This window comes from Platalea leucorodia, assembly GCF_965183815.1.
Source record: "Platalea leucorodia genome assembly, chromosome: 2".
Classification (NCBI taxonomy): domain Eukaryota; kingdom Metazoa; phylum Chordata; class Aves; order Pelecaniformes; family Threskiornithidae; genus Platalea; species Platalea leucorodia.
In genome coordinates this window covers 32,479,552-32,623,730 of record NC_138824.1, presented here as the reverse complement: position 1 = coordinate 32,623,730, position 144,179 = coordinate 32,479,552, and the positions used below count along the sequence as shown (strand labels likewise).

Here is a 144,179-nt window from a genome sequence, read left to right as displayed (position 1 = left end):
TAAATGAAGCGAATTGTTTAGCCATAAGGCTAAATTACCAAATAATGCAGAGAATAATACTTTTCACCATGTAGCCATATTAATTTCCATACACACCAGTGAGTTTTGAAAGCAACATGGGTCAGAGCCACTGGCAATACGTGGCTGCTGTGCTGTTCCAAATGGCCTGCCTGTGCTGAGGACAATGCAAAATATGATTTTATTAATCTTTCATTCTAATTTCATGGCACTCAGCAGTGTTTGTGACTGCACACAATGACAGGCACCCGTCCAGAGCCTGTGCTGGCACAAGCTAGGTTTGTTCCATCGACCCCAGCAGAGTCGTTCTGATTTACGCCAGCTGAAATCTGACCCATAATTTCTGCCTCGGAAGGATTAAACCTAATTACTTCTTTATGTTTGACCCACAGCGTGGGGATATCCCGGCATCACAAACCCGAGGGTACTCATCTCTCCCCTCGCCTGTAGTAAACATCCCCATTCAAGCCAATCTCAAGACAGTGCCTGGCAAAAAGCAGAAATTGTGCTGTGGCACCAGACCCATTGACCGGTTGGTTTGGCCGTGAGGGATTACACACCAGGGCTTTCGGAGACGCGTGGGGCCCCGGGGGCTCCCAATGCCCTCCCTGGCGGGGGTGGCTTTCAGGACCAGCCCCACTGGACAGCGGCCCCCAAAAACCGAGACCTCGGTTTGGCCCTTCCAAGGGGTCCCCCTCGTGCTTGGTCTGGAGATGCCCTTGGGGTGCCCTTGCTCTGGCGATGCTGGAGAAGGGTGAGTGCGGGGTCCTCGTCTGCCTTGCAACACCGCTCCATCCACGTCGCCCTCCTGCTGGCTGTCTCTGCCTCCTTGGTTTTCTACCACTAAATTACCCTTGAAAGCTAGCATGGAGCGGGCAGACTCGTGCACAACTGCAGGTTTTGCAGTATGCCCTGAAAGTTTCCAAATCTTGGGCCAACAAGGAAGCAGAGAGCACTTTCTAGGGGACGATTTAACATCCAGGTCCTGCCACCTGGACAGTTCTCCTGCTTGTGATGGCCCATGGGCAGAGACGCTTGATGCAGGGCCTCTGAGGACATCAGAAGCCAAATAATTTGGGACTTTAAAGGTTAAAACACAAGCACCTTAGATTGCCTCCCTCTGCCAGAATCAAGCAGCGGCCTGCCCAGTTTCCAGCATGATCCATTGCCCATGGGAAGCGCTGCTGAATGAGGACACATTGCCACACTGTCCTGCGCTCGCTGCAGTTTGACAAATGCTTATAAGCAGCATCTTACATAGAGCCCATTGTAATGATCATGCCTTAGGGCTGTGTCCTTTCTTTCCAAGCAGAAGAGGTTGAAAGCATGCATGGAAACTATTTCTCACTGGGCACGTTGGTGCAGAGAAATCCATCAGCCTTTTTCCCCCGTGCTTCTCAGCCTGCACACCCTCACTCACACTCCTCTCAGCCTCCTGGTTTGTGTAACTATTAGGACAATTTAGGGCACCTGCTGGTGAGAAATTTGCAATAGAGGGATTATTTTCTGGTCCTCAGTTAAACAGGTTCCCTGGTGATGGGGCTACAGAGCCGGATACGAAGAACGTGCAACACAAAACACGCTGTGTTCCCCCCTGCACAACCCAAGACAAGGCAGCATGCCTAGCTCTGATAAAGTAAATGGTCACCTGCTCCAACAGCCTTAGGATTTTGCTTCAAACTATTTTTTTTTCCTCTATGGTGCTGAGCAATCCGTTACGTGAGGAACAGTGGCTGGGTTTGTTTTGCAAAGCATAGCTGGGAATGTCATGATGCCTGCCTTCCACGTAGGCACAAACCAATGGTTTGGGTATAATCATTTAAAAATCTCCTGTTGCTAAGCTCTACCTATATGGAGTTGATTTCATTCTCTCCCTTTACTTGAAGACTTGCTGAAATGCAGCTGTTAACCCTAAGGTATATCGCCTTACATCTCTGAAGAGTATACACTGGTTCATTAATCTTGCCATTTCATCTGGGAAAGATCAAATCTGGAAACTTTTTTCTTTTTTTTTTTTTCCTGTTCTCTTTAACTTGGTAATTACACTGTCTGTGAGAAAACAGAGCAGAAAGGAAATTGCTTCTAAAGGACATGGTAATAAACGTGTCACGTATATCACTTAGCTCGGTTGTGTTTATTATTAACTCAGAATGGGAGAAGCCTCGAGCCGCAGCGCGGGAGCATGATGGACTGGTTTTCCCGGGAGTGCGGTTCCAGACTGCGTTGATTATCCCGCATTTGCACCGAGGGGACCCAGCCCGTGCAGCACACCTCATTAGCCAAGAGAGGGACCTGGGAATCCAATCGCTGCATACATTTCTCCACAGTTCATCAGCAAGGAATTCCCTAACATTTCCCTCTTTGCTAATTTCCACTAACTGAGGATCCGACTAATTTTAATTAAACCAGTATGTACCAAGAATAACTCCTCCGACTTCACATTAATGCCAGCCAACAGAGATGAAAATCTGCCTTGCAGTGCCTCCTCCTTGGTAGTTGTCAACTTGATGAACTTCAGCTGTGATTAACTGAACTCTGGCACCTGTAGAGACGAGGCTAAAGATGGTGGCTTGATGATGAATCTCAAACAGGACTCCCAGTGTAGTGGATGCGAAACCCTAGGAAAAGTGTCATAAATTTCACTGTAACCAAGATTTCACCTTTATCTCTAAAGAATGTATGTATTCAGGATAGGTTTGCTATCCTACTGCTTTAGATCACTCCTAAGCTGTAAAATAGAGTTAAATCTGTTAAACAAGTAGCTACTTAACCTGAGTTTACTGCTGCTTTGCATAAGTGAAATGGCAAAAAGTAGCTCGCATATGTAGTTGAATCTGGCCAAAGCTTGCCCACATTTTTCTGTTGGAATCATTTCCTTTATAAAAAGACCATGGATGGGCAACCAAGTAGCCATTGCAGGTTGGCTTTTGGGTAATGCTGGATCTAGAGAAATGGTTTGGGCACTCAGTTGTATTGTGGAGCTCCTTTGTTTTTAGCAAAACCTGGAGTAGCTCTGCTTGGAGGTGTGAAAGTGGGGCAGCTGCACTAGAGCCCCCAGGGCAGAGACCCCCTGCCTTTGAAAATGGGGGAAGGTAGGAACAACCTCTCCGTGGTGCATGCTGGGACCCTGGAGCCATCCCAAGACATTGAAATATCACTCAGATTTAGGGGGGACAATCAGATCATCTGGTTTTGGGTCACTTCATGGAGGTGAGTGCACAGGAGCGATGCTCGGTGAGGAAACAAATGCTGTGATGGGGGCCAGGTCATGGTGATGTCCAGATCGAACGGGGCCAGTTTAGTTCTCTGTGGCCAGTCCCAAGGTGAATACTAGACACAATCAAAAAAAAAAGCACACATATCCACAGCTCCTTTCCTGTCTCATGAAGTACATTTATCAGGGCACATATTTTGAAAGATGTACATTGGCCTCTGTTTTTTTCAGGAAATTAAAAAGATGGGATCCACCCCCAAAAACTGTTTCTGTTTAATTTAAGCTAATAAGCTCCACCAAGATGGCAATTATTCTCCTGTTTGGCTGCTGCCTCTATTCATTATGTGTGCCTGTATATTATTGTTATTTATCAGGAATCTCCTTGGAGCTATACTATGACACAAGATTATGACATTCGCCGCTCCCAGAGCTTGCTATACCAAACACAAACAAATGATCAGCAAGAACCATAACGACTGAGCTGCTGATCTGAGCCAACCTGTGATCTATGGTTGGGGATTAGAGGAATCAAAAGATGGCTTGTCAGATTGTCAGGACCTTGAGTTTTTATATGATCCATCAGAAAAATCGGGTACTTTGGCTAGGGCACATTCAATGCACATTCTTTCGAGGATGCTACGATTTTTTCCTTGGTTTGGGATTTTTTTCCCCCCACACATGGTATTGGTTTGAAAGTATTTAAGTGGTGATTACCCCTTATTTTCCTACTTTATTGGCAACAGTGAATTGTGGGGATAAACAGAATATATGCAATGGTGCAAAAAAAAATAAAAGCACATTTCTGAGTTAAGAAAATGAACTGTGGAGCAAAGACCACAGCGCGATTACACAAGCTTATTCACTGATGGAAATAAGTGCTGTGGCAGGCAATTATTTCCAGATCTTACCATGCAAGAAAGGCAAACTGTTTGCTGGAGAGCATTCATGAGGGTCAGATGATGGAAGGAAAAGGCCAGGAAGACAAGAAGGAAAGCTTTCACATCCCTTTTTCAAGCTGTCACATGAAAGAAATGCCTGCAGTAACACTCAATGAATGTGAACAGGGTGATGTTTGCAAACTGCCAAAATGTCCCTCAGTGGGGCAGAGAGACGAGGGAGAAGAAAATTATCATTAAATAAAACAATAAGAGAATTGTTGCCTTTTCATGTTATTTTTGTCGTCCAGAGCTGAGTGAAGAGAAACGAGCCATGCACATCCAGTATGTGCTACCACGATGCTACTATAGGTACTCCATAGACTTCTCAGGTGCTGCTAGTGAGGGGCAACTCAATGCAGTTGCTGGTTATACGCCTTGAGTATTTAATGGCAACCAGGAGGAACAGATCACAGTAAGAGCAGAGTCAATAAAGGTCTTGGACTTGACTCACCACCACATGAGAAAAACAGTAGTGCTAAGAGCATGTGCTCTGAGCCTCATCCCAGCTGCAAAATCACCTGGGCTTGTTCATACTGGTCCCAATGGCATATGTGCATACACTGAATACGCCACACATGCTTATAGACTTCCGCTGATTGGGGACTATTGATATTTCTGTTCAGCCCTGAATCGGCAGCTGGGTGGATGCAGGACCCCCTAGATGATGGGCATCTGCCCTAGATGATGGGTAGAGATCAGCCCTTTGGAGGGTCCAGAGTTGCCCCTCTCTCCCCTTGACCACAGAGCAGACTCAAAGCACATGTGCTTCTACCAAAGACACCTGAGTGGTGGGGTGGCTCTGGACCTGCAGGTACACGTACAGCCATCCCAAGGCTCGGGTGAGCTGGGACCAGTGCGCCTGTGCCTGCGGGCACAACAGCTCCATTAGCCCAGGGAGCTGCTCAGGATGAAGTGATGCTGCAGAGAAAGCTCCTCAGGAAACGCAGCCGTTTGGGCGTAAGAAAGCGGGTCCTGCTATCTATAGATACCGGGCTGAAAAACAGGAAACAGAGGTCAGGAGTAGGCAGCCAGTTCTCACAACGGCAGCGTGGTAGCAGTGACCTCCCCCGGGGGTCTGCGCAGCGACCTCAGCTGCTCGGCATCTTCGTAAATGGCCTGGAAAAGGGGTGAGGAGTGAGGTGAGAGGGTTTGCCACTGATGATAAGAAGTTATCAGAAGGACAAGGACACGCTGTGGGAACTGCAGATGGTGTGGGTGGTCAAAGGGCAGATGCAATTCAACACAGATAACTGCAAAATTAGGTATGTGGAGGGGGAAAAGAGAGTCCCAGATGAACATGGGCACTGCTGGTCAAGAGCTGGGTCCTGTTTAGTGTCCACCAAAGCATAAGCTCAACACTCAGCAGCAGTCAAGAGAGCAAATCAAGCACTAGGAACCTGCAGGAAGGTAACAGAGATCCCAGGCTGGCAGGGGAAGATTCACAAGCCCTGTTCTTCCTCCTCCCAAAACACCTGGCCACAGCTGGAGACAGACACTGCGCTGGATATGAAACCGGTCTAACCCAGGTGGCCAGGCCTGCTCCATCGGCCACAGTGTCACCTTGGTACGCATCCGAGCGGAAGGTCTCTGTACCACACATCGTCACGGACACAGCCTTCCTTTCTCCATGCCGAGTAAAATGAGAAGATATACAAATAATATGAAAATTAGGCCCCTATGCTTTTCTACAAAGGTAGCGGTCGCAATCGGTGACTGAAGTTCTTCCCAGCCCTTAATGATGGGGTTTGAAATGTCAATACCCAACTCAAACATCAGAATACCGACTTTGGGAAGGTCCATCACGTTGTTTGTTTGTCAGCTGAAAGTTGGCTTAAAAAGCATGTAGCAATAGGTTTATTGCTTTCGGGTTGTTAGTAACAACCTATGTTGGCTATGGCAGGAGTGACTTGGCTATGCAGCTATGCTATGGGGCACCCCCTCTCGTTTGCCACATGTTGTCATACTTTTACGATACAGGTCTTTTTGCAGGGCTACTGCAAGCAGCTGGACTGTTTGCCATGTGTTTTCCTCACTACAGCTTGAAATAATTCCTGGGGACGTGTTATATCCTGAAAGCTGAGACAGCCCTGGACTGAAGGAGCCAGAGAGCCGCTTGCGCTCTCTTTTCAAGAACCAGTCGGTCTGTCACAAGTGGGCAAGTTACACCAAAACACTCACATTTCAAGTCCCAGATTTCTCCCCTAGAGGAAAGCCTGTACTCAAAGGGCTCGAAATAAGCAGTTCTCATCAGAGGGTGATAGCATGCATCATGAGACAAAAAAGGTCTTTGCTTTCATCTCGGACAGCATCCTCACTGCTGTGGGAGCCGCTTTGCCCAAATTCACAAAGTGCCACCTCAGGGTTTGGCAGCACATTGTAGCAAGGTGTCAGCAGGCTCCACTGCCAGAGGGACAGCAAGGGATGGAGCAGGAGGGAGGGCCCACGGAGGACACACAGGGAAGATGTGGGGCACAGGTGTGGAGGCATGGTGGGACATGCACTGGGGACCATTGGAGAGGTGCAGGGGGTTTGATGGGACACATGGAGGGTGTGGGGGACACGCATGGCACACGGGGACACTCATGAAGGTGCAGAGGGACACGTGAGGACATGGTGGGACACATGGGGTGTTCTTGTGGGGGCATGGAAAACACATGAGGGTGAGGGGCGACGCTCATGGGGTTGTGGTGGGACACGGGAGTGTGGCAGGTCATGTGGAAGAGCGAAGGTGGACAGGTGTGGGAAGACAGCAGGACACATGGGGATGCAGTGAGATGTGGGAGCATGGCGGGATGCATGTGAGCACATGTAGGGGGCACGTGGTAGCATGGATGAGATGGGGGGCAGGCATGGCAGGCCATGATGTGACACAGTTGGCGGGACACATGGGGGTCACACAGTGGAGACACACTGTGGGGTTGGGGGGGCACACAGGGCTTCCCCGGGCAGGCGTGTCCACCTCACGTGGAGGCCCACGCATGTCCCAGTGCCACGGCCTACAGTGGGGCAAGGGGACTCGGGTGGGCTGTGCACACATGGGGGGCCGGAGGAGCAGGCACCAGCAGCCCCTGCTGCATCCCCTCCCCCTTAAAAAATGTATGAGTGATAGAATTACACACAATAAAACAGATATAATAAATATATGTATAATTATATGTGTATATATACTTACAGATAATTAATCTATATATGAAATGAGAAAGCAATGATGGCCAACAGTGGATCGAGATGGCAAACGAAAAAGCCCAGTGAAACCCCCACTCACCAGAGAGGAAAGGTAGCCCAGCCCTGGTAAGGCAGTGCTGGGGTGGTGTGGGGAGTGGAGGGGCTCTCAGGGACACCTCGGTTATGCTCGCCCAGGGCCTGGGGCAGGCAGGGTTTCTTTTTCCCTGGCATCCTCTTCAAAAGGGAGGAAAAAACCATGCCACTTCATTGCAGAGCATGCATCTGCCCCAGTGAAACTAGTAGAGGAAGCATCAAACCCCCACCCTGCAAAAAAACCCACGTGTGAGTGTGTACGAATGTCTCTATATACAGATGGCTCAGCGGAGCAGTGGCTTTGTGGCCGAAGGGCGCCGAAATCTCCCTTCACGGCTGTGGCGGCTGTGCCTGGGCTCCGACCCCGTCACCGCTCCACCGGCAGCGGGTCCACCCAGCCACCAGTGCCGCCCACCAGCATTTGGGCTGCTGAAGCTGACAATAGCCAAAAGCTGGCTTATGAAGGAGAGCTTTTAATGTAAGCCTAGCCTGCCTTTATTTAAAACTCATTCACAGCTCTTGCTTGGTCTAAATCCACCAAGAGAAGGAGATAGGTAGAAAGCAAAGTGCGGATGTACTCCTTTCCCTTCCCTCCATCCAAGCAGTGCAGCTTCCCCGGGAAGGAAGGGGGTGATTTCCTGGTGTCCCAAGGGAGAGGAGGGAGACCCATAGCCGGGATTTTTGGGTGGCCGGGAGCGGAGCGACCCACTCCGTCTCAGAAGTGGGACTTCTCTTCAGCTATGTTTGGCCACAATCCAGCTTTACTGTTGAATCACCCTCATGTCTCTGAAGATGAACTTTAAAAGAAAATATGTTAGAGCTTTTGATGTTTTCCTGTCCTTAGGAAAAACTGATAGATTTGTTTTTCTTAAAAAAAAAATGCAACTCAAAGTCAACTATTACAGGCTGATTTAAAACGCAGTGTTTCTACAGCCCAGTGCCTTTCTGATAACAAGAATTGAGGGTTTGGTTGGATTTTCTCTTTCATGTTTACTTTAAATGAAGTCAATAAAGTCACTCTGTTTTTCTCTTTCTCTCCCGCCACTTGTTGATGCGCGAAGCAGCGTTTGTGCTTGGAGCGCCCGTGACTAACAGCAGGAGTTACCGCTCGCGGCATAAACAGCCAGGGATTCTCAGTTGCTGCTCCGTTGCCTCTTCTGCCCGCGGCCCCACGCGGCCCCAGGTCTCACCCCTCAGCTCAAGGGGACGCTCCCGCTCGGTTGCGTTGTGCCGGTTAGCGGGATTTTGCACCTTCTGCCCTGAAATTGCATTCGAAGCTCGGTTGTAATGCTCAGCACCGAGTGGGGGCATTGCCCGGGGTGGGAGGGGGACCGATGTGGATGAGACCCCTCAGGTTGGTTGCTCTGAAACTCCCTCTCTGCTCAGCGGCTGCCTTGGGGATGGGGCGCAGCCAGGGGGGCTGCCAAAGCTCCCCCCATGCCAGCGGGACCTGCCCCAGGACCTGCCTCCCTGGGGTGGGTACCCAGAGCAGGGGGGGAGGAAGCGGGGGCTGTCAGAAGACACTAACAGTGCCAAAATTAAAAATGGAAAACTGAAAAAAAAAAAGAAAGCCGAAGTAGAAATTCAGTTACTCTTCAGAGCCGGAGGGAAGGAGTCACCCTGTTACACAGCCTTTACTCTGCCGCTGCTAAACTCTACCCATTGAGCAAGCCTAATGAGTAATTATCAGTATATGTCAGCTGTTATTTCAGTCCTGGCAACATCTGCATTTAGAGAACATCTGTTTTTCCTGTGAAGCTATAAGTAAGTGCTATATACCGCTATTAACATACCAGTATTTAATTCTTCTTTTTTTTTTTTAAATCTTCAACCTGTTCCGTGAGTACTGTGCCAGCGGTACGCATGAAAACGAAACTCAGCTGTCCAAAATGACCATAAATTAATGAACTTCTCCTTTCCATGTTCCTCCCCAGCCCCAGAGCCCTGCCTCGCGCTGCTTCCTTGTATTGACTCGAAATAAACTGAAGAGAAGTTGCAACATCTTAGCACGTTTCACATAAGGATATTCCTGGCACAGGCTGAAAAGTGTCTGTTTTAATGGGATTGGGGTGGGGGGTAAAAATTTAGCTGTATCAATAGCAACTGAGGCATCTCAACAAGAGAAAAAGAAAAGGAAGTAAACCTCCTGGGAGAGAGATGCTACTGGGCTGTTGAAGCTTTCAGATCTCGGAACATCCTCTATTTTATTTACGGCTCCTCTGTGACTAAATACTATTTTCCAATTACTATAGTATGTGTTTTTTCAGTTGGGCTCTTTATCCTTTCTTCGAAGCAATGTGACCACATAGTAAACTGTTTTTGAGGAGCGTTTGCTGTTTGAGGTTAGAAGCTGAAACCACAGAGTTCTTTATCTTGTCTTTCTGGGACTGTTTTTACATGAGCTAGCAGGGCAAAAGAGCAAAGCGCTAACAACCGAAATATTCTTCTTCCCCTCTCCCCACCCATATTTTCAGGCCACAAGAGGAGAACTCCCCTGTAGGACCCAGCTGCTGGCTCTCTTTGCTTTTGTTGTCTGCGGACCAGGTATGAACGTGCTTCCAAAGGGTGAGCAGGGAGGGGAGGCAGGGGGCTGAGCTGGAAGGTGGAAAGCAGTCACCAGCCTGGCGTGGTTCCCCCAAAACCTGTCTTTGTGGCTTAGGAAAAAGCTCTGGAAAACGCAAAAAAGTTCATTTTGCTACCTTTCCTCCCCAAACTTTCAGCATTCATTATTTAACTGCTGCTAAGTCTTGCTAACAAATGTGCCTGGACGTGAAAGCTGCTGGGAGTCTTGCTCGGTGCCTGGTGCACCGGGCAGTGTGGAGGTGCTGGCTGGGCTCTGTTCTCATGGCCTGCAGGTTGGCATCTGGTGTGGGAGGGTAGCGACTGCCACTGCCGCCATCTGAAATAGCTTTAGTAACCCCCAAGAGAAGACCTTTGGATAAGCCCAGGTGACAAAATCTGCTCTCGTGGTTTGATTTTAGGTTACAAGCTTATTAGAGACTTCTAACTGGGATGAACTGGGCCACCTTCCCAGGCAGGGATGGGGGTCCCAGGGGGCTGCAAGGTCCGATACCTGCACTGCATCATGTTCTGTTGGTACCTAGAGGCCTTTCAAACCCGCTCCAGCTTTCACAAGCCTTGAAATGCATTTTGAAGGCATTTGTTTTTCACACTCCCCAGCGGTCATGCTGGATACATCCCAACATGGTGGTTTTATACCAGGACAAGCATGCTGGTACAAATCATTTTGCAAGGCTGTCTCCTTGCAGCCTCCCCAAATTGCACGGGTTCAACAAAGTCTGGCCAAATTGTGTTTGGTACTTAGTCCTGATCTTTAACAACAGCCATGCTAGGGCTTCTGTGGCTTTTTGACTCTGCGATCCTTAACTAAGAGGGAAAAGAGTAGGGGAAAAACAAAAAAAAAAAAGATAAACAGCTTCTTAGACATATCTGATATGTTATCGTTATCTCCAAAGAGTTGTTCCTTGCCATGACAAGGTTACGCAGCTGTTTCAAGCATCCTTGGGCAGACAGCAGAAACGCTGCCTCCTGTGCTCCCTCCCTGGGTGTTCATCACATTGAACCAGCCCTGCAGGAACAAATGGCACAAAATCTGCCCCAGAGTGCCTGGAGCACCGGGAGGCTGAGCAGGAGGAGGAGGAGGCAGTGAGTGTGGGAGCTGAAGCGTGTTGTGACCGAGAGCAAGTCAACAGTGCGCAGCCGACCAGGTAGCCTCATCTGCTGAAGCTCACGGCTGGCTTCAGGAGACGACACAATTTTTCTAGCAGTAAATGATTGCCACGATCGATGGATTGATTTCTGAGCAAAAACATTTGCAGTATTGAACCCCGAGCAGCATTCATTATTTGCGCTCAGCCGTCAGCGACTTACATGGAAATTTTGCCTGAGAAACAGAACTAGTTTCATTATCTGGAGACCCATCTTGAAAACACAGCGCTGATAATGACCTGGGTTTAGTGCTGGCTCTCAGAGATTTCGACTTTGTTCTTGAATAAGATGGCTGGAGGGCTGTGTTTAAGCAAACGCTTCCTGCTGGCAGAAGCTGTTTCACGGCTTCACCTCGGCGGGTGACTTCTCCCCACGGCTCAGCCCTTTTCTCAAAGTCTAACCTGAACCCTGCTCCTCTTTCGGCTTCAGGCCATTGCTCCTTGAAGTAACTCCCTGCTTTCGCTTCTGTTGGTACCTGTCACTAAATCTGTTCCCGTCCTCTCCCCACTCACTTCTTCCCAGGGAGGACCCCTAGCAACCCCAGGAGCTGCTGCACAGGTCCATGTCTGTCTTCTACATATTTGAGCTAGTTTTTTACACCTTTCCTAAACACTAAAGGTCAAAACCACAACCTGCATCTCAGGCTGGCCTCTACAGCTTCAGTAACCTCATAGCTTTTACCCGTAAACCCTCTTTCTTATGGGACCAACTATCATTTCACTTCCCAATGTTTTTCTCCACAACACCATGGCATTTAATCTAACATTTGCCTTGTTGGTAACTGCTCCCCACCCCATCCCCCGGGGCTTGGCAAGGGTTTGGGTTCACAGCTCCAGGGTCCCAGCCGGGGCAGGTGACCGCAGGATGTGACGGCATTGCCTTCCCACCACGCATGACTGGTAACCTTCCCAAATGGAGACTCCTGACATGCTATGTCACACTGGAAAGCACATCTTCTCGATAACTACTTCATCTCCTAGACAGAGCAAGGCCTGATATCTCTTGGACATGAGGATGCAGTGTCATTCTTCCCCTTCTTCTTCATTAATTTGCTTCTACAGGCAGTAGAAGCCACCGGCACCCAGGGCAGGCACTGCTTGGCTGGGGCTACCTGGTGGCTGGAGCTCCAGAGAGGAAGGGAGACCGAAGGGCACCTCACGGTGATGGTGTGAGTGGACCGGAGGCGTTCCTCCTCCGAGGCATCCTGACGTGCAGCATCCCTGCCTGAGCGCCAGCCCAGGTGCTGCTGTGGGTCAGCGTGAGGGCAACGTGTCCCCTCCAGAGGCCACATAATCCAGGTCTGGAGGGACGTGTCTCCTCCTTCCCCCTGGCTATCAAGGAAGTGGCGTGACCTGTTCAGCTCTAACTAGTTATTAAATATCTACAACTCAGGGTTAAATTAAGGTTTGCAAAGTGCCTGGGAGTGAAAGGCATCCTGTGGATGCGCAGTGTCACTGCTGCGGAAGGTGTCCTCATCTGCCTGCACAGTGGCGGGAGACTGAAGCGCATTTCCATGAACTGGAGCTGGTTGAGGAACCCAGCGACTTCTCTCTTTCTGTATTTTTTTTTTTTTGCTAATTCATCTGTTGCATGAAGGGAGGGATTGACAGCTCTTGCAGCATGTTCCGAATCATGGGTTGAGAGCATCCTTCCCCCAGGTGCTTGCAGAAGGTACAGCACATTTGGGTGCTGCAGGAGGCAGACCAAGCAGCCAGTGCCCACTCTTCTCGCAGCTTCTCCCTTCTTCACCCTTAGCGGGTCTGGGGCAGAGCTGATGCAATTGCTTTTGCTGGTCCTCAGGGGACATTTCCCCATCCAACCCCATCCACGTCCCCACCGTGTGTCTCTGAGGGCACCCAAAACCCAGCACTAGCCACAGGCCCACGTGTAGAGGTGAGGTCAGCCCTCCAGCCTTGCTGGAGGCTGAAAGCATCCCTCCGTGCGCCCTCCTTGCCTTGGCCCGGCTCACTCCCTTTCTCCGCTTTGTTTCCTGTGACAAATTTGCCATGCCGGGTCTGTGGAAAGCAGCTGGAAGGGTTTCATGCCTGCAGTGTTTTTCTCCTTCTTTATCCCCCTCAGCAGGCTTGGATCTATTCAAATCTCTTTCTTTTACTTTTTTTCTTCTTTTCAGTGCAACTTCCTACAATTTCAGCTTTTTGGCTGACTTGGGGCTTGAAATCTGTCTTTCCTCTTCCCTGGTGCTTCCTCTTGCAGTAACCCTTCGTGCACCACGGGCTTGCTTTCTGCAAGCACATGGAGGTGTGTTATGAAGAGCACAGTGGAAAGCTGCTGCCTTTTCAGTAGGAGGGCTCCCACTACTCCCAAATTACCCCCTTAACCTCCCAAAGGCGGTGGGGGCATCAGCTGCTTTGCCCCGCAGATGCAGACACACAAGGGAAGAACACCGGGGTGCCGTGCCTACAGCATCTATGCAGCTCCTCACCCTCCCATGGGCTTTTCCAGGAAAAAGTGGTTGCGATTCCTGTGTCAGAGCCACCGGGACATGGGGTCTGCCTCCCTCCCCACCGTCCTTGTGTTTTTAGGATTTGTCATGAAGTTACCAGCACCTGCTCTGAGTGACGGTAAATCTCTGAAGCCACTGGTGAAGAAAAAAGCCTGATGCCCCAGCTGAACATCGTTCCCTTTCAATGCCCTGCTCTCCCCCTCCTTTCTCTCTTTGGCTTTTTCCTAATATTACAGGCAACACCCAACAAAGCCACATAAAAGGAATGCCATGGTGAAAAGTTTTCAGGGCACACTGCAAGCTGTGCTGGCTCCATCCTGCAGACGGGTACGGCGGGTAGACGCCCAGCATCCTGGCACGCAGGAGGACTGCAGGGTCAGGCCCGTCGGGACAGTCGGGGAGCGCAGCCACTCCGTGTCGCAGCTGCCTCTCCTGATAGAGCAGCTGTGCCTCAGGCTTGGACACCCTCAATTTTGATGGCATAAATGCAAACACATTTCTGGCCATCTCGTGTTGTTTGGGGACTCACCACAGTCTGATCCTGGAAGGCCAGCAGTCAGCTGCTCTTCCATTTGGCAGATGCCTGTGCAGCTGGGAGCCCGTACTGGGACACCAGTATGATGCCCCACCACCAGCCAGCCACGCCGCCGGCAGCTGCCCGTGCACGTCCAGCGCTTGCGGGCCACAGGTACACATCTCAGCTGTTGCTGTATCAGCAGTGATGGTTTCACATTATTAGACAACAGTTAAAATAGGGCAGGATGAGTTATCGAAGGGGAATGGGAACCCTCGCTCGGCTTTTACCAACCTACCTAATGGCAAGGAGCTGCAATAGAAAAGGACATTTTTGCTTTTATACTGATTCTAACCATATTGGTAAGCTGGCCCAGAGCTGGTCTGCTGCTTTCCCTCCTCTCTCGCCAGGATGTATTTGTGTGATGACTATGTGTGTGTTTGTTTCTGGACACCATAGGCTGTGTGTATACTATCATACAATTCTGTTTGACTTTTAAAAATATTATTATTATTACAAACGAATGCTTACACACTATGGTGTGATGTTGGCACCCACTTCTCAAATATCTGGTGCCTGATGGTTTGAGTCAGACGCAGCGCTCAGCACGCTGATTCCTGGAAGAGATCCCCAGGTACCACAGCTAACCATCTCAAGTTTATGCTCCAGACCCGGCAGCTCTTTCGGGTTTCGTTTTTGTTTAAAAGAAATATATTCACCAAAAATATGCTCTTGCTCATCTGGGATTTTGTTTTGGATGTTAAATGAGCCAACAGCAACAATGCAAGAGTCACCCTTGTTGGAGAGGTCGTCCTCATCTCTCTTTTTAAACAAGCCAGGCGTTCCCAGCTCACAGCCCTGCCGACTCCGCACCTCCATCCCGGTGGCACCGGGCGGGAGAGGCTCAGCGCCTGGCAAACCCAGCCTGGCCAAAAGCAAACAGCAAAGGAAAGACACACACGGAAAAAAAGTCTTTCTCTAGGACTGCTCATTCCTACTTTCACTTTTTCTCCGTGTTGTGTTTTTTTTTTCATATCATTTCATGGCATTTCATTAGTGCTGCATATTATATAAGAATATCTTACTATTTTTTTATTCTGTTTCATTTTAAAACTATTAAAACCATCTGCCACTTAGTAAACACTAACATATTTTCTTTTCTAGATCAAAGTGTCTCCTGTCTGTGTTGTAATGGAAGTTTGACATTATTTTCTTTACAAGACAGGCAGGAGACACTTTGATCAGGTGCCAAACTGTTTCACTACAACAAACAGGCAACACTCTGAGCTAGAAATGATAAGATGTTATTATGTGCCGCGATGATTTCACGACATGTCAGCCATAATGTTAAAAAACCCACCCTACATAACATATAACATTCAAAATATCAGTGTGAAATTCCAGATTTTTTAAAAAATGAACAATTTATGAATTGAAAGCATTCATTTTGTATTTTTCTCTACAAAACAGTGACCTTTTTGTACCCTTTTTTGAATATTTTTTGTAATGCTTTTCATTTCAACAAATAGGTATCTTCTGTCACAAACGCTCCATTGAAAAAATTCTGATGGAGTCAACTTAAAAAGCTTTTCTTGAAAGCCTTTTCTACATACAAAAGATTATTGTCCCTGTCAGAGAATAAAAGAATCACCTGCTGGCTTTTTTGTCATTCCTAAATAAATTAATTGCTTGAGGATTATTTCATCCATGTTTCTCAAACACGCCGCTCCCCACCGCTCCCACCAGCCCCCTGTACACATTTGCCTTTTATCCCGGGATGCGGGATGCCTCCATGGAGAGCCCCCGGCTTTCCAAAAACACAAATACTGCAGCTACACGCTGGGGAAAAAAAAACATGCATGTTGTCATTTTTGTCTTAATTTGCATGCTGAAGAGGAGAAGGGCTCGTCCATAGTCATCTCTGCCAAGCGCCCAGGCACTGAAGAGGGCCTGGGCATGAGTGTGCAGCCCCTGAACACGGGAGCTGCAGGTGGAGCAGGCGAAGGCAATCAGCCCCTCTTCCTCCCCCTAAAAGCAGGTCTATCCCTGCTTTGTCGAGAAAAGCTATTCTAGCTTTCCAGGTGGACGACCACAGCCAAGAAAAGGTTAATTGTCTCCAATGGGCATGGCAGCTGGAGGGGACGTCCGCAGCCCAGAATAACTAGTAACAGAAGGGCAGCAGCATGCATGAGGGGAGCCTGTCTCACCAGCAGGGAACGCACTCCTCATTCAAAACTTGCAATTCATCTCACCCTAAAAGAGGTGAGAAACTTCAGGGGCCCAAAATTTGGTTCTCTACAATGACTATAGAGGAATCAAAGATGTCTCTGTTGTAGAAAACAGACAAAAGTTGCACCAAAGAAAAGTCTGACTGGGTATTAGGGAAAAAAATATCGCAAAAAATGGAAGAGCTTGACCAGAGGGTCGGTGGGATATTTGTCCTTGAAGGTTTCCAAAACTCAGCTGGACAAGGCCCTGAGTGACCTGCTCTAATGCCAAAGTTAGCCCTGCTTTGAGTGGCCAGTTGGATCAGATGACTTCCACAGGTCCCTGAAAGGTTCAGCCATTCTACATCCATGTTATGACATCCCTGCAATTATATGGGATGAATCCCAGCTTAGGAGATAACAAGTCTCAAGTCTGCCTGAACCTGGTCTTGCATCCTTACCCGCTGCCTGCTGCAGCAATGATATTTGCTGCATCGGCGGTGGTGCACATCACCACCTCCCGTGCCTGGGATGTGCCGTTGGAGGCACAGCACTCAACCCTTCCAAGAGAAAGTCCTTGGCTTCCCAGATAACTTCGTTTCAAAATATGTGTTTGAACCAGTCCGGGGTTGAAGGACTTGTATCACATGGTCCAAGGTCAGGAGGAGACCTCAGGCAGCGCCGGTCTGCAGGCATTTCGGCACGGGGAGTTGTTTGTAGCAATAGAGCCACATGCTGGTGCAGCGTCAACACACGGAGCATGTCCGAGCGTGGCCAGGCCACCGCACACCAGGGTTTTGTGTCAGTATGCACAGTAAAAAGAGACGCCAAGAGTGGGTCACTTCACGTTTAGGTCTGCTTTCCTCCCCTGGTGCTTTGGGTCAGTGGGTGTCACTGTCCCAAGAATGACTTTCCAGCATCGGCAGAGCAAAGGCTGCTCAAGAAATGACTGAGCCTTAGCTCATCTGCTCCCTTGTTAAATGCAGGCTGTTTAGAAACAAAAGCCGTAGGATTGTGTACATTTGTCGTTTCAAGCCAGCGGTAAGTATTTTAACATGCAATAAATCATTATTGAGAGAAAAGGTCAGAAATCCAGAGCCTGGGAGGCTAGAGGTGCGTGTTGGGCATTGCAAACCAACAGACAGGAATAAAAGTCAGGTGTTTCATTCCCTAGGGTTCCCCCAAAATTCACAGCTTTCATGATTTTCTCCCTGAAAGACTGCATTCAGGGCACATCAGCACAAGGCAAAGTCAGTTTATCCTAGAAAGCTGAAAATTTGGTATTTTCTCCTTTATGAGAAGAGGACCTGCTTTCCACAGGTTATTTATTGTTTATTATTACTGGTTGTCTGTTAGCACCTCCTCCCCTTTCTCACCCTCTCCAGGCAAAAATCAAAGCCTTTCGTACCTCCTGTGATGCTTTATTACCCCACGGGGTTAGCAGTTAGCCTGTGCCATTCTTCCCCGCTGGAGGACCCAGCTGACCACAGGGCCCAGCGTGCCCAAGGGCTTCCCTCCTCACCAAGAGAGGGAAGCCACCAAGAAGTGACAACCACAACTCCCAAAGAGCCCATCTCTTCCCAAATGAAAATATTATGGATCCGGGGCCTAAATACAACTGTTGTTTGCCAACAAGTCAGAAATGTCTACAAAAATCTCCCCTCTGGTCCAACGTGAGGACAACCCGGTGCCCAGGAGCAGGTGAACGCCACGCGGCACCGTGAGCCTGTCCTGCCACAGGAGGCTCCGTCAGCCATGCCTGTTCATCTCAGTGAAGAAGGACTTTGATTTGGGGTAGCAAAGGGAGTAGGGGTGATGCACACCAGGATAAATACAGTTCACGGGCCACAGCAGAGACCCATGGAGAAGTGGAGCACAGCCTTCAATCGCAGCGTTTGACAGCTCACTTGGCTGTGCTTGGCAGCTACTGCCGTGTCAGTACTGCCTGTGGCGCAGGCCGTAAATTCTCACCCTTCACTGGCAGGAAGAATTTGAAGATCACTGAGGTACCATGCTGAGATGCACTACACACTACTAGTCCAGGTCTCAAACGTGTCATTTGCCCCATCAGTTCCTTAAATACGTTTTCGTAAGATGTTCGTGCCTCTCCCGGCACCTAAGACACCTCCAGAAGGACTGATCTATTATCCTGCTGCCGCTCTTTGAAGTGCCTTGCCCCATTAAGTCAACAGTGCAGGAAACCCTTCGTATTTACCCGCTCCAGAGAAGCCCTTTGGTTTAACCTTGTCAGGATGCATCTGGCGGAGCGGCAACGTACTGTATGTTCTGTCTCTTTATTTGCATGGGTTGAGGAACCAGGCTGCCTACACAACCATCTTCCAGATGGAGCGGTCCCATACGCATCCAGACCCTTGTTAGCAGTTGCCAGACTTACGCGGTACGTGAGAAACGCCTTACGTGTAATTATAGGGTTGCAGTGTTTTGCTTAATCGTTTGGCTGACAGCAGAATACAGCTGTCGAAGGAATTGTCCCCTTGGAAACCTCCCTGTCCACACATTTTAGGACAGGTGAGATAAACTAAATCTAGCAGGCTCATGATAGACAGGTACAGTTTCATGGAGGCTGGGGGAGAAAAGGGTCGAACTTCTAATTTTTCAGAACAGCTCTCTTCTTGTTTGCTACGCTCCTGATGTAGTTCTGCAAAGATGACAGCACACATAGGGGACTGGAGATAGGGTCATTACCACATGTGCTGGTTTTGGCTGGGATAGAGTTAATTTTCTTCATAGTAGCTAGTATGGGGCTATGTTTTGGATTTGTGCTGTAAACAGTGTTGATAATACAGGGAAGTTTTCATTACTGCTGAGCAGTGCTTGCACAGCATCAAGGCCTCTTCTGTGTCTCACACCACCCCACCAGCGAGGAGGCTGGGGGTGCACAGGAAGCTGGGAGGGGACACAGCTGGGACACATGACCCCAGCTGACCAAAGGGATAGCCCACACCATATGGGGTCATGCTCAGCAGATAAAGCTGGGGGAAGAAGAAGGAAGGGGCAGACGTTCAGAGCGATGGCGTTTGTCTTCCCAAGTAACCATTACGTGTGATGGAGCCCTGCTTTCCTGGGGATGGCTGAACACCTGCCTGCCAATGGGAAGCAGTGAATTAATTCCTTGTCTTGCTTTGCTTGCGTGCACGGCTTTTGCTTTACTTATTAAACTGTCTTTATCTCAACCCACGAGGTTTCTCACTTTGACTCTTCCAATTCTTTCCCCCATCCCACCAGGAGGGAGTGAGTGAGCGGCTGTGCGGTGCTTTGCTGCCGGCTGGGGTTAAACCACGACACCGCCGCTGGTTATTTTTGTTGGAAATGGCCCTTGCTGTTTTTCAGTCTAGTTGATTCAGCCAGTGGTTTCCAGAGAACAAAAACAGTCAGTGCTTTCTCTTGACCCTTCATTGCAACATGCAACCTGAGCTTTTGGAAACTTTTTGTTGGCGGGTTCCCATTCCTCGACCTGCCCTTGCCGTTGGGACCACCGTGAGAAAGCGCCGAGGGCTGTAGGGTGGCCGTCCCACCAGGCACAGAAGGGCACTAGCCCTGGCTGCCTGGGCACGGTCTGCGAGAGCCTCTTCTCCACGGAAGCTATCTACCACAGAGCAGTTGGTGCTGTACAGTGCCCAGGTCGCAGATGCTATAATAAAAGCACACCAGAGAGTTTTTATGGGGTGAATGAATGAATGCCATTGCTTCTGAAGCAAAAGCAGAGTCTAATTTTGAGAGGCTCAGTACAGCTGCAGCATTGGTGTGACCCCAGTTTGAACACTGCTTCTCCTCACCTGTTTGCACAGCTAAAAGCAAGCAGCCATTTGCCTTTTCCACCTTTGTAAAAAAGGTTTCAACAAACCTTAAGGAACAGATTGAATTGCTTTTGATGATCCAGAACAATGTCATCATTTATTCCCTCTCCAAAAGCAATTAGTATTTCGTCTTGATCATTTGCATATAATATGAGTCACCAGAAAAAATACTGTGGGTACAAAAATGCCCCCTAATAAAGATATCGATAAAAGGCATTTAAAATTAAAGATCCAACATATGCTTAAATATTATAAAACTGGCACACATCAAGAAAAAAATTTCAGCCCCCACTTTGTGAATCGGGAAGATTGATCCTGTGTTTCTGTTTAACCCCAAACCCTTAATTAATTTCTTGCAGGGTCAGGGCATCGTAACACCAACGGCAGCTGGCGCTACTGTCAGAGCACACAAACAAGGCACAGCAGCTTTGCTCCAACACAATTGCAGAGCTGTCAAAGCATCCAAAAACCTCCTAAGTCAGGCCTGAATGTGTCATTTAATCTTAAGAAATAATTTTGGATTTTTTTTTCTCGTATTTCTTTTCTGATTTCTGGCTCGATTTATTGCAGCTCATTGATATTTTCAGCTCTTTTCCTCAGAAACTGAAGGCTAGAAGCTGACTCATTCTTAATAGAAGGCACAAGTCTCATAGGAGCAGCACCATTTCAGGAGCTCAGACTTTAATGGGAACATCAAATCTATCTGGCATTATGATAAGGTCATCAGAAATTAGCAATATTGAAGGTATATCCTGGGTGTGCTTCTAACATAGATCATAGCTTACATATATATATATTTCTATACTGACTTTGCCAAGTAGCCTCATTGGCAAACTCTGGAGTTGTTAAATACAGCTATAAATGGAGTTTTGTGAAAATTTAGACCAAAAGTGAAGGTTGTTTTTCTTTTCCCTCCTTTTAAAAAGAAAAAGGAAATTGATGTCTGTGAGTTTTCATATGCAACACCTCAAAAGGGTGGAAGCGCTTTCATTTAAAACTTCCCCTAGCTAGGTTCGCCTCAGCCCTGCCAGGATGACATCCTCGTCAGAGAAAGGGAAAGTAAAACTTTGCACAGGAATGAAAGTGAACCATTTAACGATGTCTTGCCTAATGATTCACCCACAAAAGCAAATAAAATCAATGCTAATAAGGGATGCCAATACCCAAAGTTCTCTCCTTTTCCAAAAGCAGAGGATTACTTCTTTTAAGTAATTGAGCAAACAGGTGAGGGTGGTGAAGGTGAGGAGACGGGGTCTGCGGAGAACACCACGTTAGCCATGCGAGCCTACCTGAAACGTCAAGGGAGAGGACTTACAAAGGAGCTCACAACACCGCGTGCCAGGTAACACACGCAGAGCAGAAAACTCCATGTCTGAAGTGATGCCCGTGGGCTAACAGCATGGATCAGGGCCAGCGCCGGGCTCCGGGGGTGCTGCTATGCTGGGGAGCAAGCGTGAGCACTGGGGAGCCTGGGGAGACAGACTGGAAAGGGACAACTGGGGAACAACTGCTCTTGCAGAGCAAATGCAAGAATAGAAATTAATTTAAGCACGTGCCTGGAGGACACGTCCAATGGCAACTCTAAAATGTGGGTGTCCAGCTGCAGCCTCCAGTTTGGGAAGTCCCTAAATTGTTGGCTGCTAGAAGGTGAGATGATGCTCAGGGAGAAGGACGGCTCCAGGCCTCCCCTCGTGTATCTGCTGCCGGCCATGGCCAGTCAGAGGTGTGGGGCTAGCTGGGCTGGGTCAGTCCTCACTGACAGCCCAGGCAAGGACGTTATGGATGGATAACACTGCAAGTTGCTCAATTTATACTGAGCAGAAAGCATCAGTATCGCAGTACTTACCCCACCTGGAGAACTGCATCCAGCTCTGGGGTCCTCAGTACAAGAAAGACATGGACCTGTTGGAGCAGGTCCAGGAGGGCCACAAAAATGGTCAGAGGGCTGGGACACCTCTCCTATGAGAAAAGGCTGAGAGAGTTGGGCTTGTTCAGCCTGAAGAAGAGAAGGCTCCAAGGAGACCTTATTGTGGCTTTTCAATACTGAAAGGGGGCTTATAAGAAAGATGGGGACAAACTTTTAGTAGGGCCAATAGCAATAGGACAAGGGGTAATGGTTTTAAACTAAAAGAGGGTAGATTCAGACTAGATATAAGGAAGAAATTTTTTACAAGGAGGGTGGTGAAACACTGGCACAGGTTGCCCAGAGAGGTGCTGGATGCCCCATCCCTGGAAACATTCAAGGTCGGGTTGGATGGGGCTCTGAGCCCCTGCTCACTGCAGGGGGTGGGACTAGATGACCTTCAAAGGTCCTTTCCAAACCCAAACGATTCTATAATTCTACTTACACTGGATTGATTAATAGTAATAGCCACTGCTAAAATACAACCACGTTCACACCAGGAGGTCCTGTGATGCCAGCAAGGGGCTTGCTCTCTAACAGAAACCCCCACCTTTAAGAACATAACCGTATTTTTTTGGGCAGTACTTTGGCAATAGCTTTTAAGGGACGAATCGATGGGCAGTGTTCCAGTATCGGGGTGCAGTATTTTTATGCCAGGCACTTCATTAAGCGGTGTGTTTTCTGCTTGTGCCCTGGGTGCTGTAGCATGTACTTGGTCGGGTGGGAGCTGGAACGGTGATGGCTGCCAGGCTGTGCTGGAAAGACTCTTCTTCCCCCTGGGATGAACTGGGGTAAGATTTTTATGACCAAAACCAGCAAAACTCACTATGTGCAGAATTGTCCTCGCCTTCTGCAGGGTGTTTTTTGTTTATTTTTATTTGGGTTTGGGTTTTTTTGCATTGTTCATTCTTCTTGATTTATTCAAATGCCTACCTTAAATTTATCTTGAGAGAGGCAAAGGATCTAACCCTCCTGCAAACAACAGACTGTAGACACGAGAGCTTTCTCCTTTCTAAATTACTAATAACTGATACCTGTATTTTCACATCCCCAAAAGGAAACTTTTTTAAAGAAAGAGGTGTTCGCCACTGAAGGAACTAACTCATGGTGAAATGCAAACAGAGTTGTGGTGCAGGTTGATTTTACCTCCAGGCTGACTGCGAGCAGCCACGCTGAGATGAAATAAGAGTGCCATGGGAAACCAGATCTGGTGTTTTCCCCTGGGCTACAGGGTGCAGAGGGGCAGTCCCCTCCTCACCCCAGCACTCGCTGGGGGCATTAACCCTCATGAGGAGCAGCGCTGAAGCACGCAGGGGTTGGGGTGGCCAAGCCAGGCACTGGCGGCTCCTCGAGGGAACGGTGGGTGGGCAATGGCTGGCTGAACACCCCCATCCAGCATCACCTAGTCTTAACGGGCCCTTCACCTCCTGAACCAACAGGCTTAGCATAGATGGCCTGAGAGGTCCAGGCACGTGTATCTGCTCTGTCAAAAGCCAGAGGGTCCAGGAGCAAGTTTAAGCACTACAGGTGTTGAGGATGCTTCAGTAGAAAAATATCCCCAAACCGCCTCTGCTGGCAAGCCTTTAAAACAGGTAGGGGCCCATGCTAGACTTCCCTTCCCCTGTAAGATTTCACTTCATTTTTCAAAAATGCATTAAGAAAATCAGTATTGTGAGAGGGGAAATAAAAAGGACGCTCTCTCCAAGTCTTTTCAAATTTCCCCTGCTCTGCATGGGGGTCATCACGGCAGCTTGGCCCTGGTATCTCCTCCCAGACCTCACTGACTACCAAGGCCACCAAAGCAGTCCAGGGCTGGAGTAAAATCACTGCCCAGCTCTGACATTTCCAATACTGATATTGGCATCCAGCAAGTCACATGAGAATACGGCCTCTCCTATCATCTCCCGCTATCCTAGATCTACCTGAGCACCCCCAGCCCTCACTTATTTATGTCCTATTGTTGGTTGGAGCTGCTTCAGTTTTCTCCACATGCCCTGGCAATACAGCTACTGCTGCTCCTTAGAAAGCCCAATTGCATTTATGGCACTTAAGTGGTAAATAGGAGTAATTGCTTTCTGAGCAAACAGGCTGTCCTGGCTCAGATCCTCTACACGAACCCATTAAATGGGGAGCTGCTGTTCATTAAGAGCATGACTGAACTTGATCCACCACCATTGCTCACTGGATTTAAAGTTAAAGCTGATGGAGATGGTGAGCAGTGCTAGGGGATTTTCTTCCTGCACCACCTATGAGTACTTACACTTCCACCCTATTCTCCCCTCACCCTGACAGACACGAAGTGCTTTTATTGTCACCGTTGGGGTGGACCGCTTGTGAATGACAGATGGAGAAAGCCCCCGGCTGCAGGGTGCTTACCAAGGCTTTGCTAAATCCTACACTCAGGGGGTAGGGACAAGTACGGCACCCCAACCCGCTAGGGCTATACTCCGCTGCATTGTCCTGATCCCCGTTTGCTTCTCTCCCATCCCAGGTAAGCATTAAACCTGCTTCTCTATCAACCGGAGGCGGCTGGTCCTTGAAGGCAGGAAAGCTTGCAGTGAGCTGCAAGCCACATCCACTCCCCACGCTCACCTTCGCTTCTCTTCAGGTCTGGGGTTTTTGTCAACTGCATCTTTTCTGCAAAGAAGCCCACACAAACCTCCCTTCTGACTGCTTTCACTTGTGATTTCGTGAGCCTTCCTAATCAGTTCTTAGGAATGCTTTAAGCAAGACCACTCAAGCACTTCATAACATCCTTCTGGAGCATTTTTAAAGAAGGCTGTGGTACATGTCAGGGACCAGCCTGACATCACTTGGAGGTCACCTTTACCTCTAGGGTCATGGAAACATTTCTGAAGAGCTGTTCCTCACAGAGGCTTGGTGGCCTGGCCTGCCCAGGAAGTGTTTGGACCTCACCTCAGTCACTTCATAGGGTCACTGCAAGCAAGAGTGGTGGCCCTGGACCAGCTGGCACCAGGGGATATGCACTTACAGCACTGGACACTGAAGTAAGTCAGTGAAAATAACAAAGTCCAGCTTCTTTTGGTATGGACGTTCCTATCAATTCATCATGCTTTCATGCTCGTGCAAAAGGTGCAATAATTTACCCCTGGAGCTTCTTCATCCCACCTCCCGAACCAGAAAGACGCTACTCTGCAGCAACCACTTCCAATATGTTATAAAGCAGATTTTGTGGCTCCTGAGTGGTGCCAAGTTTCTAGCTTCTCTCCTGCCTTGCAAGGAAGAAGAATAAACTCCTACCAGCCTCCTATGAGGAACGGGTCCTCATTTCAAGTAGCTGTAAGCAGGGCCAGTGGGGCAGGAGGGAGGATGAGCCGGTGGCAGGAGGCAGAAGCGCTGCAGCAGAGCCCTGCAGGCTGCAGCCCCCGTGAGCCCACGGCGTGGAGGGCACTCTGTTCTGGCAGCGGCCGGTTTCACAGAGATCGTGAGTTTAAGCACATATCTAATTGAATTGCAGATGTCTTTTCTGATGGCTATCTGGTAGCAAAGCTTTGATTAAAGCAGCAGTGGAGAGGCAGAACAGGCTGGTTCTCAGTAATAAAACTAATGGAAGGAGGAATGACCATTTACTGCAGCCTCCACCGGGAGCATAATGCAGGCAGATACTTTAAATAAGATTTTTGGGGGAGCTGAGAGCTCAGCACAGATACTCAGCTTCCAACTCCTAGAGATCCTGAATGTATGTTGGACTGGAAAGCAGCTGACAGTAATTTAAATAATCCACAAATAAGCTCATGTCCCTCCCTTCCCATGCTCCCTGATGAACAACAGATCTGCTTTCCTTTCTGAAGGCCACTGAGGTTTGCTCTTCTTGACTTTGTTTTTTAAAGGCTGACAAATTTTATTCGCTGCCCTTTTGTTACTTCCAAGATCCAGGTGAATTTGCCCTGAGCTTGTACTTGCCGGATCTCAACCTCCCACCATTTTACAGCGCCTTTAGAGCTCCAAATAGGGAGAACTTTAACAGAGCTCTCAGTCCACCCAAACTAGAAGACTAACTCGGAGTGTTATGACCTTTTCTTCTTTTTTTTTTTTTTTTTTTTTTGCCTGTAGCCACTTTCTCATGACAACTTGAACCACATCCAACATGTATTACCACATACACATCACTGAAAAACCACCCCCACCCAACGCAGCTGAAGAATCAAAGTTAAGCTTCAAGATGACCTAAGAACCTGGCTTAGCTCAGGAATGAGGTTTTTGAGAACCGTTTTCCCTTTCCTCAGCTGGCCATTACGCTGTACCCAAATTCCCGTCGTGCTACACTTCAGGGGCCTCCTGGCCATGTCCGACCCAAACTCTCTTGCCTCTTGGCCCAGTACAACTCTCCTGGGGGCATCCACCAGAACAACCACCACCTGGGACTTAGTTTCAAGGAAAGTCATCGCAGTTTTGCTCATTTTCCCTTTTGAACTGCTGCCCTTTTCCGATATATTTACAATGTAAGGAAGTTAGTTTGTTCATGGTTTGGCTTTTAACTTCATTGTTGAGCTTGGCTTTGCTCCTGTTGGAAACTGGACCCCGATTCGGGAGGGCAGTTGCCAGTGTCTGCTGGGAACTCCTTGCCACGGGATTTTCAAGCACGCCGTTTGTTGGCCTAGCTCAGCACATACTAACTGCCATCGGAAGAGTCTGCTTACTCATCGCAGGAAAAGGATCGGGCCAGTGGCAGGTGTTTTTCAGAGTATCCTCAAACAAGCATTTCAGACACCAAAGCTCGTTCCAGACTTCCCAGGAGCTCCCTCCAGCAACCATTCTCCGTTTAGTTTCATACATCTGAAGTTACGCTGACCAGCAACGGTTGGAATTGGGCTAATTTCCAGCTTAGGCAAAGCCTTGGATTTACAACTTGTTTCAGGCTCAGCCCAGCAGAAAACTCTCCAGAAAGTTAAAATGCATAATCCCAAAGAGAGAGGAGAAAAGCAAGAAATAATGCAATGTCTGTAAGATGTGAACTGCTACTAAAGTACTCAAGACGCTTAACGAGAGGTGTTGCAAATGGCATATATTAAGCTAAACAAGAATGCCTTCCGTCAGCAAGCTCGAGTACTGCTATTTCACCCTACAAGGAATAAATAATAATTAAAATTCTTTGTATTGAGATTAATACATTCACTGGAGCTACAGAAATCAAGGGCGGTAATTCCCAAATAGCCTCGCTGGGTTCTTTCTCCAGTTGAAAGACGGGAAGCTGCCTCCGAGGCATTGATTTATTCCATAAGAATTAGGGAGAGGCATCTCTAAGGCACTGCATTTACTCCACTGCTGCTGGGAGGTTTTGTCTGGGTGCTCTCCGGACAGTTTTCAGGCATGTCATTGAAGCATATTTCTCTTCCCCAAGTATTTACACAGCCCTCAGAATTTGGACAATCTGGACTTGCTTTAGAATTATTTGCCAAAAATTATTGGTTAAAAAAAAAAAAAGCCACAAAAGAAAAAAAATAGCAACTCTGTCTCCATGATAATTTGCTTAGATCAGTTTATCATATTGCTGTTAAAAATAAAGCAAGTGTGCAGCTAAATGTCAACAAGAAGTTACATGACAAACAGCTTGAATACAGCCTGAAGAATTACTGAATTGGAGATATGCAGAAAATAAAAAGCCTGACATATAAAAGAGAGATTACATGTAATTTGATTCTCACTGTGGATAAAAACCTGAGCATCTCAGAGTTTACAGAAAGAAAAATTCTGGTGGAAAAAGATGATACTCTTCACTATTGACAACATTTGATTTAAAGTGCTCTGAAAAATGATTTGTTCTAGAACAAAAGCAAAAATCAAAACAATTCATTCCAGAAGTATTACAACACAACCGACTGAAACGTCTACTCTTTGTTTGGGTCTCAAGTGCAATTTTAGTCAATTTGAATCCGTTTCATGGAGAGAGGCTGCAGTTTTGACAGAGCTATTGCTAAAATCATCTCAGCAACAAAACGTTGCTCTGCCTAACTTTACAAATTGATAAACAGCTCCAAAAACTGGCTCCATAGTTTTAAAACTATTCGGTACCTAAGACTAAGTGATCAGATTTGCCAACATTGAATCGTGGTGTACTAAAATTACCAATGTATTACTTAACTGAAAACCTTCAGACTTCCACATACTGTATTAAAGAAGAGTTTTAAAAAAAAAAATCTTGGATTTAGAATACCCTCAGGCTGTTCTTCAAACAAAGTAAAAGAAAAACTCAGAGGTCAATTTCTTTTTTAAACAAAAAATAATTCTTTGCAAATTTTGGCCAGTGAAGCGGGTGAAAAAGCCTATCTGCATCTTAAGATTGACTTTTTTATATACTCCGTGTTATGGCCTGGAAGTGCTAAAGAGACATTCAGAATATAAAGGCAACTGGAGACAATTAAGCCATTTAAAAAGCACCAAAATTAGCATTCCTTTTGTCAGATCCAGATAACTCAAGTGCTGTTCTGCCACAAAGGCTATCATCAATTTCTAATTTTAGCTTAATCCATCAAAAAAAGCATCTTGCGTTTCTCTCTAGCGTTTCCTCATTAAGAACACTCTTAAATTATATACTGAAATCTCAAGAACACAAACTACACATTAAAGTTCACACTCCCACGGAGACACACTCATGCACGCACTTTGATGTACGAATCCCAATAAAGGTAATGCAACTGCTTGCGCTGTGCTACAGCTAAGCGGTGCCTGAACTGCTGCATGATGAGCACCCAAAAGCAAGAATTTAGCTATAAATCACACAAGAAGGTGATCTGTCCCACCTTTGAACCCTCAGCCTTCTCCTTGCCTCTGCTACAGCTGAATCTTCTCAATAACATGAAGTTCCACAAGAACGGTACCTCCTGATTTTCATTATATGGGGTAAGCAGTCATATAAGACCATATAAAAAACTTCGTCATTAACTCTTACATTTTAAGTCAGATTAATTCCTTGTATTCAAATTTTAGGACACTGCTTTCACAGTCAAAATACTGTCCTACTACTCCTCAAAAGGACTGACCATTTTATCCCTTTAATTGTGAATACTGTAAGTATCCAAGATTCACATCCTTAACACCAGTAAACCAAATCCACTGTAAAACTGCAAATTCCTTCGCTCCCCCAGTTGCAGACTATCACACCATAGCTATAGTCTTTCATGTAGAAATTTGTAGGTTTAGATTCCATTATATTTTAATTATCATGACTAAAGAGAAAAGAAGTATTTTTTCAAACTGAAGGGAAACAAGTTTTATCTTCAGAGGACTGGAAATTCTCCTCAACACTTTCACAAGGCACAATTAATACAAGTTTGCAGGATATCAACTCACAAAAAAAAATATGAACAATCAAGGTAAAAGCTGTGGAGGGAAAAGCGAGAAATTCTTGGGTATTGAGATTTCAGCCTGCTCCCGTCACTGGAAGTTTTCGAGGGAAGGCGGCGCTACGGCTGACGTGCTGGGGAAGCTGTAGCGCCCGCCGCCTTTGCCACCCCAAATTAAGAGCATTGGAGCTGCTGCCAGCATGGGATGACCCATTCCCAGGCAAGGGCACAGTCTGCCGCTAGGGAACAACTGTTGCACGAGATTTATACGTTTAAGGCTGATCATGCAGCACAAGTCTGTGCTCCTGCTTACCTACTGTGCGGTGTATAGAAGGCACCCAACCGTCCTGACTGTATAGGGTTGGACCAAAACAAGGAGCTTTGCTCTTAATCAGGCCCCCTACTCCTCCCTCCTTCATTTGACTTCATACCCGCTGTGTTTTTAAGAAACTGCAGAAAGCAGGAGCTGCATTTTCAGCTGAAACTTTGAGAAAGCTCTGAAGCCGCCAGGATCTCGCACCCAGACCTGTGCTTCCTGACCTCACTGCTCCCGTAAAACTGCATTGCAACATGGTGAAAGTGACTGCAGTTAACATGAGTACAATATACAAACAGTGATTTATCAACATTGTATGCTTTATTGAAAGTTGACAAGTGCAACAGTTAAATACATTGACGTGTTACAACTGTTTAGAGAACATGCACAAAAACATATGCATACTACTATACAGATCATATGCAAAAAATCCATACTGGGAAATCCAATTTTTTTTTTTTTTTTAAATTCTTTGCTAGCAGGGTTTGATAATTTTTGGAGTGTTTTTTCCTGTCTTGAACCAAACTACAATGAACAAAGATTTACTTCAAGATAATCAGCAGCCAGGGAACTTCAGAAGTTACACAAACAGCATAAATCTGCCAAATTCTGAACAGTTGCGTAGGTGCATTCTTATTTATGTAGCATTAAAAAAAAAAAAAAAATACTTTCCAAACTTCAGATCAGCCAATGAAACAACTAAACTTCAATCTGTACAACCTAAATAGTTACAGTTTTCTATTTTACAAAGTAATTACACTAAATACACAAATATACAGTAGGCAAATAACCTTCATTGTAATTATCCTATGACCCAACTGTACGTCACCTACCTGCTTTCTATATATAATACAGCTTTATGCACCTGTCCACTGCTTCAGAAAACGGTGCAAATATTTGCACTTAAGGTTTCAGGTGACAATTAAGTGTTAAACACTGAATTTACCTTTCTCCCTCTTCCTCTTAAGATCCTATGCACCAGTCCTCACTTTGGAACCCCAGTGCACTATGGGGGATTGAGCCATCACTTTTTACTCCAGTCTATTTCTTCATATTTCCAAGCTCGAAAAGCACTTGTCTCAGTTGTATCACTGGATGAGTGGAAGATTTAAAAACAAACAAAAAAAATGCAGGCATGCAGCTTCGTTTCTCAGCCGTTTGCAGAAGCTGCTCAAGTCCCCAGTGTACTTGTGCTAATTCTCTGGAAGAAGTTTATTTTATTCAACCTAAGAACAAAGACTCCTTCAAGCCAAAGGGGGAAGGGAGGGAAGAGAGAGACAGATGAGTGCGAAATGCGGGGCGGGGGAGAAGCCTCTCCTGATGTGTGCAGGGCATGGAGTCCTCAGTCTGGGTTGCAGTATGCACTGAAATGGATGAAGGGTGGCTGTGGCGGATTCCCACCAGTCCTTCTTGCTCTGGGCAGTCCAGAGGCCAGCGATCACGATGGCAATGACATTCTGAACTACGCTGAAGGCCCTGACCCCTGTGATGCCGGCTGAGCAGGCTGCTGTGTCGTCCCTTGTGACTGGGAAGAGGAAGGCGGGGAACCAGTCTGCAGCTGTGCTTGGAACTGGGCAAGCTGCTCCGGGCTGGCGAGTGTTTTTAGCAGAGTGTTTTCTTGCTCCAGCTGGGAGTTCTTCTCTATCAGCTCTTTGATTTGCTCTTTGAGGACCTCCACTTCCTCCCTTACCGCGTACATCAAGTGACTCTTTACCAGATCCTGAAACGCAGAAGAGAGGACGTGCGTTAGGAAAGCAGCCCAGCGCCAGGCCCGGGCTGCCACCCGGCTCAGCCAGGGATGCAGCTACGCCGAGAGCCGGTGCGAGCCCAGCTCTGCTCGGGCGCCGCGGAGCCGTCCCGGCGTGGGCCGCCAGCCCCCTGCTCGCGCCCGCGGGGCCGGGCGGCGGCAGGGCCCGGACAGCCCGGGGCCGGGGCCCGCACACACGTGCGGCCGCGGGGCGGGCAGCGGGCCCCGCCCCGCCAGCGCCAGGCCCCGCCCCCCGCGCACCGGCTGCAGCCAGTTCTCAGCGCAGGTTGCCGCATTTCCCTCCCTCCCGCCGGCCCTGCGCGGCCACCGATGACGTCAGAGCGCGCCCCGGCCAATGAGCGGCCGAGTTATTTATAGCCGGGAGTTAAAGGCCGGGAGTTTGCCTAGCAACAGCCGGCAGAGCCTCCCGTGAGAGCGGCTCCCGGCACCGCTCCAGTAACAAAGGGCGGCCGGGCCCCAGGCGCAGCGCGGCGGGACCGCGCCGGGGGCAGGGCGGGGGCCGGCACGGCGGACCCCCCCCCCCCCCCGCCCCGGGGGGAGCCGGAGGCCCCGGGCACCGCGGCGCCCGGGCCGGCCGCCGGGAGAAGGGCACGGCGGCGGAGGATGCGCCCCTCCGCAGGGGTGGCCCGCAGCGGGATGCGCTAGGAGGAGTTAAAAAAAATAAATGGAAAGCGCCCCGAAACACCCCCCCTCGTGGGGGGGGGTTAAACCCCGAAACGGCCGCCGCTTTCTGCCCCGGCAGCGCCCCTCCCCCGCCGCATGGAGCCGGGATCGATCGCTCGGGGCGGCAGGAGCCGAAAGCGATGCCGTCATTCCCTCCCCGGCATCGATGAGAAACGTGCGCATTCCTCCCCGCAGGAAGCCTTTGATCAATAAAACAACCACCACCGCCAAAAAAAAAAAAAAAAAGCCCCCAAGCCCAGAGCCGTGCCTCTCCCTCCCTCCCCGGCCCCGCTGTGGAAATGCGTCCGCGCAGGGGTTAACCATCGCCCGCCGCATCCCGATATTGTTTACCGCTTTAAACGCGAACAAGGTTTTATGCCCCAATCGGTACCTACCATCGCTTGCTCGATTTTGTTGTCGATAGCTACCACGCTTGCACCAGAGGAGCTGCAAGAGAGAAAGAAAGAGAGAAAAAAAAAATATATACAACATTAGCAGCGGCTGAATTATTTAAGAGACAAGAGACGCGGGCGCTGGTAGCCAGTTGGCTGAGAAAGTCATCCTCACGCTGCCCTGCCGCCGCCGCCTCACCGGGATGCTCCAATGCAGCAAAGCAACCTGTGAAGCCGCCCCGAGCCCCCCGCCCGCAGCCGGATCAGATATCCCGACATTTCCCACACCCCCCCAGCAGACCACAAAGATGGAGCTTAATCGCAGGCTGCGGCAGCGGCGCTCGGCGCCGGGGCCGGCATCCCCCCCCGGGGCGGAGAGAGGCGAGGGGAGGCGGGCGCCCGGTGCCGCCGCCGCGGCTCCCCCGGACAAAGGAGCCAGCCCGGCGTTCACCTGCCCCGCCACCGCCGCAGCCCCTGGGACACAACACTTATTTACCTACTGTCGAGCCTCAGGGATGAGTTGTCGGTGCCCAGCAAGGACGATAAGAAAGAAATTGAGAAGTGTCTTAGTTGATAAACTCCTAGATCCATTGCCACTGGTCTACAACATTGGGCATTCATGCGATCGCGGCCAAAAACGCTCCCCGCAGAAACCGGCTCTCCCTCTCTCCGGACCCGTGCGTCCGTGTGTGCGAGCGCCGGGCGGCGGGGCAGCTCCGCCGGGCGGCGGGGCGGCGGCAGCGGCGGCGGGGCCGGGCGGCGGGACCCTGCGGGGCGCGGGGCTGCGCTCGGCCAGCTCCGAGGTCAGCGCTCCGCCGCGCCGCACAAAACCTGGCCATCCCGGCCCCCCCCATAATTTATGCGCCGCCGCCGCCGCCCATTGGCTGCGCCGCCGCCCGGGCCACGCCCCCCGCCGCTCCGTCGCATCTCATTAAGAGCGCTCCCCCCGCCACCTCCCCCCCCGCGCCGCGCGGCCCCCGGGCCCGCAGCGCCCGGGCGGGACGGCCCCGCGCCGGGGGGGCGGGGGACACGGGCTCTGCCCCCCTCGGCCCCGACGCGCGGGGTGCCGCAGCGCGGCGCGCCCTGCCCGTTTCCACCCGCAAGAATGGAGGGGGAAATAAAAAAAAAAAAGCACACCACACAAAAATAACAAACAACAATTAAAGGCGCTCGGGAGCGGCGGGGAAGCCCCGCGCGGCCCGGCGGGATGCCCGCCCCGCCGCCGCGGGGCCGCCCGTTGCCGCGCCGACACCGCCACCTATTGGCAGGCGGCGGGGCCGGGCCCCGCCGCTCCCGGCGGCGGTCCCGGGGGGCGGCCCGTTACGAGCCCCGGCTCCCGCCGCCGCCCGCGGCGAGATCCTGCCGCCGCCGCCCTCCCCTACCGGAGAGCCCCGCGCTGCCCCCGGCGCGGCGAATTTTAGCCCAGGAGAACGAAAGCGGCAGCCGCCGGCTCTGCCCGCTCCGCCTGCGGAAGGCGCAGAGGCGAGCGGCACGCACGCACCCGCTGCGGGCAACGCCGCTTGAGGCTGCTGCGGGTCTCCTGAACCTGCAACGGCGCCTCTTCACCCCTCGCACAGGCCTCGTTACCCCGTAAAATCACTTGTGAAAAGAGCATCCAGCCATCAGACCATCCACGAAAAGTGCACACAGCGCACACCTCCAGGTTTCTAGCAAGCCAGCTGATACCCTTCTACAGCAACAGGGAAAATGCTGAGTTACTCATTTTTAGATCGCACCATACAGCGCTTACGATCTTAAAAGCTGCAGCACATGCCTTAATAAGTTAGGAAAAAACCACCGTCCCGCTTAAGTGCGGTGTATTTATCAACAAACGTTACGCTCTCGTGTGTCACGGAACACAGCCCCTGGACTCACGGCCAGTGCGAGTGGCCCTCTCTAACAGGGAGACCCACGGCTGAATTAGACTACCGCAAAATACGGCCACGAGAAACAGCTGACCTCTAAAAACACTGCTTTTAGACCTGCGCTTTCATCAGGCATTACATGACTTAAAGGCACAAAAATAAAGTCAAAAACCTCTTCAATTCTCTATAGCAAACTTCTGCAAGAACTAGAAGTCACGTATATGTCACAGGTGTTGCTCCCAGAGAAGCAGGAAAGCCAGGAGGCACGGAATAATCATCTTAAAGCTAAATTTAGCATTTGCGTACCTGCATCATCCTTCTTAGTTTATTTATGTTGTCCTAGTCTACTATTCTTTCATTCAATAATGCCAGCAGAGTAGTACAAACTAATCCTATTCACAAGAGAGGTCACATTTAAGAGTAAGTTCCTCATAGCCGCTTTCCCGGCACCACGTACGACGCACATCCAGCAAGGGCATAGCTCTCATCTCGCCCTTCGGGTATCTGGGGAAGTTGCACAGGATAGCACCTAACAGGCTGAAAATTAAAGGAAGTTTTTAGGAAGGAAAAAAAAAAAACCACAAATCCACAAAGCAATCCCAAAAACAACCCTTGCCCGTATTGACTTGCAAATTTAACAGCAAGTAAATTAGAAGCAACACATTAAAACATGTGCGTCAGGCTCCAGGTTCCCACCTCCTGACGGACAAACACCAGTGACCGTACATTGTACATACACTTCAACTAACCACTTTCTTTGCAGAGGTTACTCACTACACATGATGGTACTCATCGTATTCAGTGACCAAGTGTGCCATTTAATAAACAGCTCCAGAAGCACATTATCTGTACCAGAATCTGTATCAACTTCTGTCCTAGACTTGATCTAAATTAATGTTCTATGAAGGGCTGGGCTTGAAAATCAGTAATGTCTCAAATGACTCCTCCTGACGGCAGTTACTCAGGACATTTAGAATTAACGAAATTGCAGCTGGACACCAGCTCCGGGGCAATCTCAGTCCCCTGAAGCTCTTAATCAGAAAAGGGCAGATTAGGTGTAAAAAGCGGGAAGTCCTCTCTCTGCTAATTAGGTCCTTATAAAATAACTCCTTAAGATAGCAAACTCGCATGCCTGAACAGGCATACTCTTAAAACGCCTGCTTTGCTGTTGCAGGACAGACAGCAAACATTTGTATGTGTTTTCATTTGTACATGTAAAAATAAAGCCATGGATGCATTCCAGCATGATTGTTGGTGCTGCCATAGTGATAATTATTAAATGCCATCATTCCACTCATGACAGAGAAATGATACGATTCTTAGACTAAATTAACAATAAATAACATTGCCCTCTTCTAATCTGTATTAATACATCTTCATGAAGAAGAAATAAAGATATGATCCTAAATCCAATTCCCGCTGAACTCATTAACCATCTTCCATTAACTTTAGTGGGCTTTTGGCAAATTCCTTCATTTATTTTTAGATGCCTCCAAGCAGAGTTGTGATTCAACAGAAAGCTGTCAGCTGCGTAAGTAGGACTGCATATTAATATGCATGTTCTGCTTTGCCCACCCGATAAAAAAGCAAGCCATAAGTCTCCATTTATGGCTGAGAAAGCTCTGAGCTCCCAGTTCGTCTAGGAAATAAAAAACGTGGTATGTACTACTTTCATCCCCAAAATTGGGGAAGGGGGGAGCACCACTAATCTCCGAGGTTCTTGCCTCAACACCCCGTTGTCTGCCTGACACGTACAGAAACCAAACACCATATTGAACGGTTGAGGTTTTGCTGTTGCTTTTTTCCCCAATATATATTATTTATGAAATAAAACAATCTAGAGAAGATCTAAGGCAAATAACCCTCCAAACTCCCTTTCCCCTTGCTGGCTCATCGATTTGTCTCCCTTCCTGCCTCCTCCACCATGATATTCAACATGCACTTCCCTCAGATTATGTTTTGACTCACTCACCTTCCCTTACAGCGCTAGATGGGAGTCAAGATGACTAACATGTTACTCAAAACCTTCTAACCACCTCTTTAACACCTCATTAACAGGTATTACACGATATTCGACGTGAACTCCTCCTGGAAAAGCTTACATTCCTGGGAGCGGAGGTGAGAAAGGCTGCAGCATTTCTCATCTGTTCAAAGCCACCCTGGGTCTGCACCGGGCTGGACCGATGCAAGCCCCTGCTAGAAAGGCGACAAGGGACATTTGCTGAGGGCCCCCTCACAGGAGGATCACACGCCTTGGAAGCCTGCATGCCTATGGAGCACCCCAGGTGTTCACAAACCGCATAAAGTAACAGAAAAAGACTCGGAGAAGGGTTACTGAGAAACGAGCAGGGCAGAATACAATATAATGCTAAACAACTAGCTCACCAGCATCTTTGACCCTCAAATAAATTAACTGCTGAAGTTGAAACATATATAGTAGTCAAAGACTTTTTAGCATGCTTCACCTTTTGTAGCGTTTCAGTTCTTAAACACTGTTTCTCCCACTAAATAATTCCCTCTTGTCTCAATTTAATCATGCTAAGCACTTGAAAAAAAGTGCTTTTCATCTTAAGCACATAATGAGGTAAGCTGTAGCACAGAATCATTTTGTCTCTGTGCAAGTCTGGTTTGGCATATTTCTGTGTGCATGTTAAAAAATTCTTTTGCTTAAAAAAAATTTATCCTTCAAGTACCTTGTCAATGTATGCTACCTTCAGAAGCCAACATTAAAAGCCCTAGACAAGCATCTCCTGAACATAAAATAAATTTTGTCTTTTGACTATGTCGCGAAGAGACCACACCAGAAACTGTATTAGAAAACAGCAATTTCTGTCACAGCACACTTTCATCTTACACTACAGACAGGCTCCGATCCCGTGGACTTGAACTACAGTTTTTAACTACAAAATAAAAGTACTTGACGAGGTTAAAAAAAAAAACTGTTAATGACTCAAGAAGAGACTAAAGTAATTAGATTCTACATGATTTCTGACTTTACATCTAAAAATGGTCAATAAATGGCAAAGTACTATTCTGCCCTAGAATTCATAAATTCAAAACTAATTGTATATTGACAGAAACCGCCCCAGTATCAAACTTACACAAAATTGCTTCAAGCTAATAACCTAAAGAGGAAATTATGGCTGCAGCTGACATCAAGGACTAAAGGATTATTTATTTCAATAGGCCATGTTTTTTTTCTTCATCTCAGTAAAGGTACAAGATAGGCTGGAGAAGCTGCCCAATGATTTTTTCTTCCCCCCACAGTAAGTCATATTTAATTTTTAACAAACTAAGGACAAAAAAAATTGCATTCAGATTGTCTAAATAAAGATCACAGAATCTCAGTCAACTTCCTTTTCCAGCCCCAAACTTGTAGCTAGGATCTTGATTTAAAGAAACCAAGCCATTGAGAACTTACTGCTTAGCTCCAAAGGCTAACATGTATTTTATTCCTAGTTTGAATTCTGCAGATTTCAATTTACATACCTCTGCCAAATTGAACAACCTCTTGCTACCAGATATTACTCTGTTTTCCTAAATGTGTGCTTTTCCTCCCCCATAGTGAAGTTACTTGCATCTATAATTTGGTTTGCTAGGAATTGTGTTTTATTTCCATGAAAAACAGATAAAAGGGAAAGCTATGCAAAATGCTAGTGAAATGAAGTACTATATTTGTAATTTTTTTTTTTTTGCCAGATATGCAAGCATAACTAAATAAATATTTAGCAGAAAATACATACACCTTACCAAGGTTCTGGAAATAACCTGACAGTATCTCTAATCACAATGCATACACAGAAGCATCACGCTGTGCGCTCTGCACAGGAGACAGAAGGCTGCATTTAAGAGGAAGAAGATAACTGTGTAAGATCAAAAGACAAACAAGGAGCAGTTCTCACTGGCACCTTTGAGGATATCCTCTTTCTTTTACAGGCAACTAATTGTTGTTTTTAATGAGAATTATAATGATTCTACAAATTTTAATGCTGACAAAATAAAACATAAGGCCTGTATCAAGTACCTGGATATAGACAAACACAGAGATAATCCACTCCTCACTGGTCAGAGAGAACTCTTCAAGGAAATATGAGCCATCTTACAGCAATTTTGATGCTTGGAGAAGGACATGTGGCATCCCCTTTCCTGACATCGTCCATAGATGACCATCTAGCAATGCGGTTGGGATGAAGGACCCTGTTCTGTGCACATCCATTGAGTTTCAAAGTCTCCCTACAGAGTCAAGCGAGGTCTGTCATAACTCAAAACCTGAAATTGCATCTAAATGATACACCACCTACATTTAAGGAGTTATACATTTGCAGTAATGTCTAGTTTGGGAATCACAGGCTTCCCTGATTTCAAATCCAAGCTTAAAATGAGTACGTGTAAAATATTTAACTTCACTAAAAGTGAAAGCCCTCCTCAGTATCCCATGAACTGCCCTTGACCAAGGACTGCAAGTGGGAAAAGATCCACCAACCGTGTTAGCATCTTGAAAGTTTTAAGTGAGACATCTGAGCCAGAAATTGATTTTCTTTCCTCCAGAAAGATGCACACAACGCCACTCTGCATGCTATCACTGTCCCCAGGATGGAAGGGGAGAAAAACCCTTTAGTGCCATAAAGCAGCCTATGTAGAAAAGTGATAAAATGTTACAACCTTTAAATTTCACTACCTGAAGCATGGAGCTGAAACTCATTTTTCCTTTCTGTGAAATTTGGTTTAAATAATTTTAGATTTAACTCACAAAAAGAGCCTTCATTTCGCTGGTCTTATGCATAGCTTTCATGTGCAATGCTTTTCTCAAAGCCAAGGAGAACACCTCAGAGTAAAAAACACTTACACTATCACTTAATCCCACTTGTTCTAACTGTACAGCAATGTATTTTTCAACCATGTACTCCAAAATTAAATGAAGAGCGGAGGAAAGAGAGTCACTGGAGCATTTCAAGTTACACCTAACATAACAAAAGAAACACAGCAAGTCTAGGAAGTGGTTTGGCACAGTGACACAACGAGCATTTGGAAAGCTGACGTTCTCTATGTTAAACACCATCCCTGACCCAGGGAGCCGACAGCCCAGGAGGGACTCCGGGACAGTGGCTGACATTCACCCACCCCACCCTACCTTGATAGCACACAGTGGGATTTAGTCATCAAATTAAAAACCAGCCAATGTAACCTGTAACTGAGAAGGATCATCTTTTATTATTTTTTAAACTCTTAATATCTTCTCTTTCCTTAAGGCTGTAGAAAAGTCACACCAAGTCACATGAAGTGGGAGTGCTAAGTCTTACTGACTGGTGCTAATTGTGGAAGGGGGGATGGAGGATCTTAAGTCCCTCCATTTCCCCTGTCAAGCCTACGCCCATTATGCCTTTTTTTTTTTTTAAACCACTTAATCCCTTCCTTCCTCTTTTCCCACTACCTCCCCTTTTTCTAATTGTTCCCCTTGAAACTATATTGAAAATCATGGATCAGCTAATAATTTAGTCACACTTTTTAAGAAATCATTTATACGGTATAACAGCTGGCCTACACTTCTCACTGAATATCATTTTCCCTTTGATGGCCACTTTTCGATTCAACACTTGATAAGAAAGCCTCTATTTGCTACAGAAGTATATCACACTAGAAGCCAACTCAAAGTTGCCAGGAACAAAGCCAAAACCCCTACAATTAACCAGCGTTGTCCTACGGTCTTCAGGAACTTTGGAATGAAGTTCTCTACTTCAGGTTCTACAGAAGTTATTAAAAACAGTCAATGATGATCAAAGGAGAAGAGTATGGAAACAAAGTGTAAGGTAAGACTGCAGTGCGGGAATGGAGCACCGGGGACATGGACTCCCAATCTGCCGTGAACAAGGAGGAAAGCCCACCAGTGCTCAGAGCTTTTGACGTGGCAGATCGCTCATTATCACCCTGTTGCGCAGAACCATTTTTAAGGCTGTTCTGTTAAACAATAATAAACCCCAACACTGCAACTCAGTTACACGTGTGGCAGAATAAAAACAATAAGGTGAGTCCAACGCTGCTTTTCTTCCTCAGCAAATACAGACCTCTATCCAGTTGTCCATTTACACTCCTACAATTTCAGTCTCTTTGCAATCACTGGCAAATGGCTTCAAAGGTATTAGCAATATCGATGAACAAGTAGGTGAATGGCTTTCAGATTAACTCCCCCAGCTGTAATGCATATATATTACACAAATTTGTAATAGTGTATTTCTTAATTTCTGAGTGGTCAAAACACTCCAGTTGTGCCTGAACCCACAGTTTATCATCTTTTGGTGACTTCCTAAAAAAATTAGAGAAAATTCAAGACCTGCTATTCCATCCAAGTAGAAGTGCACTTTAACAGGCTGAAATCACTCTCATGTATTTAAAGGTACTTTTATACCTGAATGGAAACTTTCCTTTATAGAAATCGAACCCCATGTACCTCCACCCATTCAGGGAGTGTGTGTGGGAATTTCCAGAAACATGCAAGAATGTGACCTGATTTATTGCACAAAACTCTCACTTCCCTTTATCAGCCTTCACATTGGGCATTTGCTGGATGATTTCCTGCCCATCCTGTGCTTTCCCACCCCCCCTCCTGTGGAAATGAGGATATGAGAGAAATCTGCTGTATGCCCATACTTCTAACTCAGTATGGCATTGAGAAACAGGTACAGCTAGACGCTGGAGTGGGAAAATACTCTCAGGCTTCTTAATCCAGGCCTAGCTTCAGTGACTTAAGAGACACAAATCCTGCTGACTCACGACTGGAGAAATCCCAACAGAGTATGTCCACATAAAAAACATTTAAGCTTTCCTCACTGAAGAGATTGTAGAGCAATACTGGTTGGAAATAGAATGCAAGATACCTGGGAAAGTACCTAAAACTATGAAGTGAGGTGTGCTTAAAAATTACTTTAAAAGTTACCTGAAGACAGATGAATAGGTATTTTAATCTGACCTGACTGTGCCTTATAGCTTTAGAGACATGTTTCCCACTTTAGCACAACACTTCTTTCCTGTAATCCTGCCATGCTGCAAACCAAAGAGAACAGTCAGAACAGATGTGCCGGCTCAGCATTATTCTGAACACGTCCCTGGAGCACCTTCTAGGCCAGAGACTGCAAACAGCTGGCATAGGTCCACGTCATCTACAGAAGGCCTGTATATCCTGAAGTCCTGGTTCTCCTTCAGGTGGGATTCAGCCTTCCTCAGTACCCTGCTGCTCCTCTAGAGAAGACTCGGGCAGTAGAAAGCCCTCCTTTTCCAGAGGGCTACATCTTCTAGCTTGTAAATAGCAAGTACCTCAAGACCGTCTGGTCTGTGGTGGCCACACTGGGCAGCCAACACTGACATTTAGCCACCCTTGAGCCAGACATTCTGCAAACAGAAGATATACTCAATCTTTTAATACACAACTTGCGCAGGAAAGATTACAGCATATTATTTCATACCTATTCAATAACCAGGTAATCATCTTTATGCAGAGTTGGCTAAATTTATGAGTGGCATCCTGTTTATGAAGCAGCCCAGTCCATTCCCTCATACTGCTGATGCCTGTTTTCTGGTGGATATCCACCTAAAATATGTTTCATTAGCTGTTCCAAGAGTCTTTCATACAAAACAAGGTCTGAGCTCATGTATATACTGTGTCAGGCACCCAACACTTCTTGAAAACAATTACCTCATCCTCCCAGAAACCACTGTTGTTAAGATGACACCTTGAACCTTTGCAGCTTAAGAAAACCTCAAAACAAAACAAAACCCCCCACAAAAACAAAACCCAACCAACTCCAGTATCAGAAGCCTGAGGTGAGTAACCCACTTACTAACGCATGGGAATCCAAAACAGCTCCCAGGTTCATTTCCTCATTCTCATGCAGGGTGTTAGCCCAGATGCCCAGTGGCTACCGTGCTACAGCATCAACGTGGTGGGCTGCCACACTGCTGTCAAGTTACAGGAAGGAGAGAAAACCCCTGCTGTGAGACAGGATTTAAAGCCCCTCTTCCAGCTTCACGGGTGGAGCCAGGAAACGACTGCTGCAGTGTCCCACCAAGCACAGAGGACAAGTCACCTCTTCCAAAAGCCACCCTAGGCAGCCTCCCATCCAGGGAGGCATTGCCTGCTCCCACACAAGGTACTGAACAGGGGAATTCCTCTCTGACTCGTCCTGGTGACTACTAGTTGCTAGAGGCCCTGGGCAGGTAGACGGTAACATCAATCAGCAGTTTAAATACAAGCAATCATGACAACTATAAACAAAAACATTTGTAAGTGAATCTTTGAGTCACAGGGTAGCACCGGTGCAACTGAGATAGGCTCCTGCCTTGAATCAGTTTGCCCAAACCTGTTTTTCAGCCCCATTTCTGAAGAACTCAGCATTTTAAAACAAGCTGTTGATAAACTGAAATGGGTAGAAAAGAACCACTGAACTGATTCAGAGATTGGGGTTGGGGGAATTTACTTACACTGATAGACTGAAAGGATCCTTGAAATCCTCAGAAAGACCTGATTTAACTAGAGCAAACAATTACCTTTAAATAGAGGAAATACTAGGTTTCAGGGACTGTGAGATTATTGTTTTAATTTTGCATATTAGAGTGCATCTATTTTATATTTGCCTAATGATTAATTAAAGCCTGCCTTTTAAAAACACTAAGAAGGACTAGCTCATAAATATAGTGGGTTTTCTATCCCTTGATATCATCAGATAGAGACTGGATGCCCTTCACTAAAGTACGCTTTAAACAACCTGAAGTTACTTAAGTGCAGATAAGGATAATCTAAACATGTGCAAGACATACAGAAGTTTTTTGTCCTTGCCTTCAGTACTACTCTTGTGTTTTGACCAACTACAGCCCACCTTAATTATGCCATGGGTTGGCAGGCGCACCTAGCACCCCCTTCTTCCAGCTGAGGCCATAACCAGAAGCTGAAGCACTTTCTGACTTGTTTCCCCCCGCCCCAGGCCCACAGCATCTGTGTTTCCAACCAAGTTTCAAAAAGAAATACAGAAGATACCACAACACGTTTTTTTCAGTATGAACATGGAGAGGTGTTGACATGCACCGATCTCAAGCGGACACAGCCACCTGTCTGCAGTCTGCACCACAAGAGAAGGAGGAGCTCCTGCACGCCCATATCATCACCATTTCCAGCTGCCTAGTGCTAGACAGTAGCACACAGACATTAGGGATCACTTTTCCAAAGCACTTTGGCAGAGCTCCAGTGCCTAAACTCTAGATCTTGGACTTAATTCTGGCAGCCAAACTGAAAAATGAAAAAGTATAAAGTATTTAATTTTATTAAGAGTAAAAGCCCTTCTCAGCACACTGTAAACTGCCCTTGACAAAGGACTGCAAGTGGGAAAAGATCCACCAACTGTGCCAGTACCCTGAAAGTTTTAAATGAGATGCCTGACCTGGAAATTGCTCCTATTTCCTCCAGAAAGCCACACAAAACTGCACTCTCTCTCAAAAGAGATTCTGTGTCCAACCCGGAGAAAGCCAAATGCTTCTTTGGATTTGGCCCACGCATTCAGTTTTGGAAAGAAAATATAACCATATGCAACATTAGCCAAGGACAGCTGCAAGAGAGGCTAAAGTTTCTCCTTCATTTGCAATCTATGGTTACGTGACAGTCTCAGCCAGCCTTAATTCACAGAAAAACAACTACAGCACAACCAGCGCCTCTGCAAGAGAAACTCAGGAAACAGAAGCCCATGAGCAGTAAGCAGGAAGTAGCCTGCTGAACAACAATACAGGAGAAATCATCCACGCTTTCTGTATAGTGTTAACAGATGCAGGATTTGGTTTATGACAAGAGGTGCTGTATCATGCTGCTATGTGCATCAGTAAGAATTGGCTATAGCAAAAACTCTTCGTAATGCAGAAAGGTTAAAGAAAAATCAAGTCTACTCCCTCACTTTTCTCATTATACATTTTGTGGAATAGATTGTTTCCTACCACGAATCAATCTTCTCAATACTACCTTTCTTGTTCAGTAATACATAATGACACAGCTCATTGCTGTATACAGACACTGCTCGAGCATAACATACCTGTTGTCATTATATTTAAATTGCTATTATAAAAGATTTCCATTACACTGGTTCCTTAGGCATTCAGATGAATTAATTGAGTATAATTTTTAACATGCATTTGAAAGTTGAAGCCTGTTTTCAGAAACTGTTGATTGCTGAAGAAATTAAAAATTTTTAATTTTTAAAAAAGTTTTTTTAAAAGTTTTCTAGTGTATAAATTTATATTCTTTAAAGAGGCACCATTCATAGAGGAAAGCTATTCTCCACAGGCAATACCAGAAATATAACATGACAAAAATACCAAGTGAAATGTATTAATTGGTATTTGTCAAAGTTTATATTATAAGAGCAAGGTTTTTGGGTTTTAAGGGTGTGGCGTAACAAAAGCACCAGCTCAGAGATCAGCAGTTATGAAGAACACATTCTGTGCTCCCTCCCACAGCAGGGTATTTGCCTTCAGTACACAGAACAACTCTGCAACATGAAGAGTCAGGGCATTTCCCCCCCCCCGTCATATATTTTTAACTCAGTAGAATAATTCTTCCCATTCACTGAGTTACTTGGTAGTTCTTTAAACACTAGAAAGGAACCAGATCAAAAACATGGATTTCATATTTCACTGTTTATATGGAAAAGGAGGTTAATAAATGTAACTTGCAGAAGACTAAGCTGCATTTCAATGCCTCTCCAAACATTTAACAAGACTGATTAATTGAACTTTTCTTTAAACATGTGACAAGACAGAGGATAATATATACTATGTATGAAAAATATTTGAATGAATGCAAACTTGTTTGATACTAAGTTTCAAATCATGTTAAAATTCTCATTTTTGGTTTAGCATTATGTCACTTAAGATTTGGAACAAGTGGAATCATTTTTTTTGAAAAGAGGAAAGAAAAGTACTGTAATGGCAAACATTTTATAATATGGATTCTTTTAAATATTGCAGGAAAGATTTTTCAAGACACATAGGTTTTCAGTGAATAAGTAAACCACGCTGCGTGACACAGTACTCTCAACCAGTATGATACTCCTAGCCTGAAACAGTTTGAAATAGTTTTAACAAGTGCCAAGCACCTTGGTTTAGGAGAAGCATGTTTAAGTACTTGCTCAAACAAAATAGCTTAAGAAACCATTAAAAAAAAAAAAAAGAGGAAGACTAGTAAATCAAACATCTAAAAAATTAAAAACTTGTATCAATACCTCTTTAGATGCTCTTCCAGTTCCAAGAATAACACTTTCATGGTTATTTGATCTGAGCCTTGTTTCTGGAGAAGTGCCACTTTCATTGATGTATCTATTTAGTACCTGCTGATTAGTTTCCCCCAGACAGAGGGTCAGAAGAAATACCTCTCGGTCCTTGGCAGCTGTAAGATTAGCATTAGCATTCCACTATTAACCACGGGTCCTGAACTCTGCAGCACTTTCAAGAATCACAAAGCCTCGCCCGTTAAAGATTATCCACTTGCTTCTATTCAAAGTTTGCAGAGTTTAATAGTGGTTGGTCATGATCAACAAAAACAAGAAGGGCGAACGGCAATGACGCTACAGATCCTGAGATCACATGGTGTTCTGTTACATAAAGCATCAAGTGAGATTAAAATCTTCACGATTAGGTTTTCAAATCTCAAACAAATGCATCTTCTTTCAACAGTGCCAAATTCGCCAACTCTCAAGCTGATTCAGCCTGCTCCCATTTTTTGTAAAGCACATGTTAATTGCTACAGGTAGCTAATTCTGCTTAGAGAAAGGCAGCTGAGTTGTACTGTCTCTCAAATCAAAGTTCTAGTCCTTAATGGCAACTGTAATTAGACACAGAACCGACAGCACCCAGTTTGCCAAAAAATATTTTAGACTGGCAAATCCTATCCCTGACTGCTATTGTAACAAGAGATGGTGACAAGAGTTACAGACATGCATCTGGTTAGTCTTCTGCAGACCAGATATAGATAATAACTTATCATGTATCAAGCCAAAAATTCAATCAAATATTAAATATTCTTCCTCATAGAAACACAGATCACCATTCTTGGTGCACTGTAGCACATCTATACCATGTAACTACCAGCCTCCTTGCGTAGGTACCATTATCTAACATTGCTTCGATGTAAACATGTTCCTTCCCCTATCACAGAGAACGCTTTTCGGTGCGAATAAAAGTTGACTGCCCACAGTACACTGTAGAGAAGTGAAGAATCACTTTCCTAGTCTACAGGCAAGCTGGAGAACCGGAGATAACCCCTCACCATGGGAACAGCCAGCTATTTGCAGCATGTGTGCAGGAACCCCCACCACACAAGAGAGCATGGGCATTGATGTTACACTCTTCCATCAGACTGAGACCACAGAAATGCAGGGACAAAACCAGAAATCAAACCTAGCAAATGTTACTTGGGTTTACTGCTGACTGCTAAAGCGATATCAGATGTATTTCCTCAAGTAGATTTGCCTTGTACGACTATATAGGAAAGAAACCAAATGGAAGGGCCAAACAAGTTGGCTCAGAGCATGGCCATCGACTATTTAGCTGCATTTCTGTTGTCCCTTGCCAAGGCACTGAAGAAATGATTGATGACAAGAGAAGCAGGTATTACATGATAAAAAGAAAATAGTCTGGCTTGGGGGAGGGGTGAAACCAACCCTACTTATTAGAACCAACAAGTCTAACATCACACAAAGGGAGTATTTTGTTAGGAGGTAGAAAGGAAACAAACAAAAAATGCAATATTTTTTTTTTTTTCCCTGGGGGTGAGGTGGGATTAGTTCCTCATTCCCAGAGCCAAGATGGAATTCAAATAATTTAAACTGGGCATCAGAGCTACTAACTGTGAAGCAGTGCAGAATATTTCTAAATGGTCTTTCCAGAGCCTGGCACGCCTGGCTTGTAGGGACAGAGCATCTTGTTCCTTCTCACCAGGGAGACTGAAGCAGACAAGTTACACTTTACAATGAATGTTTCACTCATTACATCAAATTCATCTCCCTCAGCACAGCACGGATACAGGTCACAGTCATGGCTCATTTGAGCGTTCTCCTCTAACTCCCACCAAAAAGCAATGGAGGTGGGACTACTCAGATGGCAGAGCAGTTGTACTCGAGGGCCGCGGTCCTTGGAGAAGAGGCAGACAGGTATAACAGCCCTATGAGAGGGATGCTTGCTCTGAAAGGAGGGCTACTCTTGAAAGCTTCAAGTGGAGACTAACATGGTACAACTGCATATAAAAGGAGGGAGGGGATGATTTGTAGAAGGAAGTGGACTTCCAACAGGCTTTCAAGGAACAACAAGCTTGGAACAAAGGAATCAACAATTACAGCAATCAACAACTATTAAGATGAGAAAGTTTGACCCATATTATTGAGTAACTTCAATATTCAAGATGAAATATTACTTATAGCAAGGAATCTTCCTTATTTTAAAGAGCTGAAGCATCAAGCTGACTAGAGAAATGCTCAAAAACAGTTTCAGAAAGCTGAACCAAGACAGAAATTATAATTTGAGTGGCATCCTTACATATCCTTTCATAGTCGGAGACTTAGTACAATAATAATCCCTAATGAATCCTACTGCTAACATTATCTTATATACCACATACCCTACAACCTCCCTTGGCCGTTCTATAAACGACACGGCCGACCCGTGGCCCGTCAGGCTCGGCTGAGTCCGTATCCCACAGAACTGCACCAACAGACCTGATGGCTTCGGATTTTAAGCTGCCCTCCTCCTAACCCTCTTCAACATCCTTCTTGCCATCTCTGTTGCCTGTACTCCCCTCTGTAAAGCTGCCCGGTTGAAATCAGCTAGGAAGACCATCTTTCTCCATATCTGTTGTGCATACAGTACATCCACTGGTCACAGGTGTTTTCCAGGATGCCTAAAACAATGAATACACATTGAAGTATGTTGGGGTGGGAAAGGGACGAAAGCAGTGACGTTACCCTTCCCTGTGTGTTACTTTCTCCTTTCCTATTCCAAGAGACCCTCTGAACAGGAGCTCCATCGTGCTAGGGGCTGTGTCAAGACAGTTAAAAACAAGGTCCAGTAAGTTGTGCACATCTGACCAGTACATTGCTCAGCTCCAGCACTGCTCTGACTCAAATCGGGGTTTCCTTTATAGCCAAAAGAATCATTAAATGTTAGATTACATGGAAAAAACCCACAATTTATTGAGATACAAATCCAAGCACTGAATATAATTTAGTAAAGATAAATAACTGTACTATCAACTCATGCCCACACACAAAGATACTGTAAAAAAACAGTTATCTTTCCAGCATCCTTCTCATGAGCTTACACTAAAATCCTTGTAATTTGCTCTGCTTATTAAAAGAAGTTGTGTCAGAGTCAGTTTGAAAATGAAAGGCAAATATTTATATATATATGCATGTCTGTGTGTATGATGCAGGACTACTGAATATATTCAGCTGCTTCATTCTGCAGAGAAGCACCTACACTGCTGGGCCCACAAAGAGAAGCCATAGGTAGCTCCATCTCTGGTAACACTAATCACCTTTCCTCATGCTTCAGTCCCAATTCTGGTGATGACTTTACAGTAAGGCAACACTCGCAGGCTTCATTTGATGCTAATTCTCCAGTTATGCCAAGTAAAATGGCTTTTATACCGCTGATCTAAAAGCACCTAATTCCAACTCAACACCTTTTTATTTGGAGTCTTTGTGCCCCAGAGGAGTCTTATCAGTTGCATTTATCACCTTTATGAAAAACAGCAAAGGATTTGCTTTGTCAGTTACCAGACTGAAATGAAATTAAATGTTAAAACATAACTGCTTCAGAGGCAAGTATTCCAATAACTACATGATTTTTCTCGTAAGCATTCTCATAAATTTGAGAATTCTGGCTACAGTGCATTCAAGTAATTAAAAGTATTACTCAGTTATGTGTAGGTCAACAACTTAGAGGTAATAGAAACCATAAAGAAATTGTAAGTCAACTGGATTAACTAAGCGATGGAACATTTTTACCGCTTTGAAAAATAGCCTCTAGCTGCAACCGAAAAATGCCTGAAGCACAAGGATCTTCTTTCTTCTCTTGTCACATTCAAGAATTCAGCACCAAGCTATGCTTCCCTTCCTTTGTCCTGAACCGTTCTGGCTGTTATATAAAGTGACAGATTGTGCACAGATGAATTATCGCTGTGGGTACACTACGATGTCAGATACGGGTAAGTTCTAGCATTTAATGAAACAAAAAACAACAAGATTTCATGCATGATAGCATCAGGGTACCTAGGTTGCCCCTCCCACCTATAGCTCTTATGCCCAAAGGGGAGGCGGGAGCATATTTCAAGATACTTAACTTGCGGTACTCCTTGACAGTTTTGCTTTAAAAAAAAAAAATCAGCCCAAGTTTAGATTTAACCTGGTAAGTGAATGAATCTGGCATTCAGCCAACGGAATTTACTGTTCATGTCAGTCTGAATGAAGTGCAGGACTTGAGCACAAATTCCTGAGTGTGTCACACATCGCTGAGTTAGCTGCCATACCTTCACGGGGTAAACATTTAGCAGGTTCATTTTGCATGTACTATAGAGGACTTCAGAGACAGCTTGAATAATCCAGACTTTACCATAGCAAAAAGCAGAAAATATAGCACAAGCCAGCCTTTAGACTGCAGACATAGAAAGCCCTATGGTAACAATGTCAATTTTGATGTGATGCAACAAACTAAGAATAAATTTAAAATTCTGATGTGTATACGAGTGCTTGACAAAGCAGAAAATATACCAGACATTCAAGCTCCTCTGGAAGCTTTGAAGTCACAAACATACAATCCTTAAGATATTTTTAAGATATTTAAGGGTTAAAAAATTACTAAAATAGTGATCCGAGATTGATATAAGCCACCAGTACTCAGGATTCTGAAGTCTGTTTTGTGATTACAGCACAGTCTCCAATACTACTACTTTAGGGGTTCAAAAAGAACAAACATTTGTATCAAGTTGCAGCGCTTATTGTTATGGGAGATGCCCCAGATACCATTTGCATCATAACTTATGGGGTTTTTAATGGTTTGTTCCCCCCCACCCTCCCATCTTAAATCAATCTTTACAGAGTACTTTGGCACACGGTGTTTTGCAAGGCTGTTAGTCAGCAACAGCAGCACACAAAAACCAAACCTGACTTCAGAAAATATTTATTAGAACTCATCAGTGAAGCAAGGCATGCTGGATTATCAAAGGAAATAAAGCCGATGACAAGAAAAGGCAAAAAGCACAAAACACTGTACAAAGACATCTGCACCGTAATGAAAACCAAAGCACTGAAGTGAAAGACAAGTGCGTGGATGCCAAGTTGGGAAGTATCTCATTCCCAAATGCTAGCAGCAGAAACCACTGCTGTACCTTTGCTATCCTCATATTTCAAGCAGATGTAATGAAGTGGAGCTAGAGAAGATAGCTTTATTTCAGTCCATCATTAAGCAACTCAAAAAGAAATGTTTTTAGCTATTAACATTCTAATTGAGCACCTGAGGAATATTCTTATACATCCTTCATAGTCATCACCAAGCGATAGGAAGGTAAGGCCTTCGGTTACACAAAGATAAGCATTACAATTGCACAGAATTAGCCTGTTTTACACTTAACTTTTATTTTCATCTTGGTACTACTACATATACTGCCAAAAAGCAAATCCTCCCTGTGTGAAAGATCAAGAAACACATACAAGACAGACCTTACTGGGTCTGAAACACATCTAGCCCAGGAGCCACCTCTAGGCATGGCCAGAGGCAGAGGCCTTGGGGAGAACACAAAAAAGGCAGGCAGATAAACACAACTTTCCTACAGCAGCCTCCTACCTGTCAGCAACCAGCAGCTTGAGGAGTTCTTGCACAAGAAGGGATAACTTAGTGTTTAGTAACTGAGGGGAATTTTCTTCCAAGAACTGGTGCAGTTTTCTTTTAAAGAAATTACTCCCATCACATAGCTCTGAGTCTTCATAAAACACCGGTTGGTTAATTCTGAGTTAATTACCCAGGGAAGAGACAGTTTTCAAACTACCAAATAGGAAGCATCAACCACCCTGACTGCTAAAGAGATATGAATTTGAATCTCTAGAGCAGAGCTGATTTAAGAACACACATCAGATACACCTGGAAGCCACCACAAGCATGAAGGATCAGCTACAGGGAGTTACGTCTTCTCCAAGAATCACAGTGAGCCACCTGCCAAGTGAATGCTTTACATTCCACTAACTGGAAGTCACTGAACTTCTAGCATTTAATCGTACAGAAGAATAAATGTCCTCAACGCATATTCAAGCTGTGGAATTATGTTAGTATTGGGACAAAGAAACATGTTAAAAAAATTGAGTAAAATATCTTGGGGGGGAAGCAGTAATTAAGATCATTGGTACTGAATATGTATTGCCAATTAGAACATTTACTGGTTACTGCTTTTTGTATTGTGGAGTTCAGTCAAATCAGATTAAGCCTACAGGAGACAAGCCTATCTCTTCTACAGGTAAGGCATCTCTTTACCCTGGTTGTATGTTATGCTAGTCTAAAGCAAGTGCTCCTTTCCTTTGCTGTAGCACCTGTGAAATCCAAACCAGCAGAATCTCTGATTAACGACCAGCCTGATTAACATGGACTGACACAGCACAGTAACAGCAGCTCAGCAGTCTTTGCTGCAAGGGACTGTCAATTTATTTTGCATGTTACATCAGCTGAATACAAAATTAGTAATGAAGGATTTATGGACATTCAGCTAGATTGGAGGGAAAGAAACCCTCCCACACACACGTGTGTGTGTGGTTGTGTTGGGGTTTTTTTTAATCTATGCATGCAAGAGAAATTGAGAGTACTATGAAATCGTCAGTCATATAATCCATGAAATGGAGCCTCACAGTTAAGGGCAAATTAATTTCAACAGACAAATGAAGCACAAAGTGGGACTCACAAGCCTTCCTATGGAGAAAGGCCATCCAAAACCTTCACAGAACAATTCCAAAACAAATCTGCATCCTGCTCAAACCTCCAAACTGAGACTAGGTGTGGGCTAACAGGCGCCAGTTACAGCTATTCCGGGATACCAGAAACTCCTCAGTAATACAGGAGCTTTGTAAGACTAAATTACAGCTGACATTCCTTGGGCATTTCGTGACATCCATCTTAAGTAAGTTAAAGATTTGCAACAACTTAGTTCTAACTGCTATCAAGACAGAAGAATTTTTAACTCTACAGCTCTCTTACCCCAAATTTTTCCTTTCTTTCAGGTTCCAGAGAGCAACCTGCACTCAAGCAGCAGTTCAGGCCCAAAAGACTTTAGGCTCTGTGAGGCTCACATATTATTTTTAGGAAGTCAACCTGTCTTGAGAAGGAGACAAGCAGCAGAACGATGCAGCATCACCTCCGAGACACTACACAAGCACAAACTCATACCCTTTTAGTATCGCAAGCACAGCAATTGTAGCATGACTTTCGATGCTCTAAAGCAAGCTGCAGAGACCAGAGAGACCGCGTTTCTCTTCCATGGAGGGAGCAACACTTTGCCATCCTGATTCTCTTCTTCATTTAGGCCAGATACTCTGTAAGGAGAGATCTAGCTGAAAAATTATTCTCTGATCTTTAAACCTGAATAAAGCCCTCCACAAACCCATTGCTACCAATGGCAAGGCCACTCCAGCAGGCCTGAGGATTCGGCTCCAGGACCGCCAGGACAGGAGGTACTGCAGCAGGAGCTCTCACCAGCAGCGCGACGCAGGCACTGCGCATGCAGAAAGAAGAAGGGTGTAACTTGCTGCTGAAACTGAAACTTCAGGATCTGACAACTATTCTGTGCATAATCTGTTCTCATGCAAATAACTTTCAAGGTGCTGTGAAACCTACTCAAATATGCTGATTTCTGTGAACATATGCAAGTGCTTAAAGAGGTCTGACAGGAAAACAGCAGCAAGAAAATAACACTGCAGGTAGCAAACTAAATACCTTGCCATTTTGAACCACTGATACCACAAGTTTTTTTCCCTGTAATGAATCCCATCAGTGGCCCACCATGAATGATTAAGCCACATTAGTTCAAGTGTCAACAATACCTTAACATTAAGAATTAGTTCCTTTAGCAGGCATTGGAAGACAGCACTAATCCTATACTTGATTATTTTTACTGGGAACATTTAACTCTTGCACAGCTCTTGCCCAGTATCTATTTTGGTATTCTTCTAAACTGAATGTGTTCGGCAACGTTTACTTCAGAAAAGACTGAAAAGTCACAACCTTCAATTTTCTCATCTGGCTGTGTAACAACAGCAAGCAATTCTGAGATGAGCTGCTTCTGACAAAGCATCTTCTTCAGAGACCTTCTGACTATATTTTCCTTTCTTCCCTTATCAGTAAGGAGCACAGAATGTGACAACATTGCAGACGTGCTGAAATGCCCCTCTTCTAAACCAGAAATTGGGACTTCAGCTCCATAACCAGTAATTATCAGTCGTTCTCTTGGAATTAATTGCTTTAATCAGGTAAGTAAAAGCTATGGAGGTTATGTGGGAGACCAAAATAGAGGTTTGGAAGAGTATTACTGCATCTCACAGAGGAAGAGAGATTATTTTTATATACGCTATTATTAATGAGACTGAGAAATGTATTTATCATGAAATTAAATATTAAATAACAGAATCATAGGAAAACCGTCTAACTACAGATTCGGAAACTAGAAAAGACATCAGTGAACTACAGAAAGACATAACAATGAGAAGAATAGAAATAAAAAGGCAAGTGGAAGCAGGGAAGGAACAGGGAGAAAAAGTAGTCAGATAAAATAGCAAGGAGAGCAAGGCATTAAAGACAGAAGGGTCAGGAACTGCATGAGGGAGTGAAGAGGATAAAGGAATTACAGGCTAAAAATACTCAAAAGAAAGGTAACAGCAGATGGGTTTTTTTGGTACATTTAATACAACATCTGAAAAACAGAGCATTTCTGGAAATGCCAGATTTTTCTGGAAAAAGAGAAATATAGGAAGGGAAAGATAAAGAAACTAAATCTACAGCAAGCTGCTGCCAAAGCCCTGCAGTTTCCCTTGGTAGACCAGCACTTCGATTCATAACTCAATGCCATGGCATCACTGTCTTATAACGACAGCTTTTGGAAAAGAGGAAAAAAAGGGGAAAAAAAAATCAGAAGTTTCAGACTCTCAACCTCTCTTCTCCACGTACATGAGCAAAAACATCCAGCCTATCACAACTCTCTCCTTAGTTCATGCTCCAAATACAATGTGCTAGAGAAATACTGTAACCTAAGGTACCAGAAGTAAACCAGTTATGTTAGCCAAGATCTTTACATGGCTCAGCTTACCCCACTGGAAAGGGCTAAGGTGGCAATGCTAGGGTAGCTCATTCCAAAATGACTCATGTAGCCCTGAACGGTGCTGTCCTATATTTTGTAGCCATGCACAAAAGCCCCTCCACCATGCAAAGTCTCCTGCCAGGTGAACTGCAGTTCAGTATTGCACCAGCAGCCCTTGGTTTAACCACTACAGAAGCTGCCTTCTGGTAGACATGGGTTAAACAGTGCGGCAATTAAAAGCAAAAAGCCAGCCTACACCTGTCTTTCCAAAATCACAACTGATTCCGTCACCACAAGCATGAGGATTTTTTAGGAGAGTGGCATTCTGTGTGAGCTCCAAACAATACAGCGCTATTTTCACTCCTCTTCAGAGCACAGGAAGGAAGAGAGAGTGAGCAGGCATTTGAGCAGGGAGGACGGACGGACACAAAACTAGTTTATTGACCTATCTGCATTTCAGCTGTCATTAATAACGGCTAACACTTCATATTGTTGACTGAAAAATGCACCAGAAGCAGTAAGGATGATGGGTTCTAAGTGCATTCCAAAAAGTCTCTGTACTTCTGGCTTCTGAATATCAATTTGTCAAGGTATAAGAACTGCGAGTTCTTGTTTCCAAGGTGCCTGAAAAAAAATTGAAAGTTTACTGCTTTCTCCTTCAGTGAACAGTTCAATATCCCATTAAACATTTGCGGTGATTCCTATTGGTACATACATACTGATCTAAGTCCAAAGATGTAAGTAATCTGCTCAGGCATTCATGGCAACAGGCTTTCCATTGACAAAGGCTGAACTTTCCATGTTTTAATAAAAGGCACGAACGTAGCTAATGAGACAAGTTAAATAGCATTCTTTTCCTCTCACTCCATTACACATATTCCACTATTGTATTTCACAATGGGCTCCAACTAATTGCCATGAAAGGTTCTCCTACTTCATCCTGCCCACATGTTCTTGCCTCCTCCTTTGCATTGGATCTGATGGAAAACCAAAGATTATTAACTGCTACGCCATGTGAACAATATAAAAGCGAAGGCAGAAATGAGTGACCAGCAGAGGGGGAAGAGTGAGAACATATAAATATTTTTCATTCTAGGCTGCTTTCCCCTTCCTTACACACATGCACACATGCCAAATCCACTATCAGCCTAAGGTCTTCCAGGAAACACCAGACAGTATGTGCTACCACCAAAAAGCAAACATGAAATTTTATTATTGTTATTGCCTATCCAAATGTTTTCTTGTTGTTAAAGAGGGGGAAGGAATACGAAAAGTAGATAAGGAAGAAAATATTCAGGCCATTTTCCTGGCTAATCATCTTTTCTAATGATACCCATCATGGCAGCAGGATTTCCCTTTCCCACTCTACAGCTCAGTGTGTGGCATGTCTGATTCAAGATTCATTGCAAACTGCCAAGCACAGGGCGTGTTCAGTAAATACAAACAGAATGATGTTTACCTGTGTCAGAAGTTTATCAGAACAGTTGAAGAACCATATTCCAAAGAAGATAAGTAGGCAGGCAGAAAGGACAGCAGAAAAGAGAAAAAAACCCTAAATTATAATCAAAGTTATCATATTAAGAGATACACAACAGCAAGTACAATTAACATTAAACCTGTTACTTCAAGGCTACTTGACAAGCGACTGAATCATTTGTGTCTAGGAGCAGAGGTATTGACACAGATATAGCATTATCCAACTATTTTATTAAAAAAATATGGTTAAGTCATGGATTTGTCACCTGTTACACTGTCTGGTCCAGTCAAAGGAACACTTCAAGACAAGAATATGGTTAAAGAGAAAAAAGTCTGCTTGCAATCTTACTGAAAGTAATTCACATATTGGCTATCAAGAGGTGTCTCCCAAAGCTCACTTTAGCGTAGGCAGGGTTAGATGTCTAGAGGGTAGTACCCAGCCTAAGGCCCACTCTCCCTGCCTTTCTCTCCACTAATCACAGAAGCAGCCCAACACAATGAATCTCCTACGCTAAGGTTAGCCTTTATAAATATCCTCCCCTCTTATAAAGTAGTTCTTCCAGTGGCCAGCATAAGCCAAACTCTAAAAGGGAAGCTCATAAAACAAACAAACAAACCAACCACACACACACACAAAAAATCAATTCAGTGGACTAAGAGAATTCTGGTAGCTAAAAGCCATTAGGCACAGCACCTAATGACATTCTGACTTCACCAGGTTACTCAAGCTGAGGCCCTTGCAGTGAAGGAGTTAGTGGCACCTTTTCTGTTCCTGTGCTTCATTCTCCTGGCTTCTGAGCCCATCCACTTCTTCCCCACCTCCCCCATATTCTTTTCTCTGTCCTTTCTGGTACTTTTCCCTTCAGTTTAGTAGACTGGCACATAGAGTAAACCTTCCAGCTGTTTCCCCACAGCTGGCAATCAACTTCCAAGCATGAGGGCAGTATAAGGAGATGGGTAAAAGGTGAGGGCAATGGATATCAAGCATGCGTAATTCATCTGAGCTGCAGCCATCTCTGTAGAGAATGGAGAAAAATTGTTTCTTCTAGCATACCACACTGTAGGGAAAGCTGAGATCCACAGCGCACGCACACACACAAAAAATCAGTCTGGCACCTTTAACAAAGCCAAAGGTAACAGGGGGGAAAAAAAAAAAACCAAACAAGAAAAACAACATCATATATTATCCTAAACTGCACAGACTAACCCTAAAACCATTTTAGGTTCAGATGTTTTTACATTCAGCTCAACTCCAAAAAAGTACTCAAAATCTAGCAGCTCCCATTACTCTCAAGAAGAGTAACTGGGTTATGATTTTTAAAGACCTGAACCTTTGTTCAATTGCACAGCAAAAGGTATCTGAAGAAACTGGAACATTATAGTCTTAATTCTGTTGTATCATTTGTCTCAGTTATTTTCTTGCCAACCTGAATTAAGAGAAAATTAGATCGTTTTCAGTCTCAAATTGGTGATTATACTCATGCATAAAAGAAAGTTTTTACTAGAATTAAAAGGTATTCCACTTAGCACACTTTGGCTTTTAAAGCAAGTGGTTACTCATGCTGACTTCAGACTCCCTTCATTCACCAGCTAGGTGGCTGCTTTTTTCTTCTTCAAGGCCTTTATTTGTATTATAGCTCAGCTGCCTATAAAACACTCATACATTTCCATACAACAACCATGAAAGACAAATTATCCATTTTTTTTGCTACAAACACTCATTTAAATGAACAAAACCAACTTTTTCTGGTCGTCTTATTCTTTACTTCTGCACCAACTTAATTTTATGGCAAAATGACACTGCCACTGATATCAGCACTAAAAATAGACACCTAAAATAGAAATGCAGCCTTTTTTTTTTAAAAAAAAAAAAGGACAAAACTATCCTTTGACCATGTACATAACGTTTCAGGAAAACCAAAGAGGTCAAGCGTATTTTTAAACTTCCCATACAGCACACTGCACACAAAAATAGGAATCAGAAGTGCACAATGCTTGTGTAACCAGAAAGTCCCGCATCTCACTGCAGGAAGGCTCAACATTATCCACACCAACCCTGCCCCCGTAGGGCTCTTTATATGTGGAATTAACTTTTACAGTCACGCTAAGACAGAAAAGCCTCCCTGTTTACAACTGGGAACTTGAACAAGAAAGATATCAAGTGTAAATACAGGTATAGACCACTCATTTTTCTCCCAAGCATCATGGGATTCTATGATTAATGATTCTATGATCATCTAATTTGGGAGTTATTCAACCACAACAATAATTAAGGATGCCTTAAGAGTACCCTACTTGAGCAAACTCTGTTCCAATACACTGCATCACTGACACCGCAGCCTCAGCTGAACATAACCCAGCCCTGGCAGTTTTGAAGCTTTTTTGCCTTTCCTTCCCTTGATGGTTCCCTCCTGTTGGGGCTGTGGGCTTGGAGAAGCAGCCACTCCTCTACTCACGGACACACAGCTGCCTTGCAGAGGTCAGGCAAGCCGCTAATGAGAACTTCTCCCCAGAAGCCTAGCTCTAAACATCTCGTAAGTTAAAAGCTGAATAAAAATGAAATTTAAATAAGCAACCCCAAAGCAGAACTCTGCAGAATCAACCTATAAAAAGGTGAAACAATCACCATCATATATAAATGCAAAATAGCCCGATATGGTGTCGGAAAAAGCAACTGTAATGCTATTAGCTACTTCCATCAAGCCCCCCATGCAGAAGGTCAGTGGAAAGCTCTGCCTAACTTACTGAGCACCATTTCACAACTGTCATATGCCAGCAGAGTCTGCATCCGTGTAGATCACAGCTGAGTGTCACCGTTCCTTCCCCCGACCCACTGCCCACTAACCCCACACTGCTGCCAGTCTGGTCAGATGCAGGTACAGCTGTGTTTCCAACTACCAGTACATGCCGACACGAGTTATTCTGCACCAAAGCTGTTCTGGTTTTTACCGGCTATCAAACGGTGTTCAGGCTGAATCCTGCTTCTCATAAAACAAGCTAGTTAAGAGTAAAACCCAAATCAATAGTTTAGAATGTTAACATCTCATGGGAAAATGAAAACCTCACATCATGCAAATTCCTCATATTCTGCCCATTTTGTTCACTCTGCACTGTCAACACCGAACTCCATCGCCTTTTTTCAAGGAAACGAGGACTTCACCTTCCTCCCCTCTGCAAGGCCTTTTCTCTGATACTGCATTCGGTGTAGCTCCGCTCCCGACATTAAGCTTCTGCTAAGAAAAACCTCAAGTTATGGACAGTTTCTCACGATTCCTGAGGACGCTAGTTCCACGCAAGCACCGCTTCTGTTAAACAAGGTTATTTAGCCTGCTGACGTTAACGGGACAAAATTTAGAGAAGCAAAGTCTAAGGCCAGAACGTGCGTTCACTGCTAAAACCGTTTATTGAAGCACACCAACGGCTAACGGCGTGCGAGCGAGGCGGGAGGCAGCGGTAACTCGACGCCGCCATCTTGTGGCCGCTGCCAGAGGGAAGCCGCGCTCCCCGCCGCCGGCCGCGGACCCCGCAGCGGGAGGGCACCGCCACCCGCACCTCCCCTCCCGTCCGCACCGTGCGGGGGTGGTCGCCCCCCACCCACCGTGCACAGCTACGGATTTGGGGCGGGGGGAACAACCCTCCGGGAGGCGGTGGGCTGCCGGGAGCGCCCGCCCAGCCGCGGGGAAGGCGGCCCCGCCGCCGGCCCGCCCGGGGCCCCGCCGCGGCCGCCAGGGAGCGCTGTGGGCCCGGCCGCCGCGCAAGGCCCCGCCGCCTCCGCCCCGGAGCCGACCTCTGGGCTCGGCACCGCGCTGACCGCCGCTGAAAACTCGCTATGTAAAATAAAATAATGGTGAGATACCCAAATAAAGTGGGATGCAGCAGCTCCAGCTCTCCTTCGTTCCTCCAGAAAACTTTTATCCCCCTGAAAAGTCTGAAAACTCGGACGCAACAGGCCAATTTCGCCTGCGTTTACATAGATAATGGCTAAAAGGGAAGGGCACACAAGTATGCCATTTTTACGCAGAGGCCGGGCGTATAAATAAGAGCATCCGACCCCAGCAACAGTACTGCAGACAAAATCCACCTTACAGCGAAAAGCGGGTTCTGGGATCACGGTGGGGCAGGACCCCGAAACGGGAAACCGGGACCTGCACCTGTCCCCAGCCGCCGCGCACCCCCCTGGGCCTGGGCCACGCACCGCCTACCTGGGTTTATATCCTCCCCGGTAATCTTCTTTTACTGCGGAGTCAGTGCACGAAGAACGCGCCGAGGGGAAGCTCGCAGGGACAAGAGTCCTAGTGAAAACCTGAGCAAGTACATCTTTGCCCTGGGCCAGTGTCCCACCAGCGCCTCCTCTCGCTGACTGCCCGGAGCACGGGGGTGCCAACCCCGCCAGCCGGCCCCTTCCCCAGGGCATCCATCAAGAGTCACTCGCTACGCTCTCAGGTCTAAAAAGAGCTCAGGGCCAAAACCTGTGTTGGTTTTCCCTCTGAGTAAATATTTAAGGCCATGTGTAGGCAGGAGAAGCCCAGATAAATCTCCTCCATGCTCCACATAGAGGAAGCCAGCGCAGCTTTGATGGCTGGAGCCTGCTTGTGAAAGGGGGCAGAAAGAGGCGGTGATCTGAACCAGACTCGGAGCACACCATGTTTTTCTTGGGAGAGTTAACCTCCAAAGTGCCACGGCAGATGGGCTGGAGTACACCACGCTTGCCAAGTCAAGTCAAGCTAAAACAACATCGCCCCTTCCCTCAGCCCTCTGATCAGTAATAAAGCCACAAGACAAGGGTTGAAAGTTACTGGTGTCACACCAGAACATCCACAACTCAAAAAATAAAAAGGCATTTCATATTATGCCTCCATAAATTGAGACATCTATTTGTTTCTTCCTTCAAAACACCGAAGTTACAATATATTTAAAAATCCTTCTCCTTTCCTGACTGCAAAGGCAATATCACTTCTCAGATTAACGTAATTCTTATATTAATTGGATTACTAGATTCCTGCCAGTATCTTCCTGAAAACTCCCCTAAATTTAATACTTTCCATTGCTAGGAGGTCATTAGCTTACCCACAACAAACACATGCCCACGGAATTGCAGCATTATTGAGAAATGACCCTTATCCTTTGTGCCAGCCTTGCAGCCTATGACAGGAAAAAGAAAAATCCAAAGAGTTGTGTTAACCGAAGATGCCAAAGGGTCATTGCACTCTCCCGCCCCGCAACGCAATCTGACTTTGCTCGCTGGCAGTTACCTTTCAGCAAATACTAAAGTAGCAAGGCATTGTGCCCTCCAATTCTGCTGCTATTCTCAGGGAAACTATGAGGGGAAAAAACAAGTCCTCGCTGAACCTCGCTTAAGAAAATACACACAAGTACATGTGTGTGACATGGGCACACAAGTGAGGTTGGTATGTCAGAACACAGTTTTTAGACAGTCTTAATTTCCAAGACTGTTTACTGCTAGAATATACTTTTAAAAATGAGATTTTACATTTTTTTTTAAATGTTTCTTTAAAAAAATGGGAAGCTTAAAAAAATAGACTATTCCACCATGCAATCATTTTCAGTGCTGGTGAATATGTAGTTCAGTGTTTTTCCTTATTATGAACACCCAAACACTTGAAGGTATTGTTTTTTGTTTTTTCCTTCCTTGTTTTTTCTGTTTGTTTGTTTTAACAGAGCATCAGCCAACATGGCAAAGACTTGTTCTTCAACTGCCAAAAGCATCACTAGTATAAAAGTGATGTCAGCACTGTTTTGTTAGTAAAGTTGGCCTTCCCTCTGAAGAGGCAGAACATGCACATTGCCAGGTCAAGCATTAATGGAAACTATTGTTAGTTTACTTAGCCCAGCAGCATGAAAGCTCGTAAGACAAGACATCATCATCAAAAAAGATGTGGGATCACCTCAAACCTAATCACTCCAACACACTTCTGAAGATCCACAGGCTCAGAAATCCGAACAACTGAAGACATGGCAGAGGTAATCACAAAAAAGGGATTAAGCCTTGACTTTTCTGCACTCTCCCACCTCACCTTCCTCCCCGCTGACTTACCTACACATGCACTGGAACACGGTAAATTGCAGAAAAAGATGTGCCTGCAAGATTACAAGCTCAGTGGAAAACAGGCATTTTATGCAGTCTACCCTTCCAAATTTAGTAATGAATCAACTGTCATAACAGGATTTGACACAAGAGTCTGAATCTTTTGTTACTGTGCCAAGCTAGAGTTTTGCCTACTACTGTAGTTTCAATACTGCACGTAGACTCCACGAGTTGTCTGATCAAAGCCATATTTATACTTTTAATTATCAAAGCCATATTATACTCAATTATTTTAGTGAATTGGCTTAGATTTCCTTGTTACTTTCTCAAGTAGCTGAGGTCTTTCTACTGTCTACTTCATATGAAATTACGAGAAAACTCTCTGACAATAGACCTTGACCAGGATACAGAGAAAGAGGAATACTGAAGGGCAAGCAGTCGTAACTGACCAAATTCCTTTTGCTATAGGTGCTACAAGTTAGAGAATTGAAGTTTATACCTTCAAGGTATGGGAGCAAGTAATGACACAGCAGGTCCAATAAAAAGAAAAAAAGCGATCAAGAACAGTAGCTAAAACAGAAGCCTTGGAAACCACTTAGTGGGTGCTACCAACCACTGCATAATAGAAAAATTTAGATTGGCAGGGTTCTTTGGAGTTCACCTAGACCAACCCTCCCTGCTCACATGAGGGCTAACTTCAAAATTACATCAGGTTGCCTTCTGAAGCAATTCAAGAAGAACAGACAGAGCTCAAAGTTCATGAGCACTACTACTCTGACAGACCACCACAAGTTGGAAGGCAGCACCTGAAAGGAATGCTGAAGAAAAGTAAACAAAAATGGTGTAGACTTCATACAGGCCTCACGATTCAGATGGGCAAAGGCCATGTGTTTGTGATCCCCCACCCCCAACTAAAACAGCACAAATTATTTTCTGAAACAACAGAAAGGGAAAAAACAGAGTATCAGGAGAACTAGCAATTGGTTCCCAAAATATTACAGCTCTAGGATATGAGAACCAGGAGAAACTGTATGGCTCATCAAAAGCACAGTTACAAGAGTACAGCAGGCAACTCCTCAGAACATGCCTTATATTAAGCTATATTTTAAAAATTACTTCAGCTATTTGGCTTCTGCACTCCTGGTTGGAATCTCAGCTCTCCAATAACAGTAGCCTTACGTCTTACACATTTTCTTGCAACAGTTTAAGCTAAGAGATCGTACTAGCCTGAAAAATAAAAAGTATAACTAACTCTTCTCCCTCCTGGATGTTTTTAAGGAGGAAAGTCGCATTCCCTCAGTCTTCCACTGACAAGGGTAAACAAGGCAGCAGCTGAAGAGAACAAGAAACTCAGTACATGAAACCTTGTCAGAAGTGCCCAAATTAGATTGGAACTACAGGGCAGAGGGGTGGGGGGAATATCAAAGACAAAAGTAACAGTGAAAAGAGGACCAAATCCATCAGTCACACAGCAGGCAACTGGTTCTGTAGTACTGTCCCAGACGAAACCCTGCTCGAGTGCCTTGCAAATGTCAATACAACTAGGTTCTAGCTCCGAACCACCCAGAAACCTCAAGAACTCAAGACAGTGTAACTGTACCACCAGATCATGCTAATAAGGTCCAATTACATATTTAAAAACAATGGCTCACAAACAGTTATGTTGTAATTGGGTATGATGTCATGATCCAGGGTGCAGACAGCATTGAAAGATGGATGTATCCAAACTGGCAAGAGAGATCCTGTCTAAAAAACAACCCCAGGAGACTGATACAAAACATTAATGCTCTGAAGACTACAGACTTAAGACTAAGTGGAATCCATTTTAAAAATGCCAAGTCTGTTTAATAGGCAGCTATAAGTAATATTAAAAAAAAGTGGTCAAAGCCTAGAATATTTTGGTCTTAACTTTATGTTAAAAACCTGCCTATGAATCTGCATGAGTTTTAAATGCTTTGGTGCTGTTCTGTAACACTCAAATGACCACTTCAATGAAGTCCAACACCTGCATATCTTGGGACTACTTCCTCTGTAACATATCACTCGATGAACCACTGTTTGAGTCCAAATGCGTAGATGAAGGCTGCCTGAATTAAACCCCCAGTAACAGTTTGTTACAGTGCACAGATATCTATTTAGCGATTAACTCGGTGGGTACTGGTCTCTGTAGTCACTTCTGGAACTAAAAAGCAAAATAAAGCAGAAAAGGAGAACAGAAACATTGAAATTAAGAGATGTAGAAATGAATTTAAGAGATGTATAAATGAGTGTTGCCGATGTGTATAGTACAGAGTAAAAACACAGAAGCAAGCAGAGTATGTGAAGTGTTAAGACTATATAAATGAACTGGAGACATATCTTAACCTTGTATCATTTAACATTATTCTCAAAATGTCTGTGTCGCACAACTACAATTTTAAGTATTTTTGAAGTCTATTAAGAGCCAGTTACTTTTTGAATCCCAAGCACTCTTGCCTGCACTGACTGCCAATAGTAACCACACGCTTAACTAAATGTCCTCCTTATAGCTTTTACGAGTTAAAGATTGATATTCCTACTGTTTCCATAAGTCGATGGTCACAAAGTTATGATAAATTTTCCTTTTTTTATTCTAGAAGTTGTACTCCAGACTGAGCTCTAACAGCAAGGTTAGAGACATGCTAGAAATGTTTGCAATACATGTTCGCTGAGGTTAAGAATAGCCCAAAGATAAGCAGTTGCCTAAACTTGGCAGTTACGAACTGGGACTCTACACAGGCACAAAACATTCTTCTGATGCTCAGACTCATTTGTTCTCAAACACTGACTGTCCCAGCTCCAAAGCCACACAAAAGTTTAATGAGGTGACAATCCCCCATTGCCACAAAGTTTTGAGAGATTCAGGTCACAGCAAGAAACAAAACAAAACAAAAAACCACCAAACAACCCATGGGTAATTTGACACAACAGGAACTCACTGAAGAGAATTAGATAATAGGTGCCGGGAGTTGGGTTTTTCCCATCATCAAGATAAAAATCCTATTTTGTTCCCAACATTAAAAGAGAAGGCTCACGCTTGCTATCAGAAAATGTGTGTATATTTGATCCTTGAACTTTGGGAAGGATTTAAACAAAGCCTCTGATAAGCCCATTCTTTTCAGGGGAGTCACCATTCACAATCATTTTTTTCCCAAAGCTCTCAGAAGGTTGAAACATCTTAAGACAGTCTTAACTTTTGTGACAGATGCACTCCTCCTGTTCGAACTGACTGAACTTTGGTCCAGGCAGATGCTCAGCAAGTAGGCCTAATCAAAGTTAATCCTACTGTGTCAGGCTACTACTGAGAACTTAGCACCAAGCCCCCCCAAAAAAAACCAGTTTGGCTGGCAACTGGGCTGATAAGTGGTCAAAGCTGCATTAACACAGCAGAAAATCTGACTACAAATCAACCACTTCACACTATGAACATCTGTAGCCATCAGGGCTTGTTGAGCTCTCCCTCCAGAGCAGCTGGCTGTGTGGCAGTGATCTCCCCTTGAGTAGGGACACCTCTCAAGGTTACCCCTCAAGGCTGAGAGATCCCTTACCTGACACCAGACATCAGTGGGTTGGTAAGTGACATTTTTTTGCATGCATGTAACATTTAAGATACATATAGTAAGTTTACACAATGATCTTTGTATCCCATACTAACTTTAAGTGTAGTAGAGTACTGACCACCAATCCATCTGTACTTATTATTTTACATACCGAAATTTACTGATTAGAATTCAATAAACTAACTACTAGCTCAGATCTGAGTGATCTCTGACTCTTCTCCTGCGACACCTTTATATGCATCCATATTAAGACTAAACTTGGAGGGATAGGTTGGCAGGGAAAGGAGTGCTGTAGCAACACATAAGTCATCCATGGCAATTGGGTAAGCCTGCCTTTCATCAGCAAGAGTGGCATATTGAATCTATCTTCATTAGCAGCACAGAATCTCCCACAGCATTTGTGGGAAACATCAATTTTGAAAATTTAGCATTAGTTGATCTCACATGCCATCTATACCATTTCTCCTGAAGCCACTAAAATCCTATAGTTACTGGAAAAATAACAAAGTCATGGCAGCAATAAAAGAATTCCCTCAGCCTATAAACCACATCCATTTTGTTTACAGTGGAACACTTTATTTTACATTCCACTTTCCAAAATAAAGTATACTTAAGGCCTTGTTTGTACCCGTAGAGCCCATTAGACTCATTATTTCTATTTAAAACTCGATGTAAGAACGTTCATAAACACCCTGAATACAGACACACTAGCAGTAACTTAAGCAAGAGTAATTGTACCTGCATGCTATGCATTGATTTTATTTATCACCAGTTAGCATAACATATAAGGGTCCATTAAGTTCAAATGCTTCCATATTAGAAAGCTGTACTGACTCATTTTTCAACTGATTGTAATTAAACAGGACTTTTCCCTAGAATTGGTGATCAGTTTCTGAAAGCAGATCATGCACAACAGGACAGATTCTTCACCTAAATTAGTCAAGACATTAAAATTCTTTCATTTTCCCTTTTTGCATAGATTCTTACTAGGAAGTACCCAGGCTTCCATTAATTTTAAAAGCAAAACCAGAAACAATGGCATTTTGGTCTCTGAAAATACAAGAGGGTTCTATTTTCAGTAAATTAGCACTGCTTCACATCAGTATGCAAGACTATTAAATTACATTTCACAATCATTAAGAAAATGGAACTTCCAGATTAACAAAGGGCAGACACAACAATCTGGATATTTCCTCATTACCTGTAATGGACAAAAATTAAATTCTCACAATTTTAGACTCAATCTTTACCTCGATAACTGTCTCCCTGTCTGCATACAGAAGAAATTGAAGACTTTTCATTCTTCTCTAAAACAGCTGCATCTCAGGATTAGCTTCCAATGCGAAGTTACTCTACAGCCAGCGAGGGATACTACCGCTATAAATACTTACTGGAAATAAAGTGTTGAATAAATTATTAAGCTAAATGGGAGACTTGTTTTCTTCTTCAGATTGACTCTCAAACACACTAGCTATAATCAACAATATGATCCTCAAGTATTAGCTAATAAAAATGCCAACAGAAAACATGAGAATCAAGGAAAAAAAAGTTAGCAGAGTCAAAGGCAGAGCTATAAACATTCAAAATATACCAAAACACAGGAAAGCATCATCAACACAAAAATAGTCAAAATTATATATACAGCATAAAGAACCTCCAAGATTTTTATTCCTTTCTTACCCTAAAGAGAACAGAAAAGAGTGAAAATCTCATTCAGCTTCTTCCCCCCCATATCATGGGATACAAGTTCCCTGTTTTTGTCTAGATAATTACTACTTTTGTCTTTTGTGAATTAGTGTTACCCATTTCCAACTGAAACCAATGCATTTATTAACTTAAGCGAGAAGGATTTGGGCTTCAAGTCATTAAGTATTTCAGAAATATAGGTTAGCCTATATATAATTAGCATACCTGATGATTTAAACATGGTTTGATGATTACTAAATTCATCATCTTTAAATAAACACTTCTGACTCAGCATCAGCAGAATAGTGACATTTTCATCAACTAATTTAGCTCATGACTTTTTGGCAAGCAAGAATAGGAAAGAACCGATAGCTTTTATAAGATCAGTGAAGGCAGGAATAGGCATGCAAGCATGTTAACAAGTTGAAGGGAAAATATTATCATGAAACTGAATCCAGAATCATTGCAGACAATTGTTCCCATACTCTGATGTGTTGCGTTTTAAAGTGAGTAATCAGTAAGCAGACACTACACAGACAAAAAAAGTCCTTATCTAAATATCCAGGTAGGGGACCTACCCTTTTTTTATTATGATTAAATACTAATATGCTTTAGTAGTCAAGTTGTATCTTGTAGAAGCTAACAGAATATAAAGTGGAAAACATTTATTTCAGTACTTAGTGGTCAAAGAGGATGAAGCTAATGACTTCTGAATCAAAGATTTGATCCTATAATGGAGCCACAATGTTCAATTGCCAGTGATGAGCAAGGCTCATCTCAGCAAGTCACCTGCTAAGCAAGCCAGGAAACAATACAAAAATAAAAAGCGCCATGTATCCATAGTGGAAGAATGTACAAAGACTGAAAGCACACATGCTCACTAAGATCCTCAGCAAACAAACAAAAACCAAAATCAGGTACCAGAATTATTTCATCAGTTCGTTATTGTCCAGAATTGAGACCTTCCCACAGCTGTCAAAGATCCGATCCATATTCAAAGGCCAGATCCAGAAATTTACAGGTCATCTGAACTATAAAAATCTTGTTTCCAGTTCATTGGTGTCACACAAGGCTGACTGTCAATCTTTCTAAACACTTATAAAATGATTTTTTCAAAGATTCATGTAACCCTTTACACTAGTTCATTGATAATACATACACACCCCAATAACTGCACATTTCGCATATCAAGCCTTAAAGTCTGTTTTGTCTACAGACTCCTTGGAAACTTGGTTTGCATAACACATTCTTTCCAAAAGACTCCTCTGCTGAAACTAATATATGTTTGTTTTTTTTTTTTTTTTATTAAAGATGAGGCAGTTCTAGTTTCAGAAACTCAATCTCATTTTTTTTTTTAATCTTAAATTCAGCAGAGGACCCTTCCTTCCATCTTCATGAGGCAGGCAAACACACCTTTCCACCCTACGGATTTTAACTGCAACCAATTCTTTCCAGATTCAGTAACCCACTCAGCTTTTATATATTGCATTGACTTATTTATGCCACATTGCACATTAAGATCAGAGACCTTTAACTCTCTTTTCTACTGTGTTACATCAGTCTTCAGCTACTAGGCTGCATACTGTTCCTCAAATAGCACACGCCATTCAGGTTTTTTAGCAGTACACGCACGTGAAACAAACCATTCCCCCATTTTTCGTCTACATCAGTTGCTTTAAAATAGATGAGAGCTTAGAATGATGCTGAGTGTCTAACATGAGCTTCTCCAGAGGTCTGACCATATTTTAAAAATTAAAAAAAAAAAAAAAAAAAGGTGACAAGTGTATCTGTACCAGGTACAAGAATATGGCTGAATACAATAGCAACCTATTGACATGGTGCCTGTGACATTTTGAAACAGCCTTGCAGCAAAATATCTGAGGCTCCATAGAGCACAACAGCATCAAACATCTATTCACATGCTTACTGCAAGTAGCTTTCTGCTTTTCCTGTTTTTTTTTTTTTTGTCTGGTGGTTATTTCCTCCAGCCAAATAGGTGGCTGAGAGAATTCACCAAAGCAAAATATTTTTTTAAAAGCTGTCAACTTACGTAAGATTAGACAATATTACTAAAGAACAGTTTAAGTATCTAGAAGGTTTTATGAATGGTGGCTTTTGTTCAGATTAAGTCTTTTACATCATTATGGAGAAACTTATTACAGGTTTAATATGATTTGCAACCTCCACTAAATCAAAATAGAGGACTATATTGGGAACTGGAGACACTTAATTGCACACTGGTTGTCTGGATTTTTCTTTAGGGAACGCATGCGGGGAGAAGGCTTCAAGGTCAGATCTAGGACCCTGAATTTTGCCTCAGTAGTCTAAAAATTAAGTGTAACAATAATAAATAAATGACAACATGCTACCAAAAAGACTTCATTAGCATTCTGAAAATCCATTTAGTAGAGGTCTAGCAGAGGAACGATGCTGTCTAACACACTATGCCCACTTAAAGTTGTATTTTAAACCAAATTTTATCTTCCAAATGATATATGTTCTAAGTTAGTTATAAATGATGTAATCTTGGACTTCTGACTGTCTGTAAGCCACAGCATCTGTAAATCTTTACATTAAAATAATTTTCCATTATTCCATTATACTAAGTATCTTATGCTTTTCATCAGCACAGTACATTTGAAAACCAGAGTCAATATCTCCTGAAGTAAATGATCTCAGATGTTCAGTCTGAGCTTTAGTAAGGAGAGATTTTTCAAAGAGCCTCAGCATCTCCTGTCAGACCCACATCCCTTTATTAGTAGCTGCCGAATCCAGCAGCCCAACAGAGGCGATGCAGCCCCAGCTCCCTGCCCCAAGGACCAGCCCAGTGGGGAGGCTGAGCACACGTTCCCCATAGGCACACCCACAAAAACACGTGCACAGCACATACATACACGGCTGGCCACAGAGGTCAATGCAAACTCAGCACTGAGGTAAACACAAGCAGCACCAATGGCCTCCTCCTCCTCCTCCTCTCTGATCAGGGTGAAAGTCCATTAGGAGAACACGTACCTATGTGCACACACACACAGAGCAGACGGACACCCCTATAACTGGCCTTGGGCTTGCTCAGTCTCGCTAGCAGCCGTCCCCAGACCCTTGGTCTCCCCAGCTGCCAGCACGTGCCCCGCTCCAGTTGCTGGTACTCAGACCCCCTCGGCAAACACACAGACACGCTCACTACAGATGCCTCCGGGATCCAGCCTTGGACTCTCGGTCTAGCCAGCAGCTGGCCCCCAGGGCCTCTTGCCTCTGGTTACTTCATGCACAGATGTGCACATAAACAGGGGTCTTGCCAGACCCCCCAGCCTCCCCAGCAGTTGGGCTGGACCCCCAGTTCCTCCAGCAGCCAGCTCCTCCAGCTGTCTCATGCAGATGCACACATATTTTGCCTGGACTTTACAGCCATCCTCAAGTCTCTTCTACTCCCTGGCTAGTCCTGCTTCATAGACCCTAGCGATCACACACCAACGCATGCACCCTCACTCCACCCAACCACGCAGGCCCATCACCCATGCTCTGACTCTGGCTGCTGGCACTGAGACCCCCACAGGCACACACGGGAGGTAGTTAGAAACAGATTTTAATGAGAAGACAGGCCAGACTGCGCTGATCAGGGCAGGGCATGGCCAAACATACTGTCCAGCCACCTGCTTACACACAACCAGTCCACTTTATCCCTTTGCCCCTCTATTTTTCCCACGGCTGTTCCTTCCCCCAAAATCACCGTGATCCCTCCTTTCCCCAACCTTGGTCCCTCCCCTAAGCATCCCATGCTGAGTTGTGTACAGTCCCAAAAATGCTCTTCCCTGCGTCCCCTAGTAAGTCCCAGGGTGACCCTGCCCTCCTCCCTAAACCGCAAGCTGACCCCGCAGAGCCTCTCCGTTCACTCATCAAGCGGCTGTCGCCCAGGTCCCCGGGGCTGATGATCTCCAGCAACAGCCCTGGCAAGAGCCCGGTCAGGGGGCTCGTTTCTCCGAGAGGTTACTGGGGTCCCCCCCGCCTGCCGCTGCGCCTCAGGGCTTCGCTGTGAGCACGAAGACAAGCCTTTTAATCACATAACCTATCACCCTTAATATTTCCAGACTGAACATCCAAAGCCTTTCCAGGAGTATTTATCAAAGCCATGAAAATAACATTTCAAAGTTCAAAGCTAATGTGTTTGGAAAATCATCATGTTCACCACTTGTTTTAAGTTGTGGGGTTTTAGATTAAAAAACACAAGCACATCATTTATCAGATTTACTTACTCAAGTTGTTGCTCTTAAGTGTCAGGTGCTTGCTCATGTGTAATCCTAATAAACGTTTTCCAACAGTTATCAGGACACTTAAGTAATACAAAAAGCACCACATACCTTGTTGACCATATCATATTATATTTGCTTTATAAACACTCATGACTGTTAATGTTATTGCTAAGCAACTGGACTATCTAGCACACAGTATTTGCATAGCACTGTCTATCAGCAAACAAATGATTTTGAACTCCGAGTTCACAATTCACAGAATTACACACGTAACTAACACTGAACAGATTTTTTTTAAACTTTTGATAAATTATCCAAATCATCTGATGACAAAAAAAACCTCATTCACCACTAGTATTTAAAAGATTGGAACTGTAAAGAGATTCAAAAGCAGGGGAGGTTTGGTTTGTACAGGAGATGACAGGAAAGCTGAAGTTTTAATTATACAGCAGCTCTGCAAGGAAGAGGAAGCAAAACTAAAGACATTATCTGGAATTTATGAAGTACCACTTTATGCCTAGAAGGTAAGGGAACTTGGCTCTCCTTACTAGCTGTTACAGCAGCTGCAAAGATGCAAATCCACCCATGCACAAGAGAAAAAAAAAAAATCAGTCAGAAAATGGAAGAGGAGCAGACAAAGAGGAACCAGAGCTGTGCATCTTGTGTCACAACTGAAAAGCTGCCCTCTTCCATCGTGTCCCACATATTACATTCTCCAGTAATCCTAATTCTGTCCTCCTCTACCAATACGTGGTGTGATAGCTCTTTCAGATCCCTCTTCATTTCCATCTTCTCTGAAAAGCAGAGGTTTATTTTTATTTGAATTAAAACCTCGGCGTTTCCAAATTATTTGATCCCAATGACGTAATTTACAATCTGGCAAAACAGCTACTATTACTGAATTAGACTCTAACACCCCCTCCACGAAGTTTCACCGATGTCAAATGGTGCATTCCCTTGTGCAAGAAATCATACAACAATTCATACTCCAAGACAGCAATGAGCTTGGCCAGACAAGCTAGTGAGGGTGCTCAGCTGGGCAACCCCACTAAGAGCAAGCAAACCAGGCTCTTGCAAGGCTTATACAGGGAGCAACATTTTAACAGCTGAATTTCAGTGAGAGGCTCTGAACATCTGACCTAACAAACAAGTCATGCTCTCATCACTGCAATGATGAACTGAAACCCTGTCGGTCACAGCTATGGAAAGGTCAAATATACAGTAAGAGTCAGCGTAGTGTTTTAAATGCCCCGTTCTTCCATGCAGAAGCATCATCTCAGTTGAATGGTGTAAGCAGCCATACGCGAGCTGAACAGCAGCAGGAGCTCACATATTCCTGTTACTGTCAGGTCAAAACAGTAGGTAATTTTAGAACTACTCCACAAGAGACACATTTAAAATAGACAGATGAATGATATGAATTTGGAGTGGTGGGTGAGGCTACAAAAATTCTGATTACCAAATGTCTGGAATTGAATGCTCTACTAGCTAGAGATTAACCCAAATATTAGTTAGGCAGGTTTTCTAAGCATGGAGCTTCAGAAAGGCTATGGCCACCCACACAACCATATGCTTAGCTTATACCAGACATTCCCAACATAAATCGCCTTCTTTTTTGGTTTGATACTTCCCTCGTCATTATTGATTTCTCACCTGTACTATCATCAGGGAAGCTGTGGCATCGCTCTTAGCAGCCTACAGCTCAACATGGACAGAAGTGCAAAGAATCACACACAGGAGGACATACAACAAAGATCACGCAAGAGAATATACAACGGATTTAAGTTGCTTTTGCACAAACGCTGACTTGTTAGCACTGTTTGTGAAGTTTCTAGGACAGAGAGTATCTTTTCTGTATTGAACATGAGAGGGGAAGCTTCAGTTTGCTTGTGAAGTCCACGTTACAACAGCTGGGGTAGAGGGAGGAAGAAGTGGCAAGAAGGATGTCATACCCACCAAGTGGAAGTGGGTAGCCAAAACAGAAGAATATTGCTACCCTTTTAAAAAGGAAAAAAAAAAAAAAACCCAAACTTCCAAGGCACCACTTAAAATGTTAAAGCATATGGCTAACAGCAAGAATTAGAAGTAGACAGAGTAAGGCTGAGGAGAAAGAACACAACTCCCTACCTCTCCAGCCCTACAATGTCTACTTAACATGCACTCCATTAGTAAAAACATGTTCCCAGTAGAAGAGTTTAAATTTAAATAATCACTTCCTCAGGTTAAATAGTTTCATGAAACAATACACATTTAATATTTATACAATGACAGTATCTGGTATCATACAGGCCTGAAGCCACTGTGGATAATGGACTACACATCAACTCTGCCTTCATGTTAAAATGTAATTTATCCTGGAGACTACATCTCCGAATATTTCCAGGGAGAGTCAGAGAATACAGAAGGAAGTGGTACAAGACAGACAGATCCTTTTAAGTACATTACATATGCTTACTCATATCAATAGCCATAGGTTTTTAAATCATATCATAAAACCGAATTATTTTTCAATATAACAATAAAAGACACAGAAGAGAAACAAAGCACGCACCATCAGCGTCAATGAAGAACTACTCACGTACTGATATTCGGGGATAATTTTAGTATTAGAATGCAACAGTGTCAAATCTGTGCCGGTTTAATTCCATTAGCAAAATAACAAGTGGGACCAAATTTAACGCTTTGTCCTGGCACATCCGATTAGGCTAGAACTTGGATATCACAGTGATAACAACAGGAAGGCATAAAAAGAGGCCTTTCAAGAAGGTATCTTTAGATACACATAACAGTTACACATGGCCTAGAATTCTCAGAAGGAAATATTACAGAAAGAGCTAAGAGAATTTCATCAATTTCAATGTTGCTGATCACAGAAACACGAATTTAAAAATCCCTAGTCAAACTGCTGTGGTTTCACCACTCAGGTTACAGAGGAAGTGACTAACTTAGCATCACCAAGTATCTGTTATACTTACATCAACATTATTTTAAGTATACTTTGTGCAGATTCTCCTTCCTTGTAAAATCCCGAGTGCAGTACTTAGTTCAAAGTACATGTATGACGGAAGGAAAACAAAGTCTTTATGGCTCAGCGAAGACCATTTCCTATTCTCACTTATACTTTCAGTCCTATTTTAAAAGGCAGTCAACAAGACTTCAGTAAATTGTGGTTCCTTTATTGTAACAACTAATCTGCTAAACACAACTTTCATTTGGTCTATGTAACATCAAAATTAGCTCTAGAAAAAGGATTGGTACGAAACAAGAACTGCCGCCTCAGATTTGTGTTAGCACAATTAATAAGTTACGACCAAGCTGTGTAAGATGTTCTTTAAGTCATGTATCTGTACAAGCAGAAAGCACATATTTCTGCATGTGAAGCACCATCTGCAAGCAATAAACGTCTCTATCTTATTCTGGCCTCCGGGAACATGAATAATGGCCTTTCACACAAAAGATACACAGCTGGAGGGGGTGCCAAGACAAACCTGGAGGACTTGTGTTTACTGTACCAAGTCCTACACAATCATTTAGAGATCCCAGGAACAGCCTCTCCTGGAAGCCTGCATCTTGCTTCTCCCTACACATGCCACAACCTACACCACCTATTCTGACATGCTGTAACAAGTAAGTTTAGTATAACCCAAAACCTGCTAATATGCCCTAAGAAGAGAGGAGAGCCCCCAGATCTCCAGTTGAGATGAACAGACCCTCTTAACAGCAATAGCAGGACTGCTTAACATGGCATTTGGGGAAAAAGTGCTGCCCCATGCACTGTCATCCTTCCAAGCAACAGCGATGTCAAATAAGCATGTATTTGGAGTCAGAACATACCCCATAATTTGCAAGACAAATACGACAGGCAACTATGTCTACCAGAAATACCGACATGCCCTTCAAGGGCACATCAGCTCACAGGGCATAAATCGAGACAAACATTCCTACAAGGTAAGATACCACGACTTGTTAACAGTGCCAGGCAGTACCTGTCTATCTGTAAGGACCACAACATCTGCATGAAAATTCAGTAGCCACCTCTCAGAGAGGCTGCACTGCAGTAACAGGTCCTCTGTTAATGCCATACAGAGTTCTTATGCCCTCCCCACAAATGGGAAATTAAAGTGGTATTAATGAATCCTCTTGAGTTCTTAGATGAACTTAGATGAAGATTTTATGAAAAATCTTTTTATAGATGGCCTCAGGACTCAAAAGCATCTCCTCAAAATAGAAATCTTGAGTTGATGCTCTTGTAAATACAACACAAAAGGAGGAGAGCCACTTCAGCATTTGAATCCATTTCCAAAATAAAAGGATTTAAATAACTTTTTTCCCTTCAGTGGGAGCTCTGGTCTTGGTCTTATATACTTACCATGGTTGTGACAGAGATGTTCAAATCCACCATATCTGAAGTTTAGAAAGTACTGAAAAACTAAGTTGCAGGTCATGTTATTTCATTACCATTTCCAGAGGTCATGATTCCACCTTCCTCAAGCCCTAGCCCACTTTATTCCAAGTTTCATTGGGCGAGCTCGCTCAGGTACTAAGTCATAGGAGTGGCAAAGCCACGTCTTGATAAGTAAATCTAGTGTTGCTTTGTAACACAAGGAAATCCCCTCTAAAAAAACCAAAACAAACACATTTACAAATACTTGTTCTGAACCAGGCTTGCACACTCTTCATATTCATTTACAACCTTCATCTTTAAACAAGTTACTAATATATCTGTTCTTCATCACTGCAATAGCTACCATGAGCAAGCAGACTCAGCAACTTATTTCTTTAAACTTCACAATTTAAGATCGAGAACTAAAAACACCCAATAACACAAATGGTTTAAAAATTCACACTGCTTACATAAGCCATCTCTTTTACTTAAAATGTAAATCAGTGACCACCAAAAACATGTTAATACTTTATTTTAAAATGAAAGAATTAACTGACTTAATGCCTTGTTAATCAATCTGTGCTCAGCATTTAAACAGCGTTCAGGTCAAGTCAAAAAAGCAGCACACAGGAATAACAGATGGGGAAAAAAAAAAGCTTCCTACAGCCCTATCTAGTGACAGAGAAGCACCACCGCTGCAGCGACTGATCACCGCTCTTTGCGGGGACAAAACCACTCAATTACACATTACTGCAGAATCATCAAGGACTAGATAAATGTAGTATAACAATATTGTTCTGAAAGGCTGGGGAAAAGTTATTTTAAAGGCCTTACCTATTTAATGATTAGATTCTGGGTTTGATGGACTTTAAAATCAAAAGAAAGAAATTAAAGTTCTGAGTCCCCATACAAAGCTGTTTCCAAAAGTGATATTTGCACCAACACGCTATATCTATCCATAGAAATATATAGACATATCTATATTTATATAGACATATAATCTCACTTGCAAAGAAAAAATATACTTGATACTCCAACATGCTTTTAGAGGCTGTAGGAGTTTGGAGTTGATATAAATTCATGCTTTTAACTTACTAAGCACTTAAAAAGATGTGAAGAGTAATGGTTTTGAAGCTGTAGAAAACAACATCCTCTCTCACTGAATGTCCTGACTTTAAAAATAGTCATCTGCATCCTTAACCCAACCTCCTTATAACCAGAGGAATAGCTGCCCCTGGAATCCTCACAGAACTCGTTATCTTAGTCTGCTTTCTGCCGGCAATCATGTTAGTTGCTTTAGTCTGAGCTTATTTTGGTTTTAACTTTGATTTCAAAGGTCAGTATGAGTGTCTAGTGCTATGAAGCAGCTCTTTAAGTAAGTTTAAGACATCAGAATTTAATTTACCACTTCTCTTTCACCCTTCAATATAAACGTCACACAATATACAGTACCTTCTCCAAAACTCTTCCTCAGCGTAAAAAAAAAAATACACAATATAGTGTTATTCAACTACAGATCCCTTTGTAACCTGATAGATACGTATTTGTGTACATACATGCACACCCCCACACAGATAATACTCATGGGTTGGCAAGATACTATTTTGATTTCTTCTATATATAAGAGCATAAAATTTTATATAAAACACTAAAAATATATATTTAGTTCCCTTACCTGTAAGAATGCCTTAATTTAGCAAAAGACTAACACAAACTCACAGCTGAAGCTGTCACTAACAGCAGAGAAAACAAACATCTAAAGTTCTAAACTAAAAAAAAAAAAAAAACCCAAAAAAAAAACACCAAACAAAAATACCAAAAAACCCCCCAAACTTTCTATCACCTTTACAGGAGGAATACACTACTACAAACCCAGTCAAAAAAATAAGGTCAGTGGGCTAAAGAAGACAGGAACTAGGCAACAAGGGCAGAGGGCTTATTAAAAGTAGGTGGTCCCCACTAGCAAAACCTCACACCACTCACAAGTACGAATTATTCCTTTTTAAAAAAACCTCAAGCTGCGGGGGGAAAAAAGCACTAGGGTAGAATCCCCAGTCTTTGAAGATAATAATTTTTGTGTCATGTTAAAAAGCAAAAGAAACATTTTATCATATGTTACATTGTAGTTCATACTATAGGTCTCAAAACCATCTTAGTGGGATTTTTGTCTTAACAAAATCCTTGTGTGACAGCCTATGCTGAAGCTGGAATTTTGAGGGAACAATTTTCAACTTTGGGTGCAAATTAGGAAATTCGAGTTCATTCAGGGTGTAGAAAAAACCCTTGCCTTATAAACCAAATTAATGTTTGTATTGAAATACCATCCATGGGTCTCATTTAATAAGCGAAGTCTCCTTCTTGGCATCGAGAGAAAAATGGGAAAAAATGACATCCTGAATTATTTTATACAGACTAAGCTGAAGTTTAGATGTGAGGGGGGAGGTGGAAACAGCATTCATAGAACATTACAGTCACTAGAATTCTAGGGTAAAAGGTAAATTCCTGTTCTGATACAGATTAATATGTTTCATAAATTAGGTTATGGATCATATTGAAAGCACTGAATTTTCCAGGTTTATCTAACCTGCAAGGATTCTCCAGCGGGTGGGGGGAGTTTGCCAAGTAAATAAAATCTCTTATTGTGCCAGAAATTAAAGAAGAAACACGGGAGTGAAGAAGGGGGAAAGAAGTATGGGACTCCGGCAGTTTTACTGTATTTGCTTTCAGCTAGAGGAGAAAAAAGTTCCTTCAGGCAACAAGACCACCTGCCTTGCAGAAAGCCAGTCACGACATGATTTACTCCAGCACAGTCCACATAAAAAATGTTCCAAGAAGGAGTGTCCTGAGAATAACTGAATATCACGTGCCAATCAAACTGGTGAGGCTACTCACGGAACCAAGGCCTTACACAATGTGGTTCTCAAATATCTCCAATCTGTAATTCTGCACTCTGTGCAAAGAAACAAATACGAACAGCTAGTCAAGTCATGACATCTTGCATATATTTCAGTATTTATGTAAAGGCAGAAAGGAGAGTTTCTTTATAAAGGACGCAATCACAGAACAAGCCAGATTTTGAAACAGTAGGCGCGCCAAGAGGGACATGAAACAGATGGTAGTTCAGGGTGACAAAATGTGGCAGTATAAGCCATTCACTGCTTCAGTGTGAAGGCAAGTAAAGATCCTAAATTTATCTCATCCATTCATACATGGTGTTAAAAGCCCTTCGAAAAATGTTTAACTTGCAAAGTCATAAGGACTAGGAAAGGAGCATAGCCCTTTGTATCATTATTATACTGCCACCAAGATTACAATTTTTAAAAGTCTCTGAAGGAGGCATAAAATTAGCCTGAAACAATAACTTAAGTTCAACTACAAGCAGGAATTTGGGTGTTAAAGATTACCTGGAGACACAAGCAAAACACCCTGAAGCTGAAGTACTGCCGCACTGTAAGCACTGGTTTGACTGCTAGCCGTGGAGATATATTCGAGTCTTCCAAGTAATATGTATTTTTGGAGAACAATGTGAGGACTGATACAGGGACACAAGTTACCTTGATTTTTCTTAAGCATTTATGAACATAGTATTACTGTTCATCTTTCTCATCTGCAAAACTCCTTTACTAAAAAAAAAGTTCTGAGCTAGTTAAAAAGGAAGTATTACAAAGACCTGACTAATGTACTCTTTCAACAGGGATAGATGGGAGAAGTCTCCAAAGCAGATGCAAGTATAGGGAAGAATAGCTAAAAAAATTCAATAAAATTTAGCATTAATACAAGGGAACATACTTAAACAATATCACCCGTACAAGTATAAAGGGAACAAAAATGTCAATACAGAAATCACTTCTTGGAACACTCTTCAGCATAACACATAAGAGAAGAAGTCATTGTTGTTCCCTAAAATACTCAAAGAAAATAATTTCATCGGGTGCTTTGTAAGTACTGTTTAAAGAAGTTCAGCGTCAACTAAGCAATATATGAAAAATATTAGTTGCCTTCTAGGATACTATAGAGGTAAAACTGAGAAGAGATTAACACATGAAAAGCTAAAGAGTTTGTTATAGCACATTCTCATTTTTACAACAACTCTTAATTTATTAGGAAAGGAACTAATACAAGTTCTTCCTGTGAATGTTCCTATTCTCATATTCCTATCAAATTTTTAACCTATTTCTAATTTCAACTAGATCCAACAGAGGGTTACAGCTTCCAAAGACATGCAAGCTCTTAAAAAGTTACATAAAAATAAATGGACAAATCCAGGAGCCCTTCTAACTTGTCCCCGCTTTCCCCTTAAAAAAAGCTGCAGCATTAACTCAACTGTTTTAGACACCATTAGGTGATAAACATAACCAGTGCCCAAGGCATAATAAAGCTTCAAATCAGCGCTTATACTTTATTAGACACCAGAGAACCTAACCACACAAGCTACAAATCTATAGTCCAGACTTTACTAGCGTCATTGCTTATAGAGAGGAGAAAAAAAAAGCTTAGCTGCTGCAAGTGATTTTCTGTCAAGCCTACTGCCTGTTAAGGGAGAGTTTCTACATTAGCTGGCTGCTTGTTATTCCAATTCCTGTGCTGTTCCAGTATCCGACTCAGCCTCAATTTCTCCGTAGTCCTGAAGTCACCCAGGAACATCCCATCTGTACGCAGCAACTGTGCTGAAGTCAGCTGTTCTTCATTTACTCTTACATGCTTCTGTCTGATTTCATCTCTACATCGTTTATACACGTACTCGGAGACTCTGCAAATTAATTTTTCATGCTTTCTCATCTAATGCAAAGTACTACCAGAGATCAGGAAGACATTTTAAAAAGTACTTCCAATTTTACTATTCTGAAAAGTTCTAAACACATGCCAGCAGCAGGTGTGTGAGAAGTCCCCGAAACGCTTGAACGGATAAGGATGCTTTCCCAAGTCACGGCTTACGTATGTTCAAGGTAATTTCCACCGTTTCTCAGAGATTCATGTTTCACATTCACATGCTACTTCACTTATACTCCCCATTAAACAGTGTTTGCTAGCATTCCATAATACTCTCCCTCACCAGTAAATGCCAGGATATACAACGGTGGGACAACATAACAAATGAGAACAGAATTAAACTTCTACCTTAAGGAGCTGAGACTTCCTGATTTTATGCCTTAAGTCTTCCCCTAGCCATAGGGAACCATGCTTTGGAAAAACAGGTAATAATCTGTTATCTGTCAGTAATTTCTGCAAAATTACATGTCCTCACAGTCTTCCCATTCTTCCTGTAGCCCCAACAGAAAGAGTACACAACAGTGTATTTTACCTTCTGTTTTTAACAAAGGTTTCCTATCAACAAGCAGCAAAAAGTTTGCAAGCTTACGCTGCCTAGGCAGTTAAACCAATTTTAGTCAAGGCAACACACAGAAAAAAGGGCGTAAGCTGCAGGAAATGCCATCGTATTTTTACTAGTATTAAAACTACAAAGATATGCTGATCTACTATTTAACCTACAGCTTCTCTACAGTGTTGACAAGTCTTTGCGTTTTTCACTAAAAAACTAAAGCCAAAGACAGAGACAGTTCGTTTCCCTATATGCCATGCCTATAGTTCTGAAGATTACTTAAAGTGATATTAATTTCTAAAGAGTCCTTTTCCTGAATAGCAGTTTACATTTGCTGGCAATCTTTCTGCATTATCATCATCATCACGATCTTAATGTGGGCTCTAAACGAGGTAATTCCATCCAATGAATAAACCCCAGCACAAAGCTAAATTTTGGGGAAATGTATCTAAATCGCATTTCAATCTTCAAAAGTCAATTATGATCACATTAAATATAATCATAAAAGCTTTATTATTTGTTCAAATGCTATTTACTTCAGAATTACAGAGGATATCTTTACCTGACTTTGACAAGAGGGGATCAGATACTGGTAAGGTTGAAACTGTTGAAGTAGTTACTGCGAAAAAAAACACCCCAAGCCATATCCCTCTCTAACTATGCAATCTCTTACAACTGTCCATCAGGATAAAAAAAAAAAAATATTTTGCCCTCATAAAAGTGATACCCATTTGTGCAAGACTGGTTTCTTCACTTACTGTTCTGTAACAGAAGCCTAAAATCCACACATTTTCCTGACTTCCACTTGATTGGTACACAGAAAAAGCAAGAAACATCAGTTTCTACCAGGGAGAGAGAAAAGGAAAGCCACCCACGTGTGAGAGTGGATCAAGGAAATGAAACAATATAGGACAGTTTATTAGAATAGTAATTTTATATTCTTCAAAAAAAATTAGCAAGTGATCAGGGAAGTGTCACTGTCATCAGTAAAAGAAACACAAACTTAATATGGTCTTCAAAACCATTTTTTAAGTCGTTAATTCATCATACCTTCCATGCCATTCAGACAACCCAGCCTAAGTAGCAAAATGCAACAATTCCTGAAACAACCCACCAACTCACCTCATGTTGCTGATATCAACTTACGGACCTGGCTTACGAGCTGTGCAGCCGCCAGTTCTTCATAAAGTCCATGCAAGAAACAAAACTGGAAGGAGTCAACCATTTGTTACCATTGCTTTCAGAGAATGCCTTTTTCCAGTTTTCAATTAAAAACACTTTTCTAAACTAACCCCTAAATCACATTCATTTTTCAGGGATCAGTAACAGAGGTCTGGCAAACCATGGTATCAATATGCTTTCCTCAATTAAAAAAAAAAAAAAGATATTAAAAAGGACTTTTGTCACTGCTACCTGCTCAAATCCCAGTGCCCTGCAAACAGAACTGGAGAAATGAAATCCAAGTTACAGCACTCCACTGCTGATGGAACCAGTCTGTCTTTCAGAAGTTCACAGAAAACTGCTGATGTTTTGTCACCCATCTCCCTCACTGTAAAGCAAGGGAATATAAACACCCCAGAACCTATGCTCTTTATTCTCATTTTCTCATTTATAAAAATCAACATAATTTTCTGGTTTACAAAAGGAACACATTTTTTGATATATCTCCCTTCCTTAAACTACTCTAAACTGACAAAGCATCTCTCACACAAATGACCGGTTTAGTTCTGGTTGAAGTAGCAACATTAGCAAGATTTTCCCCCAAACTTCCTGATCTTTACAGAGTACTTCCCCACTTTCAAAGCATCCCGTAACAGAGAAAGAGTTGCAACATAAGCCACAGAGGGTGGACAGAAGGTGGAAAGAAGAAAGCAAATCTTTCAGGTTAAACAAGATAGCTCTTCTGGGACAGGAAAAAAGGAGCTGTCAACAGCCAGAATTTTATTGACTGGCCATGAAACAATTAGGAGGAGCTGGCATCTGGTCAAGAAGATGTAAAGGATTATGTGAAGTGAGTTAGGTAGCTCAAATGCTCAAGGAATCTTAAAGGGAATAGAAAGAGGAAAAATAGGAACACCAAGTCTATTTTGTGAAATTCTGTTAGTACTGGGGATTAAAAACCTCTAAAATTGTCTAAAACTGTTTTTCCATGTTTCCTGGCATTCTGGAGTCAGTCAGAAGAGTCACTCGATACTCATACAATTATGTTAAGTACAATATAAACAAGAAGAAAATGGTTTTAGACATCTTTATTATTTAATAACACAAAGGCAGGAGTTATTGCTCTAAAGATGTATCAAGAACGCAGGATTCAAGCTGCAAAACTCAGATCATGATAGTAATATGCTAACACAATGATGATAGACAAAAAGTATGAAAATACTGACTGTAGACTAGCAACAGGGTTTTTTGTTTGTTTGGGATTTTTTTTTGTTTGTTTCTTTTTCCCCCACCCCCAAAATTTGACTATGAGGGGGGGTGTAAACTCATTTTAGCAACTGAGACAATAACATTAGAAACAGTTCTCAGTCCCCCTGTTATTTTACTATAAGTATTTAGTGTTCATAAGTATTTGATGGTCTTAAATTTACCTTAGACTACAGAACAAAATGACCAAAAACTGTGGCTGAGGCAAGTATACCTATTAAGGAAGGCACAAAAGATATGAAACCTTAAATGGACTAGAAGTTAGAAAAACAGGTATTTTCAACTAAAAGCACTGCTGGCACAGATCTCTAGCCACAGATGTTAGTATTTATTTCTAAGACTCACAGATCTTCAGCTTATAACTTCTAGATTACTCCTGTTCAGCACACAATTCATGTCTGTACCTGTAACAATTACTCAATTTTAAGGTTATCACATACGTATTTCCCCATATTAAAAAAAAGTATTGAATTTGATACATTAAACTAATTTCTCTTTAAACTTCAAAGTTCACAAGTGTTACTGTGGTTGCATAGTTTAACACATGCATCTGACTATCAGTTTTCTAAAAATACCAGGCTATAAATTTAGCATTTTACTCGATAACCACAGAAGCAGCAAGACAAAGGCGTTTGATATTCACAGCAAAAAAAGGATATTAAAAAGCCACCCAACAGAGAGCCAAATTTCAGAAAGTCCAGTGAAAATGGCTCACTACATAAGTATGTACTTAAACAGCACCATCTGAACAATTATTTTTAGAACGTACTAAGACTGCAATGCATTCCAGCATAGCAAGAAGTCACAACTGCCATGAAGCAGTAGCCTCAGGGCTACATTAAAACTTCAACAATTTAAATACGCTGGTGAATTTGATGAAAGATCTAGGCATTAGTTAAAAAACAATGTTTTGTGGTAACTGATTCGAGAAATTAATTGGATTTAAGCACAAGCATCTGACTAGTTTACTCCAACTGCCAGAAGCAGAAGAACAGGAAAATGAAAAGTGCTCTTTACCTACTGCCAGAGGGTCTGGTTCACCCTCCTGCCACCTCTTCTCACACACAGCTTCAGAACAAAGCTTTCCCCTTTCCTAATCTGAACGTTAGAAGTAAGTCCTATTTTTCAAAACTAATTTTCTATAGCAAAAAGAACAAAAGTACATGGGCACGCGTGTGTGTTGTTCACTACTGCCAAACATAAGGTTTTTATTTGAGATCTCGCAAAACATTTAATTAAGTTTGACTATAGAATCCCTTAGGGGGAAAACAATTAAAAGCTTTCTGCTTTCTAACAAATAACTTTCCAGTCTCAAAGAAAAAAAAAAAACACACCCTTAACTTTTTCCACTTTCATAGCTCTCAACACTTCCAACATACCTTTTCTCGACACAAAACCACGGGAAACCTCAAAAGATGCAGTACTTCCCATATTGCCATTGTGACATTTTTGGCTCAGATGTATTTTTAAGTCAATTTGGAGAGGTAGAAGCCTAATTAAATACCATTTTCACAAGAAGCTTTATTAATATTATTTCTAATCATTTAAATAGACTGTAAGTAGAAAAGGCTTTACAAATATAACAGTCTGAACCACAGCAGAACCCTGTTTCACAGATTCACGTGGCATCTCCTATGCAGAGGACAGCAAGATCCAATCACATTATTAGACCTGTAAACTCTTAAACTTGGATTTATTGACTTGATCTTCAGATAGGAAGATACCAGGTTTAGGTTTTATAAAAGACATCTGTATGACATTGTAACAAAAGGACCGTGGGAGGCCAAACGAATTTCCTAAGGAATGATGCATTAGAAGTGATTTTCTGCCTAGGCCTCCATTTCTAGGGTGGCTCTCTGTGATGGAAAAAGGAGTCATTTCTTTCCCAATCCCATTTTTGTCAGGAGATCCTGCTTAAGGAAGGCCAAGATCCAAACCCAGTCATCTTCCAGCAACATAAATGGCTCTCAAGATCTTCTGCTGAAGGCTTGTGATGCAGTATAAAGGTTAGAAGGTGTCCTGAAGCAATTTGGAGGGAATGAAGAGGGAGAGAAGAGTCACAAGATGCACCAAAGTAATAATGCACGTAACATAGTTCCAAATGACTTCAACTCAGCATGAAAGAGGAACTAGTAAAATCTCCTTAGAATTTCATTGCCAGTTTTTGAAGTGATTCCTTTTGCTAAAAATCAAAAGGAAATTTAGAATAAACTTCCTGTGCCAGCAATGACATAGCCGGAGAAAGAAAGGTCTGACTGTGGGCTACCGATGTTTGCAAGGAAGAGGCTGCTGCTCTGCACAGCGTGAAGTGAGAAAGGCAGAATTTACCTGAGCCGATTCTACTCATTCCCCTGCTCTGGGCCTGAGGGATTGCCGATCGTGTGGGTTGGTAGCATATCCCCGTAATCAGGGCGTTCCAGTCTCTTTCTTTCACATGGACAAAAAAACAGGACTTAACAAACCCAGCAGCCACAGGCTCCTCTGAAGGAAGAACGTATTTACACGTTTAGAACTGGGGAACTTTTTCAGTGCTGGGAATCAAGTCGGATTTCAAACCCATTTGGCGGCCTCCATCTTATTGCGCATTCAAAACTAGCACTGGTGTAAAGAGACAGGGAGGAGATGAAAATTGTGTGGCTATGGGCCATATACAATCACTAGCCTTATTACCTTGGCCCCAGCCACCAGTTTCTGCTCTTGACTTAGTTTCCTGTCTAGAAAAGGGTCAGACGAAGAATGTCATTAGTGCTTCAAAGAACTGAAGTACAAATACGACCCATGGACAGGAAAGCTTACACAGGGCATAAAGACATTCTTTCCAAGTGCCCAGGATATTTTTTTCTCCTCTCTCTCTCCCCCACATTTTTTTTTCTTTAAACTGCTCACACTCTTTCCCTCTCTCAACCTAGAGAAGTGGAAGACAACATCAACAAAAAAAAGCACAGAGAAACAGCATAAAGTCCATCCTTCACACCTGAGCGGATGGCAGTTCAAAGGGGCCCTACCTACCTGCAACCCTGTTGTTTGCTTCAAGAACTCTGTTTGCCCAAGGAAAAAAGAGACGAGCAAATCCTGGAAGCAGATCCTTCCCCAAAGGAAGTTTCTTTCTGAGTCTGCAACCTGGAGCTTTTGCTTGAGACTCAGTCCTCTGAGCGGATTCTTTCTTCAAACTCTCACACTGGTTCTTTACTTTTGTGGGCAGCTGGAAAAAGAATGAAGCCGTAGGCTGAGGCAGGGACTCCATACTTCCAGGATAGGGAGGCAGAAAGACTAGAGGGGAAGGAAAAGTGCTAGTTGGTAACTTCTTGAATAATGATCTACATTCCCTCATTTTCTGCCACACAGAGACATACACATAGTCACTGCAATAGGGGAGGATGACAAGAGATGAGTACTAGACATGCAGTTTTTTCATGCTCTGATGCCAAAAAAAAAAAAACCCCCGAAGTGTTGAGCTGTGAACTTTCAAGACTTTTAAGACATCTATCAATAGATGAGATCAATCATAAGACGTTTTGTCCAGAAAGTTCTCTCAGTTTGTTACAAGTAGATGGGGGGGAGGGGGGATTAAGTGCATTTCTTGGAAAAAATTTCCTCTGTTCACTCTGAAGTGAATTAAAAATGGCATCTATTGCAATGCAGTGAACGTCTCCCCATCATCTCTTTAAGAAGAAACAATAATACTTACCTGAATGTTTCTCTCACCAATTACTTCCTAACCCCACCAACTCATCTGTAAAGGCCTTACTCCAATCTCAAGTCTTCTACTCTATTTGCCAAATCAGATCGATCAAACACTGACAGCAGTTTAATGCTCTTGTGACAGCCTCTGACTTAACCTAGGCACATTATGATTGCTGAGGAAACTAAGAACCTACCCAAGTTCCTGGATCAAGTTTCTGGATTTCTAGAATATTCCTCTTTTTCCTGAAAACCTAGATGTCCTAGGAGTTAACTGTCATTACTTGAACAACAAAAATATAATGCATGAGAGCTGAAATGTTCTTCTTCACAAATCCTGAAAGCTGATAGACTTCTGTGAAATTTTATCAGTAGCATGGAGCCAACATGCAACAAAACAGAACTAGAAGTCACTGGACTTAAGACACAATTTTATGCATAGCTGCTCATGTATGCATTTACTGGTTGTTATCCATTGCAATACCTTTTGCACAACAGCAACAGTATCTGGTATTTGCATTTAGGGTAGCCATTGAGCTGTGTGCCTCAGATGAGGCACTATCGTTTTACCCGCAGTGCTTTTCATTGCTCTCAAGACACCAGGTAGAGTATGATCCAATAGTTAATCAAGCAGGTATGCTACTCATTATGTCTGATGCAATTTCACTTAGTTCATTTTGGAGCAATTTTGGTGGTGTTTCTTCATCCTCTCCTTTAGAGCACACACCTAAACAAAACAGCTTTATATGGCTAGGTATCTCATGTGTCCTTCAATTATAAGTTTCCCCCTCCTCAAAGAAACTTTCCTTCATTGTGCTCCAAATAATACAAGGAGAAGTTGGAAAAAAAAAGCTAGGTTTTGTCATTAAAATGACAGCAATAATGTATTTTTAAAAAGGCAGCTTTAATTTTTGCAGTTAGAGTAGCAGACAGGAAAATTTCCTTCTTTTTTTTTTAAACAGGTGACAGATAAAGCCATGAAGTACATAACCTGATATCCTACAGTAATTAAAACAGAGAAATCAGCAAGTTTCTTCCAGAGAAACCGCATGGGCATGCAGAAAGATACTCTGCTTCTTGGTTCCTCTGAGGACACTGAATACGGTGATGGTATCTCAATCTAAGGTAAGAGGTTTTGCTCTAAATAGCAACACTACTTCATAGAAATAATAGGTTTAATTTCTCTTAATGGAATTTCATGACTTTTCAACAACACAAGACCACGATGTGTTTCCATACCTTTCAATTTGACAAAACAATGCCTTTTTGATTATTTCAGATCAACTTTCACAGGTTAGAGAGTCAGGTTCAGTCTTTTCATCCCACATGCATGTTTCTGTGAAAGGTCTTTCTGTTTGGAAAGAATAACTGCCCAACACACACATAAATGTACTTGGCCAACAGATGTCTCCAGGATGATGTTTATACACTCCTCTTCTAGTAAGATAGAGGATACAAGATAAAAATAACAAACAGAACATGTTCAATGCAGATTTCTACTGCTCTGTACTTGCTGGCTAAGAAGCTATCATAAAAAGACAATATAGTTAAAAGCACATTTCTTCTTACGACTCCCTCATGAATAGAAGGTTCCTTTCTACCAGGTAACTTGCAATACCTTGAATCTCAGGAACTTTTCAAGTTGCTAATACTTGCTACTTACAATTCATAGCTACAATGGCACATACAGCATTACAAGCTTCATTTCAGGTGATGGGTTGAAGTCTACAAACACTACAACACTTACGAAGTCAGTATTCTTTTCCAGCTCAAAGCAATAGAAGGTATCAGAGCAAATCAACCCAGATGAAGCAGCGTGACCCAGCTTATTGCAGGTTCCTTTCAAACAGGAATCTGGCTAGGGCCTCTGTAATATCAAGATAAGGCTACCTTTGAGAAATCTTCTTTGACCAGGGAAAGATCCTACTCACTGGAAAAAGACTCCAGATCACCTTCAATATACTGCACAGTATGAAATCACCTATTGAAGTTTCAGGGGTGTAGAAGAGAGGATTACTCGGTCTTATTCTATTCATGTAGCAGTTCAGTAGAAGAGACAAAGATCCAAAGTAAAATTTAAGAAAAAAAAAAAGCATTTATGAGGACTTTGTCCATTGGTGTTTTCCTCATGGAAATAGCTGAACAACAAAACAGTTTCTGGAAGATCAATCTGAAACATGCTGTTAGGAATAACTTGTTTTTAAATTCCTTTCCTTACATCAAGGTCATTCTCCCAGAAAGGGAGAATCCTTTACTTCTAATTTTTATCCTTTCTTACATCTTTCTTCCCTTGAAGAGACCTGTCTTAAACTCTAAAAGAATAAATAGGACAGTAATTTTTGTGTTCTAGCTATGAAAAATACCAGCCTGATTGATTCATGTATACAGATATGTATTTCAGGCTGAAGAAACTACATCTTTCTGCATTTTGAGATGAGAAATGCTAATAAATACTCCTTTGCTCTTCTAAAGATTTAAAAGAACAGAAAGGAGGTCTAGAATAAACCATCCAAAGTACCTGAATCCCTCTTATGGGAGTTCTGGGAGAGATTTTTTTGTTGCCTCACATCAATCATCAGAAGTGATTCACACTACAGAGAGATCGGATGTTAAGTCAGCTTAAGGAGCTGAATATACAACAGCTCTTCTCAGTCACTGTACCGTAGAGTTTGCTGATTTACCTCAAGTGCAGGTTGTGATGGGATCCTTCTGGTTGGAGCAGGAAGAAGTTATGGCTGTGATGACACAAGAACAACGTATGTTGATTTTTAGATATAGATGAAGTCAGGAAAGACACTGGTAGTTCTGTTTGTGAGCATACAGAAGACGGTAAGGAATCCTATAATCAATGTTCTCATCTCCTTTAGGCAAAGAAAGGAATCTCTGCAATGTCTTTCCACAGTGACCTGACTGTTGATACATATTCTGGGAGGAAAACTCCCTTCAGTGCTTTCTTCCACCTTCCTTCTCTACATGGCAGGATTCACTGCCAGTCACTAACTCAAGAGCCAGTGAAGAGTGATCCCCATTTTTCTGCATCAGTGAGCAGAAGCTCAATAGCCAGCAAAGAAAAGTTTAAACAATTGTGAGTAAATTCTACAGAATACCATCTGCAAAATAAGCAAAAAACCTTAATCTATGTATTTGGTAAGTGGTATAGAATATAAGCAACACTGGTTTTTTCATTTCTAATACTGCAGCTCCAACAACTGCAGGATCCAAGTGAAAGAACATGGAAACAAAACACAAACTGCCATACCTGATTCAAGCTACCTGCAGCTAGATCAACTATTTCTCAACCCTCAAACTGACATTTTAAAGCACCATGCAATTATTTTGGATTTAAAGTGCAACTAGCCATATGGAGTATTTGCAGTTCCTAAAATGAAACTTGTTCTAGGTTAAATAGTTGTTGCCCTGCTGCCATTAGTCATACCTCTAGAAATACGTGCAGGCTGCAAACCCACTGCAGGATCTATGCACCAGCATCCAGCTGAACTGTTATTCAAAATAAACGTTACAAGAACAACAAATTTTAGTAAAGCATCTTTCTCCTGGAAACTAGCATCAACATGATATGCATATTAAAGTATCCACAGGAGTGATGTTAGGGTGACTGTTTAAATTCCAAGCTACGGACACTATGAAAAAAATACTAGTTTCCCAAAACTTCCTGGTTTTGGTTTTTTGGGGGGCGAAGGGGAGGAGGGGACTTGACAGGAGAGAAGGGAAGAAGTCATTGAGCATTACCACAGCTATACCAGAGAATGTTATCAAGTCCCAAGATGGAGAAAAGGCAGCAAAACAATTGATCAAAGTGTTGATTCTAAAAGATTAAGTGTCATGCAACCCATCATTAAAAGCTAAACTTGCAGACAAATAGAATGGTAGGAAATCTCCACTTTCTGAATTTCAGAATTTTGTTTAAAGCATTTGGCCTCTCTCCAGAAATGTTTTGTGCTCAACTTCTTTAAAGGCCTACTAAAAACCAGAGAGGGCCACAGCATTGTCTAGATTATCAGACAAGGCGTCAGGCAATGCCTACTCAAGACTGGCGTAGGAACCAATCCCTGAAAGACCCTTCCTATCACTAGTTTAGGAGTGGTAAAAAGCTATGGCTTTTCTGAACTCAGCATGACAGAGAATTCTAAAATTGTATACAGCTGTGACAGCAACACACATTTGAGAAACACAGCCAGTATTTCTTGGCACATATATAACAGCAGGAAAACACTAGGGGTATAAAATTGAATGATTGGTTGATTATAGAAAACACTACCTTGTAAAAATAATTTCCATTAATAGATGCATCAATTTTATAAAATTAAAGAAACATGTATTTGTTAAACAATGTTGTAATTATTTTTTTCAGTTTTAAGACTGCTTACATTGCAAGAATATTTTTAAATGTCTTTATTAACATGCTTTTTGTTTCTTGTCAACTTTGTATGCCAAGTACAGCTGAGAGCAAACCTTTTTTTGGCCTAACTAAACCACATTTTAAATCAGATTAACAGACTTTACTGGCACTAATATACACTTCTGTCATAAAGACAGGCCTTCATTCAGCCTTCATGAAATTCTATGCTTCTGGGCAAAGTGCATGAAGTGATATTTTAAAAAAAAAAAAAAAAATCAGCGTTTTTAAGACATCATATGATGTCATGTTGTTCGCTTTTTCCCTCCTTAAGAAATTCAACTATAGCAACAAAGGTTACAGTATTTTTGTATACCTTGAACTTATTTGAAGAAATCACATAATATCTGTAGTTTCTTAATATTAACAGTGTCTTTGTACTTTCCTTTTTAGCTCTTAATACATGGCTTGCTTGATTTAATTCAATTCCATTTACATGCAATTAGCTTACATAGATTTCTTACACTTTTTTTTTTTTTAAAGCATCATTTTGCTTACTGAGGTCTCAATCTTCACATAATTCCTACACTTCTCTGGTCAGGGTCTTTCAGCCAGTCTATCTGCAGAACCTGGAAGCTGGAATACTACAGATAAGCAATATTAAGAGGAGTGATTCCAATACTGTTCAACAGCTACACTGGACTGGATGCCTGTGATTTTGGGTTTATTTTGGGCGGTAGGGTGAGGTCCAAACTGAATTTTCAGGTGAGAATAGCTCAAGGTTTTTCTCTGTAGGTTTTGACCCTTGATCATCTCCTTCATGACTTTCCTCTAGTGTCTGAGATCTCTGGAGAACTCAAATACAACAAAAATGCCCCTTTCATGCAATATTTACTCATATATATATATATATTTAATAGAGTAATGTTAGTAAAGGGCAACATGGATGCACTGGAAAATAAAAGCTAAACAAATGAGTTGCTTTTTTAAACTCACCAGTTTTAAGAAGTTCTACTTTGGAAAGTACTCAAAACATGCATTTCAGAATTGAGCACTTTTACTATGTTGCTTTCCATATCAAATACTGATTTCTACACCTTTTATGTTAAAAGAACTCTAGAGCTTACAAATTTGGCATGCAATCTGACCAACAGGCTTCATCCTTTCCTCATTTTCAGTACTAATAAGAATTCCGCAGCCAAAACTGGACTGAGTTTTCTAGTAACTTACTGCTGAGACACAAACTGATGTCAAATGCTGTTGCAAGCTGTGTGAGTTCTCCAGCACTAAGTGTGTCATGTAACTAAGGCTTATTTTTGTCTAACACAAGCACGTGACAGTGGAGACAGAAACCAATTTAGAGTCATGACTTGCAAATGATGTACAAGCACACCATGATACCTCTGCAATATATAGTCTGACTCTGAAGTTCAAGATTCAAGTTTAAAGAGTCTCATGTGCAGTCAGTTGTGTTTTAGATTAAAATTACATTTTTTATTTTTACCTAGTAGGTGTTAACAGTACATGAAAAATGCATTCCCGATTATCTTGTACTGCTACCACCACACAAAACATGCTGTCTTTAATTAGGCTAATTAAATGTTTTCTAAAGATCTGCTGACTTCATGTTCCTTATTAGACCAGTGCCTCAAATTCACCCATATTTTAGTATCAAATTAGAATTGTGTCATTCTCTCAAATACAACTTGGAATAAGAGCACCATAAATTTTATAATAAAAATGTTCATAAGTCAGCTGAGGTAAAGGCCATTTGAAATATATCATTTGCCTCTGCTTAAGTAAAACTGTTTGCATTGAGTCATCCCTGTATCTTCTTTCCATGCAAGCACCTTCACACCTACCTGCTTTGATCAGCCAGAACTCCCAGCTTTTGCACTAGACACAATTAACTTTGGCAGTGCCTCTTCACAGGCATACCAGTGTGCAGTGTTTGACTGTCATTCTGTATCTGTTGAAATATTAGCACTTGGTTTAGGTTGCGTGCAAGAAGAAAACAAACAGTATCAAGTCATACATAAAAAAATACATATGAAAACACATAAAGATCTATTTCTAGCCTAGGCTTACCGCTTTCACAAAATTATTCAGAACAGGGAAAAAGACAGACATCAAACATCCGTGCCGAAATAGAAACTTACCCCACTGACTGATCTGGGTTGGAGAGTGTTTAACCATACACTGAATCTCACAGGACCCTCTTCCCTTCATTTGAGTCAAGACTTCATTGACAAAAATAAACACAATCCAGGGCAGATAAAGAGCTTCCCACGCACTCAAGCAAACACGCAAGACACTATGAACCCTCTTGAAAAAAACCACCATTTGAATAGTTACTGAACATTTCTGTATATGATTAATATCTACAACATGCATAGTTTATTTTGAAGCAAGTTTGACAACAACGTACACCAGAGATATTCTTGACATGACTCTCTTTTAGCACGAAAGTAGTTGCCTGATCTCCGATTTCTGTGCCAAAATGTAAAGACCAGTGTTTCCTCAAAACAGTCGTTGTATTTAATGAAATGCTTCTGCCTGTAAGTTGTAAGATCAGCTCTCCTATGAAAGACCAGCAAGGCTCCTTTCCTTCCATCACATTTTCTTTTTAAGGCAAGATTCTAAAATTAGTTTGCAGCAGGACCAAGAGGGATCTGCATTAAAGTTCTCAGGTTTTAGCTGTATATTATATGCAAACTATTGTATTTTCTACTTAATGGCTTTCTAGCTACCAAAAAAAAAAAAGTAAAAAAAAAATCTCACAAGTGTTCCATGCTGCCATTACTTCTACATCCAAAAAAGCTGGTATTAGAAAACTGTCTTACACACACTTAAATTAAGTCAAACTCAATTTTCTAGTTTACTGAAACGTACAAAAAGGAAAGCACAGTGCATGTGACAAAGCTTGACATAGCTAACAAAGAAAACTGCAACACAGATGCCTAATAAAAGTAAGAGTCCTCCATTGTGGGCACGTGTTCAAAATCCATTCTCTAGAGGCTGTAGAGTTAAGCATTACATTATACAGAATTCAACTGAGAATGAGTCCGTATTTTTTAATTGTAGTTACTCTTCCAAATAGCTATTTCCAAGTTTTAAATTATTTTTAATTCATAGTTTAATATCTGCATAACTGAAATCCCCATAAGCATTTTGCAAACTAGACCAGAGTTTAATATTGCATAACTGCTTTTTTTCCTCCTTTTTTTGCTGGACAAGCGTTACATTGAGTATTACTTCATGTATATAATTTTACATGTGAACATCAAGTAATTTTCTGTTCTTTTATTTCTTAACTACTTTTATTGTAGACTTCAATCCAACAGAAAAATTCTTCAAACAGAACTGCCAACTTCATACTTCAAGATGAAACTTACTGCAATATTCTCCTATTCCTAGCCCAGGCAGTCTTTTAATGTCCTTTTTTCAAGTCATCAGGAAATTGCCATTTACCAGTCAAGGTCCTTCATTCTAGTTTGTAAAATAAAGCATGCATATATATTTAAGCAGCCTGCATGACAGAAGAATCATATATGGTACCCAATAAAATGCATTCTAATAGTACTTGCATAAGCAACTGCACGACTTTGTTGGAGAGAAGCTGTAGAAAGTGTTTGGGTGAGCACTAAATAGCACACTGCAATACAGCGTGATTTTTTTTTTTCCCCCACATGAATACAGATTTCAGAAATGTGGTATATTCAAGCCTACGCTAATCAAAAGTTTGCTTTTCCAGCAATGTATCTTGATATTATCACTCAATATTTTCTCTCTTGTACATTTAAAATACATAGACAGAAAAAAGGGGCACAGCAGAAAAACCAAAAGCACCAACAAAATATAGATAGTCTGTCATTACCACAATCAAGTAATAATTGATTTCCATACTTACTGCAGTTCATTACAGAAGTGTGCAATGAAACATATATTCTGCATTCAACATAATTAAATGGAAGATGCTTCCCACCTCCAGAGTGGGGGCAGAGAGCACTGGGGAAGGGTATACCCACAACTCCAGTGGAATCACTTGAACACCTGTTAGCAGCATGTACATTGGCAAACCATTCCCAAAGAGCCAATAATTTAACCACGATAACCTTGGCCTTTGAGGAAATGAATCATTAACCGGACCGTACAGATTTCTGAGCTCCACAGTATCTAGAGCTCTTTAACTGTAGCAAAATAATACTGAGTATAGACTAAAAAAAGTATGCAAACATATGATGAATCTTTAACTGCAACTTAATAAACAGTGGTAAAAGACATTATTGAGAAAGTGTAAGTATTTTAAAAGCAAAGTGAAGAGACAAAATGTAAATCTTAGCATTCTTCGCACTAGACAACCACTTCTTGTCTTCTTTCCCCACCCATTCCCCAGCATGCATTAACAAAACATGTATTCCTTCCCTCTTCTTTATCACTTAAACCAGAGCAAATGTTTATTCTGAGCAGCGTCCTAAATATTAATGTAAAAAAAAATTGTGTCTATTTAGCAGCTAGCAATCAGTCAGTATCATCTGACTACCCTGTTTTCCACCTATCATAAGGCAATTTTAAACTACTTCTATATGTTCATTTGGAGCATGAATATATAGCGTAAACAAAGTTAATTTGAGGTAAAAACATGACACTATAGAGAAGGACATCAGTAATCCATGTCCACATGGCCTAGTAACAAAGTACACAATTCAATGGCAGGAAACAGAGTTACTATGAGGAAGCCAAACTCACACAAGCTTAACAATCCATTTCAGAATTGCAGCTAACATTAAATGCAAAAAACTACAAGTTATAGGAAAAGAGAACTCATAGCTATCATAACAATAAACTCAGCTCCATATTTTGTTAGAATTATTCGTTTTGTTTAGTAAATGACAGAAAGTTACTAGAAATTTACTTAGTTCACATACACAGTTTAAAACTCAATAAACTTGCAAATTTCTAGTTATTACACTTAAGTGGTTCGCAGTGATAAACCACTCGGACCCCACAAGATTAGTGCCCACTACACATAGTTCAATCTCAATTTTGATTGGGTCTTCAAAACAAAAAAAACCAAAGTAACGTGACAAACCAAGTACTTCTGCTGCGTGTTCCCTACAAAGCAACTTTTTAAGCCACTGTTCAATTTAAATCCAGTTTGACAGCTCAAAGAACAGTAGAGTGTCATGAAAGCAATGGAGTGGATGAGCACGGCCCTCTGTCTGCCTCCACAGGCACAAGGCAAGGGATGGCAAGAGGCACCCCAACATGACTCGTTCTGGTGGACAACGAGCAGCTATCCAGGTAGCACAACCCAAGCTGAGAGCAGCAGCCCAGCCTGCTTTTTTCAGGCAGCCAGCAAGCCAAAAGGCAAAAAGCAAAAGGGGAACTACAGTGGGGAAGGCAGAGGAAAGAGATACGAGAAGAACTTAAATTATTGGGGGCAAAGGGAAGAGCAGCATGGCAATAGGAAAAGGACAACTGCAGTGCCACAGTCAAGGAGACTTCTGATAGAAATCCCTAGAAGCCCTACACAGAGGCCCTCTTTTTTTTTTTTAAACTCTGTACTCATTGAACTTTTTGTTTGTTTCTCAAATAATAAATAATAAATATAAATAATAAAAAATACCTGGGGCTGGGGGTGGGAGGGGAACAGACTTGAAAGTCAAATCTTTTAAGGTTGATTCCTACATCCTGCTCCACTGACCGGAATGCTCCTGCAGCATTAAATTTCTTCATTTATGAAGCCATTGGCAGGACTGGAGCCAATGTTACGGATATAATACTTCGGCTTCAACATTAGCCTGACCATTGCATCAGCCATGCTATTTTTAAGTACAATTCAGCTTTTCTTTCACAATCTGATGCAAGCCTATATGCTTTTTGTTTTGTTTTTAGATGCAGTTTGTTCAATATTCCCTTATTTGCCAAATATTTAAAAGCCATTCTAATACCATACAACAATGTCTACCAGCGAAAGCATTTATTAAAAGCAATGATGGTTATGCTTGACAAGAGAGCTGCTAATATTAAATTTATCCTTCTAAATAATATGCAAAGTTGGCGAAACATTTTTTGTTATTACTCCCATTTTACTACTTTAGACTGCATGGAAGACAGTATCAAAATGTTTGGCATCACTGTGCAAAAAAGTTAAAAGGCATCACAGGCACTAAACCCCAAAACTCAAGCTTTTCTAACAGAGGGGCACACACTAAACAAGCAAACAAAAGCATGACAATCTACAATGGAAACTTTCATTGTTTAAACCTTGATAATCTGATTTTTCAAAGGAGGGCTATTCTCAAAGACAAGTTCTAGTCTTCAAGACTTATAACCCATACACATTCTTATTTGTGCTGTATTTCAAAGAGCTTAATCAGTTGAATTTACAACTCGAAATTTTAATGTGATTTTAACTTGAAATTTGTGTACGCATATTTTTTTTTTAAATGATCACTGCACGCAATAGCACTTACCAGAGCTGGCAGTCAAGCATTTAGAAGAAATTAGGCCCTGTCAAGAATATTTTGCAATAGAGATAATTGTTGTTCCCCACACTTCTTTTAATTGCCTGTACTGGGGAAGAAGAACATTAAGTTCCCAGTTTCTAAGTACACAACATTTTAGGAATCCCTTCCCCTTTAAACAACCAAAGCACGGACGAATGTTTTGAAAGCGTTCTCCAACTGCAAATGGTTTTGACTGCCCAGTTTGAAGTATCCTTGGCACAGTTTCATGAGCATTCTTCCTTTGAGACCACCAATACAAGTGCGTTTTAGAAAAATATGAAGTGAGACTAGTCTGTGCTAGAATAAATACCATCCAAGAGACAGCATGAAATGAAGAATCAACTAAAACCAAAGAGGTTTTATTAGAACATGAAGCTGCAATAAAATGGAATGCAACAGATGAGAAAAGTACAAAAGAACTACACTGGGGAAAAAAAAAAAAAATGTTTCTTCCCAAACCTTTGGCATTGGGGAGGAACAAGTGCCCTTCACGATATATTACCTTATTTTTATGTACCTAACACAAACCAAAGTTCAAAATATTCCCATAGAAGCAAAACCACATTTATGAAAGGTAGTGCATACTCTCTTAGAAAGAACAGGACATAAACAAAAGCTTAGCTAAAAGCCTAGTTGAAAAGAAGAATTTGGGAGTTCTCGACCTAAGACTGCATCAGAAATGCAAAGGAATTCTTTACACAGTTTTGCTGAGATTTCACCAGTTCCTACACTGTGTATCTAAAAAAGCGCCTTACTACAGTTTTCAGATACTTTACAACCTCAGGGGGGGGAAAAAAAAAAATGCAGAGTCCGATTTGTTGGGTAACTCAATTAAGAGGCTACAATCGCTGTTTTGTTTCTCATGCTGACTTTATCCTTAGACTTGCTTTCATTTTCATCAAGGTACATTCAGGATGACATTTGAAATATTGGCAATTTCTCAGCCATAATACTAATACATCTTAAAAACACATCATGGGAAACCAGGCTTATCATCTGTGAAACTCCTATTGTCGTGGTGATATAATCAGACCCCAAAATACAGGGCCTGGCAAGGGGAAGACAGACTTACCAATACCTGCTCTCTCCTGATTCTTTTAAGACTTAACATCCTAGCTTTTTCAAAAAGTTTCACAGAAATTCATGGAAAGGTAGCCATCAGGCTCAAGACAGGGTGTTTGAAGAGGGACATGCAGTTGCCAATTCCTCCACCTTTGTTTTGCCTCCAGTTATCTACCAAAGCCATTTAGCAATTCAACAAACAGGAAAAGAAATAGTGTGAATAAATCTGAACAAGGATTCAAAAGCATATTCCATTTTCTTGGCCCCAGTACACCCACTCTGGTCTGCTCACTGGCCAAAGTAAAACCACAAAAAAACCTAACACTTTCTGAATTACTAGTATAACAAAAGTCTGAGCATGTTATTTTCACTCCATCATGCAGTTATGTCACAGTCTCTACTAGTTCAGAAGACACAAAATGAGGAAAGGAAAAATGATGAACAGAAACTTTCCAATGCCAGAATATCTGGAAACAATAGGTCTAAAGTACCTAGTCAAGGCCTAGTGATCCCTTCAGGCTTCGCGAGATGCATACAGCAAGTCCAAGGGATGTGCCTCTCCGCTCGCGTGACCGATGTACACCCACCTAGCTGCTGCTTCCTCTGGATGGAGTTTCAGAGCCTGCACAGGTCAACACCCGTCCAGGAGCTTGCAGGTTGCCGCCCAAAGCAACGGGGTAACAGCATACCACGAAAAGTGGAAGAGTTGGCAAACAGACAACAGCAGGTCACCAGGTTCTCCTGCAATACTCTGTCAAACCCTATAGTTCTTTACTGCAAGCTTCTGTTCTCCTCTACAAGCACCAGTGAAAAGGAATTCAGAACACAAGAACAAAACCAAGACTTTCTTTCCTCAGAGGTCTCCCAAAAAATATGCGTAACAAAACTAAAAATCCCTCAATCCCAAAGGGTTGAAGTCAAGGCCGCTTTGCTGATTGCATTGCGGATTCCAAGACTGAAGGAGCCAGGAGAGGGGACAGGATATGGCTATAAGGCAACAAAGGACGAAAAGGGCAGGCAGTAGTTACAGATCGCAGAAGGAAAAATAAGTTTCCTTATGGTCTTTCTAGAAATGTTACTTTACAGAAAGCTACATGTTCTCTCTCTCAAACTACAGTGTACTAGATGTTCTCTCTCTCAAACTACAGTGTAGTACATTAATTAAAAATATTCATCATACTAACACTTAAGATACAAAACTGTACACAAATTCTATAGCTTGGTAAAATGTGCTACTTTTAAGTCAAACTGACAATCATATAATGTATCAGAATAAACTAAATATGGACAATAACCAATGTCAGAACTGTGGGCTTAAAGATAAAATACTATGGTGAATTCACCACGCTTCCTTTCCTCCCCCTTCCCAAAACACCACATCTGAAGACTTCAAATAAAGCAAACTAACAGGTCAGGGAGGAAGGCAAAGATACAGACAGCAAACAGAGAAAGGGAAAGGGACCTTAAGAAGGAAGCACGCTGTTTGAAACAAGCCAGCTGTTGGAATTTACAGCAGTATCTACATGAAGTTACTTGAAAAATGTTTCTAAGGGGGGGGAAAAAAATCTAAATAAAATGCAGGTGTGTGTCAGGAATAAGTTAAAGGTGTTCTAGAGAAACAAGAATTAACTGCAAGCTTAAGAGGACTAATACAAGTCAGGCGTGCAGTCTACACATCAACCTAAGATATTTAAGGTTTTCAGTTTCAGTTCTGTGATGGAGGAAGAACATTATCTCTGTTTTAGTGAAGCACCGCCTTTAGTTCCTGTTTTACCATCATAGGCCCCAATTTTTATGTTCATTTCTTTAAAAAAAAAAAACCAAACAGAATCACCAAACAAGTAATCATGCTTCCTTGCTGCATAAATAATAAATTTTCTCTTTTTTAATAATTTTTTTAAAATTTATAAAAGTGTATTGAATTTCTCACAGGATCACCAATTAGTTGAGGTTGGAAGGGATCTCTGGAGACCAGGTAGTCCAACCCCGCTGCTCAAACAATGCTCAGCTAGCAGAAAGGAATAACAAGCTACAAAAGGAATAGTAAGCTGCAAGATGTTCCAGTGTACCAACTTTTGAGACTCAGAAGCAAGCAGGTCTAGCAACTCACAGACCACCTTCCCCTCTTCCTGCCCATTTTTTAAAAGGTGGGTACCAATAGTACTTGTACTTGATTATGGGAAATTGAAGCTGCATTAAGAGACCTGTGAACTAATTTTTGGAGAAACAGGCTTTTTCTTTACAGGAACTATCATGCATTCAGTGAAGCATAATGTGCCACAAGGCCATTAAGTAACTGTATTTAACATATGATTCTGACACCTCATTATCAAATCAGTAAACTTTCTTGTTTACACATGTCACAATTTGATATTTCCCAATTTAGGGGAAGCCTTTCTTTGTATTTGTTGAGAACCTCTTCCAGGCAATATACCATACCTTCACTGACGGGAACAGTCTATTATTGATTCGTAACTAAAAATCTATACACTGCAAAACTAGGGGAGCACATAAAAAGCCTGCATCTTAAAGTTTTAGTTTCAAGAGTGCAGAACGTTTAGTGAAGATGATAAATTCTTCTCCAACTGATACAGTCCTGAATCTGTGCAATAACTGTTTTTTTTAATTTATAACTACTTGTTTTGAAACTGAAGAGCCAAAAGACAGCTACAGAAAATGTGTGAATTTTCTTTTATCTATCTGTATGATCTAATCCAGGAAACACTGAAAGACATGAAAAAAGAAAGTGTGAACAGAAACAGAAGCTTCAAAGAGCCAGTTCCAAAAAGAGCAGAGATAGCAAGTAATTTTAGGGACACTACTTTTTACTGACTTCAAGGGATTTTCATCAGGATGCTTTGGGACATGTTGTGTTTGAAGAGAGTACATGCCAGGACTACTAAATAAACCAAAAGAGCAGGAAAGCAAATAACGTAACCCCTCCTGAAGCATGAATATTAGCATGACTTTTTTTTTTTTCTTCTTTAAGTGTTGAGTTGTATTAACTCAAATCCATAAGCAGAATTAAGGAGACTAAATTGCTCCTCCCTAGTTGTCAAGCAAACACAGTCACTTGGGACCCTTTAAAGACAATGATTTATTTAATCCGGGCAGGAGACTGAAATTAGCATGGGCATTTCATATTCCATTTTTATATTATATACCATAAAATAAGGTCTTAAACATCAAAGATCTGGAGATTTTTAAAGCTATGACATCGTTCTAGTTTTTATAAACTAAAAGCCACATTAATGACAAAGAAAACACTATACTGCAAACAGTAGAAGAGACATAACATGAGGCAGGAATAATCCCACTGGCTTCAATAAAAACTCTTAAGTACATATATGTTTTCAGCTAAAGCTATCTTATTAAAAACCTTAAGGATACAAAAAGTTCCAGAAACTATTCAAACAAAAGTCAAAGTTGTGAAAAATCAAAACTCTCAAGGGGACAGGTATTCAAATTCCTACTTTTGGGGTTCATTAGCGCAAGAGATAGATAGTTCAAAGAACTGATATCATCAGCTCTGTCAAACCATGGCAATTCACATTTCCTCACACCTCCTGCTCATGTTCCCTTAGAGAGCCATTCAGACAAAGAAAACAAACCATAAATATGCAGTTGCAGTACAAAATCTCAATGAATTTTTAGATAGCTATGAGTAAATTCCAAAAGAAAATTCCTCCCTGGCTACATCACTCTTCTTTTTCCTCCAGGAAAAAATGGATTCCAAATATGCAGAAATAATAAGCATTTGTCAAAGGCTTTAAAATTAATCCTGCCTAGATACAGCACAGAAATAACTACCATATCAGAAATGCTAAATATCTTAACAGTCCTTTTCCTAGATCTCTGCAGGATTGCAAGAATGATCAAGTATCAATTAAAAAGTTAAGGAAAAGATTTGTTTGTCCATCTTCCTTCCCAGCTGGAAAGTCCATGCATTAAACCTCAGGTGTGGGGATTTTTTATTTATTAAGTACACTTTCTATTACACAGCCAATTATTTGAACCGATTACATTAACCTTTAGAGGACAAAAGGTGTTAGTACAAACAAAAGAACTTAACAGCTTGCTTTAATGCTGGAATGCAATGCGTTCTTTTGTGCAGCAACTGAAAAGCTTAAATAACATGGAAGATCAGATCATCCAAACCAAAACAGAAAAACAGCATTACACAAGTATCTGAATCAGGTTCCACAGTCCTCAGAACAGTTCGTATTGTCTGTGTGAATTTCAAACTACACAAAAATATTTGCATTTCCATCTCTTTCCAATGAATAATATATTTATTAGTAAATACAATCACTGAAATTCTACTTCTTTTCCTTTTGGATTTTACCAGTTTATATTTTAAAATAAGTCACATACTAACAAGAGTAACAAGTTTTTCAGTACACATCTACGTAACATGCAAGTGTTTCTATTCCCTTTTGCATTTTTTAAGGGCACTGACATCAGGAGTCACCCATTTCAAAGCAATTTACACAGTACGAATTATGCACTGAGCTGTTCTGGCTTCTTTATTTTTTCCTTTGAGCTTTGTCTTCATCCTCACTCTACTTACATGGTTTTGTTTTGGTTTTTGTTTTGTTTTGTTCGTTTTTTGGTGTTTTGTTGCTGTTTATTTTTTTTAAAAAAAGAACTTTGGTACCATTTTGGTATAGAGTTTTTAAAAAGTATTTAAGCCACATCAATTAACCAAAGTATCTAAATATTCAGCAATCCCTTTCATCACTTTCTTCCATTAGTCTCAAACCCCTAATTACAAAAGCACAATCGTTTCCCAAACGCAAACAGCAGTGACAATTCTTTTCAAAGGCAAAACAGAGTCAACACTTACACTACTTGGTTCTAAGTAATTAAAAAGAAGAGTATCAGGAGCACCTTACCATAAGTCCTCAGCCAGCAGAAATACGCTCCAACCATCCCTACAGCATATTAACCAATATTGCATACTTTAAGCACTTCTGCTGAAATCATAACTATGACACCTATTAAAGTTACTGGCACTAAATTATTAGACTAATCAGATTTACAAACTTATCCAACCCAGAAGCCAGTGTCCTACAGAATTACTTGGCTAGTTCAGAGCAGTTTAGCCTCTTACACTGTTGAACTCTTCATTACAGGCATATCCTTTTGTATACGGGAAGCAGCACATACACATGCAATTCTTATATGCACATCTTAAAAAATGTTTCCACAGTACCATAACTATGGAAGATAAAAAGACAAGATTAACACTTGTAAGATCAGCAAAAAACCTCTAGTCAATGACAGTGTGGAAAATGCTTCTGAAAAAGGAGCTAGCCAAGTCTAATTAGATATACCTAAACATACTGAGGAAGTATGGCAGCTTGAAATAAAGGGTTAAAACAACACATACTATTACAGAGTAATATCTGGAGGAAGAGGATATATCAGTGGACTTGGCTTTATCTTCCTACCTGCTCCTCTGCACCCAGCGGTGTTTATAAACATTACCCACCAGAAGATTTCTTTCGTAAGAACATACTTCTTTTAGTCTTGATTATCAGCACCCCTTCTTTGTCCTGTATTTTGGCTACTTTAACCACCTTCATGAGCATAGTTTTCCCCTGCAGTCAACCTTCTACTCCTGATCTTCAAAGGCTCTGCTCTCTTGCATCGCTCAGTGACATAAAGATAACACTGCTATCTTTTTCATGATACAGATCAAGTCCAAAAAACACAGATCAATAAAGTCACCAACTTCTTCAGATCTTTCTCCTAGGATGCTTTACAGAAATATCAGCAAAGTTACATTACAGAGGGTCGGGTACATTTTCTTAAGAGTAAAGCTACACAAGTTTACACATGTGGCTGCATCCCCCTCCCCAGTCTTTAGCAAGATGTGGCACATGGTAAGAACTAAAATAATAAGAATTATGGTTGTTATTTCTTTATGGATATTTTATTCCCCTTCCAACATCTCTGTACCCATTTCCTGAGAAGTTTAAGATATTCAAAGCTAACTGAACAGTTAATTCATCACCTTAGCCTTCCCATAAACACAACTTTTTATAATATCACCTAGACAATAATATGATGCAAATTTCAAACAGACTATCCACCATGAGGAAGAAATAAATAAATTTCCTGAACAGTAGTCAAGGAATAAATAGAACACTCGGATAATCCTATTTTAGTGTTATACAGCACTTTCTAATCTCATAATCAAGATGCTTCATTAAGTCAATGGATAGTCTAGAATGACTAGATAGTCTAGAAGAACTTATTACATAAAACAGGTTATAGACAAAAAATGGATTAAGTACAGAAATTCATGCCAAGACAGTAAACTAATGTGCAAAACCACATTTGCTAACTGGTCTTATACATCAGTTTTGTGACACGCAATGACTTGGAGTATATTACTTTGTTTTTTGAATTTTGTATTTCAAGCCAAACATAGTAACTCCCTCCAATACTACCTGATGTTACAGCCAACAGGGAACATGTGAGATAGTTTGTATTTGATATCTAGAAAATGTTAAGGTGATTTATTTGCTTTAGTAACTGCGATTAATTAAGAGGGGGGGGGGGAAGTAAGTTTTGCCAAACTTTTTATGTTTAAAACAAGTTCAACAGGCTTCCTACATTTCTAAATTTATTACTCCTTTTACTGCTAACTTGCAGCATAATTGCATTATTTGTGTATGATCCACATCACACTCCGCTTTAAAGTCTAATCAAACACACTCTCCAAACACCAAGTAAAACACCTGAAAAGTCTGCAGCCTCCTCCAGCTTCTGAAGTAGGATTCCTGGAACAGGTGCTGTAGATCAAATACAATACCAATATTTAGCTGATAGCCACATGATAAGGAGGAAAAACAGGCAGATATGGTACCTGGGGCTTGTCTAACCCAGTTTTTTATTTAAGTCCTTCCCACAACGGTACTCTTTTAGGCATCATATTCAGGTCTTGTCCAAGCACGAACTCATTAAGCAAAACATTCATTTCCACAGACTGGACAAGATATACACATCCTACTCTGGCTAAGTATTCTGCTGTTGGATGGATTAAAACAAAATACAACATAATGAAAATAAAGCTATTTTCAATATATTACAAATGAGAATTTCTAAATAAAGTCAGAAAAACCCCTAAGTAGATTACTTGTCTCCTTTAGGGTTTAGTGACCTCTGACATGCTTGCTTTCTGCAGAGCATCTAATACACCAGCAAATCTAGAAATCTGGAAGTCCTGAAAAACATGCTCCAGAATTTATTAGTAGCGCAAAGTCAAATTCCTCCTCAATGTTACTTACTTAAAGCATTTGAAAAAGCGGCACTGTGAAGAGGGAGTGTTTTGAAAAAGTTACACCAGATCTGAAAGTCCTGGTAACAGCCTTTAAAATGACTATTAGTGCCCTGGTTGCAAATGCGACCACACAGGCACGGATCAAGCTGAACTGTCCTGTTCTCTTTTTTTACTGAGAAAACAGTTCAGAGCAACTTTGGTAACAGCATGCACCTGACAGAAATGGAAGGGGAAGTGCAGGAAGCAGCAGTAAAATTGAGAACCTGGTAATTTTAAATACTTGCTACTTGCCTGTTTATTCATTAGCAACAGCTAATGGAGTTATCCACAGCCACTCTAAGAGGGGTTATCACAACAGAATGCATCTTTCCTCCCCTGAGGCAGGATGTGACTACCAAGCATGACTCAGGGAGGAGCTGAGGAGGCGGCTGCTAAAGGCCATCCCTCCTCCTCGTACCTGTGGCATCCTGCAAAAGGACAAACAACATACTTCAGTCCCATCGCATAACCACTAAACAGATTTGTATGCTTATAAAGAACTAGCCTAGAAAGGCCTACAGTGTACCGTGACGTATAACCAAGCATTTGAAAAACACGCCAGCAAGGAGAACAGAAAAATGCAACTGCTGAAGTTTCTTTCTTTTTACCTCACTGGTGCAGCTACCACTTTACTCTGTACAACTTCAGTAATTCTTCGCAGCTAGCTACCCTACATGCACTCCTATAATAGAGTTAATTATTTTGTGTTGCCAATAAGAACTGTTTCTATCAAGTGACTTATTACAGGATTCTAAGCTTGCTGTCAAATATTTTGTTAAATAGACATACAATTTTAAAATTTTAGAAAATTTAAACATCAGAAGCAGCCTTTTGAAGCTTTAACATTTAAAGCATTTTTCTTCTTTTAGAGGCCTCTTGGATGTTTGCCAGTGGGGCTCTAGTGCCAGTGCTATAGCATCCAAAATGCTATTTTAAGCCATTCCTGTGCTGACCATTACATTTTTCAAGCACGAGAACAGCTTCCTGAAAAATAACGATTATGAATAACTGGTTTTGTTGTTAATGAAACCATAACTATCTTGCTTCTGCTTACATGACATCTTAATTTCTGACCTATGCTTTGAAAGAGTATGGCAGTTGTTACACCTTTCCCAACTTTAAAGGCGCAAAAACCTCTAAACTTTAGCAAAAGTCAGTGACACATCGCTGCACCCCAGCTAGCTTTCAGCAGCCATGGGATCAACTCCAATCATTCACATTTCTATAAACAGTCAAGGGTAGTATGTATCGCCTTCTTCTGTACCTCTGTTTTTCCATTTGACTCAATTAGTTTCCTCTCCTGCCCTCACAGTTCAATACTATTTTCAATAAAGTTTAAATAAAAATAAGTCTTATTTTATTTCTAGTTTAGAATAAGAAGGTATGGAGCAGCATCCTGTCTTCAATAGCTGCCCGCACCAAGTACCTTTTTCAGTGACTTCTGGAGTGAAAGTAGCGGGTACAGCAGATCTCTCTCAAAGATGTACTTGCTTCCCCTCAATTAGCTAGAAGTAGTCCCAGAAGCTGAAGCCAAGAGCCATTTAATTTTCTGTGTACTATTACAATTTTGTATCATTTCCTATGTAAACATACATACACGTATACACATATTTTTTCGTTTAACTGCTGCTAATTTCTAGGCCTCCACAGGATCTTGTGGCAATGAGCTCCACAGACAAAACCTTTCTTAAAATTAACCAAGGCAATTTTACCCATGTCCCCTTGTTCCCAAATTATTTGAGGGCACATAAGGTCCAGATCTTGTTCTAAACTAGTTCTCATTTATAATTTAAAGTACCAAAGAGTGGATATGTTATCATAGCTTTAGGCTCCTTATGAGTCATTGTCTCAATCAGAAGCCTGAGGTAGGTTTACCATTGAGCTTTACAGATTTGTTTCTTGGTTTAAGTATTACTTTGTTGTTTCATTTTGAATTCCTTCTAATCCCTGTAGATCATCTTTAGTCATTTAAAAAAAAAAAAAAAAAAAACCAAAACCACCGCAATTGAATTCTGAGATGCTGTAGGACAGGCTCCAGCAACACGGCAGGCCTTAACTCATTAGCTTTTTGTTTTCAAAGGCTCAAGTTAAAAGTACTCGCTTCATTTACAAAATGGACATTCTGGGCTTTGTATCTGTCCACACCAAAACCAAATGACCATTCTGGCCCATTTGGCAACAGATCTGGAATTCTTAGACATATTAATTCACCACAGTAATAGTGGGCAAGAGTGGAAAATCCTTAGGAAGGCAAAAGTGACCAGATAAGACACTTGATTGTACTTGGAGAAGGTATGCGTGAAGTAAGAGAAAAGGAAAGCCACTGGCCCTAACACCAGCTCTGCATGTTAGGAGCAAGCAAACCTAGCCTACAAGGACAATACAAAGGGCTTCTGGTTAAGTAAGAGTGACTCTCCAGGAAAACAAAGAAGGGAAAATAATACAAACGGAGGTCTTCCCACAGTCTGACAAGAGGAATTAGCAGTACGCAAACTTATCATTTAGATAATAGCTCGTACCATCCTTTTTCTTACCCCCTTTCATTGCTTCTGCTGTACAGACTCACCAACAGACAGCCTCAGGTTCCTAAACCAAAGTATTTGCCATTCATCAAGAGTTCTCAAGGAAAGAACAGCAGATGCTGAACTAAACTGGACAAATGAAAAAAGCACAGGACAGAGTGCTGAAGCAAAAGAACTGTAAGACACCATTCCAGGCTTCGAAACAGGATGCAGAGCTAGGTTACGCTGCTTGAACTAAAGCAAGTGATGCATTTTGCCAACATTATCAGGGAAGGAGCAGAACAAAGTTTTGAAGCCTATACTTGGGTATGTAAGCAGAGCAATGCAGTGAAGCAACAATACAAACAGTTCACATGAAGAAAAGCAAATACACCAGGGAATCTTAAAATGCAACTTGCATGCACATAAAATATGCTAATGTAGTAAATCTACAATTAACACCAACCAATTGCTTCTATTACTTATAATTCTGGAAGGTGCTGGCCTCAACAGTTAAGCATCAATTAAAACAGCCACTTCCAAGGATATACAGCATCCCCACAACACTGGGTCATACTAGCTGGACTCTACAAAACCCACTAGCTGGCCAAAAGCTTCTCCACTAGTCACTTCTTCTTACAGCAGTGGGCCTCTGGCTATAAGCCATCAAGAGTGAGTACAGAGAAACTCTTCCATCCCTTCCCAAGAAATTATATCAAAGGTAAGAGAAGCACGTACATGGATACCTTTCTTGTAAAAGGCTAAAGGTTCAGAATCTCCATTGCAAACTGCTCCAAAATGTAAACTTCAATTCAGGATTTTCAAACTCTCCACAGGGCTGTATTCAGCTTCCTTCTTCAGCATCTCTTTCTTCTATTATTGTTATCAATTACTTGATTAGATGAATTAACAAGTATGTCCTTCAATAAGATCAACCTGCCAAGTCAACAGCACCCATCCTGGCATTTTAGGTCTTCATTGCGTGTTTCAAACACTACTTCTATTTAGATTTTCAGAAAGGCCAGAACTGAAGAGATAGTCTTAATTGTTATGTTTCATGTCTGCACAATCATAATTCAACCCACTAACATCAATATACTTAGAAAAAACTGCTTGCTTCACCAGAAAAAAATTACAAATCTCTCTTCAGATACTGCATTTCAAACCATTTCTTACCAGTCTGAGATTGCAAACAACCTTTGTTTACCACTTAAGGACAATCTCACAGAAACTAGTCACATTCACTGACAGCCACTATAATTAAATAGTATTCAGACATGGCTGGATCTTCTTTCATAAAGAAAAAAGCCTACTTTTCCCAGCAATTATGTTTGGTACATTTCTTCTGTGGTCACTTTAGGCAGATTAGACTACCAATGGTAGTTACTTCTTTTAACTCTTATTTCTGAAGTAAAATGTAGATCTTCCCAGCAACCTCATGATTTCTAAAAGGGCTTTGTTTCTAAATCTTGCCTCTTCATTAAAAGCAGACAACATGAATCAGTGGCTGAAAATATGCAACTGATGAGCAAGAATTAAAACATCCATTGCTACCCATCATGCTCGAAATATTTTGCACAGGGACAAATCATTTTAATAACTTCATTATAAATTTATAGCTTGGGAGAGAGTATGTATTACATATATAAAATGCTACAGAAGTTAATCATTCCATATTATATGATTCTTTTGTATTATAGTTACATTTTTAAGAATGGTGTCCAAGACAGTTGAAGTTTTTAGTAGAAAAGGCATTGTTTAAGAAATTCTACCATATAATTTACAGCTCTACATATACATATTACAATTTACTACAGAAAACTGAAACTTACACTTGAACATTTCTGAACACAGACTTCACAGTGCCAAGTTGCCTACGCCAAATTGTGCAAAGCTACATGGCAATATTATTCAATGAATGCAATCTGTGTGACTGTTCTAGTGATCACTGTAACAAAAGCATGGGAAGATTTGTCTGCATACACAAAGGCTATAGACTTAACCCAGAAGACAGCCACTTCCCTCAAGTCACAGACAGCAGGTCTAGTGCCTATCATAACGTACTTCTGTTCCAGAGCATCTGACAGCAACTTTGAGAAAGTAATTGTGAAGAGTACCTATAAACTCACTGAATTATAGGATTTTTAAAAGCCAAAGCAGAAGACAGAAAAAGGTATTTGGGATTTTGGATAGCTTCATGGATCTTACATTGATCTGACGTGATCTTCCATCTAATATAATATGCAAACTCCATCATTTAACAAAAAGATATCCCAATGGTTTGGGTTTGGGGTTTTTTTTGTTGTTGTTCTTGCAACATAAAAATTAATAAAACATTTTAGATATTTATAAAATGTACATGTTCCTGAAACATTAAGAATGGTTTAGTCTATCATGTTCAGAGGTTGGAGTAGGAAGGAACTCTTTTTAAAAATAAAACATTAAAAAAAGCAAGCTTCCTTAAACATCTCTCCAATTAAAAAGTATTAAGGGGGAAGGTTGCATGGCTTTCTTAAACACTTTTTAGGTCAGTAAATATCAAGACAATCCTCCATTTGAAAATACCTATGAACACTTCATACAATTTCAATATCCTCTACAGAATTCTTTGGAGGAGTCTATGTGATACTTTCAGAGAAAATACTTTTATCCAATAACTTCACAGGCACTAAAAAAGCATGTTCTAAGTATTTCAAGTATTTGGACAGTAAAGATACATGTTAAAGATTCCCAGAGATTGGATTCTGATGGTCAGGCAAATGCAAAAAAATGAAGATAACTACTGCTAGCCACAATTATCTACTATAACACGTTAATATTTATTTTTCCCCTTCCACAGATCACAGTACTCTCTAGAAGCTAAAAATATCTTTATGCAAATAATCATCTTCCATTTACATGTTAATTTCCAATGAAATAAAAAGACTGCTCAATTATTTCTCCATGCTCCAGCATAAGCGAGCGGCACTAAGAATCTACACATCCAAAGAGCAGAGCCAGTGAAACCTTACAAAAGAGGCTAACCCATGCTTTCATGACAAAATGGTGACTCCATTTTCAATGCAGTAGTATTCCAGAGATGGTGTACTTCATTATTAAGAGGGTACATCTCTACAAGAATATACAGATTACTATCCTGCTTTGCTGACCTGTTTTTTCATAAACCACTAAAAACATTTAAGATTTTGCCTGCTTTAAAGCATCATAGCCTTAAAATCAATTCAGAAATTATACAGGCATCAGACAGCAAGTGCTTCAGGATCATCTTTTCTGCTCTTTGTTATAAAGCAGCCAGCAAAGCAGAGCCCCAATTCACAACTAGGCCTTTTAGCTACTATCCCATAAATAAGAAGAGGCTGTGTTGCCAGCAACTGCATATACTTGGCTCTAACACATGCATGCCTGATACCATTTCAAAAATAAAAATCCCTTTCCCCACCAGAAAAAGAAGGAAGAAAACCAAAACCACCATCATAAACATTCCACACCTCCTTTCCTCCCCCCCTCTCTCCAATCAAATATGTGCTCGGGAACTCCTCTTTCACAAGCAATTACAGAATTGGAAAGAGTCTCACAAACTTGGAAAGAAAGAAAAACATGGAGGCACATGCACAGCCTGCACCATTCCCTGAACATTTATGAGTAACTTGCCATTTCACCCAATTTAGGATATTAGGCCTACTAAAGAAACACTGGGCAGTGCAATATGCTGATCCATTCTTAACATAATAACCTCATTCAGTAGATTAAAGAGGTACATTTATAACTTGAATTCATTTGAGTGCTACAGTAAATTATTTAACAAGTACTTAAAAGATGTAGTCATTAACTCATAGTTCCTTTTATTTTATTTTCACTTGGTCTTATTTTGTAAGAATGCAAGAAATGAAACCGCTAAGAACAGCAATTGCTCCTGCTCTCACCAGCAGGTTTGATTTGGTTTTGTTGTTTTTGGTTTTTTTTTTTGTTTTTTAAAAAAGAATTAAGCTTTCTATGTTCTCATATACATGTATACAGATACACAGCATTCAGAATTCTAGACCAAAGAATTTAAATAAAAATAAATAATCAAAATGTTTAGTAGACATTTCAAGTGAAGGCCAGATCAAGATTTTCACTAAACAGCTTGTAACATAAATAAACAAACCACAATGCTGAATACAAACTAATTATTACTATAAAATCCTTCCTTGCCAGATTTCAGAGATGCTAAGAATTTGAGATCCTGTACTGCAAGTGACATCAAGGGACAATGACAATTAATACCTTACACAAGTTTCCACACGCACGACAATCATGAAATATCCTGAGTCGTTCTGCCTCCCCTTACATGCTTTTCTATAGGGCAGGCATTGCTGCATGAACCCTCACAAAATCCTAGAGGAAACGAAAGCATTCCACTTCTGTCAGGGTCAACCTGGAAGTAAGAATTAAGATGCTGTTTACAGTCCACAGATAGACTTCCTCAGAGAAATACGGTATCTTTTCACATGCTACAAAAACACATGATGATACTTTGACACATATACATACATACAGTAAAATTACCAAGCTGAAAATAATCTTCCAGGAAATCTACAGAAGTTATTTTTTTGACTACGCTTATCCCAACTCAGTGGCAATGTATGCCAAACAAGTCACTCACAATTCAGATTCCGCGTGAGAAGTTTTTGCTTGCTCTTCTTTAAAGAAGAGAAATATTTCAGAATTGCAGTCACAATAAAAGTCAAAGCAATCATACATGAGTTACTGGATTTATTTTTAATCACAATCTTTCTTACTAGCTGTAACAGCACTAAATATATAGAAACACAAATTTAGTATGGTTACATTTTGAATTCTTTGATTTCTACAGTTTCTTATATGTAAGTTATGACTGCCAGCCATCATCTCTCTCTTTCATCTATACACAACTGTGACAGAGTTGGGTGAAGTGAAGGTCAGAGGAAGCTTAAAAGGCATTTGAGTTTTCTCTCATCTTGACAGGGATTTCATCCCTCTTCATTACACAGGGAATTCAAAGTTATTGGAAAAACATTAAAAGGTATTCCTATACCATACATTTGTTTACGATGATTTAAAGGAAAATACCATTTCTAAACCAAGCACAAGCAACTTGTAACGGATACTAAGTTCAGAAATTTTATGCAGCTAAAAAGACTTCTGACGAGATATGTAAGCACTGAAGAAGATTAACACCCGGTTACCAGTAACTAGGACTGTTGCTGACCCATGAGACAATGGATTACAAATAAAAGATCAACCATGTCTGAAAAAAAAAAAAAAAAAAAAAGGTGTAACTCACATTTGATTTGCAAACCTTCTGATCTTACAGGAATGAACCAAGTGTTATGCTGAGGATACAGAAATAAGCATACACCAATAGCACTGCATGCTGAAATTACCTTATCTGCGTAACTCATCTTCAAGAACTACAGTGCAGTACAGTAGTAAAAAAAGCTATTATTAAATGCATTAAGACACTAAGACTATTGCTGAATGTGTATCCACATTTTCAGCAGCCTTCAGTACTGTGTCTAATGCTGAGCACAGTACTTCGATACCGTTGCTTAAGCGACTGCTGGAGAAGTTCAAATCTTTGATTACACATGAAGAAATCAGCCCTGAAAAGTTCCTGCTGGATATCTATGCTAATTAAAACAATCAAAAAAAAAAAAAGCCATTCAAACAGAAGGTTGGAAAAGTACTTAAGTCACACAAAAGCTCAAACAATTTGCCTGGCGAAGTGGTTTAACACACATAATGCTGCTGCAGGTTAGGAAACACTCTACAGCCCACTTCCAGTTGCTATCAAATCTATACCTTACTAGAAATACTGTCTACATTTTTTTAAAAGACTGTAGGCCCATCCATATCTTTCTGTTAAGTTTAAACTTATGAAGTTCTTCTACCGCCTGTTTTAGCAATTTATAAAACTGTACTCCTTCACTATACTCAGAAGAATGGGTTATTCAAAAGCAGATAAACAGATGATCAAGCTACCCCTCAAGTTTTATCGAAATAAATACAAAGCAGAGTTTTCTGAAAGTTTCCTTGAGAAAAAAAAGAAAAAAAAACACAAAAAACCCAAAACACAAAACTCAGTGCCTTAGTGGTACCTGCATTTGTTCTTCTACAAGGATTACAGTCAGCTTCAAAAAAGTGTTAAACTTCTAATCCTTGATGATAAAAAACCCTCAAACTGCTTTACTTCCTATTGTATTATTCTAACAGACTTTCAAAAACCTGCACCCATTTCAGCTTGTACACTACCTACAACCCCCAGCAAGAAAGGCTAATAATAAAATGTAGTTTGTTTAGGTAGCAGTTCCTTGCTGAACAAAGAAGAGTTACACTGACTCTCCTAGACCATCGCTAGCCCCGCGCTGCCAGAAGAAATATAAACTGGGACAACAGCTTCAAGCTTGAATGCCCATGGTACTTAAATATACGTCCTGATTGTCAAAGGTACTCAATACATGAAGCTTCACCAACACCACACACCTCATGAAAGCAGTATAACACACACTTAAACACAAAGAAAACACATTTAAAAACACATGACAACAAACATTGGCCTAAGTGCCCAAATATAGAAATACCTAAATGTGAATTTTTCTCGCTTAGCACAGTGGTAAAAGCTTGACTTCATATACACATATGGAGCAACACTTAGACTTAAACATATTCTTATGTTTATACAGCCCAGTTTAAATGTGTTTTTAATAATTCTTATAGCATTATTTTAAACTTACAGTAGTAATATTTAGGCTCAATGTACACTTTCTCTAATTTTAAATATTGTGACAAAAAGACTAGTGAAATTCTGGAAAATTACTAAGTTAATTTAAAAAAAGGTTAAAGTAACAACAGCATTAAAACAACTTAGATGAAGTCAAGACCAGTAAGCGTACATTAAGACTGTGAAGTAGAAAAAAAAGTCATTTCTGAAGTACAAAAAATAATGCCAAAATAATTTAAAAATAAAGTGTAATAAAAAATTGCTTGTTCAAAGACAAACAGTGAACAAGTTTACTGTGACTTTTCTACTCTACCAAAACAAATGTTCAATATTTTACTTTGCAAGTATAAAAAATTTCATAAAATTGAATAAGTTCAGTAATTAAAGCATAACGTTGTATTTGAACAGTGATGAGTATTATTCTTAATCTCTGCACAGCACCGAAGTCAGAAGCCCTCATTTAGTAGGTACTAGCAAGCCATTTAGTCCATAAGGTAACCAACAATGATAAAATACCTAAACTATCACAGGCAATACTCTCTAGCATTTGCATGTATGGGATCATTAGAATCCCTGCCTGCCAAACACTCATCACCTCTAAATCTCTCTCTCAGGAAAGCCTACCCAGCTTCAGTGGAAGATGGAGACCTTTGCATATGACTGCAACCACAAACCAAATCCTGCTTCAAACACTGATAATGCATAATAGGGGTTCAGAGGCTTGCACAAAATGAGCTGATAAGGGTTTCTACACCACAACTGACTGTAGCACAATTACTATCTTTGTTAGCAAATTCCAAAGACAGACCAAGAGTTAAAGTGTTGCAAGACGTTAAAGCCAGGATGATCAGGTGCTCCAGTTTGATACCATAATTACACTGCACTTCCATCATGCAATTCTAAGTCTGTAAATGCTTTAGAATAGGCTAAAATAAACAAAGTGCTATCTCCAGTCACTCAAGAGCTCTTTCCATCTTAGCTTTAGGCTACGGTTTCTTCTACAATCACACTGAGAATAAACTAGTTCCTTATTTACAGTGATCGTTACCATGAAATAATTTACTGAATAATCTTACCCTTAGTCCCTGCTTAGTATTCTGTTAAAGCATGCTTTTGCTTAATAGCATTGCCTTTGTTGGCCTAAGTGCAATAAATGAAAGGTACAGGCCCACTTTTAAAAAAGTTCAGTCATTTGTTAAAGTATAATACACATTACACACAGCACATTTTAGTCTCATAAATTAATCAAGAATAGAAAAGAACCAGTGCATTAAATCAACGAGAACAAAGACACACTACTCTATTCTTGTTTATGTTTCACCTACACCAAACTGCAAACCCAGATCACAAATTATTCCCAAAAAGGTCATACCAAGAATGCACTTGCTGTTATTACACTGATATTCAGGTGTGCACAGTCTCTTCTTCTAAAAGACGATACTAGCAATACTACTGTTTACAACTTGATCTACTTGCTAAGCTGTTAAGAGACAGGTCTGAAAACGCTTACTTACTTTATTACCCTCTGTAAAGGGAACATCATTATTATAGGGATTTTTTTTGTAGCACAGGTGTGCTATCCATATGTCTTTTCACTCACACTTAAGCAAGGTACATTAATGGGTGGGGAAGGGGGTGGATGGGTTGGGTTTTTTCCCCCCTCCCGTCCTCGTAACTTTGCTAGCTTACCACTGACTGTTACAGTTATTACTCTACTGTGGGATTATCTAGATCACAGGAACTTGTAAAGGCTGAAACACTTCACTACCAATACACAGACTGACAAACGGATAATTCTAATTTCCAGATTAGCCTGTAACATAAAGAATGTAAATCCTGACACAGTAGCAAAGATTGCTTTTCAACATTAAATATTTTAAAGTCTTTTGTTTGTTTGTTTTGACATACACATAACATAGATGATTTAGTCTGCTTATACACTGACAATTTCCAAAGAGCAGCCAAAACCGTAGTGCTAAGGAACATTTTCTGGAAATTGCGTTATCAGTTGGAGAGGTACATTTCTCAGCATCTCCAACAATCTGCCTGAAGTGCTAAATTACTGCTTTTACAACCCTCTGAAATCTGTTGGTTCTTCCCGTCTTTAAAGACAACGCAATACCAAGCACTGCAGCAATCCGTAGTTCAAAGCGCATCATGGCATGCAGAAAACGCATCTATAAGAGACACCAGAAAAAGGTCCATCCAAACAGGTATTGCCACCTACAGCTGGCCAGCAGACACACAAGGTGCAGACCCTGAATTTGTCATTGTTCTTTCCGTAGAGCAGAGAGCTAACAAAGTCAATTCTGCCAACGGTAGGTATTTTATTTCATCAGATGAAATGAGAAGCTGGACTTGTCAGCATGACACAACAGCAACCACACTTTCTTCACCAAAGCGCTCTCTTCTTACTCAGGTGACTTGCATTACTGAGGGTAACTATTTTTTCAAGTTCCATAAATAGCCAAATTGAAGATACAAAGAGACTTTTTTTTAAAAAAGTCAATCTCCTAGAATTCAAGTTATGCAATTTTCAAATTGGTGGCAAGACTCTGAAGCAAGTTTAAAATCTGAAAAATGGAAAACAACACTACTGCCCCTGGGATGCAACTAAAAAAAACCCACCATAAATCCATGTTAAGCCACCATAAATCCTTTGTTGTGAAGTGTCTTCTCCCTTTTTCATCAAATACACAGAAGCAAAACTTATAGCAAATAAAAAAGCCCGTATAAACTCTAAAACAGCTTCCAAAGTAAGTACACAAAATAGTTACCGCATCAAGAACAATGTTTAACTGAAACTTCCAGTTCTACTTTAATATGTTCATTCACTAGTGCTTACTAACATCTTCAACAAGTATTAAATTACATCTGTAAAAATCTCATTTGTACCTTCCTACTACACACTTGCATATGTGATGAAAATTCATCCAATTTCCTGACTGTACTCTTGCTTTACAAGCTAATACTAGTTACTACTACTAGAGATTCTCAAAGGCTGTTCACAAGTCTTTCAATTCTCACATTCAGCTTTAATCTTCCAGACTCTCCACAGATTTAATAACCAGTCAAAACACACATCCTATACGGAAAACATTTCCTCCACTTTTTTTTCTGTCCAGCTGTAAAGGGATCTCTTAATAAAAATTTTTCCTCAAAAAGAAAATTATGAGAGATTGTCAGATAAAGAATACTTCAAATCTCTATGTCAGTTTTATGTGTTTATCATCACCTTCTCCACCTTCCTCTTTTGCTTCACTGCTGGATGAAATGCACAGACAGGTGAAAACAACTTGCATCAGACTAAAGAATGAAAGCAACCCTACAGGAAATGCTGTCAAGGACAGGGAGACAGTTATTAGTTCTCTTATCCTTCATTCACAAAATCTGCTTTTGAGTAATGGTAAACAACGTTTCAGATTAAGTTATTTTTAAATTCACTTACAGCAGCCTGCATAACTGCTGTAAAATATATTGAGTTTTTTTAACTTTTCACTTTACAGGTAATTTGAGAATTATATAAGTGTGTACAAAATCTTACTGCAAGCATCTATAGCATAATAAAGCATTGTCTAGGAAGATGTAAAACTGATTTTGCAACACTAAGTATAAATACATGAAAGAATTCACTGCAATATAAATATATATTTTTCCATACTTAAGTTTCAAAAGCATAAAAATAGAAGAAATCCTCTTCTACAGTTCTAGAGATGAAAGACTAAGCTCAAAAGACTATACCTAAAATTGACAGGATTTAATAACTGAAATGAATAAATCGAGGTAACTGCTGCAAATCCAAGAAACTATGAGAATCACGCACTAAAACAAGTCCACACCATGATTCAAGCTAAGAAAAAAAAAAAAGATACTTAACATCCAAAAAACTGGCCTGCATTTTTGTAGATTGAAATATTAAAAGAGATGATAAATCTACCAACATACAAACATCTGTGGCATACCCAAGAGGCTGAAGAAAGACTAGTCAGAAGAACCAGGGGTGTTCTGGTTTTTTAAATACAGAAATTGTAACAGTATTATTTGTAGCCTCTCTTTAAGAAATAAAGTTCACAAATTAATTTTCCATACGGCATTCTGCCAAACAGTTCATTTTTAATATTTCTTATTTCAAGTCATAGTGAAGATTGAAAAAAAAAAAATCATTCATACTGGGGAAATAAAGGTTACAGCTTTCAAAGCAGATACACTCCATGCTGTCTATATTTAAAAGGCCATGCCCTGATAACAGGCATAGAAAGAGCCGCAAATGGTGTTCTAAAAACTGAACAGGGCTGAAGACTTAAAGATACTGGCACGTCTTTAAATGCAATTATATACAGGTTTAACGAAAGCTGGGAGTTAATCTAAACAAGGTATTACATCGGTCAGATGTTTTTTCAAAGGCATACCAAATGGAATTTTACAGCTTCTTCACTGGCCCAATTATGTCATCACTCACTTCTTTCTCCTACCTTTTCCCTTGCCAGATTTAGAATCACTTGGGATGTATTGATATAAAACTTCAGTGATATGTGTGTGTGTGTGTGTGTGCGTGTGCGCACATGAGACAGAGAGGGAGAAATAGGGATTTTATACACACGTATTTACAGCATACATGCTTCTTAAATGTTTATGTACTTTTACAATACACTACCCCTTACCTCCTGTAAAAGAGGCAACAATCTAGCAAACAGCCAAAAAACTCTCAAGAAAACTCTAGTTAGAGACATCCAATGACCAGAGAAGTGAGGAGCCAAGCAGAATAACAGCATATCTTGCACTACCTTTAGTGAGTGATGAGGTCTAAGCTCCAGACCAAAAAAAATTCCAGTCAAAATGACAATACAAATCACATCTCGCCCTGAGATCCCCTGGAAGCGGAAACAGACATAATCTCACTAAGTTTTTAATGTTACAGGCAGATATACAGGGAGAAGTGCTGCTGCAAATTATCTAAATTGTACACAAAAGTGACCACTGCTGCCATGCAAAAACACACAATTATTTTTGGTCTCCATTTAATAGAGTCATATCCTGCTCTGTGTAAAGCATCTAAATGCTTTTCCAACTGCAGCTAAACAAAAGTATAGTCTACCTGGAGATGATAGATTGAACAAAGACGCAACGTGCATGGGAGAAGAAAGGATATGATCTTTGGCTAGCCAAATAGCAGAGGAAGAAGGTATTTCTGGCTATTGTTACCCTGAGGGATTTAAACATTCTGGGAAAAACTACCAATCATGACAAACAGTAACATATGCTCTTAAAATCACGGTACAGTCACGTGCTAGATGTCATTTTCCAAAACACTGAGTATCAATGAGCTTATGATTCTCTTACTCAGCTATCCCCTGAAAGCTTAGGGGGCTTTTTTGGTTGATTGGTTGGGTAAAAAAAAAAAAAAACAACACACACAACACAAAACAGAAAAAAAAAAAACACACCACAGGCCACCAAACACACACAGGACCCATGAAGAGAGGGCTTAGTGTTCTGGTTTAGAAAGATCGAAGGAAGGAAAACCAAAAAAACATTTATGAGAAAATTGACTGCTAGTAGCATAATGGTGACACTGTGGGCTTTAACAACTCAATCTGTCTTCTACCACCTTCACATACTTATTGACTAAAAAACATAATCAGAATGAAACAGTGTTGGAACTTGTCTTCTAGCACTCCTGGAAGACAAGCTGCTACTCATTACAGCTCTCTGGCATCTTAGAAAGACATGATGAAAGCCACTAAGGCAGTCAACACCTCATGATCAACATAATCAGAGACTGCTGATAGAGTTAGTATTTTCAATATTAAGAAAAGAATCCAGCCTCTCCCAGCAACCCGTTTTACTAATTTTTTTTTTTTTTTAATAAAGTTTGGCCACTGATATTACTCCTGATTTAAGTTATGGCACCAAAAAGATATTTAAGAAGTACTTCACCTCCCATCGCTGTGGCATTTTTCCCACCTTGTAAGTGTTTAGTGCTTTGTCTCCTCACCCGAGTGTTTTTCTTTTCCAGTGTTCTTTTCCGTCCTCTCCCACATTCTCAAGTCAGGTTATTTATCTTAAAGTTACTTCTCCCATTAATGTAGCTTCTTCTTAGACAAGAAGTTCTTTGGGAGAACCACCATAGTCTTCCTGTCCATTTGTAAATACATATCACAAGAGGTCCTCAAAACAGTGAGGAATTTCTACGCGTAATTAACACCACACAATTGCACTTTAAAACTGCTATGCAGATCGCTTCAGTCTGCACACGCAAGGGCCTTCCACAACTGACACAGCTTCTCTGCACACACTGTCAAAGAAATTAGAATATTCACATGCACATACTATTAAGACCAGCCAGTGGTCATTTCTTTGAAAAGGTGAAGGTGGGAAAGAACTTGTGCAGTTTCTTACTCTGACTGCACAGAATCAGTGCACCAGACTGAAAGGCTTACCACCCCTCCACAGGCCTGAGCGGCTCTCACAATGGATTAATGCTTTGAAGCAAAACCACCAAGACCAACAGTGCCCCAAGTTCAATTTAAAGAGCCACAATGGTGTTGCTGAACCTCCCTTTTCCCACCATACTCATTTGCCTAAAGCGTCTCTTGGCTGTCAGAGAGAAGGCTTCTGCATACACCACAGACTCGCAACTGGTTCAACCTGAGTAAAGTCAATACTTGAAAAAGAGAAGCTGAGGCAGGATGAAGTCTAGGCTTGTGAAGAAAAAAAAAATCTACCTAAGAATAAATATTATTTCAGTATAATAAATAATCTAAACTACAATCACCACTAGCATACCCACATTCCACAGTATTCTTTTGTCTTCCTCTGTACAATGGGAATATACACACTGTCACAGATTGTTAAACACAATTTACCCACACAGTAGTTTCGGAGTATAATCAATACAACCCACCCCCTCAAGAGAAAAACAAGTATTTTAATATAATACCTACATGCGCTGGGACCTGAGAAACAACATTTCTAATTAAACAAAAACATCACACCGCTTCATTTCACAGAATGGCTGTAACGAGACCTGCAAGTTAGTGCAAATCAAACTATCAGACAGCGTATCTTTTAATAAAGTTACAGGCAGTCTTACCTCTCATCCTCACCATCTACGAGGGGCGTTGTCAATGGCAGCACCTTCAGCGGGAAGAGGGAAGCAGAGGATGGCACATTGCTGCTACCGCCATCCGAAACGGCTGATGCTCCAACACCACTCTCGCCACTGGCGGCTTGAGGTAAACCCACTAAGGAAGGTTCTGTAGGGCGTCTGCCATCTTCAATTTGGCTTACAATTGACTGAGCTAGTGATTGTGCGGGGAACTGGGTAGAGCTTAGCGGTATCTGCTGTGGCACACTCTGTGCCACTGGCATACCTATACTTGTTGATATCAAGGGAGGCTGACTAACATTTTGAGCCAAATTCCCATTCTGCACAGCCGAAGCTTGTGCTATATTCTGTGGCTGTCCCAAACCTATAGAAGCAGAAGGTATGCCAGGAGGCACAGCTGAACCAGCTTGACTTGGTGCAGGAACAGTACTAGCAGAAGGTATAGGGCTAACCGCAGGCAGCTGCTGGCCAGTCATCCCTTGGACTACAGATTCCACTCCTTGTGCCTGCGGCTGTACAGGTAACAAGGTGTTTTGCTGAGCAATGACCATTTGCTGAGGAAGGCCTGAAGCGCTAGGCTGTAATCCCTGCTGCATTATTCCTGTCTGCACAGGCTGCACTACTTGCGAAGATGGAGGAGCAGCCGTCGACGGCATGACTGGAGGTGGAATTTGGTTTGCAGCAGATGGTGGTTGCACCACAGCGGCTACGCTTCCTTGCTGCCCAACATTCAGCATCTGACCACTGGTACCTACACCTGATATCGCTGCTGGAGCGTGTGCAACAGGCTGAGCCGGGGCAGCAGCTGGATGTGCTTGTACTGAAGGCTGCATGCCCTGTGCCTGGGCAACGGGAACCGGTTGCCCTGCTCCTACTCCTGCAGAACTGGGCTGCATGGCAGGGGCTGGAGTCTGAAGGATCTGCTGATGTTGAATGTAGTCTGGCATAGCCCCCGTAACAGAGTTTTGGTTCACCGGCTTAACGTGACCTGCGGCCATCTGCGTAGGAACTGTCGTCTGCTGCTGCTGCTGTTGCCCGTACTGCAACTGCTGCTGCTGTACAACAGGCAAAGTCTGCACAGGCTGCGCCGGCTGAGAATACGGTAGCTGCTGTTGAGCCATACTTTGAATGGCAGGCTGCTGGTGGCCCAGAGATGGGGATACACCTAGCATATTAACTGGAGCTGGCTGAACCCCAGTAACAGTGGTTAGACTGGCCTGTGCAGGAGGTTGGACCCCTGGCTTCTGCTGTGGATAGTTTACTTCTTGAGAATGCAGCTGGACTTGTGCAAGCTGTGATTGAGAAACACTCTGCGGTATACTAGATGCTGGAATTGCCGGAGGAGCAGCGCTGCTAAAATCCATCTGCTGCGGACCCACACCTTGAAACGCTTGCTGCTGTACCACAGTAGGTGCTCCTATTTCTCCACTTCCCACACTTTCTGTATAGTGACTCAGTGTGCTTACATTGCTGCTAACAGAACTCCCACTGGTGCTCTCCCTTTCAGAAGTCACTTCAAGCGGGTTTTGTTTTATCGTCTCTACTGCTTTGTTTACTGCTACTCCTTCGGAAACTGCAACAGTGTTTTCTTTATCATAGAATTCAGTGCATGTCCATCTACCTTTCTTGAAAGGTTCGGAACTAGAATCTAATTTTACAACCCTAAACCTTGACGTGCCAGATGCAGGCTGCTGCTGGCTTGATCCCGCTGCCATTCCTGCAGTTGCATTAGTAACATTGTTCATGACACTAGAGGAAGCACTCGTACCATTGCCAACACCACTCAAGATATTCACATTAACATTGCTGCTAGTTCCAGACAAAGCATTTACATTACCAGTACTCGTGATGTTGCTTAAATTTATAGTACCAAGCATGCCGCTTGCCACACTAGAACTACCACCACCCATATTATTTAAGGTACTAGTTCCAGTCGCAGGACTTACACCTAAATTGCCGGGAGTACTTGTAGTGCGGATATTAGACACGACAGATGCCGGGGAACCAGTGGATGATGCAGCAGAAACCGGTGCAGTTGATATAACATTGTCAGAGCTTCCAGTTGTTGATAGTTTTCTAAATGACGGACTGGGCGGTGGTCCTCCAGAAATTGGGGCACTGCCCACCCCAGGATGCGATGGATGATGGTGTCCATGATGGTGGTGGTGAAGATGGTGGTGGTGATGAACATGATGGGGGTGAACACTTCCATTGATCACGACACTCTGCTGTGGGTGATGAGGCAGAGGAGCGTGCTGCTGAGGAAGATGAGGCTGGTTTGGAGAAACAGCCCCAGGAGTCTCTGCCTCCTGGAAGTTATTTAAAGTCTCTTCAGAGGAGCTCCTCTCAGGTTCTCCCAAGTCAGTGGCCCTGGATAGAGAAACATCCAAGATTTCTGAAGACGACAGGTCTTCAGTGTGGGACTCATCCAGGTCATCGTAGCTTTCCGTATCCTCAGCTATGCTGTTATTAGAGCTCATACTAGCTGATATTTGAGCAGGGGTCACACTGGTGATTTGGAAGCCACTTTTCTTTTTCATTTGAGCTCCAGTCTGTGCAAGAGGCTGTGGCTGGAGCTGAGACTGTGAGAGGAGGTTCAGGCTTTGTGGAGGAGGGGGTGTCGGCTGTGGACCCGCTGACGAAGACGTTGCAGGAGACGAAGGCGGCGGCTGGACCAGCAAAGGAGGCTGATAATCCTCGGCGGAGAGGGCAGCACTCCCAACGCCGGTACCTGGTGCAGTGGGAGCAGTAACGCAGCTGCTGCCGCTGCTACTGCTGCTGCCCCTTCTAGGAAACATTGCCGGGTGCGCCATCTTCCTAGCACTAATGTCTGCGGCTGAGTCAGGCTGGTGCATTGTATCGGGTGTATTTTAAGAGTGCGATCCCCCGGTACGGAGAGAGACAGACATACACACACAGTTAGCGTTGCGCTCACGGCAGGGCAGAGAGACACCGCCACGCACAACCCCCCCGGCTCCCGCAGAGCACGGGCTGAGGCGCCTCGGCACCGCCGCTCGCCAGCCAGCCCGCCCGCCAGCCCCCTCCCCTCCTCCTCCCCTCCGAGACAGGGAGGGGGCGAGGACCGGTCCTCCGCCGCCCCTAGATCAGCGCCTCTGAATGTCACACTTTCAATCCTCCGCCATTCACTTTCTTTCGCCCTCTCCCCCCCCCCCCCGCCGTGGATTTCCACCCCCCCCCACCCCCCACCCCCCCGCCTGCGCCTCTCCCCGGGGGCGGTGGGTGGGCAGCGGGCGGAGGAAATGCCCGCGGCAGCCGGCCGGCCCCGGGGGCGAGCCCCTTCCTCCCCGCGGCTCACCCGGGCGCCGCGGCTCGCCGGCAGCCGGCAGAACCGCCCTCCCCGCCGCCGCCGCCGGGCCGCCGCCTCCTCGGCGGGGCGAGGGCAGCCGGCGGGCCCTCAGGGCAGCCCGGCGAGGCGGCCGGCGCCCCTCGCCATCCCCGCTGTAGTAGTAGTAGTAGGAGAGCGCAGATACGTACAGGACTGGCGCACAGCAGGGCGGCAGCGGCAGGCTGAGCCGGGCAGGGACATCCCCGTCAGTGGCAGCCATGGAGCTGAATCATTTTGGGTATTAAAGAGACGGAATAAGGAGGGAAGAAAAGCAGCAGCAGCCCGACAAGAGAGTCCATGAAAAGGAGGGAGGGAGGAAGGGGGAGCCAGCCAGGCAGCCTCTCTCTCCTCCCTCTGTGTCTGGCTGTCTCTGGAGGAGGCTCCGCTCCGCACGCTCTTCCTTCCCCCTCCGCCTCCTCCCCCTTTATAACAGGCGGCACCCGCTCTTCCTCCGCAGAACCGCGCCTGGGACCAGTCCTCCTCCTCCTCCTCCTCCTCCCGCTTGCGCCGCTGCCCCGTCCGTCCTTTCTTCCCTCCCGGCCTCCCCCGGCTCCCCCGCCGCCGCGGGTCTCTCCCCGCCCGGCCCCGTCTCCTCACGGAGCGCTGGAGGAGGGCGCTGCGCCGGGCTGCAGGGGGGAGGGGAAAGCTCGCCAAAGGGGAGGGCAGGCGAGAGACAACGTAAGATGGCGGCCGCCGCGCATGCGCGCCCCGCCGGCAGACATAAAGCCCGTCTGGCCCTGGCCGGCGGAAATCGGCTCGGCTCGCCTGGCGGAAATTGCCGAGCGGCGCCGAGCGCCGGGAGAGGGGGAGGGAAGGGCGGGGGGTGTCCCTGCGTGGCGGCCGCCCGGGGCGGCGGCAACGGCGCGGGCGGGCAGCTCCCCTCGCCCCCCAGGTGCCCCGCTCTGCCTCCTCCCCGGGCCCGCAGCATGACTGTGCCTCACATGACCCGCCGCCGCCTCCCTCCCCCTCTCCTCGGCTCCGTTGCAGATTTATTCAAGTTATTCATCACCTTCTCCTTCCTCCCCTCCCTCGGTCCAGAATATTCCTGCCCGTTCCTTCCCTCCGCCCACGGGGAAAGCGGAGGCGCCTCGCTCGGGGGCCGCCTTCCCCTTTGTGCCCCGGGCGGGGGTCGCCGCGGGGGACTCCCCTCATGCCCCGAAATGGCCGCCGCACCCCCACCCCTTCCCCCGTCGCTCTCCCCGCTGAGCGGGCCGGGCGGGAGGGCCCCGGGGCGGGAGGAGGGTGTCACGGGCGGTGAGGGGAGGCCCCGGGGGCCGCCACCGCGGCGCCCGCCGTTGGCGGGGCGGGAGGTGCGAGCCTGCAGCCGGGGCGCGCACTGAGGCGGCGGCGAGGGGATGCGGGGCCGAGGGGGAGCGGAGGCCGGAGGCGGCCGGGCCAGGTGGAATTGCTCATCTGCATTCAGAACCGACACCTCTCTCTGTGTGCGTGTGCGTGTGCGTGTGTGTGTGCGTGGAGGAGCTTCGGATGAGAGCTCGGGAGGAAACGCACCAAAGCGCTGCTCCAAAAATGATGCCATTCAAAGGTATTTTTAAGTTACTAAATGGAATTGAGGTGAAATCCACCCCTCTTCCCTCGCTGTTCCAGTGCCAGCATCCCACCGCGCAAGAAAGACCCCATGGCCGTCCAGAGCTGGGCAGCGAAGCTCGACGGGCCCCTCACGGCAGGGCTGCTCCAGCTTTCCCCGTCCCAAACTGAGCTTCCCCTCACCGTGGAGCCACGACCACCTGATCTCTGAAGACGCTGGAGGCATGCATGTCCGCCAGGAGATTTGCCTTCGTGTCCTCGTACCCCTTAGCCTGCACGGAGATGCCCAGCAGGTAGGCAGGTATCTCATGGCCACGCAAGCCCGGCAGATTCGCGCCATCGGCATTGCACCGCCTCTCCCATCTGCAGGACCCTCTCCAGGAGCGCTTTCAGAGCATGATAAATTGGGTGTCCCGCTTTCCTACGGGGAGGGGGGACAGGTTCGCACCTTCTCCCTGTTTCTCCAGCAGCCCTGTGGTAGGGTGGCGGGGAGAGCTGCTCCTGTTTCCCACCTCCTGGCAGCACATCCTCATCTCCAAACACAGGCCCACTGGTTACGACAGTCAACAGGGCACAGGGGGAAAAAAAAGGGCTTGGTGTTTGCTGCAGTGAATATTTAAACGCATCATGAAGAGTAGTACAACTTCAATGGGAGAGGAGTTGTGAGAGTCCAAGGGGTTGTATCATATAGCTGAGTCATTAGAGAGTTCTTGCGGGAGATGTAAATGTTAGTTCCTTCAGGCAGAGAGGAGATTTGAGTCTCCCATGTTCGGTGTGTGGTGTTTAATCGCTGAGGTACTAAAAAAGCTGTTTTTCTGGCTCCATTTTGTGAAAAGGGTGAGGATTCAAGGTCACACACACAGCAGGAGCTTTTGCAGCCTGTTCCTGAATTTCACCCTTCCATCTTGCCTCTCCCTGTTAACCTAGCTTATCTAACTCTCGCTCGGTGTGGGGACGGGGTGGCTTTGAGAAAATCTTGCCTTTTGCAGCCTAATTCCTTTTATGTCTGGAATGCAGACATTCAGCTCAGGTCTCCAGGTACCTGAAAGGTAGACTTGCAACCCTTGCTCTTTCTGTGACTCTAGGACACTGCCTGTATACAGATGGTGCCGAACACTACGAAACGATTGACACGTGATTAAATAAGTTTCTGCCTTTTCTGAGAGCAAGACAATATTATTTTTTAAAACTGATAATCAGATAGAACAGCTTGAAGACAATACTACCTGAACGTGAGCTGCCTGCGGGAAGGAGCCTTCGTGTAACCCTCATAGGTTTCAGGAAAGCATCACAAAGGTGCCCACAATCTGTCTACATCTTGATGCAACACTGAGGCCATAGATGTGTCTTTAATGAGATACTCACATGTGTAAACATTGTTGAGATGAGAGCCTGAGGTTGCAGGCCAACTTCCATTACAAATTCCTGTTCTGTCTGCTTATAACTTTCCCAGAACAATTTCCTTAAGGAATTAAGTCTTCTATGATTAGTCCCAGCTCAAAGATGATTTTTTGAATGTTTGAACAAAGTCCAACTGCTTTTAAAGCACATAGGCTAGGAATACAGATGAATCTGTTTCTAACCTTAAAAAATTGTGCAAAAGCAACTCAAATAGGATCGAGCTATAAAGTTTGTATGTGCCTAATAGACATCAACAACCCTGAAAAAGAATTAAAACAGTAGTATTGTCATTGGTTAAGTGTTTGCTTTTGCCCACACTAACTAACATACTCATTCGGAGTAGCTGGTAGTCTTCTGGGCTATAAACTTAGTACAGCATGTGAAACAGTTCTTTAAATGGGGTCCATATAGTTCTCTTCTTATACAAGAGAAACTGAAGAAAAAATGAAATTTAGATAACAGTGTTAACTTATCTGCATAATGTGGACACTGGTCAGTTAACAATCTAAATGATGGTCTAGACTAGACAAAGAACATCTGAAGTGGCATGTTTGAAATTAATTTTTTAATGCTATTAATAAATACGAACATTTTCATGTTACACCTTTGTTTCTTTTCTTACCCGTTTTCATCAGGTACATGCTTACACTTCTCTTTCTTTTATATTTTGTAAGCCTTAATGTAAACATGAAAATGGGATTCTGAAATTAAATATTTTAATTCCTTTTCGTATCCATTAAGTTTATGCAATTAAAATTAGACCATTGAAATTGATAATTTAATTGCTATGAATTGTGTTATTTAGTTGTTGTTCAAAGTAGGAAATTTTATCATATGCTTCATTTACAAAACACCAAATATTTCAAAATTCAGCCACAACACAATTGACCACCTTCACATATGGACAGTAAGTGAAATTGCCTAATACTTATTCCAAACAAGTCTGCCTGCTGTTTTTTAAGGAGCTGCATCAATCGACTAGCTAGAACAAGAGGTTCTTGTTTCATCACTGGATGGATCCAGCACCTTGTTCAGCGTGGTCACTGCTCATGACTACAGGGCACGTGGTCCTGCAATCCCATCGCTACCTCAGCTGGAGACTGAAGACTGCTGGAGGGTTGCCAGTACAGAGGAATCCCCTTGGATTGCATCTCCTACATACATGCTTCCCGAAAGAACTCTTATTTCAACCTTAAAATCTTATCATTCAGGTTAGTGCAAGAGAACAAGATCTTCACAGTGTAAATATTGAGAGATCTGTCTCCCATATATGTAATATTTCTTCAGGCAGGAAACAAGAAGCCTTGTTGCCACCACAGGTTCTCCAAGGATGCCAGAAGAAGGAGTATTTTACTGTTTTCTTTCTTTGGCTCCTTTACTATTTGACACAGTTGTATGCGTTCATCCTAGCATATGCAGTAGTTTATGTCTTTGTACAGGGTAATTATAAAGCCAACAACCAGAAACGCTATGGGGTTTTTACTCAAGACAGTCAGAATCACAGCACATCAGTCTGATGTGTGTTTTATATCCCATGTGACTGCTTCATAAATTATTTTTTAAAAGCTTTAATGAAAAGAATTTTTTATTATATGAAGCTGCCATTCTTAGTTTAAACAGAAGGCTTTTCTGTGTTCATTAATATTGCTGACTGCAGTCTCTAAGTTGATTTGCAAAGATGTATGCAATTTTTTTCTTCCTTCTTAGAGAAGTACTCACAGGAAAATTCTCACCTTTCAGCTCTGAAAAAGCTGTAATTCTGCTTCTGCATTTTCTTAGAAAGTTCAAGTCAAGTCTTGATCTTGCTTTCTTGTTTTGTTTTTAGTTGGCTGGTTAGTTGGTTGATTGGGTTTACTGACTGATTCCAAAACGCCTACTGAGACATTTTTCAGTCCTTATTTGAATTCTTATGAAATAACATTGAACTTTTTGGAAAGGGACGTTTTCTCACAAGTTCTTATTAAATAAATCCTTGCAGAAATTGACAATTCTAGCAATCTTTAAAAAAGTCAGCTTCCTTCAGACTAGTCAGGTCTATTCCAATGCTCGAAATCGTATCTTTCTAGATCATCTGGAAAAGTTGTTTTAAAATATTCGTTATACCTGCACTTGGGGAATGTGGCCAAGTAGGTAGTCTTTTTTTTTTTTTTTTTATGGGGATTGCATTCAAATTCAGATTTTATGAAAGACTTCTAGAAGCTTTATCATCACTTTAAACTGTATAGATAGACTATAGGTGTATAGACTATGTGCACTGTGTTGCAGGAGCAAGGGTTAACAATAAATCCTCCACCAGCCCGTGACTGATGCATTACCAGCTAAAAGACCACCATGATTTTATCACTGTTATCATCTTGCTCTCCTTTACTTCTCCATTTTCACTTACGTTTGTAGTCAATTGAGGAAATTGCATCTTAGAGAAGCGCCAAGTTCTGGAAAGTATTTCTTGGATACCTCAACCTACAACTGTAATGGATGCAGTTCCATTGTAGTCTGAGATCATTTATTTAATTAAGTGTTTGTAGAGTGTAGGTCTTAGATTGTTAACTGTTTGATCTTTGATTAGTCAGCCAAGTGGTATATATAATTAAACTGAAGATCAAATAAAAGAGATGATCAAATCATTGAAAAATGGTCCAGTTGTTAAATAGACCCTCCCTTTTTTACCTCTGGAAAATCTATGAGCAAAGTAGCAAGTCAACCAGTTTTTTTAGATTAGTTTTAGTTTTTATGAATTAATCATAAACATTTGCGTAGGACTGTTTAATACTGTTGGAAATGTGAGCTCTTAGTTTGTAGTTCTGAGTCGCAAAGATTGTGTGGAATTGTTTTCTTTTGACTGATCCTAACCCTGATTGATAGAGGAAAGCACTTAGGAAAATGCTTTGCTTAAGAACGCACCTTGTGTCCCCTGACTACACTGGTAGTTCTGTGATGTCTAAAAGTTCTGCAATTTATGTGTGATTTTCTTGAATAATCGTGTGAATGTGTCTGTTGTGATGAGTCACAAAACTTTAAAATCTTAGGCTAGGAATAAATAGAAATTTTTCGGATATTTTTTTCCCCCTGAAGCACCAGGCTTGTTCGATGCAGAATTCTTTGGAAAAGCAGAATGTGTAGCTAGTTAGTATTTAGCACAGCCACACAATTTTCGTCATTATATTATCCCATAGTAACTGGAGGCAGATAGGCTGTCCTAGTTGTGAAGGGTACAGAGAAATCCTTCTTGAACTCATTTCATTGTCTGAATCTTGTGTATCTAATTTTCATCTCCCTTTCGGCTGTGTCAACAGTATTTCTTCCCATCTAAAACATATTCTGTGGAAGCAAATATTTGTTTGCACAAATGCAGAATTTTCTATTGGACAGTACTTGAGCAAACTTAAACTTTGGTTTTTTATATGCATTAGTCGTAGTGTAACTGAACTGCTTACTGAAAGCAAGCTGTTGTGGTTTAACCCAGCAGGCAGCTAAACACCACACAGCCATTCACTCACTTCTCCCTGCAGTGGGATGGGGGAGAGAATCGGGGGGGGGGGGGGAAGTAAAAATTGTGGGTTGAGATAAAGACAGTTTAATAGGGCAGAAAAGAAAGGGAAAATAATAATGATAAAAGAATATACAAAATAAGTGATGCACAATGCAATTGCTCACCACTTGCCAACTGATGCCCAGCCCGTTCCTGAGCAGTGGTCACCCCCCATGGCCAGCTCCCCTCAGTTTACATACTGAGCATGATGTCATACGGTCTGGAACAGCCCTTTGGACAGTCTGGGTCAGCTCTCCTGGCTGTGCCCCCTCCCAGCTTCTCACCAGCAGGGCAGGGGAAGCTGAAAAGTCCTTGTCTAGTGGAAGCACTACTTAGCAACAACTAAAACATCAGCGTGTTATCAATATTATTCTCATCCTAAATCCAAAACACAGCACTATACGAGCTGGTAAGAAGAAAATTAACTCTATCCCAGCTGAAACCAGGACACAAGCACAGACTGGTCACGAGCACAGCAGAAGTAAACACAATTTTTATGAGTAGTCACTTGGTATGTTTTTCCATAACTCCAATAATAAAAATCACCTATACTATATTGTTTCTCTGCTAAAGGACATACAAACTTATTCACAGTAATAGTAAATTTAATTCCTCCACTTCTGTGAGGTCTTTGGGTTTTTTCCCTACTTTATAATTTTTCAGGCATCTTCTCTTCGATTATCTCTGCATTGTAAATTACTTTATGTGACACTTTTGCTTCTGCACACATACACTGACAAGCCCTGAAATTAAATGTCCTTGTTGAAAAATTCAGTGGGAAACAGGTTTAGGATTTCCAACTCAAGCACCAGAAAAAAAATTGCCTTTATCAATTTCAGTAGAACAAAAGATGTGCAAAGTCCTGACAGTTCAAACACATAGTCAGAGGCTTAACTTCAGTCATGTGAATAGTTCCTTTGACTATTAACTTTTGGTCACTAAACCCATAAAGACTTAACATTAAATGTGTAAATATTTGTAGGCTCAGAAGACAAAAAGATGAGGTATGTGCTAAGGTGTGGTCCTGTGGAGCGTTAGTATTATGTTGACCTTTAGTTGGTAACAGTGTTGAATCCTTACCCAGAAGAAAGTTACTCCATACGCTGCCAGACCAGGTATTCTCCAATATTTTTTGAAAGATGCTAACATTTTGTCTGCTAGGAGCTTTGTGTCTTAGCTTAAAAGCCAGCCCTGCAATATTTCACTGCTTTAGGATCAAGCCACATTACCTCATTTCCAGTTTTATGACTCATTACGGCATTTTAACTGTTGTTTGTGAGAGACTAGAAAATTGCCTGTTTTAAATAGGGCATCAAACAAAAAAGCATGTTTCTGTTGGTTAGAAAGCGCTCTGTGTCTGCTCAGTCTTAATACCTTTATTAGTAGTTCGGCGTGGAAGCACTGATGAGAGTTTAAAACCCATTGGGATTACTTGCCACATCTCACTGCCAACTGAATTCTTAGATAATAAAGGAGGAAAGGCAGAAATAGTGTCAAAACTTGCCTCAGACTGTGCTGATCAAGTAGCCCGTCCTACTTGAATAAGGGGCAGTATGTCAGTGTTCCTGTCCCATGAGACAAAATACAGCGACGCCGTGAGCGAGGGAATTGCTTCCCGCGGCTAACGCCCCCTGCCCGGTGTCTCCCCAGTGACTCAGTCGTCTCTTTTAAACCGTCTGTAGGAAGCAAGAGACAAATCATGGTCAACGCGCACGCTAAATCTAGCTCAGGAACATCCAGAGCACTTGCTCTGGAATTGGCAGGTGTCTTCTCAACAGCTAGCGAGGGTGGTCAAAGGGGAATCCTTGGTGAGACGACTTCTGACGGCTCCCTGGTGGCGTGGGCTGCAGGAGAAGGTACTTTTTTACTTCGTGCATAGAGGAAGAAGTTAATAGGATACAAATGAAATTCACAGACATGAAGATGAGAGGTGGTGTGGAAACCAGACAGGTCCAGGAAATAACATGCGGACTTAATATTTCCAGAAAAAGTACATTTGCTTAGTTCACACACTTAGTAAACATGAAATTAGATATGATTTTGGAATATAAAATGGATGCAAAGTAACATTTTTAATGTTTGGTGACATCTGTAAAGATGCTGTTGCTGGTACACCCTAGGAATTGTAATAATTTCAGGATGCTGTGGTCCTAGAAGTATATTGGAGAACTGGAAATAGTCCAGAGAAATGCAACGAAAGTGATGTTGGAAAAAGCTGGAGTTTCAGTCATAACGTGCGTTTGTTTTGCAAGTGTCTGCAGGTCGAGGCATTAAATCACAAGGTAATAATCTCTGACTATTTAAAGGAAGGGGGTGATATTTCAGACCCGGATTCAGCTCACCTCTAGCGAGGTGCCTGAATTAGAAGTGTTGCTGTAAAATTTCTCGTGGAGAACAGGAACCTTCACCTCTGCATCCTCTGGAGCTGCTCATTTCTCGCCATTGGCTGCTAGGAGAGCCCAGGGTAATTAGATGTCTGGTGAGCGTCTCTCAGTAGGGACCTAGACTAAGGTGGGAGGTGTGTGAGCCAATGGCATAAGAAAAAGAATATTTTGACCGAACATCAGAACAAACAGTTTTGAAGATATATTGGACACTAACAGTGAAATAAAGCCCGTGAGAAAGTGATAGAAAATGAATTATAGGGACACTCAAATTTAGCCGGGATAAAATACTAAAGAATTGCCTGTAGAGAGTAATCCTATGCTGATCAAGAGAGGGCTCTCATAATCTGTAAGATTATTCCTACCATTAATATATACAATACTCTTACCTGGCAAAGGACAATAATCTATAATTTAAGGCTCTTACCTGATACCAGGATTAAAGTGACAGGTGATTATCCAGTGCAGGAAAGAATGTGATTTTATTCCTCAACATTATGCTGGACAATAAAATCACATTCTTTATATAGATAAATATATGTATGTATCTAAACATATACATATATAAGTAAATATTTATGTATGTGGTTTTATATGTGAATATATATATTGTATTACTTATCTATATAATTTAATTTTTTTTTTTTTCCTAACCGAAGCTTGGTGGTGCTTTCAGTGTCTGCGAATTGACACTTACTGCATACCCCTTCTGTCAGATACCATTAGCTGAGGGTGCTCTGAGCCAGGTTCGGCCTGGCCTGGGCAGCCGAGAGCCCCTTCCCGTGTTTCTTGTCTTCCTTCTCACAAAACAGGACAGCTCGCTACAGTCCACGTAAACATGACCTCCCAAACCACACCCTGACAGGTAGACGAAAACAGATTTGTGGGTTCAGCCCTGTCTTCATGTTGCAGACACTGCCTGCTCTTCTTTGCTCTGGTGTCTGCTGCATTTGGAGGCGGTGGTGCTTCATGTTGAGTTAAAAAGTGTTTAAGAAGACCAAATCTGTATTCTACAATTTCTTCCTTGTTCAGCTTCTATCGACTGTCCTAGCATACCTTTAACCTGTCGTTTAAATTATATACCATGTGCCTTAGCACACTGAAATGCATTTGTTGCTGTGCTGATTCTGGGGCTTTTTCTTCATTTGTCTTCTATCCTACTTTTCACTTCTCCTTTCCTTTAACTCTTTCTCCTTTCTGATGCTTAGATTATTTTCCTTCTCTGTAAGACTTCCCCTTAGCTTAGATCAGCTCTAGCACATCTATGCATAGCTGCCACCATGTTGAAAATACTGCTTGCAGACTTCCAGTTAGACCAGCTTCTTCTCTGGTAGGGTCACAGAGAGGTTATGCTGCTTCTCAGCTAATCCTCTGAGGCCTCGAAACAGGTTTTTCAAGCAGAATAAATAACTCTGCTGAGCCATTACGCTCGTTACAAAGTGTTAAATAGCTGATTTCAGTGTTTTTGTAGACAATGATGAGTGAATACTGCATTTTGTTTCTTTTTTTAGCCTGCTTTCCTAAGGAAACAAAGCTTACACAACTGTTCTGCCTGGCTGTCCGTCTGCTTGTCTGTCAGCCTCTCTTTAATCACTTTGAACCTGGTGGTTGATTTCAGGCTGGGACAGAGATCGCAAAGGTATGCTGGCCCTAAAGTTCATGTATTTCTACAGCTTGGGAGAGGACAAAGTCCTCGTGGAACAACAGGCATCCCCACGGCCATTCGGGGCGGCAGCGGCCCCAGCATCGCAGTCCAGCCTGGGGGCTCTGGCCAGCCACCGCGCGTCCCTCCCCGGGGGCAAAGAGCTTGAAGAGGGGGGATGTTCTGGTGAGGAGAAAAGCGTTGAAGAAGTGGGAAGGAAGGAGGCCTGCACTGCATGGGGGACTGAAGTCTGTAGGCAACCGAGTTTCATTGTTGCTGTTGTTCGTGGAACAAGTTTATCTATGAAAAAAGAAGAAAAGCGTGCAAAAAGAGTTTCCTTCACAGGAGTCTTTCTCTTCTTGGAAAGCGTGTATGCACATCATAGACTCACAGTGCGTGTGTATTCATTTTTCAGCTGGGTGGCTCGGTCTTGGATTTGGGTCACTAGGTGCCACTGAAATACAAAGAGGAGATGTTAATAATATTGCAGCAGGAATGTTAAACTTCATTCTTTGGTACCCAAGAGATGGAGCCTATGGCTTGCAATTTTCAGAGTCCTCCTGGGCATTCAAGTTTCCAGCTCCTCAGAGTCTTAACCTTCTTCTCAGCATTGCTACAATTTTCAGCTGTTTATTCTTGCAGGAGGCTAGTCTCCAGATATCCAGTATCCAGGTACTCAGTATTTGTCCTCTGTCTCTCTTTGTGCTGTGGAAGACAAGACTTTGCAGCTGCTGGTTAACAGACTTCACGCTCTAAGATTTTAACATCTTCGTGCTTTAGCTCTGGAGGTCATGGTCTGAATTCTCAGTCGTGACCACAAGTAGCAAATAAGGTAAATCATCTGATTCGCATGCTGAGCGATAAAGGTGCACATAATTATGGTGTCTCAAAAAAACAATCACGGTGGCAGCTAATACAAACAAACTAGAGAACAAAATATGAACAGCTAAATGAATGCTAAAAAAACCAACTCATGCATCTGGCATCCAGGGCTGAAAGTTGCTATATTATATCTGAAATGGGTTGCTGGTGGGAGGGAATTCTAAATAAGGTGCCGTCAGCTAAACAAGTCGTTCTGTCAGCAACAGATTTAATGATGAGGCCTGTTTCCTGGGGGTTTGCGCCTCATACTTGGATTCTCCATTGTCTAATATGGTAGCGACCTTGATCCAAGCTTTTCTTGTGGATGGGGCACTCCTAACCCCTTTCCTGTGGAGTTCCTCTGCCAGTGGCTGTACTAAATCAAACAGCCCCAGGGAACATTTCTGGCCACTTCACTTCGATCCTCTGTACTGTCAAATTGTCCAAATGGTGCTTGGCACAGTGCTGGCCTGGGCCCACCTGCGGTCTCCCAAATGTCTCCTGAACACAGTTTAGGAACGAGCTTTGGCCAAGGCCATTTCCAGCAGGTAGTTTGCATTTGGCCACCCTGTTTTGGAGGGCAAGAGCATTTAGTAGTACGTGGCATGGGCTGTTCACTGCCTGCTGCCCTTAATGGCAGAAAATGGTCCTGGAAAATTTAATGTAGGAGTGTAGACAGTCTCTGGTATCTAGTAGGAGTGACAACTTTTCCTCAGGACTACTGATACACTAATAGAGCTTTTATCCATCAGCTAACTGCTTATTTATACAGACCCATGGGAAATAAGCATGTTAGAAATCTCTGCTCTGCTGTCAGATTTGACTGGAAGTGGCTGAGAGCTTCAAAGTTATTAGTAGGTGATGGACAGTGATGGGAATGGGAATTCATAGACATGCAAATGTACACACGCATTTGTGTATGTATGTGTGCTTGCATAAAGGCTGCAACCACAAGCCTGTCCTAAGGAAATCAGGCTAGAAATGTGGTGGACAAACACAAACTGGTCAAATCTGGCGGCACATGCTCTGTAACCAATCATCTCAGCTGTTTTGATGGGGTTTAAGTAAGGTGAGCTGTAACTTCTCAGGGAACCTGGCCCTTTGGGGCTCTACATTTGCTCAGGCCCCCTGAATTACTTCAGTTGAACTGAATTTTAAGCAGAAAAAAGGCCACTGAGAACTAACGCATACTTTTTGAACACATTTGACTACGTCGCGTAGCAAGCAAGCTACGACTGTGGGTGTGCACAGATGTTCATGAGCTACCATTAAACCAGCTTGGGGACTCAGCAGTGTAGTAATCTGAAGCTCGACACAGATAGTAGAAGCCACCTGAGAGATGGGGTGAATTCTTGGTTGGTGAGCTTGTTCTGAGCTAATGCATATGTTAGCATATGCAAGGTGGCTCATACAAGGCTAGGTCAAGGATCTCGCAGTATGTCGGCACGGCCTGCACCCAAACGGTGCCCGCACTCTGCACACTCTAAAGCTTGTGCTGTTGTTGCTGTCCATTTCCAGCCTGAAGTACCCTCCTACCCTTTGAAGTTGCAAAGAAAACCTTGAAAATATGATCTGCTGTAAACTTGGGCAGCAAATCTTCCTGAGTCTGCAGGCAACTGAACCCAAGGTTGCAAGCAGCAAGAAAATAGCTTGTACTTTCTGTAGCATGAAATCTTCAAGAGGAGGGTTTAAGAGGTCGACAACGTTAGCTGGTTCACATCTGGTCTCTTCAGTAGATATAGTTTATGTTCACAGCCTGAACCTTCTTCTGATGCTTCCCTTCATATACTATCCCTCCCTTCATCCTGCTCCCCCAATGCCTGAACGTGGAATTGTTGATACGCTACCAGCTGAGGGTGGTTTATTTATCCTGCACAAGGGGAATAAAGAACACGTGAACGGTGTTTTTTCACCCACGTTCTGAGCAATTTCCAAACAATCTGCGCTGAAAAGGAAAAGATTCCTCATGAATTTCCACAAGAACTCATGAAAATCCAGGTTCTTCATGATTTGGATGGTGATTATGAATTTTTTCTCTCTATCAGGAAACAACAGAAGATCAAAGTGGCAGCCTTACAGATAGGATGGTGCAGCTAGCAAGGGTACAAGACATTACAGGCTGTCAAGATGGTATTGTTCAAGGCTGTCAAAATTAAAGACAATTTATGCATTTTAAGGGCAGGCTAAAATTAAGGCCTTGCAACTACAGAAGAACCTAAACATTATAGTAGTCTAGCTGCTAGAAATATCTCATTGACTGAATGATAATGCATCTGTGGGATTTTCAGGAGTGCGCATTGAGGGCAGCAGAAAATGGAATGGAGTTTAATCTGGAAGGAGACAAGAAAATGATGTCTTTCTCTGTTAGAATCAAAGCCAAGGAGAATTTGGATGCTTTCCATTACTTAGAACTGACTCAGCCTCTTTTTTGAATTTAGTGTAGTTTCTATTGCAGAGATGCCAACAAAGCTATCCATCAAAATGCTGGGAGGGAAAAGCACAGGTGCTCTCCTGCCCCAGCTATTTATAGGAAAGACCTAAATCCAGCTCTTTGGCTGAAAACACAGCTCAAAAACTACAATTGGCTATCAGTTGTAGCTGTTTAGCAAAGCTGAAAAACCAGGAATTTAATTTAGCTACAGGAGACTGGGAAAAGAGAAGTAAATTTGGGAATCTTTGTAGAAAACATACTGGTTTGAGAGAAAGATATTAGGGCACCAAAGAATTTGCATGGTATGTTAGTATAACAGTATTTTATCAAAACCTGTACATCCAGTCATATGCATATTTAGGATGCAGAAAATGCTATGGCTCCTAGATACAGCTGAGGATTTGGATTGGCACATCTTTCATTAAACTTCCCAGAAATTTTCTATTTGTTCTCCTGCTGTTTGAGGAAATCCCAGGTAAACTAATTTTTTCTAAGATGATGAATGTTGCTGTGGGCTTCTGAAAGTTCTCATAATTTGTTAATTCTTAAGGCTAAAAATTATAATAAGTATGAGAAACATCTGGGATTAAATCAGAAACGTTTGCAGCCTACTGAAGGAATCATTTAGAGCTTTGCATAATGATATGAACATGTTGCTTCTCTTCTCAACATGACTGCTATTGTCTCAGTTTCCATAATAATTGTTTCAGAATATTTTTAACCACTTCTTTAAATAAGTCCAAGCGGATTGCAAAGCCAGCAACAAATAAAGCAATTTCAGAGTTTTACCTCTCTCAGGAATCTTCCAGCAGTTCTGCTAAAACTGATGTGCAAATGCATTGACCTACTTTGGCAGAGATCTCCACAAGAGTCTTACAGGACTTACAGTCTCTCTGCTCTGCTGTTATTTCTTTCTATATTCTTTAAGCCAGTGATTTGTTAGAAAGCCACAATCAGTTGTTAAATTGCTGGTGGACAAAAAAAGTGCGTATTTAGGAAAAAAAACCCACAAACAAAGCAATCCCTATTCTGTGCTGTGAGAGGGATTCTGGTTGTTCAAAGGGAGCAGACTCTATGCAGACTACCTGCTCACCTGAGAAGTTAGTAAAAAAGACAGCATAAAGAAAGGGTGTGGGCAACAAATCCCAGGATATTCAGTTTTGTGGGAATACCAGACGTCTTAGAGCCTCTGCCTCAGCTGATCTAAAGAAATGACGTCCCAGCAGTCCTCTGTTCTGTCCTGTGCAAAACCGCATCTTTCAGAAAGGCACTTGAATACCTTCAGGGAGTTAATAAGGTGACTGTAACTATACCCAAATTTTGGTGGCAACATACCACAGACAGCATTTAATCCTGTGCCTCTTGTTTCCAGTGTGCCCAGTAGCCAGAAACGTTGCTGTAGGGAAGCGATGAAGATCGGCTTCCTACTGATGAAAGGCTTTTTCTACAGAGCAGAAGTGCCCCTGCCAGCGAGGTGCCCAGCAGCACTGTCCTAGCACTGTGTCTATAAATAAAGTGCTGTGACCATTTTACTCCTTTTGTTCAGCAGCATGGTAGAAAGTGAAAGCCCTACATCTAATGTATTACTTTTTTAACCTAGTTTCCAACAGATTTGAAACTTCTGTGAATGCATATTTTTCCCTTTTTTTTTCTCCAAACCCCAGCAATTATGTGTATTTCCAAACAATATACGATTTTTAGCATATTTGACACAAAGACAGAGGTCCCAAACACCTTTAGTTAGTACAAGCTTAGTGCAAGTAGAGTAGAAAGGTTATAGTGCAACTTTCACTCCTGATATGACATGAGGATGGAGAGAAGAGTGTAAGAGAAAGAGAGAGAAGCTAAGGATATTGCATAAAACCCCTACAGTCGCAGCTCTGCTGAATTTCACAGCCGCACGGCCGCAGGGAACCAGGCTTTCCTAGTCCAGCTGCAGACCGGCTTGCAAGCCTGCGCTGCAGCAGCTGCGGAGGGTGGTTGTGTAGACATTACTAATACAATAGCATATGTGATGATGACTTTATAATGCTGACCTAAGGTAGGTGGGGAGGTGACACGCCAAGCCCCACACCTACCATAACGTCAAAACGTCTCTATGGAAAGCCAGCGCTAGTCTCCCACAAATCCAGAGGCTGTCAAAAGGCTCTGTATGTAATTCTCCGCGTGATAAGCAATGTGTACATTGCTATGACACTATCAGAAGTTCTCCGTGCAAGTCATGCCATCTGGGAAGGGCAGTCTCATTCTGGAGCAGGAAGGTAAGCCTGGCACTGGCTGTACATCCCACGTCCGCACCACTTTTAAAGCATACTTAAAGGCTTGCAAAAATAGTGCAGGATTAGTAGAAGAAGCTGCTACGTTAGTAGCTTAGAAGAAAGGATCCTGTGAACTCTAAGGTACATCGGCACACAGTGAAACCCTGATACTGTTGGGTGCAATGGCAATCTGGGAAGACTGGGGTACCAGAACAGCACTTCAGAAACCAGTTCTGACATAGACTCCTGTGGTTAACATCACGCTTCAAAGAAGCTTAAGTGACAGCTTGGGCATAGGCAGCTATCAAACACAGTGTAAGTTCCTGGGTGGTTGGTTTTTTTTTAATGCTTTGCTTCCATAACAATGTTTCCAACTCATAATCAAAGGTGCAAACCTTTGCTTAGCAATAGCAAAACTAGCTGCTTTCATTTGGAGAGTATCCAAAGCGTCCGAAATGGATTTGAGTGAATCTGATGGGGTGTGGCACAATTTTTTTTTCCCTCCGGTGGAACCGAGCCAAACAAAGAGGCATTTGCAGGCAGAGCCTGTGGGTACCTTCAAGCCCGGAGCAGTTTGGCAATCCCAAGGCACATCTATCGGAAAGGTCAGTTGAAGAGCTGGTCTTGCTTTACGCTGGGAGAGGTGCACGGAATTATTTTGCCTGGTGTATCTAGTGTGCCTCTGGTGAGGGGCAAGCAGTAAAATGACATCCCACAGCTCTGAGAAAAATATATCATCACACTGTATGTTCACAGTGTTTATGATGAGTTCCTTGAAATACACAGACCGAGAAATGCATGATTTGGAAAAAAAATACTAATATTGGTTTCTTGAAGTGCTGAAATAGCACAAGATAAGCTTATCGAATGAAAACCTAGCTCCACTGAAATCAGTAGGAGTATTGTTTGGGATTTAAAAAAAAAAAAAAGATAACTTCACCGTAAACTAGTTCATAGCTTTCACTAGGTAGGGACTACAAAGTGAAAGTATATCCCTGTACAGTAGACAGGTATTTGCCAACTGGGTTTGGGCTGGGATTAGAAAGAAAGAAAATTTGCTCTGTCCTTTCAGTCCTCTAATTAATTTCTGCTTAGTTCCGCACTGCCTTCTTTTGCTGCAAAGAGCAGACATTGAATTGGGATTGTATGTGTTGACAATCCCGGCTTGAGCCTTCCCGCGGGTTGGCTGAGATTTAACAATACACTTCTTCCCATGGTATTTTCTGTCACGTTTTTTTTTTTAAACAAACACTGTTCTGTCAGCTATAGAAGGCACGAAGTAAAGATGCGCTGTAAAACAGCAAACAAAAGGCAATTTCAGGTTTAGCATTTGCAAGATTATATAATTATATTGGCAACTCTCCATTTCTATAATCTCTTTATGAAATGTATATTCTGTTTACTGTGCTATTCAGAGGAATAAAGGCAATTAAGGAACATTTCATTAAAAAGAATGACTCAATTTACCTTTGGCCGCAGAAGCATAAGCTGTACCGACATTTTACAGAGTCACTGCCAACAGATCTGGACTTTGGCTTCAATCTAGAGGAAACAGACACCTGAAAATGAGCCCAGCTATGCATCTGCTCACTGCCACACTAGCT

At 42.4% G+C, this 144,179-nt stretch overlaps 1 protein-coding gene across 5 annotated transcripts; it reads right to left on the bottom strand.

The window, feature by feature from the left end:
* Positions 1 to 29,982: 29,982 nt before the first annotated feature.
* Positions 29,983 to 127,127, bottom strand: TSC22D1 (TSC22 domain family member 1; the record flags this gene model as incomplete). 5 transcript variants are annotated; one of them, XM_082337928.1, is made up of 4 exons in its annotated part: positions 29,983 to 31,403; positions 32,510 to 32,561; positions 123,164 to 126,024; positions 126,674 to 127,127. In XM_082337928.1, 3 exons carry the CDS (start codon positions 125,989 to 125,991, stop codon positions 31,146 to 31,148), a joined length of 3,138 nt encoding a protein of 1,045 aa, XP_082194054.1. In that variant the 3' UTR covers positions 29,983 to 31,145. The 5 variants fall into 5 exon arrangements, 4 of the variants coding, with proteins under 4 accessions (XP_082194054.1, XP_082194053.1, XP_082194055.1 ...); XM_082337927.1 differs by lacking the exon at positions 126,674 to 127,127 and having other exon boundaries at positions 123,164 to 126,033; XM_082337929.1 differs by lacking the exons at positions 123,164 to 126,024; positions 126,674 to 127,127 and adding an exon at positions 33,003 to 33,317.
* Positions 127,128 to 144,179: the final 17,052 nt, after the last annotated feature.